This window comes from Neovison vison, chromosome 7 (assembly GCF_020171115.1).
Source record: "Neovison vison isolate M4711 chromosome 7, ASM_NN_V1, whole genome shotgun sequence".
NCBI classification, from domain to species: Eukaryota; Metazoa; Chordata; class Mammalia; order Carnivora; family Mustelidae; genus Neogale; species Neogale vison.
In genome coordinates this window covers 126,882,325-127,026,503 of record NC_058097.1, presented here as the reverse complement: position 1 = coordinate 127,026,503, position 144,179 = coordinate 126,882,325, and positions in this window count along the sequence as shown.

The window sequence follows — 144,179 nt, the reverse complement described above, 5'->3', positions numbered from 1 at the left end:
ATATGTTCTTATTTGATTATACTATTGATACATTTTTTTTCTTCACTGTCTTTATTACCATTGCTACCTCCACTAGTTGCATTGTTGCATTGTAAGGTTTTGTTTTTGGTGTTTTTCTTTTCTTTTTTTTTTTTTGTTTTGTTTTGTTTTGTTTTGCTTTGCTTTGTTTAAGATTTTTGTTGAAAACTCCCTAAACATGTTCAGTGCTTATCAATTCATATACCTCTAATGAATGAACTAATAGAGATAGCTTTTCAATCTAGAATCTTTTGTTCTTTTCTATTTAAATCTGGAAAAAAAATCTTCCAGTTTCAGGAGGCATAATCCTGGTTACCAGTGTTCCTGTAGTGAGGGTACATAGGGTGAAAATCTTCTAAATAGTCAACATATAACATTTGCTTACCCTCCACTTTTTAGGACAGTTGCACCCCTCTGCTATCAGGTATATCTGGTACTGGAAATCTCTGCTTCAATCACATAAGAATTCAGTGTTCTGCTCTTCTTGGGATAGGGAAGAAGTGATCAATTTATGATAAACTTTGGAAAAAATCAATGCTAATTGCTTTTTAAAATGGATTTTAATAAGATGTTTCAGTTTGAATCAATACCTCAAATCCTGTCATCTCAATTCTTTAACCTTGAAAAATCATGGTTTTGGAAGTGCTGTGTTATGATCAGTACACCTTTTGTTTTACATCACCACTTTTCTTTAATATTTCATTTTAACTTTTCTACACTGCTTAATTCTTTGCTCTTTGAATGTTGAAGGATCATAACATTAATTCTCAAATTGCCACACAGTAGATTTGACAAAAATCCGTTATAACTGATCATCATTTGTTAATTTTTTCTTCCCAAAAGCTTATTTAAAGTAGCTGGTATTTTTTGAACTAAATTCATTTCCCTGACCAACCTAATTAACCAAGAAAGCAATGGCCAACATCATCTTCTCATTCCCTAATCATATGAAAAATTGTGAAAGAAATATATAGATAAAATATATCTATATATAGATAAAATATATATAAATAGAAAACTATAGAAAGTTATCCAGTGAGGGGCGCCTGGGTGGCTCTGTGGTTTAAAGCCTCTGCCTTTGGCTCAGGGTCCTGGAATCGAGTCCCGTATTGGGCTCTCTGCTTTCTGGGGAGCCTGCTTCCTCTCCTTTCTCTCTCTCTGCCTGCCCCTGCCTAATTGTGATCTCTCTCTCTCTGTCAAATAAATAAATAAATAAAATCTTTTAAAAAAAGAAAGTAATCCAGTGATTAATTGGAAGAAAAAAGATATTTTTGACAAAAGCCAAAGTGGGAATAAATATGTACAAGTATCAGTTTATAAACAATGAATTATATTTAATGATGAAGAAAGATGAGAATTGATGTTTAAATAATTCTGAATCCTATTTTTATTCTTGCTTACTTAGAGGACCTCACTTTTTCATTAAAGCAATTCAATTAAGAATATAACCATTATAGTCCTCTATAAGATCTTCCTGGCCAAAATGGACAAACAGTAAAAGCAGGACTACTATGCCTTCTTCCAGCTTTCCATTAAATTATACATAAATGTTCAAAAAATTGGAAAAGGACTAATACCATCTCAATAATATAGAAATAAGCAACAAGCCACAATCTCACATTATAACTCCGTACAATTCAGTGAATAATTAATAACATTTTAGACTCTTGGATAGCCCTAGAAAGATGTTTTATGAGGTAAAACATATCCCTCATTCATTGTTAGTCTTCCAGGGAAGAAAGACACTGTGTATGTAAATGCAAATGTAATGAAACTAAGAAGCTAAGTATATGATATTGTGGGGGAGCAGAGAAAACTAATCCAATTTGTAAGGTAGTCTCCTTGAGGAAAGAGTGTTCAAACTGAGATTTTATACATAAAACATGTTAAACTTCTCATCACTTAAATTTTAAAATTTTCATGTGACCATACTATAAATTGAATCTAGAATAATGAATAAAAATGAACAAGATTTATCTAGGTAAACCGTTACAAGCAGAGAAAAGAAAACTGTGAATAGTGATGCAAGGTAGAGGACAGGGGATTTTGCTGCCTCAAACTTGGGATACAGAAATGTACTGAACCTAAAATTAAATTGTCATGTCCCAGTAATGACTTAACCAGCCACTGACCCTCCATCATCACTCAGGACATTGTTTTCCCATGCATTTCTAGATTATAACTCCAAGTGATATGGAAATGCTGGGTTTTGAAGTAAATGGTCAAGAAACAATTCTCAAAGCTTTGGTGCAAAAAAGTGGTTTTATTCAAGCACAGGGACAGGACATGTGAGCCAGAAGAGCTGCACTGAAGTTGAGTGGAGTGGATGATGATATTCTTTCAAGTGGGAAGGGTTTAAGTACAGCACAATCCCATAAGGAATCTTGGAAACAAGGTTCTCAGGACCCTGAGGGGACTAACTATTGTTAGGAAAAGGTCATTTATTACTGTTCAGTAAACCTTCGGTCATGAGACCCTCTGGATTTATATCAGTGGACCATATGCTTGAAGGATAATTGCTAACATATATCATGGGGGGTAGAGATAATGGAAGTTTCCAAAGGAATTTCTTTTCTTTAAGGTAGATGCACAGGATCCTAGGGGTCACAATAATGTTAAGCTAAGTTTACCTTTTGCCCTAAGCAAAGTGTCAACATTAGGCTAGCTGAGGTCCCAGAGGGAGGTCACTCTGTCTGTTCCAAGGATTTGTCAATGGTATGTAAGTGTGAAGGAATTTTTTTTTCTTTTGCCTTTGTTCCCTACATCACTAGGACCCCACCACTAGAAAGTAGTATAGAAACGAAAAGCTCGTATCCTGTGATCATGGATGTTTGACACAAGAAAAGACCAGGAGACTTTTATGCTAGAAGGTATGGTCTCCTGTGTTTACAATGTTTGAAATAGTTTTCTTCTAGAGTAATAATAATAGTAATAAACTGAAGAAACTTCCTTGATATCTTCCCAGAGAGGACAAAAAGATATGGTTTCTATAAAATAGAAACAGGAGTGCATAAAAAGTTAAAAGTATGAAATGACAGCAAAGACACAAAAAGAGCTGGTGGACACTATGAAAACAATGTTGTGGTACCAAAATAGGTAGGTAGGGTGTTTTGTTCAGATGGGGGTGTCTTGTTCAGATGGGGACACCCAAATGTGGGGCAATGATCAGGTGGAAGCCAGTGGTGCAGGCAGTAAAAAATTAACCTGAGGCAGAACAAATGAGATAGAAGTTTATTGAATACACTGTAAGGGAGTGGCCAGCAGGATGCAGAGGACAGGTTGTCTGCAGGAGGCAGTGGGCAGGGCTGTATTTAAAGGGTGAAGATGGGGAGCTAGGGCAATGTATGGAATTCTCCCTTTTTTTGGTAACTGTGCCTAGTTGTAAATAGCCCATTGGTCAGTTAGGGTATATGGATATTTTGTGGTGGGTTGTCTGATGGGCATGTCTGTATTTAGCCAAGTGGTCACTGTGGCTCTTTCTACATTTTATTGCCCAAGATTGTTTGCCTAAAAGTGGCCTCTACAATTAAAAGATATCAGAAACTTAAAAAAAGTTATAGGACATTAAGTTAACCATGTAGTGGGAAATTTTAAGAACATTATGAAGTAGAAAACAAAACAAAACTCAGGAAAAAAAATCTAAATGGATTAAGAAACAGAACCTAAAACAAGAGTAATATTATATATTATTAATTGATAACTAAAGCTGTTTTTTTCCTTAATTAAGAATATTTCTCAATCTGCCAATTCTAAAAGATCTCCAAGTTTCAAGCAGCTTTTTGAATCTCAAGTTTAAGCAGAATTTCTGACAAGCATCCAAGTAGACTATTTGTAATGGAGAAAATCAAACTAAACTCAGAATTCTTACACAATCAAATAGCTCATATATTAACTCATCTAACTAGCTGTAAAACTATAAAGTTGATACCCTCATTAAACTCATGTAACAATCAAAAATAAGAGGTTAAATGACCTAGTCATATAAAACAAGTATTTAACCAATCTAAGATTTGAACAAGCAGTTCTATCTCAAAAGTACATGTAACTGACAAGAATGTCTCAATCAAAGAGGTGAATTCCAGAAGTAAAATGAGCAAAAAGGTCCTGTATATGGTAGAGAGAAGGGAGAAATTACTGTGACTCAAATAACCTACATCGAACAATAGAAAGAAATTTAACTTATGAAAACATTAAAAAAAAATCATTTATCTTCCTGGGAGGAGGATTGATGACTCAGTCTTACATCTTACATCGAGATAAGTTAAATTAAGAAAACTGTATTGCAAAAGTGATAGTGATGTGGAAAACAAAGGGAAAAGGGAATGCAGATAAAATAAAATGTTTTTATAATTTGCAGGCCATTGACAAATACTTGAGGCAGGCAAAGTAGGACATTCCTAGGAACTCCCAATCTTAATGTTGATGGCTTGCTAGAGGAAAAAGCAACCTTATCTTGACAACAGTCAGGACTCCAAAATCCTGTAAGTCTTCTTTAACACATGAAAATCCTTTTGGAAACTTCCCTTGTCTTTAGCTCTCCCAACTCCAAAGATTATAATCAAATGCTCTTTATAATTTCAGGGCAGCTCTTTCTGCCCTGGGATCTTGTCCCTGTGCTATTAAAAAAAAAAAAAATTGGGGGCACCTGGGTGGCTCAGATGGTTAAGTGTCTGCCTTTGGCTCAAGTCACAATCTCGGAGTCCTGAGATTGAGCCCCATGTCAGGCTCCCTGGCCAGCAGGGTATCTGCCTCTCCCTTTGCCTCTGCTGCTCTCTCTAGTTCTCCCTCTCAAATGAGTAAATATTTAAAATAAAATGTTTTGCACCAAAAACTTCTCAAGAATTATTTCTTGATTGTTCACTCTTGAACCCAAACATCAAATCACATCAATAGTATAATTATAGTAAAAAGACTATTGAAAAAATAGAAATGATTGTTGTAAATATGATAAATTCAAGAGCAAAATCAGATTATGAAGAAATGTAATCTACATAATGAATCTATAATCACTTATAATCTATATTTCTACCTTTAAATAAATTAACAAGCATTGTAATGTGGAAGGGAATATTAAGGATTTTAAAAAGCCACTAAATTCCTCACTGTGGAAAAGGAAATTAATTTTCTCCTTTAAGTATTGTAATTATTTTTTACATAAATATACATTTTCCCATGTATCTTGTGAAATTATACATAAATGCTCTTATAGTGAAAAACAAGATTTCAGTCCTTCATTTTTTTAATTTTTATTTTTTCTTTTTTTTTATTGTATTATATTAGTCACCATACAATGCATCATTAGTTTTTGATGTAGTGTTCTAAAATTCATTGTTTACATATAACACCCAGTGTTCCATGCAATACGTGCCCTCCTTAACTACCAGACTCACCCAGTCCCCACTATCCTCCCCTTTAAAATCCTCAGTTTGTTCTCGGAGTCTACAGTCTGTCATGGATTGTCTCCCCCTCTGATATCCTCCCCTTCATTTTTCACTTCCTTCTCCTAATGTCCTCCATGTTACTCCTTATGTTATACAAGTATGTATAATTGACTCTCTCTGCTTGACTTATTTCACTCAACATAATCTCTTCTAGTCCCATCCATGTTGTTGCAAAAGTTGAGTGTTCATCCTTTCTGAAGGATGAACAATATTCCATTATATATATGGACCACATCTTCTTTATTCATTTGTCTGTTGAAAGGCATCTCAGCTCTTTCCACAGTTTGACTATTATGGACATTGCTGCTATGAACACTGGGGTACAGATGGCCCTTCTTTTCACTTCATCTGTATCTTTGGGGTAAATACCCAGTAGTGCAATTGCCAGGTTCTATCTTTCAAAAGCTTTTGGAAAAGAAAAAAAAAATTGTATTTCCAAATTGCAAATAAACAGAAAGTAAGAAAGCATAAAGCAATATAACCACAATAAATCAAGGTAGCAAGTATGAAAATAAATATATTATACTCTTTAATCAATAGACAAAAAAATTAAAGAGTAGATTAATAATAACAGAAAGCTATTTTAATTGTCAAGAAACAGACATAGTTCAAATTATGCAAAGTACCTAAAAATTCTCAAAAATATCAGCAGGAAAATACAAAATAAAAAAATGAAATCAGAAGTACTAATGTTCATATTAGCAAAAGGAGAATTCAAAGCTATGATTTGCCATCTCATACATAAAAAAATACCAATTCAAATGAATTCATGAATTGAAAGAGTAGACAGTAAGCTTAAGAACAAATTATCTCTGAAATTCAGTTATGGTAATCGAAAGGGAAATATGGTTGTTGATAATGTTTAAAAAATAGGAAAAAAATAGAAAATAAAGTATTTAGCTACATAGAAGAATGAAATCAAGTAAATAATTGCTGTAGTTCAACATAGTTTAGTATAATTAATATTTTATGTTTATAATGTAGTATGTAAATTGTTAGGTCCCCCCAAAGATGGGTCCATGATTAAAGGAGAGAGACTCATATAAGGCGAAGGTCAAGCAAAGCTTTATTCCACGCCAAGCATCAAGGATCAGATCAAAGGTTTGGGGACGCACCTCTTACAAGAGAGGGCGAACCTTCTCTGTATCACAGACTAGCTTTTAAGGGCAAAGGCCATGTGGTTGGGCCTGGCCATGCACAGGTGGCCAATGAAATTATAACACACAGAAAAAAGCTGCACAGTGATGCTAGGTGAACAATAGAATTACAGTTTACCCTATAGTAGACCTTTGACTTAGCCTATCACCTTGGTTAGAATTGGTGCCCAAAAGGATCCCAAAGGGCGGGGCCCATACTCCTTGGTAGCTAAGGAGACAGCATGCAACCCCCCACTGATCGGATGTCACCTGGCCTGACCCACCCTTGTATCTGGGCTTTGTTACCTGGGGCTGGTTTCCAGGACTTGTTTTTAAGTAAGTCCCCTGGGGGAAGGAGATCAAGGATAATTTAAGGGTTAAACAACGTTATTGTTTTAACCTTGATGGAAGCCTCTGGCTAAATAGGTCCTTACATAAATCTTTTGAACACCTATATAAACTATGGAAGAAAATTAATATGATGATCATATTCTTAGAAATAAGTAGTTTCTTTAAAAAATGAAGTACTAATGAAAACAAAAATGTTGATTTTTTTAATTTTGCTGATATGAATGGGGAAGATACCAGAGAAAATTAATATATAACATTTTAATTAATTAGAAAATTATATAGAACATTTTTATGAATATACTATCTTATATGTGCAAATATAAGAAGTTTTGCTTTGTTACACATTATTTTATGATACTATAACTGAACCAACATGAGTTAACTCCTTGGTGAGTCCCAAACTATACCAGGTTTAGTTGTTGCATGAAGAAAACTTTCAGTTGCAGCAAATACGGAGATCATAGAGAATGGCTTTCAAAGTCATGTCTCTTCAAGAGATTGTGAATGGGTTCATTTTGTTCAGAGTTAGGATGAATATTTAGATTGGGGAGCCATGTCATCCTATGTAGTGGTAAAAATAAGGTTGTACATAGGTTTAAGGAAACATGCCTATATATACATTGTATACCATGTAAATGAGGCTAAGATTCCTCCTTAGGCAGAAATTTTAGCATTAAAATGAGGTAAAGGTGACTATAGGTCATTCCAGAGGTCACTCCAAGATCCATCTTCAGAGGGATAAGTTAGATTTAGTAAACAGTCTGTGTAGTCTGGGATGTGTGGGGTGAAGTGTGGATTTTGTCAGGGTGTTCACCATCACCTGGGTGGTGGTTTCAGGTATCATCTGATTGAGTCAAGGGGAAAGCTGAAAAGAATTTAAGGGAAAATGTGAGTAAATGTAGGGGTACTGAGGAGAAAATATAAGTGAATAAAGTTTAGTGAGTACAAGCAGATGGACTGTAAAAGCCAGGTTTTGGGGTCTAGCTGGTGAAAGCATGGCTGGGAATGTTCTGGTAGCACACAGACTATCCTTCGATCCCAACTGTAGCACATGGTCTTAAATATATTTAGATTGTGATAATTCTGGATCTCACAATGACTGTGTCTTGCTTACACAGTGTTCTCTTTGAACCCTGGATCTTGTTTCTTGCTTTTGGGGACGGTCTATCTGAATATCTAAATGTTGTCATGGTTTATTTAACTAAGACTTGGCAATAATTAAAAATTTGTTTTGAAAAGAGGTTGTCATTGGAATTTTCACTTCTCCCTAGAGAAATCTAGACATTTATGGAGATATTTTTGATTGACATAATGATTAGAGGACATGAAAAATGTGTTCACAATTATTGTAGCCTAGATCTTTGCTTTCAGTGTAAGTACAATTTATTTTGTCTGATTTTAATCTATAATGAAATTATTAGGGAAGAAACTACCATGTAAATTAAGAGAAACCTCTACCTTATTTCACACAGAATTTTGCTGTTAGGCCACAATGTCAGAGAATTAAATCTATAATGTCAATATAGCACATAGTTTAGTTTCTCAGATGCCACTATAACACATCTGTCATTTTTGCATTTCATACTATTTCATCCAAGTCATATCTTCATAAAATTACATGCCTCTGATGACTTCATGGGTGTCATTTATTCATTTTATTTTATTATAATTTTTCAATTCTCCATTATTTTATGGGAAAATGCTTCGTTGTTGTTGTTCTAGGTCTGTACTTCCTTTTATTAGCTACTATCAGTGAGGAAGAGCTTCTTCTGCCCTCTGGTCCCAGCTGAATTTAGAATCAAATTGACATGAGACAGATTAACAAGAGAAAGTAAAATTTAATAGACATATATACAGGGAATTCACAAAGACATGAAATTCTAAAGATGATGAGGACACTTGAAGCTTATATGAACTAAGGAGATGGGTAGGCATTTGAGGACATGGAAAGGAGAAAATTCAGTGGCAAGAACGTGAAAGATGATGGGGAAAAACAAGTTAGTCCTAATATGCAGAAGAATCGCTTAGGTAAGGGGAAGTCTGTTAGTTGTTCTCCTGTTGTAAATTCTCCTTTCCCATATACATTTAGGCAGTTACAGGGGAGGCAGAGAGTTTTTCCTTCATCTAGTGGGTATTTATGGCTTTTAACTTGAAATAATCCTTATATCAAAGTGGCACATTTTGGGACATCTCATCTTGCACCTCTTCACTATGTAAAATGAGTTTGCAAGAGACTTTTTTTACCTCCAGTATCCACCCTTGACTTCTCTTAGCAATAAGATGTTATGGATGATAATAGAGTATTGTCTACCTCCATAGAGATTGCATTACCCAGAATCCCTTTAATTTTTAAATTTATTTTTATTTATTTGCCAATGGGATATGAGTGGAATATACATAAGCAACATCAGGTTGTGATTTTTAAGAGTTTGGGGTATGTGCTCTTTTTAATGCAAGAATTTGGGATTAACTAAGGCACCTTAGTTCCACGCGTGTGAATGAGGGCAACATACAACGTGAAGGTTGGAAAGCAAGTCAGAATAGGTTTGTGCATGATCTGGGAAGACCAGAAGTGTCCACCAGACCCATACCATCAGCCTACCTCAGAAGTGTTACTTAAGGGAAAAATACACTTCCATCTTTTTAAACATGCCAAAATATATTTTGGGTTCTTTTTCTTATAGAAGCTTAACCTATAATGTAAATATACCAACATTATCAAATATTTGTCATTAAAAGTGTAATAGTGTTGAGAACAATTTTAAATTATTAAAGATGCATATCATTATGAGAACTATGTGCATTATACTCTATATAGTTGCATAAAGTGAGATAAACTGAAAAACAATAAATGCAATGGGGTAACTTCATTTTCAGTTTCTGTAGCCAAAAAATTATAATTTGTACTTTTGCTCAGTCTGGATTGATGTGGGGGTCACTGAGTGAATGAATGGTCAGGAAAGGATTCTTGAGAGGTGTTTTTGTTGTTGTTTTTGTTTTTGTTTTATTTTGTTTTGGTGCAAAAGAGCCTTTTTATTTTAGGGTATAGGACTTTTTATTTTAGGGTATAGGACTCCTGGGCACAGAGCTGCACTGTGCTTGTGAGGATTGATTGCTTTTATACTATCAAATTGGTGGTGGAAGGTGGGGATAAGGGAAGTCTCTAAAAAGATTTTCTTTTTTTTTTTTTAAAGATTTTATTTATTTATTTGACAGAGAGAGATCACAGGTAGGCAGAGAGGCAGGCAGAGAGAGAGAGGAGGAAGCAGGCTCCCTGCTTGATCCCAGGACCCCGAGATCATGACCTGAGCCGAAGGCAGGGGCTTAACCCACCGAGCCACCCAGGCGCCCAAAATTTTTCATATGTTAATGAAGACTTACCTGATCCTGGAGGTCTATTATTAAGCTAAGATTGTTTTAGACTAGCAAAATATCAACATTAAGGCATCCATGAGTTCCTTGAGGAATGTCACACTCCACCAGTCTCAGGTATTTGCCAATGGGCTGCAAGTTGCAAGGAAATTTAATTTTATCCCTTTATTTTGCCTTTGCTAATCTCATAATGGATTATATGTTTTCATGGTGTATGTGCCTTTATTTTAATCAAACTTCTCTTTTTATTGACAATTTCCAATAAATGATTGCTTCTCATTCTCAGGGCCTTCATGTTTAATTGCAGTAGTTGTTAGGCTTTGTTCATAGACTCAAACCGTGTTCATTAGAGATATATTTTTTATTGATTATTATTTAACAAAGAGTTTGCTATCCTACAATATGCTTTCAAAAAGCTGAATATCTGATGGACTTTATAATAAAGGGTTACATCTGGGTGCAGCACATTGTTTTTGATGAGGGATGTATGGTAGTTTCCTTTCCATTGAATTCCTTTAATCTAGATGTTTAATCTAGACTCTATCCCACATTGAGTGAAGAAAAGTTGTTTCAAGACCCTTTTCAGGGAAAGATAAATAAACATTTATTTCTGCTTGAAGATGCAGATGATAAATGAACTTTGACTGAGTAGTGAAATGATTCTCCCTGAGAATCACCATTACACATACTCAAGGAGCAGAAGATGAGGGACATTTATTGTAAATTGTCTTACCCACAATCATCAAGCAGCTCAATAACACTGAAAATTTTAACCTAAAAAAAGTTCTCAAATTAATATGAAGAATACTATTCATATCTATACTGGTGGCAGCATTAAATTTCTGCCAGAAATGTTTAGGTTGTTTTTTTATTTTATTTTTTTTTCACATTTTTATTTAAATTCTAGTTAACATATATAGTAAAATTGGCTTCAGGTGTAGAATTTGATGCTTCATTAATCACTTTTAGGTGTCTCCCAGTGTTAGAGTTTTTAATTAGTTAAACTCTATTTTCAATATGTAATATAACTTTCTTTTAAAAATACATTTTAGGGGTGCCTGAGTGGTTCAGTGGGTTAAAGCCTCTGCCTTCAGCTCAGGTCATGATCCCAGGGTTCTGGGATAGAGCCCAGCATTGGGCTCTGTGCTCTGTGGGGAGCCTGCTTTCCTTCCTCTCTCTCTGCCTGCCTCTCTGCCTACTTGTGATTTCCTGATGTTAAATAAATAAATAAAATCTTATATATAAATAAATAAATAAAATACATTTTAATAGTTATACTTATTTAATTATTGTATTTTTATTCAGTAAATTGCCTTAATAAAATAGTCCTCAATATCCCATCAGCCACTGTTAGAAGGATTGAGAGTATGTTAATCATGAGGCACTCCAAATTTTAATAAGTTGTAGATTAAAAATGAATAATAAAGTTCTTGATATGGTAAAATGACACTAAAATGTGTGGAAAATCTTCAGGTTATAATATATTGAAGAATTTGTTATGATGAAACTATCATCCTAAGTAGATTTACTTGTGCTTACTCCCCACAGAAAACTTGCTATTCAATTGCTTGTTTTTGAAGACAATAAGCTTAAAATAACAAGACTAATAATAGAGATTAATGCAAAATAAACGTTTGTTTTTTACTGAAGTGGTTCCTAATTTTGGATTTTTCTCTTTTGTAGCACCAGAAAAACATATTTAAGGGCACCTGGGTATGCATTTGGCTAAGGTCATGATCTCAGGGTCCTGAGATGGAACCCCTTATCTAAGTCCTCACTTAGCAGGGAGACTGCTTCTCCTTCTGCTGCTCCCCCTGCTTGTGTTCTTTCTCTCCCTCTATCTCTCCGTCAAATAAAAAATACTTAAAAAAACTGTAGGTATTTGCTTGATGAATGCAAACACAAATGGAAATTTTTAAAAAGTCTTAAATAGTTTATATTTTAATAAGATTTGAAAAAAAAATCAGAATTCAGGAATTCCATTTACATAAATAGAAATAATTTCAGTGGAAGCTACCTCATAATTAGGTAGCTCACTGCATATAACATATTTATAGCATTTGTATTCTGATGACAAAATGTAAAGTGGTTTAAAAAATTTCATTGTGATATGAATGTTATTGTGTAACACAGAAATAAGGCTACCACCCTCAATATGCATTGAGAGTAAATAATAGGAGCCAAATTAATACAGTATGTGTTGCTTTGAAACTCTATTTTTCAAATGTAATTCGTAAGAATCAACCTCACCTGCTGTTTTCTCAGTAGGATGGTAAGTTTCCAACCAAAGTGTTTAATGTTGTAGCTCTCATTAAAAGCACACCATGTAAGATGGAGTCAGTTTAGCACTTAAAAAAAAAAAAAAAAGTCCCTGGATGAGAGATCAATGCACTAAGTTTATTTTTGTTCCTTAGAAAATATGGATACATGAATGTTTTGATAAATTATTTGAGTATTCATTTTCATTCATACACATAGAGTAATACACCATCTACACCACGGAAAAAAAAGAGTAATACACATTTTACCCTGGGACAACTTCTTTGTTTAATTGGAAAAATGTATAAGTTAATAGCATATTAAGTACATACTTAAATAATATAGCTAAAGAATGTATTTGCAGATCATTCATTTGAATAACAAACAATTAAGTCCAATAGTCTCTACATTATTGAATTGAATCACAATAATGGGGGAAATGTTTCATTAGCTTTTATTTCTTAGTATATTTTAGATTTTAGAGTAAAAGAAATTAGTTTACATTAAAGATAAGTATGTTTTAAAAATGAATTGCACTTTTTTTTTTAAACTTTACACATCGTACTGAGGAAAGAAATGGGATTCTAAATAGACTATGTTGCAGATAAACAAAATGTTAGAGGATAAATATATACCCTGCAAGTGTTTGTATCTCATTAGCTATCTACATTGTCAAGGAAAGCATCACTTAAGAGAAAATTCTTTTGAGGGACTGTTATTTTTTGGTCACCAGCCAGATCCTGCAGAATCAGATATAAGACAAGATTCCTGATCTCCAGACTAGAATGGAAAATAAATTTCATTGGTGAAGTTTCAAAGTTTCCAAAAGATACAACACAGAAATTCTTATTCTGATTATGCAAAAAGAATAATCAAATGATAAGTTAGATTTGAAAATAAACACAAAGCCAAATTACATTTCTCAGAGGTAAAACTCACCTCCCTAATAAAAGAAAGTAAATGGTGCCTATCATTGTTAAAATTCCACTACTTGGGATGCCTGGGTGGCTCAGGTCATGATCTCAGGGTTCTGAGATCGAGCCCTGCATTGGGCTGTCTGCTCCGCAGGGATCCTGCTTCCTCCTATCTCTCTCTGCCTGCCTCTCGCTGAATTGTGATCTCTGTCTGTCAAATAAATAAATAAAATAAATGTTAAAATTCCACTACTTGCCAGACTCAGTTTACACATTTTTTTCTTCAGAGTAATGAGGGTTTTATTTTCACCACTGGACAGCTTAGAACAATGAAACAGAATTTTTGTAACTTGCTTAAATTCACTAAAATATTGTGTCCAAATTAGGTCTTAAAACCACTGTTCTCTTTCAGTAAGATTCATTGACTCACCGTCATTCAATGTGTCCAGCTCCCTAATCTCAAAAATAGATAATTATTTTATATGCAATTCTTTAGAATTCCCTCAACTTCCAGGATTGATTTCTCTTTCTTTCTTTCTTTCTTTCTTTCTTTCTTTCTTTCTTTCTTTCTTTCTCTCTTTCTCTTTCTTTCTGTCATTCTTTCTTTTTTTTTTTTAATTTCTATTAGTATGTATGACCATATACTCTCTAGCCATATAATCTTGTGTATGTTAGGAAGAAAATAAAATTTTATTTGTATTTTCAATTTACTGATACTGAAAATGTGTTCTTTGATAGGAAATTTGATTCTAAATTTCTGCTACCATATTAGACAAGTTTCACACATATAAATACCTGCAAAATGAACTGAAGTCAATGCTCTTCAAATTAGAAATCAACAGCTGTAACTAATAAGGACTGATTGGAGAGGCAAAGTTCCCAATTGGCAAATAAAAAGCATTGATGCATTTAAAATAAGTCACCTGGCAAACCTTTGTTATCATGCAAAATGTTGCAATTTAGTTAATATTTCTATTTTATTTCTGCTTCTATATGAAATAGAAGCTTTTTATATGTGTATACTTATTATTATGATCATCATTGACTAGATTGTCAGTGTTATGTAAAGAAAAGATAAATTAAAAGAAAAAGGAAATTAAAAATAAATGTAAAATATATATTAAATCAACAAGCATTTCACTTTTGCTGTAGTTGTCCTGTATAGAAAATAAATCGGGATGCCGGGGTAGTTCAGTGGGTTGGGTGGGTGACCATCCTTTAGTTTATGCTGGGGTCATGATCTCAGATCATGGGATTGAGCTCTCCATGGGGCTTGTGGTCATCTGGGAGTCAGGGAGTCTGCTTCTTTCCTTCTCTCCATCCTTCTGCTCCTCCCTCTGCTCATGCTCTCTCTTTTTCCCTTCATAAAATAATTAAATAAATCTTTTAAAAATATGTAAAAAAAAAGAAAACAAGTAGACTTTTGTATCATTAATTAGAAAAAATAGTAATTACATAGGTAGTAGTACTTCCAAAACTATATTTTTAAAAATATTTATGAAATGTCAAATTCCCATATTGACTTCATGAAAAAAAATCATTTACCTCACTCTGTGATAAAACAAAATTGTGGTTTGTGTTTTGTTGTTGTTATTTACTTTCTTTTTTTTTCACCTTTTTCTAAACATTTAAGAATAATGAGTTTTTTTTTTTTTAAGATTTTATTTTTATTTGACAAGCAGAGATTACAAGTAGGCAGAGAGGCAGGCAGAGAGAGGGGGGGAAAGCAGGCTCCCAGCAGAGAGACTGATGTGGGGCTCCATCACAGGACTGTGAGACCATGACCTGAGCAGAAGGCAGTGACTTATCCCACTGAGCCACCCAGGTGCCCCAGAGTTGCTTTTTTTTGGACGTTATCTGCTGCACCACTGAAAATAATTGCCTATAATTTATTCAATGTCCATTACCTGAAGCATACTGTATAATTCAGCCTAATATCTAATGGAAGATATTTCAAAATACAGCAAGATGAAGTATTGAAACACATAGTTTATGTCAGAAATATCAAAAAACAGTAACAAACTCTTACAAACGAAATAGGTAGAGTTCTGTTTCTGGAATTGCAAACTGGTTTGTTTTGTAGCAATCTTCTTCATGCTGATAACACCTGGAAAAACTGGTTAAATATGAAAATTATGTTTGAAATCATTAGAGAGCTTCCAGGGCCATGAGATTTTGTCATACTAAAATCCAGGCAGAGGGAAGCCAGTGACTAGAAACCAGACTTGGACAGTATTCTGCTCTCAAAAAGATTGTCAGTTCTGAAATTCACAGTCAAAAGTTAAAAGGTAAACAGTGTTTTTAATCTATGTCAGAGGACAGAGGGGATATTGAAATTCAGATCTCACACTAAGGAATGTCTCTTGTAAATAACCCAGAATTTTGGAGCACATCATGAAAAAGTCTACACTTAATAATTAAGAATACTTTTGAAATCTAGCCTCACATAAACTTAAGCCCAGGTTAAGATAATTTCAGTTTCTGGTAGATTAAGCTAATTGGTCCCTCCTAGAGTTACCTATAGGAGACTTGTGTTACCTTTAAAGACACACAGAGATTGAGAGTGAAAGGAAAGCAAAAGATATTGCAAGCAAACACTAAGTAAAAGAAAGCAATGGTAGCTATACTTATATCAAACAGAATAGAATTTAAGCTAAAAATGGTCAAAAGGGACAAAGAAGGCTATTCTATAATGATAAAGGAGGTCAGACTATCAAGAAGATATAATAATTAAAAATATCTCTGTACCCAATATTGGAGTATCTACATATATAAATCCATTACTAACAGAAAAAAAAAAAAGGAGAAATTAACAGTAAAATAGTAATAGTTGGGGACTTTAATTCTTCACTTTCAACTACTGTAACTGTCCCTCAGAACAATGTATTACTTAAAATATAACCCATGGGAAATTCTACTAGTTACCAAGCATGTTTAGATATAGCCTCAAGAAAAACACATACTGGCAACAGGCCTCTGGGGGAAAGGACAATTTATGGTCTTGAAGCTGAGCAGCTGGGGATGCCTGGCTTTCTCAGGGAGGAACACTGCCTGCTTCATTTTTCCGTTAACTCCCCTTGCCCCTGAGAGTACCTATGGCTAATTAGATAAGTCCCTTATTTTTTAATAAAGATTTGTATTTATTTATTTGACAGAGAGAGAGAGATCACAAGTAGGCAGAGAGACAGGCAGAGAGAGAGGAAGGGAAGCAGGTTCCCTGCTGAGCAGAGACCCTGATGCAGGGCTCCATCCCAGGACTCCGGGATCATGACCTGAGCCAAAGGCAGAGGCTTAACCCACTTAGCCACTCAAGCGCCCCTAGGTAAGTCTTTTGAATGTCCTTGCTCAACTATAAACTTTATACTGCCTGACCAGACATATTTTGCCTTCCTTCTTGTTTATCTACAAGGCATATGATTAATGTTTAGACTTCTTCAACTCTTCTGTTGATTACTGTCTATATCTAATAAAAACGGGATAGAGGAGTTGTTGTTCGGGGCAAGAGTCTTTTCTACTGTTGTCCCCTGCTCCTTTTCTCTTGCAGCTGACTTGTTTGTGCCTCATTCTTCTCCCGTGCACCATCAGGAAGTGGCAAACTACCCAGACAGAGACACATGATTGATCAACCGGACAGAAAATTATTAAAGAAACAGCAAATTTGAGCACTACTACAGACCAAATGGACCCAGCAGACATACTCCATAACATTTCATCCAACAGAGGAGAATATGCATTCCTCTCAATTGTACATGGAATATTTTCTAGGAAACATCATATGTCAAAAAGAGTTTTAGCAAATTTAAAAAGACTGAAATCATTCCAAGTATCTTTTTTGACCACTGGATATAAAACTAGAAATCAATAAGAATTCACAAATTACAAATATGTAAATTAAACAACACATTCCTAAAAAACTAATAGATCAAAAAATATGAAAGGAAAATTTAAAGTATTGAGACAAATGGAAAAGAAAATGTAATATTTTGAGACTTATGACATGCAGCAGAAACAATTCTAAGAGGGAAGTTTATACTGTTAAATGTCAAAAGGCTAGAGCAGGAAAAAAATGAAAGCAAAACCAGGAAAATTAGAGAAAACATTAACAAAGCTAAGAGTTCATTCATTGAAAAGAGAAGCAAAATTAACAAATCTTTAGGTAAACTGACCAAGGGGGGGGGAAGAACCAAATAAATAGTGGTATAAATAAGAAAGGAGATATTATAAATTTCACAGAAATAAAAAGGATCAAAGAAACTTCTATGAATTATATGCCAACAAACTGGACAATCTGGAAAGAAAATGGATAAATCCTGAGAAGCATACAACATACTAAGACTAAGTAAGGAAAAAAAAATAGAAAATCTGAAGGGGCCAAACACAAATAAAGAAATTGAATCAACAAGCAAACAACTTGGAACAGAAAAAATCTCAGGATCACTTGGTTTCACTGGTGAGTTAAAAGCAAACAAATAAACAAAAACAAAAAACAAAAACAACAACAACAAAAACCTGAAAACAATGAAATATTTCCAAACTCATTTTATGATGCTAACATCACGAGTACCAATACCAGCTAAAGGCACACACATACACACAAACATACACAAATCCTACAGGCCAGTATCTCTAATAAATACACACACAACTTCTCAAAGTAATACTAGCAAATTGAATTCAACAACACACTAAAGGGATCTTATGCCATGATTTATTCGGATTGTCCTGTGATACAAGGATGGTTCAAAGTGCATAAACCAATAAATGTTTTATATCACATTAATTGAATAAAAGATAATAATCACATGATAATCTGAATAGATGCAGAAAAAAGCATTTATAAAAAGGCAACATCCATTCACTATAAAAAACAAAAAAGATCAACAAATTGGGCATAGAAGTACCTCAAAACAATAAATTTCATATAAGAAAACCCCACAGCTAGCATCATGCTCCAAGATAAAAAATTGAAAAATTTTTGACTCGGGAGTCAAGATGGAGGAGAAATAGCAGGCTGAGACTACATCAGGTGGCAGGAGATCAGCTAGATAGCTTATCAAACCACTACAAACACCTTAAAATCCAACAGGAGATCACAGAGAGAAAGAACAGCAATTCTAGAAACAGAAAATGGACCACTTTCTGAAAGGTAGGACTGGCAGAGAAGTGAATCCAAAGTGATGGGAAGATAGACCATGGAGGGAGGGGCCACCTGCCAGCAAGTGGCGGAACAATGGAGCACTAAATCAGGACTTTTAAAAGTCTGCTCCACTGAGGACATGGCTCCAGAGGCTAAACTGGGGAGAAGCCCATGCAGGGGCAGTGTGGCCCCAGGTCCTGCAGGGTCACAGAAGGATAGTTGGTGTCTGAGTGTTGCAGAGCTCGCACATATTAGAACAGGGAAGCCTGCTACAGAGACAGAGCCAAGAAGTGAGCTCTCAGCTTGGGGTAACCTTGAACCCGTCACAGGCTGGGTGAGCTCAGAGTGCAGCCAGAGGCCAGGAAGATGGTAGTGATTGAGTGCTTTTCCCCAAGCAAGGCCAGAGGTCAGGGAGATGGGAGTAATTGAGCACTTCTCTCTGAAGGTGCACTGAGAAGTGGGGCCCCAAGCTCTCGGCTCCTCTGGGCTGTAGACTGGGATGCCACCATCTTCATTCCCATCCTCCGGAACTCTACGGAAAGTGTTCAGGGAACAAAAGCTCCTGAAAGCAAACCCAAGCAGATTACTTAGCCTGGCACCTGGTAAGGGCTGTGCAATTCTGCCTCGGGAAAAGACACTTGAGAATCACTACAACAGGCCCCTCCCCCAGAAGATCAACAAGAAATTCATCCAAGACCAAGTTCATTTACCGGAGAACAGCGGAATTCCAGAGGAGGAGAAAGCAAAGCATGGAATTCATGGCTTTCTCCCCATGATTCTTTAGTCTTGCAGTTAATTTAATTTTTTTTAATTTTATTTTTTTCTTCTGCTAATTTTTTTTTTTACTTTTACGTTTTCCTTTTTTTAACTTGTTTGTTTGTTTGTTTTTTATAAATTATTTTATTTATTTTCAGAAAAACATTATTCATTATTTTTTCACCACACCCAGTGCTCCATGCAATCCGTGCCCTCCATAATACCCACCACCCAGTACCCCAACCTCCCCCCGCTGCCACTTCAAACCCCTCAGATTGTTTTTAAAATTTTTAAACTAGTTTTTCTTAACAATAACTTTCATAAAAAAAAATCCTTTTTAAACCTTCATTATTATAGTTATATTTTATCCTTCATTGTATCTAACTTTATTTTTTGTATACACATAGGATTTTTTCTTCTAAAAAATTTGGGGTACAACTTCTTTTAATAGAACAAAATGTACCCTAAATCTAGCTCTGGGCTTGTTCTAGTCTCCAGCCCGAGCAAATTTCTCTCCACTTTCTTTTTCTTTATTCTCTCTACCAACTTACTTTATCAACTCCTTTTTTAGAAATTAAAAAAAAAAATTTTTCATCTTTATAAATATACTCCATCCCTTCATTGTGTTTACCCTAATATATATTTTTCATTCTTGAAAATATTGGGAGGTAGTTTCTTATAAGAGACCAAAATACTCCCAAAATTAAGTGGGTGACCCTGTACTAGTCACCAGTCTAATATATAGATATATTTTCTTTTTAATATTTTTCTTTGTTTTATTTAGTTATTTTTTCTGAACTTCTTTTTACCCCTTTCTCCCTCCCACGATTTGGGGTCTCTTCTGATTTGGTTAAAGCACATTTTCCTGGGGTCTTTGCCACCTCTTTACTATTTTATATGCTCCTTCTTATCTGGACAAAATGACAAGACAGAAAAATTCACCACAAAAAAAAAAAAAAAAAAAAACAAGAGGCAGTATTGAAGGCTAGGAACCTAATCAATACAGACATTGGTCATATGTCAGATCTAGAGTTCAGAATGATGATTCTCAAGATTCTAGCTGGGCTCAAAAAAGGCATGGAAGATATTAGAGAAAGCTTCTCCAGAGATATAAAAGCCCTTTCTGGAGAAATGAAAGAACTAAAATCTAACCAAGTTGAAATTAAAGAAGCTATTAATGAGGTACTATAAAAAATGGAGGCTCTTACTGCTAGGATAAATGAGGCAGAAGAAAGAATTAGTGATATAGAAGACCAAATGATGGAGAATAAAGAAGTTGAGTAAAAGGGACAAATAGCTACTGGACCACAAGGGGAGAATTTGAGAGATAAGTGACACTATAAGACAAAACGACATTAGAATAATTGAGATTCCAGAAGAAGAAGAAAGAGAGGGGGGAGCAGAAGGTATATTGGAGAAAATTATTGTAGAGAATTTTCCTAATATGGCAATGGAAGCAAGCATCAAAATCCAGGAGGTGTAGAGAACCCTCCTCAAAATCAATAAAAATAGGTCCACATCCTGTCACCTAATAGTAAAATTTACATGTCTTAGCAACAAAGAGAAAATCCTGAAAGCAGCACAGGAAAAGAAGTATGTAACATAAAAGGGTAAAAACATTAGATTGGCAGAGGACTTATCCACAGAGACCTGGCAGGCCAGAAAGAGCTGGCATGATCTATTCAGAGCACTAGACAAGAAAAACATGCAGCCAAGAATAGTATATCCAGCTAGGCTATCATTGAAAATAGAAGGAGAGATTAAAAGCTTCCAGGACAAACAAAAACTGAAAGAATTTGCAAACGCCAAAACAACTTTACAGGAAATATTGAAAGGGGTCCTCGAAGCAAAGAGAGAGTCTAAAAGTAGTAGATCAGAAAGGAACAGAGACAATATAGAGTAGTAGTCACCTTAAAGGCAATACAATGGCACTGAATTCATATCTCTCAATAGTTACCCTGAATGTTAATGGGCTAAATGCCCCAATCAAAAGAGACAGGGTATCATAATGTATAAAAAAATAAAATCCATCAATCTGCTGCCTACAAGAAACTCATTTTAGACCCAGACACCTCCAGATTTAAAGTGAAGGGGTGGAAAACAATTTACCATGCTAATGGACATCAGAAGAAAGCTGGGGTGGCAATCCTTATATCACATCAATTAGATTTTAAGCCAAAGACTATAATAAGAGATGAGGAAGGACACTATATCATACTCAAAGGGTGTGTCCAACAAGAAGATCTAACAATTTTAAATATCTATGCCCTTAACATGGAAGCCTAAACCAATTAATAACAAAATCAAAGAAATACATCAACAATAATACAATAATAGTAGGGGAGTTTAATACTCACCTCACTGAAATGGACAGATCATCAAAGCAAAAGATCAACAAGGAAATAAAGGTCTTAAATGACACACTGGACCAGATGGACATCACAGATATATTCAGAACATTTTACCCAAAGCAACAGAATACACATTCTTCTCTAGTGCACATGGAGCATTCTCCAGAATAGATCACATCCTGGGTCATAAATCAGGTCTCAACTGGTATCAGAAGATTGGGATCATTCCCTGCATATTTTCAGACCACAATGCTCTGAAGCTAGAATTCAATCACAAGAAGAAATTTAGAAAGAACCTAATCACATTTTAGACCCAGACACCTCCAGATTTAAAGTGAAGGGGTGGAAAACAATTTACCATGCTAATGGACATCAGAAGAAGCTGGGGTGGCAATCCTTATATCACATCAATTAGATTTTAAGCCATCCTTCTAAACAGCATCCTTCTAAAGAATGAATGGGTCAACCAGGAAATTAAGGAATAATTGAAAAAAAATCATGGAAACAAATAATAAAAACACAACGGTTCAAAATCCGTGGGACACAGCAAAGGCAGTCCTGAGAGGAAAATAAATAGTGGTATAAGTCTTTCTCAAGAAACAAGAAAGGTCTCAAATACACAACCTAACCCTACACCTTAAGGAGCTGGAGAAAGAACAACAAAGAAAGCCTAAAGCCAACAGGAGAAGAGAAATAATAAAGATCAGAGCAGAAATCAATGACATAGAAACCAAAAAAAGCAATAGAACAAATCAATGAACCTAGGATCTGGTCCTTTGAAAGAATTAATAAGATTAATAAACCCACACAGAAAGGACCCACATAAATAAAATCATGAATGAAAGAAGAGAGATCACAACCACACCAAAGAAATACAAACAATTATAAGAACATATGAGCAACTCTATGCCAATTTGGAAGAAATGGATGCATTCCTAGAGACATATAAACTACCACAACTGAACCAGGAAGAAATAGAAAACCTGAACAGGCCCATAACCAGTAAGGAAATTGAAATAGTCATCAAAAATCTCCAAATAAACAAAAGCTCAGGGCCAGATGGCTTCCCAGAGGAATTCTACCAAACATTTAAAGAAGAATTAATTCCTATTCTTCTGAAACTGTTTCTAAAAAGAGAAAAGGAAGGAAAACTTTCAAACTCAAACTCATTTTATGAGGCCAGCATCACCTTGATCCCAAAACTAGACAAGGATCCCATCAAAAAAGAGAATTACAGACCAATATCTTTGATGAACACAGATGCAAAAATTTTCACCAAAATACTAGCCAAGAGGATCCAATAGTACATTAAGAGAATTATTCACCACGACCAAGTGGGATTCATTCCAGTGCTGCAAGGTTGTTTCAAAATCCTCAAATCAATCAATGTGATGCAATACATTAATAAAAGAAAAAAAAATGAAAAAGAACCATATGATACTCTAAATAGGTGCTGAAAAAGCATTTGACAAAGTATCCGTTGACAAAGATCCTTTCCTGATCAAAACTCTGCAAAGTGTAGGGATAGAGGGTACATACCTCAATATCATCAAAGCCATCTATGAAAAACTCACCGCAAATATCATTCTTAATGGAGAAAAACTGAAAGCTTTTCTGCTAAGGTCAGAAACATGGCAGGGATGTCCATTATTAACACTGCTATTCAACATAGTACTGGAAGTCCTAGCCTCAGCAATCAGACAACAAAAAGAAACTAACAGCATCAAAATCGGCAAAGAAGAAATAAAACTATCACTCTTTGCAGATGATATGATACTATATGTGGAAAACCCAAAAGACTCCACTCCAAAACTGCTACAACTTGTACAGGAATTCAATAAAGTGTGAGGATATAAAATCAATACACAGAAATCAGTTGCATTTATCTACACCAACAACAAGATAGAAGAAAGAGAAATTAAGGAGTCTATCCCATTCACAATTACACCCAAAACCATAAGATACTAGGAATAAACCTAACCAAAGAGGCACAGAATCTATACTCAGAAAACTATAAAGTACTCATGAAAGAAACTGAGGAAGACACAAAGAAATGGAAAAATGTTCCATGCTCCTGGATTGGAAAAACAAATATTGTGAAAAAGTCTATGCTACCTAAATCAATTTACACATTAATGCAATCCCTACCAAAATCCCACCCATTTTTTTTTCAAAGAAATGGTACAAATAATTCTAAAATTTATATGGAAACAGAAAAGACCTCAAATATCCAAAGGAATATTGAAAAAGAAAGCCAAAGTTGGTGGCATCACAATTCCGGACTTCAAGCTCTATTACAAAGCTGTCATCATCAAGACAGTATGGTACTGGCACAAAAACAGACACATAGATCAATGGAACAGAATAGAGAGCCCAGAAATAAACCCTCAACTCTATGGTCAACTAATCTTCAACAAAGCAGGAAAGAATGTCCAATGGAAAAAAGACAGCCCCTTCAATAAATGGTGTTGGGAAAATTGGACAGCCACATGCAGAAAAATGAAATTGAAAAAAAAAAAAAAGAAAGAAAAATGAAATTGGACTATTTCCTTACACCACACATGAACATAGACTCAAAGTGGATGAAGGACCTCAATATCAGAAAGGAATCCATCAAAATCCTTGAGGAGAACACAGGCAGCAACTTCTTTGACCTCAGCCACGGCAACTAATTCCTAGGAACATCATCAAAGGCAAGGAAATCAAGGGCAAAAATGAACTATTGGGATTTCATCAAGATCAAAAGCTTTTGCACAACAAAGGTAACAGTTAACAAAACCAAAAGACAACTGACAGAATGGGAGAAGATATTTGCAAATGACATATCAGATAAAGGGCTAGTGTCCAAAATCTATACATTTCTGCAAAGAAGACATCCAGATGGCCAATAGACACATGAAAAAATGCTCCACATCACTCGGCATCCGGGAAATACAAATCAAACCACAATGAGATATCACCTCACACCAGTCAGAATGGCTAAAATTAACAAGTCAGGAAATGACAGATGCTGGAGAGGATGCAGAGAAAGGGGAATCTCCTACACTGTTGGTGGGAATGCAAGCTGGTGCAACCACTCTGGAAAACAGCATGGAGGTTCCTCAAAATGTTGAAAATAGAACTACCCTATGACCCAGCAGTTGCACTACTGGGTATTTGCCCTAAAGATACAAACGTTGTGATCTGAAGGGGTGCGTGCACCCGAATGTTTATAGCAGCAATGTCTACTATAGCCAAAGTATGGAAAGAACCTAAATGTCCATGAACAGATGAATGGATAAAGAAGATGTGATATATATATATATATATATATATATATATATATATATATAATGCAGCCATCAAAATAAATGAAATCTTGCCATTTGCGATGATGTGGATGGAACTAGAGGGTATTATGCTCAGCGAAATAAGTCAATCAGAGAAAGAGAACTATCATAAGATCTCCCTGATATGAGGAAGTGGAGATGCAACATGGGGTGTTTGGGGAGTAGGAAAAAAAAATAAATGAAACAAGATGGGGTTGGGAGGGAGACAAATCATAAGTCACTCTTAATCTCACAAAACAAACTGAGGGTTGCTGGGGGAGAGGGGTGGGGAGAGGGGGGTGAGGTTATGGACATTAAGGAGGGTATGTACTATGGTGAGTGCTGTGAAATGTGTAAACCTGGTGATTCACAGACCTGTACCCTGGGGATAAAAATACATTATATGTTTATTAAAAAAATAAAAATTAAAAACCTTTGAAAAATTTTCCTCAAATATCAGGAAGATAAGGTTGCCCACTCTCAACATTCCTATCCAACAAATTACTGGAAGTCCTAGCTTTCTTTGAGTTGAATTTGTTCTTCCCTTACTAGATTATTAAGGAGGATGGTTAATTTATTAAGTTGTGGTCTTTCTTCTTTGGTCCTTAGGCATTTACAGCTATATCACAGCTAAAAACTTAACTGAATATATTTTTTTTTCTGAAGTTTGAATATATCTTCTCATTTGTTCTGACCTGATTTCTGCCCTCATGATTTCTGAGAAACTAGCTGTCCATCATCCCTTGTACATTTCTTTCTCCTTTTAATGTTCTTTTTAAAAATATTTTATGTATTTCTTAGAGAAAAAGAGCATAAGCGGGGGGATCAATAGGCAGAGGGAGAAGCAGGCTCCCCACTGAGCCAGGAACCCAACATGGCACCCAATCTCACAACCCTGGGTTCATGCCCTGAGCTGAAGGCTAATGGTTAACTGACTGAGCCACCTAGTTGTCCCTTAATAGTCTTTATTTATGGCTTCTGAAAGTTTGATTCTTATGTGTCTGGTTATGGATCTCCTTGAGTTCATCACACTGGAGAATGATGGATTTCTTAGAAGCACAAATTAATATTTTTTATTGAATTTGGGAAATTTCAATCAGTATTCATTCAAATAACATTTATGACTATTTCTCTCTCCTGTACTTTTGAGATTCTAAATGCTATTTTTTCAGCTGCTGAGAAAGTTAGAATTTCTTTGGATTCCATTCATGCTAGTTTTGGTGCTAAAATTTCTATAGTTCCAACCACAGGAGACATAATAGAAGTCATTTCAAGATCCAATCTTCACTCAGAAGATCTTTAATAATACAGTCATTACATGATCAAGGATTTATGCCATAGATCAGCAAAAGCTATTGCTGAGGCAAATCTGGATAAAAATCAAGGTGAAATAGCCTGGATCCAGGAGAAAATTGTAGCCAAGCATATATTTTCTTGTGAAATATGGCCATTTCAAAAATACAATAGTTCTCTAGCAATATTGTGATTGTTTTTTTAACTAAACTTATTGTGGTAACCATGTGGCAATATATGTGTATAAAATCATCATGTTGTCCTCTTTAAGCTTCTATAATATCATATATCTTGTTATATCTCAGTAAAGTTGGAAAAAATAAGTAAATTTAATGCATTGTCATTCTAATGATATGCCTACATATATGAAAGTATGTTTTACTCATAAAAAACAAAGTTATTATAAAGAACTTAGCAAACTCAACATCCAAAGAATAAATAATCCAATCAAGAAATGGGCAGAAGATATGAACAGACATTTCTGCAAAGAAGACATCCAGATGGCCAACAGACACATGATAAAATGCTCCACATCATTCGGCATCAGGGAAATATAAATCAAAACCACAATGAGATATAACCTCACACCAGTCAGAATGGCTAAAATTAACAAGTCAGGAAATGGCAGATGCTGGCAAGGATGTGGAGAAAGGGGAAGTCTCCTACACTGTTGGTGGGAATGCAAGCTGGTGCAACCACTCTGGAAAACAGCTTGGAGGTTCCTCAAAATGTTGAAAATAGAACTACCCTACAACCCAGCAGTTGCACTACTGGGTATTTACCCTAAAGATAGAAATGTAGTGATCTGAAGGGGCACACACACCCAAATGTTTATAGCAGCAATGTCTACAATAGCCAAACTATGGAAAGAACCTAGATGTCCATCAACAGATGAATGGATAAAGAAGAAGTGGTATATATACACAATGGAATACTATGCAGCCATCAAAAGAAACGAAATCTTGCCATTTGCGACGACATGGATGGAACTAGAGGGTATCATGCTTAGCAAAGTAAGTCAAGTGGAGAAAGATAACCATCATATGATCTCCCTGATATGAGGAAGTGGAGATACAACATGGGGGGTTAAGGGGGTAGGAGAAGAATAAATTAAACAAGATGGGATTGGGAGGGAGACAAACCATAAGTGACTCTTAATCTCACAAAACAAACTGAGGGTTGCTGGGGGGAGGGGGGTTGTGAGAAGGGGGTTGGGGTTATGGACATTGGGGAGGGTATGTGCTATGGTGAGTGCTGTGAAGTGTGTAAACCTGGCGATTCACATACCTGTACCCCGGGTGTTAAAAATATATTATATGTTTATAAAAAATAAAAAATTATTTTAAAAATGTGTAAATGTATAGATATGGAGCATTGCAATTATTAAAATCATGTACTTTTTCTTTTATTAAATGTCATTGTTTCAGAAAGAGATCATAGAAGGATTTTAGGCTTCTCTTTTCATCAACTGCAAGAAATAGAAAGTGACTTTGGCTAACTTAAATAAAAAGCAATTCATCAAAAATAATTGTGGAAGTTATACTAAAAGAAACAAATGCAATTAAGAAGCTAAGAAACAAGAAGCCCCAACATTGTTTTACAGCACTGAGACTGATCAGGCTGCTGTGGCATTTACCGATGCCACTAGCTATGATTTATTCATTTATCTAACAAATATATTTTCAGGAAATACCATATAGAAGAGACTATTCTGGGAATAGAGGGGTGAAGAAAGAAATGCCTCTATAGTTATGGAATTTTTATGCCAACAAGAAATTATAATAAACAAGTAAATACAACACAATTTGAGACTGTCATAATTAAAGAGATAAAGAGTAAAGAAGGTTTACAGAGAACCAGAGTGATGAAGTAGAGAGGGTAGAGGATTGTAAAATAGTGTAGCCCAGAATAATCTGCAATTCTCCACTTGCATTTAGATTGTTTCTAATTGATTAGCATTAGATCATGGGGCTATTCCAATTTAGATATGGTAAATAAAAGGAAAAAAAAAAGTCCTCTCCATCTTCTGTATTTGGAGATTTTAATCTTTCATCAAGATTAACCACCAAGTGAAATCAGAAAAAAAAAAAAAGTAGAAAATTTGGAAAAATACACTCAACAAAAATATGACAAATGTGTATGTTTAGCCATCAGTTGTTTTCCCTGCATTGGTTAATGAGTTGGGAGGAATATAATCAATCTTTAGAGTTGATATCCATCCTTGGAGCAGCTAGTGAGACTAAAGGAAACTAGCAGCTAGCTACTAGCCAGTACTATACTACAATTATCTCTACCAATTTTTTTTTCCTGGCAACTCAATTTAACATTTATTGATTACTTTGTGCAAAGTATTGAACATTTTTATATCCCTCTGCTCAACTTTCAGAGAGGCAGCATTGTTGGGTATTTTTAATATAATAACTACTGAAGCCTGATTTGTTTTGAACAAGTCAACTCTAATGGGAATTCAGAAATCTGGTTGTTACCATCTTACAGATCCTGATAAAAAACCATCAAACACACACAAAAAAGACTTATTATTCAGATTGAATGAGTCTTACTTTAGTTTTTAAAATGGTACTGACATGCAGCAGAGTTGGGTGTTTATCCCAATAATCTTGTACTTATTCAGATAAACATTTGCATATAAATTGCCTTGAAGAATATGTTATCAAGTCAAAAGGTAAAGGAGACTGAATTAATTTTAATCCTACTTGAGCTTTGCAGGTCTGAGTTTACTACTAAATTAGGATCTCTTGAAAACTTTAAAATTTGTGAATATAGTTCTCAATTCTTAGGTTTTAAAACTTTCAACAGCATCAGTACTATAGAATGACACACTCTTTAAATATGTTCATATGTATGCACTGCACCTCTTCACTGAAAAATATATTGGCATTAAATTCTGCTTGCAGAGAAGAAATTCCGTGTTAATATTTTCATGTTCTCTACACTACATAAGCCTTTCTTTTTCTTTAAAGATTTTATTTATTTATTTTTGAGAGAAAGAAAAGAGAAAACAAGCACGAGTTGGGGGGAGGGGCAGAAGGAGAAGCTGACTTCCCACTGAGAAGTGAGCCCAATGCAGGGCTCAATCCCAAGACCCTGGGATCATGACCTGAGCCAAAGGCACACACTTAACAGACTGAGCCATGCAGGCACCTCTAAATAAGGCTTTCTAACATTAGTTGTATTTAGTGTGAAAAGCTGGCTTTTTAATATTGGCCAATTGAAAATGAGTGATATGGCTAATTGTAGTAAAGGTTTTCAAATATTTAGTTTACTTCTTGTTTTCAAAAACTCAGATTTTCTTAAGTCTCCATTCTCTTTTATAAAATATCATTGTTAAGATAAAAAGGTTGCATTTCCTTTTCAAATAGTTCTTGAAATTTGTTTAAAATATTTATATAATTTCTTCAGAATTAAAAAAAATATTGTAAATCTCTAAAGAAAAATTAACACCAATAGTAGTAGTACTATTAATATTTGCACAGCACATTCTAATGTTTTTCACATATTAACCCTGTGATGAGAAGAATCCTCATAATCCCAATACTACAGATTGAGATTGTAAGGCTCAGAAATTAAGTAATGACTTAACTTTATGAAAGTCATTCAAAGTTAGTTATGGATACTTTCCTCTTTGTCACTTTTTTTTCTTTTTCATTTTGTTCTCTCTATTTAAAAAAAATAGTAAAATGAATTTTTAGTCCATGTGCTTTAAATCACAGGAATATTAACTCTGTTTTATATATGAAGAAAATATTAATTCTAGCTTCAGAATCTCTGCTAACAACAATAATGTTTTATTTATGCATATTTGGTAAAATATCAATGAAAATTTTGGAAGACACATCTCTATATAAAATGTGACATGTGTTTCCCCAAGATTCAAGCTGGCTGTGGTCTTCAGGTAATCATCCCATCCAGGCAGTGCACATATATCCACTGGTCAAGTGAAAACTATACCTGATATTTATATGGGCTTGCACTATAGTAACAGGAAATTGCTTATTATATATAAAATTGTTTGTATTTCTGAGTATTGATATAGTTTTCTTTTAAAAATTTAAGTTTATACTTTTAAGCAGCTATCACTGATCATATCTAATGCATTTAAATAACATAGTAAGAAAAGATATCTATAAGAAATATATGTATTTGTGTTTAGTCAAAGTGTAGGCTTCTTTAAATAATCAAAAGTTTAGGGGCACCTGGGTGGCTCAGTGGGTCGGGCCTCTGCCTTTTATTCAGGTCATCTCAGGGTCCAGGGATGGAGCCCCACTTTGGGCTCTCTGTTCAGCAGGGAGCCTACTTCCTCCTCTCTCTCTGCCTGCCTCTCTGCCTACTTGTGACCTCTCTCTCTGTGTCAAATAAATAAATAAAATATTTTTTAAAAAGCTTAAAAGTTTGATGAACTTAAAAAGAGCTAGAATCATGTAAAAATAGTGAGATATCATATAAAGAAAATAAAGAAGAGGAAAAATATATTAGGAGTGTCAAGTACAAGTACTAATCAGTAAACTTGGACCACAATGAAAAATGTGGCATAGGAAATGCATTTTAAAAATGTTAGAACTTCAGTGCATGAGAGGGAACAAAAGTTAAACATAACAAATAGAAATATAATGTGTCTAAGGTTTAGCTCATTTGCTTTGATTAAACCAGATGTTCACTTGTATCTTAATATTTATCATTAGATACATTAAAATATTTCTGAAAAATATTAGCAACTTTTTGGAATGCAATGTATAAGTAAATAAAGCGAAACGATATTTCAGTAACAAAGAATCACAGTTTGTACACACTATATAACTACAGCTGCTGTTAAACAGTGAAATTTACTTAAAAACAGCTAAAATATTTGCTGGAAATGTTTTTAGATAATCTTATTATAGCTTATGTATTGTTACAAATATTTTAAGTGTGTTTTCATTTTCTTATTTAATTTTGGGTGTTTTTTGGGAAAAAAAGTATAAATAATAAAATAAAATATTTTGGGATGTCACGGTGGCTCAGTCTGCTAAGCGTCTGTTTTTGGATCAGGTCATTATCCCAGTGTCCTAGGACTGAGTCCCGCATGGGGCCCCTTGCTCCTCAGGGATCCTACCTCTACCTCTGCCTGCTGCTCTTCTGCTTGTGCTCATTCTCTTTCTCTCTCTGTCTTTGACAAATAAATAAGTAAAACCTTTAAAAAAAATACAAATCTTTTGAAATCCAATTATGCATAAATGACATATTGACAACGTGGCTAATATCTTCCAACATCTCACCTTACATACACACACACACCACACACATACACATGTATGAGTGTAAAATTATGTAATTAAATTCTGTGGTGCATCTCTATTTGTGCTTCTTCTCACAGAATTTGAATGGTTTACCGGTCTTTATATTTGACTTAAATGATTACATTCTTATTGATCATTTGTAGCTTATAATTTCTAAAATCTTATGATTTTAAAATTTAGAGACAGTGAGACGGGGAAACACAAGCAAAGGGAATGGGAGAGGGAGAAGCAGGCTTCCTAATGAGCAGGGAGCTCCATGGGAGGCTGTATTCCAGGACCCTGGGATCATGACCTGAGCAGAAGGCAGGCACCTAGGGACTTAACCACACAGGTGCCCTGTCTTTGTTTTTATATATTCATTAGCTCTTCATAAAGTTGGACATTATTGTTTTGTCTGCTATGCATATTTTTCTAATCTGCCAATTGTTTTCCATTTAACAGAATGATTTATTATCACTTTTGAAAAAGTGTAATGAAATGCACATTTAACTTTATAACTTTCAAGTTCTTCTATTAATTTAGCTACTTCAGATTGCTTGCACTCCTTATTTCAAGTCATATATATATATATATATATATATATATATATATGATATTTTATTTATTTGAGAGACAGCACAAGCAGGGGAGTGGCAGGCAGATGAAGAGGGAAAAGCAGGCTCCCTGATGAGCAGGGAGTCCAACATGGTGCTGGATCCCAGGACACTGAGGATCCTGACCTGAGCTGAAGGCAGATATGTAACCAACTGAGCCACCCAGGAACCCCCCATTTGTTCATTTTTTAGTTTCTATTTTTCAGCTAATAGAGATCAAATTGTATTTATTATATTTTACTATTAAGTACTTGAACTGATGTTTGAGTTTCTTGAAAGTTCTTTTCTGTAAATTCTTACATCTGGGTTATCTTGGTATATACTTCTAGTGACTACTAATAGTATATATTTCCTGTCTCTGCAAGTCTAAACTATTTTCAATTATTTACTGAACATTATAGATATGCTGTTAAGATTCTTGTGTCTCTTATTTTATTTTCTACAAAATATTTTTTTTCTTCTAGCTGCCAGTTATCTCTGCAAGAGCAAAATATAAACTCTGTCTTTCCTGAAATGTGAAGTAAAACTTTTCATTATTTCAGTATTCCAGTTATTGTGTTTTATGTGTGTGTGAGTGTGAAAATTTTGGTATTTCCCTCATGTGTATAATTAAGAATGTCATCCAATAAATTAGGCAGAGTAAACATCCAATTAGCTGAATTTTGGGGACATGAGTGGCTCAGTTGGTTAAGCCTCCAACTAAGCCTCTTGATTTTGACTCAGGTCATGATCTTAGGATTCTATGTTATGATCCACACTCAGGGGAGGCCTTGCTTAAGATTCTCTCTCTCCCTTTCCCTCTGTTCCTCCTGCTTCCATGCTGTATCTCTCAAAATAAATATATCTATAAAAAATGGATTTTTTTTTCTATTTTATCCATTACCAAGCTTATTCTGAATGCTCATATTCTGTAATAACTCCTTAAGCAAGTAACACTGTGACTTTCTATTTGAGTCCATAGCCCCAGCTATGCCAATGTAAAAGGTCTGCAGATGAAATGTCATATACCAGAGAAATTTTACCCAATAAAGTTTGGGTTCTTTATAAAATATAGTAATCTGACAAACATAATTTAACATAAATATTATCAATAAATATGAAATATGATTTTTAGTAATAGAGAATATGACTGCTTCTCAAACATGGAATATTCCACTGAGTAATCAAATATTTGATAAAAGAAAGGACAAGTAAGTTCCAAAATTAGAAATATTACAAAGAGCACTTATCACAGTAAGAGCAGTAAAATAGAAATTTGCAATAAAATCTAAAAGCAAAAGTTCCTCTTCCCTTGAAATTAAAAATGAAATAAGTATTTTATTTTAAACCAAAGATTATAATAAGATATGAAGAAGGACACTATATCATAATAAAAGTGTCTATCAACAAGAATATCTAAAAATTGTAAATATTTATGCTCCTAATTTGGGAGCAGCCAAATATATAAGCCAATTAATAATCAAATTAAACATATTGTTAATAATACAGTAATAGTAGGGGTGTTTAACACTCCACTCACAGCAATGGACAGGTCACATAAGCAGAAAATCCATAAGGAAATAGGGCCTTGAATGACACACAGGACCAGATGGACATCACAGATATATTCAGAGCATTTCATCGCAAAGCAACAGAATATACATCATTCTTGAATGCATATGGAATGTTCCCCAGAAGAATTCACATCAGGTTACAAATCAGGTGTCAACTGGTAAAAAAAGAGTGAGATTATGCCATGCATATTTTCAGATCACAATGCTTTAAAACTTGCACTGAATTATAAGAAAAAAATTGAAAAAAATACAAATACATGAAAGTTAAAAAGTATTGTATTAAAGAATAAATGGATCAACCAGGAAATTAAGGATTAATTTAAAAAATAGATGAAAGCATATGAAAATGAAAACACAACTGTTCAGAGCCTTTGGGATATAGCAAAGGCAGTCCTAATGGGAAGTATATAGCAATATCAGCCCTTCTCAAGAAACAAGAAAAGTTTAAAATACAAAAACTAACCTTGCACCTAAAGGAGCTGGAAAAAGGGCAGCAAATAAAACCTAAATACAGTAGGAAAATGGAAATACTAAAGATTAGAGCAGAAATCAAAGATATAGCAGGGGCTGGTTCTTTGAAAGATTTAATAAGATTGATAAATCCCTGGCCAGACTTATCTAAAAGAAAAGAGAAATGACCCAAATAAATAAAATCATGAATGAAGGAGGATCACAACCAACACCAATGAAAGGCAAACAATTATAAGAGAATATTATAAGCAATTATATGACAACAAGTTAAGCAAACTAGAATCAACTGATAAATTCTTAGAAACACTGAAGCTACCAATACTGAAACAGCAAGAAATTAAAAACAAACAAACAAACAACAACAACAACAAAACCTTGAACAAATCCATAACCAGCAAAGAAATTGAAGCAGTAATCAAAATCTCCCGACAAACAAGAGTCTAGGGCTGTGTGGCTACCCATCAAGATTCTAACAAACAGGGACGCCTGGGTGGCGCAGTTGGTTGGACGACTGCCTTCGGCTCAGGGTGTGATCCTGGAGTCCCAGGATCGAGTCCCACATCAGGCTCCCAGCTCCATGGGGAGTCTGCTTCGCTCTGTGACCTTCTCCTCGCTCGTGCTCTCTCTCACTGTCTCTCTCTCTCAAATAAATAAATAAAAAATCTTTAAAAAAAAAAAAGATTCTAACAAACTTTTAAAGAAGAATTAATACCTATTCTTCTGTTTTAAAGAATAGAAATGGAAGGAAAACTTCCAAACTCATCCTATGAAAGTAGCATTACTTTAAATTCAAAGCCAGGCAAAGATCCCACCAAAAAGGAAAACTACAGACCAATATTCCTGATGAACATGGATGCAAAAGTTCTCACCAAGATATTAGCCAATAGGATCCATCACTACATCAAAAGGATTATTCACCAGGACCAACTGGGATTTATTTCTGGGTTTCAAGGATGGGTCAACATCTGAAAATCAATCAATGTAATATGCCCCATTAATAGAAGAAAAGGCAAGAACCATATGACCCTCTCAATAGATGCAGAAAAAAACATTTAATAAAACTATGGTACACTTCCTTTATAAAAAATATTTCTGCAGTGTATTGATAGAAAGAATATACCTCAATATCATAAAAGTCATCTACGAAAAGCCCACAGCAAATATCATTCTCAATGGGGAAAAAAATGAGAACTTTTTCCCTAAGGTCAGGAATAAAACAAGGTTGTCCACTTTTCACCAATGTTGTTCAACATAGTACTCGATGTCCTGGCCTCAGCAATCAGACAGCAAAAAGAAATAAAGACATCCAAATCAGCAAAGAAGTCAAACTTTCACTATTTGCAGACAACCTGATGCTCTATATAAAAAAACCTAAAAGAGGTGCACTTAGGTGGCTCAGCCAGTTACATTCTGCCTTTGGCTCAGGTCTTGGTCTGAGGGTCCTGGGACTGAGTTCCACATCAGGCTCCCTGCTCAACAGAGAGCCTGCTTTGTCCCTCTGCTGTTCCACCTGCTTGTGTCTTCTCTCTCTCTCTGTCAAATAAATACATAAAATCTTAAAAGAGAGAGAGAGAAAGAAAGAAAAAGAAAACCCAAAGGATCAACTATAAAATTGCTAGCACTGAAACTTCAGTGAAGTTTCAGGTTAAAAATCAATGCATAGAAGTTAGTTGTATTTCTATATACTAACAGTGAGGCAGAAAAAAAGAGAAGTTAAGCAATTGATTACATTTACAATTGCACTAAAAATCACATGTTATCGAGGAGTAAACCTAACCAAAGAGGAAAAAGATCTATACTCTGAAAACTATAGAACACTTATGAAAGAAATTGAGGAAGACATAAAGAAATGGAAAACCATTCCATGCTCATGGATTGGAAGACAAATACTGTTAAAACGTCTATGCTACCCAAAACAATCTACATATTCAATGCAATCCTTATCAAATTATCATCAGCATATTTCACAGAGCTGAAACAAACAATCCTAAAATTTGTGTGGAACCAGAAAAGACCCTGAATAGCCAAAGGATGTTGAAAGAGAAAACCATAACTGAAAGCATAACAATTCCAGGCTTTAGGTTGTATTACAGAGCTGTAATCCTAAAGATAAGAGAGTATTAGTACAAATTCCGATACATAAATCAGTGGAACAAAATAGAGAATCCAGAAATGGACCCTCAACTTTTTGGTCAACTTATCTTTGACAAAGCAAGAAAGAATATCCAATGGAAAAAGGACAGTCTCTTCAACAAATGATGTTGGGAAAATTGGACTGCACATGGAAAAGAATGAAACTGGACTACTTTCTTACACCATAAAGAAAAATAAACTCAAAATGGTTGCAAGACCTAAATGTGAGAAAGATATCCAACAAAATCCTAGAGGAGAACATGGGCAGCAACCTCTGTGACTTTGGCTGCAGTAACTTCTTGCTTGACACATCTCTGAAGGGAAGAGAAACAAAGGCAAAAATAAACTCCTGAGACTTACTCAAGATAAAAACTTCTGCACAACAAAGGAAACAGTCAACAAAACTCAAAGGCAATCTAGGAAATGGGAGAAAATATTTGCAATTGTTTTATCAGGTAAAGTGCTAATATCCAAAATCTATACAGAACTTAACAAATTCAACACCTAAAAAACAAAAATCCAATCAAGAAATGGGCAGAAGTCATGAAAAGACATTTTTCCAAAGAAGACATACAAATGGCCAACAGACACATGAAAAAATGGTCAACATCACTTTACATCAGGAAAACACAAATCAAAACTACAATGAGTACCACCTCACACCAATCAGAATGGCTAAAATCAGCAACTCAAGAAACAGATGTTGGTGAAGATGTGGAGAAAGAAGAACCCCCTTGCACTGCTGGTAGGAATGCAAACTGGTGCAGCCACTCTGGAAAACAGCATGGGGGTTCCTCAAAAAGTAAAAATAGAAATACCCTCTGACCCATCAATTGAGTCACTAGGTATTTACCCAAAGGGTATAAGCATAGTGATCTAAAGGGGGAAATGTACCTCAATGTTTATAGCAGCAATGTCCACAACTCAAAATATGTTCATCAACAGATGAATGGATATAGAAGGTGTGATGTGATGTGTGTATGTGTGTGTGTGTGTGTGTGAGAGAGAGAGAGAGAGATGGAATATAAGCCTTCAAAAAGAGTGAAATCTTGTAATTTTCAGTGGCATGGATGGAAATAGAGTGTATTTTGTTAAGTGAAATATTCAGAGAAAGACACATACCATATGATTTTACTCTAATGTGGAATTTAAGAAGAAAAACAGATGAACATAGAGGAGGAGAAGAAAAAACAAAACAAAATGAAAATTGAGAGGGAGGCAGACCATAAAACATAAGAAACTTTGACCTTTAGGATACAAACTGAGGGTTTCTAGCAGTAAGGTGGGTGGTGGGGGGGGAAGAGATAACTGTGTGTTTTATGCAACTGATGAATCACTAAATCCTACCTTTGAAACTAATTTTTAAAAAGCCAAAAAATTAAATAAGCATTTTGTTTTGTAGAAAATATTATTGGATTCTTAATGGAAAGGAAAATAGAAGCCAATATTACAGAATTTGCAAAATATAATGGCCTATAGTCATATGCTGTCCTTTATTATTATTTTCTATTTCATCCAGATTTTTTTTTTTCTCACCAGCTAAAATGTAAACATTTGAAGTCCTGGAAATTATATGCAGTTGTTCTGAAATTCCCTCTATGGCTTGCATTCATTCTATCTTGGGCAAGAATTTAATAAGCATTAGTTGGCATCTATTAAATTAAAAAAATATCTTCAAAAACAATTGATAACTAACAATCCACAAGATCTTAATGATTAACTGTTAGCTAGGAGCATTGCTTCCTCTCAAAGATGAAATTGTATTTATTTTAAGGACATTACTTTTCATTTCCTCATTTGCTACCGTAAGCCTGTACACTCAACAATCTCATAAGTTTTTTTTCCTATTTACTAATTTGAAGAACAATAACATCAATAAAGTTAGCCATACAAACTCTAAATTCTAGTCAGTTTTTTAACCTGTAATTTTTTTAAATTTTATTTATTTATTTGACAAAGAGAGAGAGATCACAAGTAGGCAGAGAGGCAGTCAGAGAGAGAGGAGGAAGCAGGCTCCCCGCAGAGCAGAGAGCCCGATGCATAACTCGATCCCAGGACTCTGGGATCATGACCTGAGCCAAAGGCAGAGGCTTTAACCCACTGAGCCACCCAGGTGCCCCGAACCTTTTTTTGTTTTGTTTTAATCTGAATACTTATTAATCTGTATATTGTGTTTTTTATTTATAAATTACTACAAATATCAAAATATTTTATTTTACAAAAAAAGGGGAAAATAATTATTTTAAGATTTTAATTTATTTATTTGAAAGAGAGAGAGAGCACAAGCAGGTGGAGTGAGAGATGGAGAAGCAGGCTTTCCAATGACCAGGGAGCCTGATGCTGGTCTCAATCCCAAGACCCTGGGATCATGAACTGAGCTGAAGGCAGACACTTTATAGACTGAGTCACCCAGGTGTCCTGAAATGAAACGTTTTAAGTCAGTTGACTGGATTACAATGATAGTACATGAATGACTGGAACTTTAACAAAGATCTGGATGTCAGTTTCAGTGCTATTTTTGATACAAAGCTGCAAGACTTGGTGAAGTGAATTGCTTGGTCTGAACACATGTGTTTCCCCATGTGAACATTGCAAATCAAAAAATAAATTTTGATAATAGTAATTTATTTTACAAAATAGTCATTTACAGTGTCAAGAATTCACAAAGAAACTAGTCAGAGTTGGAAGAACAATTGTGACTTTAAAATTGTGACTATAAACGGGTTTATTCAGGGCATGACCTTTATATCTTATTTTTAAATATTGGTGATTTCTTGGAGTGCCTGGGTGACTCATTTGTTTAAATGTCCTACTCTTGATTTTGGCTCAGGTCATGAGCCTGGGGTTATGAGGTACAGCCCCTCATTGGGACTCCATGATCAGCACAGGGTCTGCTTGGGATTCTTTGTCTCCTCTAGCTTTGCCCCTCCCCCTGTTCATGTGCCTGCATGCTCTCTTTCTCTCTAAAATAAATAAATAAAATCTTTAAAATAAATGGACATTTCTTACTAACAGATTATTTACTGCATAACTATTAAAGCTTTGAAATCAAAAGAGAACTATTTCTTTTCTCTCATATATCCTTACAGTTTCCTCTACTTGATATATTTTTAACACTAAGATAATTAATTCCAATATTCTTAATAATTAGAATTACTTCTCCTATAAGATTATTGCTTCCATGGGAATCATTTAGAATAGGATTCCTTAAATAATACATTCAATTATGTAAGTATTTCCAGTGATGTTACCATTATATAAGAGAAGCAATAATAGTTATGTCAAAAATTCCCATTTATGCCGTCAAGAATAAATTTGTTTTCATTGAGATTGATTATCTCTAATGTTGATAAAACAACTCAAACATTACTTTAGCAATCAAAATAAGAATAATATCTGTGGACAACTGCTATTCCAAATGAATGAGGTGGGTAAGCCAGATGAAAGACAAAAGGTTACCAAATCCTTGAGGGCTTCTCAGTTGACTTCTTTTTTCATTAATGGTGGCTGGTGATTATATTTTGTATTTTGTAAATATTTGAATTAAACAACAAAATGCAACTTGTTTGTGTATTTACATTGCTTTTTACTTCTAATAGGTACTTTATTTCTTTAACTTTAGTGATCAAGCTGATTTATCAACTGCAATCATTTCCACTAGAAGTAACTGGAAGTGGAATGATAGTCATGTACAATTACAAGTCTGCTGAACACCATTAATATTCGCTTCACAAAAAGTCATATTCAGATGCAGAAATTGTTCTCTAGTAAGAGGCCCTAACTCTCTAGAATGTGCTTGTTTATCTACTCCTTCATGTAAGATTAAAGAGGCACTGATAGAAGAAGGAAACTACATTGGGTCTCAGCCACCCAGTGATTGGGAAACTTGGACACTCAATTTTTTTCATTATAGTTATACACTCACTGTCCTTAGAAATGTTCATCACAGAACAATAAATATCACCCCCATATGGTATATAGGGAACTTGCATAATAAAATAGGTAAAGATGTCTAGCATAAATATGACAATGAGAATGAACAGAATGCTGGGAATAAATAAACATAATGTAACCAATTCCTTCAAAAAGGTATACTTTGAAATCTAGGAAAAGAAACTCATGACTAGCATAGGGCAACGAGGTAATTTACCTTATGAAACAAGCAGTGCTTAATCTAACATAAATTGGGAGAAAAGCAAATAGTAATAATAATCAATAATAATAATGACATGAAGGAAAATTCAAAGAAAAAAAAAGATGACAAAATTAAAGTTAGACAGCCGATACTATTGCAAAGAAAATAAATAAATCTCAAAAGCAGATTCAAGTAAATGTGCACAGCAGGAAATAAAGAATAAAGTACAATATAAGGGGAACTTCAGTTAAACATAGTGGAATTGCTATACTTTGTACTTGGCCCTTTTGAGCTAAATATGTAAGGGATGGAATATTGTAAGATTTAGTTTAATGAGGGAATCCCTTGAAATTTATGAAGAAAGGTGTGAACAGGAATCCAAATATAATTAACTCGCTTAAATGGCTTGAATATGTTAACATAAAATCAAGGATATCTGGGACTAAAAGTAAATGTCTAAATGTAAGATGGTATCATTTCACCCTCTAATGGGAGTTCAATTATAGTTAGAAACAAACTGTTCTTTTGTCTTCCATGGGAGAAACAATTCTCTTTAAAGAGTGATGCAATTGTAAAAGTGGTAAATCTAGAAATTCTTCCAACCATTGCATATTTAAGGTTTGCAGTTAAAATTGATGTAAACTTTTAAAAATAATACAATTACTACTAGTTTGGTTATTTCAGAAATGAGAGCACAAGTTTGTAAAAGAATCCTATGGAAAAATATTGAAAAGTGGTAGCAGATATAGTGAAACCAGATAATTTTTATGTAATATTTGAAAATCAATGATCATAAAAATGTAATATATATAGGCATGATAGAAAATAATAAAAATTTTATAAGGAAGGCACACTTAGTCATTTCTGAGATTAGGCTATAATCTCTTAGGCAAAATTCAACAAGTCAGTATGATAATTTTAAAATTATTTACAGGGGTGCCTGGGTGACTCAGTGGGTTCAGCCTCTGCCTTCAGCTCAGGTTATGATCTCAGAGTCCTGGGATCGCGCCCCACATGGGGCTCTCTGCTCAGTGGGGAGGCTTCTTCCCCTACCCCCTCTGCCTGCTTCTCTGCCTACTTGTGATGTCTCTCTCTCTCTGTCAATTAAAAAAAAAAAAATACAAAAAACACAAAGTTATATACAACCAATCATTCAAATTAAAATGACAGGAAAAAAAAAGTCTGATCATCTAGTATTTATCATAAATACAGTTATTTAAAATGGTAAGTAAATGCAGCACCTGGGTGGCTGAGTAGGTTAAACTTCTGTCTTGGCTCAGATCATGATCTCAGGGTTCTGGAATTAAGCTCTGCATGAGGCTTCCTGCTCACCAGGGAATCTGTTTCTCCTTGTCCCTCTATCTTTTCTTCTACCCTTCCTCATGTCTCATTATCTCTCTCTCTCTCAAATAAATAAATAATATATATTTTTTTAAAAAAACGATAAACTAAAATAAAATGCCAAGTAAATTCTGAATCTACATTATCATTTGACCAAATCAGAACAGGCAGGAGTCACACAATAGAAAAGAAAATAGTCTGCCCAAATTCCTCTGCTTTCACTTAGTTTTGGATTGTTAATTGCTAAAGAAATCATAGTGTGTGTGTGCATATATATATATATATATATATATACACACATATACATATATATATACATATGTACATATAGATAGATATAGATAGATATACTTGCTTTATGCATATAAAGAAGCTTGTATTTATTTTCTATTATTGTGTAACATATTTCCAAAATGAGAAATTTAGGCATGACTTAACAGGGTTCTCTGCTCGGGATTTTGAAAGCTGAAAACTGGACTATATTCTCATCTGGAGGTTTGATTAGGGAAAAACTTGTTTCTGCCTCACTCAGATTGGTAAGAAAATTCAGTTCCTTGAGGTTGTAGGACTGAGAATTTCAGCCAGTAGTGATTTCCTGTCATGGCTCTTTCCACAACAGGGAGAATTTCTTAAGTTCAACAAGAGTCTTTGGCTATTTCAAGACTTTTTAAAGGACTCACCTGTTTAACTCAAGTAAACTGACTAGGAACTTCAATTACATCTCTAAAATATCTTGATATTTGTCATAGGGGTCATCTCGAGAGTGATACTCCATCATATCCACATGTCCCTCACACACCCAAGGAGAAGGAATTGCACAAAGGAATGGATCATTAGGGATAAACATAGAATTCTGCCTATTACAATGTTATTTTTCCCCCAAAGTCAGTTTAAACCAATCTAATAACAAAACCTTATTAGATTACTTTAAGAGTTTACTGAAAATATAGTGGCAAGGGCGCCTGGGTGGCTCAGTGGGTTAGGCCGCTGCCTTCGGCTCAGGTCATGATCTCAGGGTCCTGGGATCGAGTCCCGCATCGGGCTCTCTGCTCAGCAGGGAGCCTGCTTCCCTCTCTCTCTCTCTCTGCCTGCCTCTCTGTCTACTTGTGATCTCTCTCTGTCAAATAAATAAAAATAAAAATCTTTAAAAAAATATAGTGGCAAAAGCAAAAGCAAACTTATTTTCTTACTGTTCTGGGGGCCAGAAATCTGAAGAATGTAAATGTGTTAAAATCAAGGTGGTGTTAGTATCATGTGCCATGTTCCCTCCCAGGAGCACTAGAAGATAATAAGTTCTCTTTCTTTCTTTCTTTACTTCTTTCTTTCTTCTCTCTTTTTCCAGTTTCCAGAGGCTTGTATTTCTTAATTCATATTCCCTTCCGATTTTCATTACCAGCAATGGCCAGTTAAGTCTTTCATTGCATATCTCTCTCTGTCTCTTCTACTTCTCTTTCCCACTTATAAGGACCATACAATTGCAGTGAAATCACCTGGGTAATTTAGGATAGATTCTGCTTCTCAGAGTCAGTTGATCAACAACTTTAATTCAATTTCCATCCCAGTTCCTCCTTACCATGCAACATAACATATTCACAGTTTCTGGTGATTGGGATGTGGGCATCCTTGAGTTTGTCATCTGAGTTCTAATGTAGTATGTTTTTGATAGGGGAAGAGAGAAAACAACTGATATGTTAATAAGTTCTTAAAGTCTAAGTTAGGTTAGAGTGACAGATTAGCATTCGTGGGAATTTGAAAAAGAAGAGGAGTCTGCTGCACTCACTAGCTTTTTTCCACAAGCAGCCACAGGATTCTCATAAAATGAAAACAAAAACAAGCAAAAAATAACTTAGAGGAAAGTCAGAAGACCTTGTAGAGATACTTTTGGTGGTGTTGTAAGGCTTACCAAGATCAGAGGATAGAGCAACTTTAGGCCCTGCATTAGTGAAAGATAGGCATGAAACCTGCTGGTGCCCCAAACCTTTCTCTGATAAGAAGCAAACATATCTCCTGCTATAGCAGGAGCAAGAAATATTTTTGTGTCCCAGATCAGACCCTGGTTTCATATTAGGTGAAGATCAGCTGCTACTGGAGAGAAGAAGGAAAACCTATTCACATCCTACTCCCTGACCTGATAACAGGCAGAGGTTGGTTGTCACCCTTCCACAATTTGTGATGGTACCAGCCAAAAGCCATCTGATGGTTATGGATAGGCAGCAGAATGTCCTTTCATGGCCAGGATCCTGCAGTTATTGAAAACAGAGGTATACTTCTCTGGAGAATGGACCGGAAACTAGTTGGCCACAGGAACACACTGGGATAAGCCAGACTTCCACTATTACATGGGAAGGGATAGAGAATTCACCTGGCTCTAGACTCTCTCCTTGGATAGAGGGAGGTTGGATCAGGAGTACTGAGAATGACTCACTTCTTAGGCATAGGCTGACAGGGCTTGCTTAGGACAGATTGGAAAGGGGAGGGGAAAGAAAGGAAAGAAAGGAAAGAAAGGGGCCTCGGAGTGGCTCAGTCTTGGAAACATCTGATGTTTGGTTTCAGCTCAGCTCATGATCTCATGGGTTGTGAGATTGAGCCCCAAGTTGACCTCCACGCTCGGTGGGGAGTCTGTTTGAAGAGAGAGAGAGCACACAAGCATGGGGAGTGGCAGACAGAGGGAGAAGGTGAAGCAGGCTCCTCACTGAGCAGAGAGCCTGTGGCAGGCTCCATCCCAGGACCCTGGGATCAACCCAAGCCAGAGGCAGATCCAACTGAGCCACACATGTACCCCTATTCTTTGAAACCAATTAAATTTATGGCCTATGTTGTAGGATTGATCCTTCTGAACTTATTACACTTGACTTCTGTACTATGGGAAGCCTTTTCCTTTCTTTTCTTCTCTTTATTTCCTTCTTTCTTTCTTTTCTCTTTATCTTTCTTTTGTTTTAATTGTATCTGAATATATTTGCACGTTTCTTACTTTTACTTTCAATTTTCTTTGGGTACTCCAATTGCACAAAGATAAAGCCCTAGAGTCATGTGAGCATGTGTGCTCACTTCTAAATTTGTTCATATTTTAGAAATTCACTTTTATTTAAGTAATTGTTTTCAAGGTCTTTGTTGTTCCCATTCAAATCTAACACTAACTAAACAATTGCATTTTTAAAATTCATGTTACATAGCTGTTTAGATTGTGACCTGTGTTGTTGTTGTTGTTGTTGTTTGTTTTTGTTTTTGTATTTTTTTTTTTTGGTAAATATTCATCATAACTGACAGTGATATTTCACAAGGTCTTCAGTTCAAATGGAAATATTTCAGGAATTTCCCAAGAACCATTTCAGAAGAGATTGAACTATTCTTATTATTCCAGATTCTGTGTAAACAATTAGCTTTGATTTCATACTTGCTAATAGGGAAAACACTGAACCATGATCTTATTTCCATAAATAAAACTTTCTAATTCACCCTACTACCACAGTAAGAATATTTCTGTGAAAGCCCTCATCTAGTCCCACCTTTTCTTGGTTTCAGTGGCAGAGCCAGGTTCACTACTGTTACCAGTATACATACATTTTTTTCTTCATTGTTGTAAAAAAGGGTTTTTAAAGAACAGTTGACTTGGTTCCTTATTTTGAGAAAGTATATTTTCATATTCCACCTGAACTTTTTAGTTATAGTATGTTTTAGCCAGGGTTCTATAGCTTTTCTTCCTTAGAACATAAGCACCTTCTCCCCAATTGTGATGTCTTGGATTTAGCTGCTCATATATATGTTTTTTTCATTAAAAAAAAACTGAATATTTTGAATATTTATCTTTTTCTTATTACTTTATAAATTATTGCCAGAAACAAAAGAGAGAACTGCTGATTTTTGCAGTCTTATTCAAAATTACAACCTAAAAAATGACTTAATTTTAATGCAGGGCCAAAGAAAATTTATCTTATTTAATTAGATTGTACTCTGTGATTTTACAAAAAAAAAAAGTATTTAAAATATACTTGGAAGAATACAATAGCATAAACTCACTCAATTATTTGTCAATGGCTTGTTGTTTCTACATATGGTTATCTTTTTCAGATTATATAAAGCAATCTAAAATCTCCATACTGACCTATGTAAATGCTAGATATAGGAAAGAAAAACTAATTGAACTCTGTTATTTGTCAGACTTTTGTTATCTCTATAATTCTATTTGAAGGCTTACACTATCAAAATAAATTCAGGTCATAAAGCCTTGCACTCCTCTTGATTGATGCACAGACATGTAACTTAATTTCACTAAAACATACCTGTACTTTAAGGCTGAGCTAATTTCTTTTCTTTTCTTTTCTTTTCCCTATTATTCCATATTGCTTTATCCTAACTCATCCTAATACCAAAACTTCTGAAAATTTTACTCATACAAATATGAGTTTGATTAATAATGATTTAAGACATTTTCTCTATGACACACTCTTGACCAAGAATTTGAGAATTTTGTTACATTAAGAGACACTCATTGCATTAAGCCCCTATTTCCAGCCACTCTGAGAGTCCTTTCCTTTAAGAGAAATGTGAAGATGATATTAAAATGAAAATATGTCAGAAATATGAAGTATCATTATGGTAATAAGCATCTTCTCCAGAAGTGGATATTTTACAGAAATAAACTGTATTTATCTCTTATTTTCATTGTAGGAAAATAAACAGAGATATAGTCATTCAACAAATGTATTGGTTATTTTTCATGTGTGACTCATTGTGTTTTGTCTCTGGTTATATTAGAGAGTAAAAACTGTCCTCTCTACTCATAAAAATGTATCATTTGGTGAGAAAATAAAAATCAGATTTTTAATTAAATATCTATACATTTTTAATTATGGAAAAAATGTAAAGAAAAGACAAAACTGTAAGAGGGCATTAACATTTAGATTTGACAATATAAGGGTAGAAAAGGATTACTGAAAAATATTTCAGTCAGAGTCATAAAAATCATTAGATATTTGCATAAGAAGGGTTAGAAAGGGGAAAGCATGCATTTTTGACCCATTTCTATATACTTCTTTATAAACCCATCAGCATAATATTGCTATAATATAATAAAACACAATATTTATTGACTTCTATCATAGTGACATAAAAATATTAAACAATTAACTTGGAACTTGTAACATAATAATTAGGTCATTAGATTTCAATTATGATAAAACTTACAACTAATCAATGATTAATAGTCATTTTTATTTTTAGAAATATGGCTCAAAAAAGAGATGTTGTAATTAAACATACAATAGAATAGACTCCTTCAAACACTATTTTTCTAAAATGATTAAAAATAGTTCTAGTCATAACCCAGTAGATTTGTTTTTGTTCTGACAACTCTGTTTATCTTGCCTTTGCCCTCAAAGCTGATCAAGTGGTTCACTAAGTGGACATGGAAGGCTTCCAAGTGTGTGATCTGGTAATGACTTGTGAAACTTCCTTGTCTAGGGTCACAAAACAAACAAACAAAAAAATGGGAAATACTGACAGATTTAATACTTCATTTTATAATCTTAGTCTGTAGCAATGCAGTTTTATTATTTATTTATTTATTATTTTAGAGTGGATCATTTTAAGCATTTACTGAGTAATTTATTTTACACGTCACTCTTTGTGAGGATTGCCATTTTATATATCAGATTGTGTCATGTGCATGTTTCAGATTATTTTTTATGACCCAGCAAAAGCTAGTGAACCTCTCTCTCTCTCTTATCTGTCTACTTAACTATCTATCATCTATCTGTTTTTATCTATATCTTTATATCCTCTACACAAAAATTTATTTCCTTTAACTTCACAAAGGTATTTTGAAATATAGAGGTGGATGTTTTTCAAAATGAAATGAGTTATAAAATACAAAATTCAATAAATAAAGTTTTGTACACTGAGGTAGTTTAATAAAAATATGAATTCCATACTAAGTAATTTTGAGTATATATTTTTATACTTTATACTTGCAAATGTTTAGCATGTTTATATTTTAGGCATATGTATATGTGAACGTAAGTCATAGTATGGGATGATGGTCAAAATATACTAAATCAAGAGTTTAATAATTGCAAAAGAGGAGTTAAGATGATGGAGTGGTAGGAGGACATCATGCTTGCCTCACTTGTGGAATATAGCTAAATATCAAATCATTCTGAACACCCAGGAAATTGATCTAAGTACTGAGAAAACAAACTGCACAACCAGAGATAGAAAAGAGGCCACATTGTGGAAGGTAAGAAGTGTGGAGACATGATTTAGGGGAGAAAAGAATCACCAGTGCTGTATGGGGAGGGAGCCCTGATCAGGGAGAGAAGAGTGAGGCAGAGAGCATGAGCGAGCAGGATTCAGGGAATTGCACAAGAAAAACATTTCTCCCAAACCATTGATGGTGTAAATGAGAGGGGCTAGTAAGCACAAGGTTTTATTTGTTGTTTTGGCTTTTTTTTTTTTTTAAGATTTGTATTTATCTATTTGACAGAGAGAGATCACAAGTAGGCAGAGAGCCAGGCAGAGAGAGAGGCGGAAGCAGGCTCCCTGCTGAGCAGAGAGCCCTATGTGAGGCTCCATCCCAGGACCCTGGGATCATGACCTGAGCTGAAGGCAGAGGCTTAACCCAAGGAGCCACCCAGGTGCCCCAGCACAAGTTTTTAAAAGCAGTGAGCTCAAAGTCTGAAGTTTCAGAAGTCTGTGCCATCATGGGGGTGGAGCCTGGTGGGTGTAGAGACACTTCTGTGAAGAAGGGCAGAGACCCAGGACCAGGCAATGTGGTCTGAGGATCTCCTTAGTCACACTGGGAGAGATAATCTCTTTCTTGGAGTCCATTTGGGAGAGGTGGCATTGCCTCTCCTGGGACAAAATTGCGAATGGGTACCATCAAGTTGCCCTGTTCATTAGGTTAGGAGCACAGGCAGCTCCTGAGGGCAGGTAACCTGGACACCAACATTTTTTTTTTTTTAAATATTTTACTTATTTACTTGACAGAGATAGAGATCACAAGCAGGCAGAGAGGCAGGCAGAGACAGAGAGGGGGAAGCAGGTTCCCTGCTGAGCAGCAAGCCTGGCGCGGGGCTCAATCCCAGGACCCCGAGATCATGACCCAAGCTGAAGGCAGAGGTTTAACCTACTGAGCCACCCAGGTGCCCTGGACACCAGCTTTTTGATGCACATAATTTCCAAGCCCTGTACACTCATGCAACTTCCTTTCTGGAACAAAACAGCATGGGCTCCAGTGCAGCAACAACCTCCTCCAGAGGATCAGCACAGGTCCATGCTGCACCAGGTCCCTAAAATTTAGTTTTGAAACCCAGATGGTGCATTTCAGACAACATATTGGAACACTGCACTGCCAGGTGGGCAGATGGCTCAGACATAGACAGGCTGAAGGCAGCAATCTGAGGGAAGGCTGAGACAACTGAGGGGAGATTGTTCACTCTTCTATGAGGGCTTCCAGAATAACTACAAGCCAAACTCTCTCTCTGGGGATGAGAGGGCCATCTGATGCCATTTTTACCCTCACCCATCAGTAGGGGCTGATAGCAATAAGCAAAACAGCATCCACAGAGGAGGCTTGGACCACATATAACATGTCCCGCCCACTATACTTTGCATTTGCTTCTTTACTAGAGCAAATGTCCCTAAGAATTAGAAAAGCAGCAGGCCTTTCCCCCAGAAGAATAGCATTAACCCCAAGTCTATTGACCATTTAATGCTGTAGAGTTTCAGCTCTAGGCAAAATAGGATCTAGCTTCTTTTAATAAGCAGAACAAAATACACTTTATTTAAATTCACTCACATTGGACAAGGTCCAAACACTTACGACTGCAGGCAAGGAAACTCTGCAGAGGACTGATCTGAGGGAAAAAGCAAACAAAATACAAAGCAGATAGACACAGCATACACCAGAAACACTTCTTGAAGAGTCAGGCCCTGGACAGTATGTGACCACTTCTTTATATAGCCATTACTCTCAGGAGCAGGAAATATAATGGGCTTCCCTAACACAGAGAAGGCAGAGACCTAGACAAAATGCCAAGATGGAAGAACTTAAAAAACAAGAAGAGGTCATAGTCAGGGATGTTAAAAAAAAAAAGAAAAAATGATGTAAGTAATATGTCTGAACCACAATTTAAAACAACAATCATAAAGATACTAGCTGAGGTTGAGAAAACCATAGAAGATACCAGGGAGTCATTTACTACAGAGATAAAAGACCTAAAAACCAGTAAGGCTGAAATAAAAAATGCGCAAAACTATATAAAATGACCACAAAGATGAAAAAAGAAGAACAACAAATCAGTGATAGAGAAGATAAAATTGTGGAAGATTATGAAATTGAAAAGAAAAGGAAAAGAGGAATACTGGATCATGAATGTAGACTAAGGGAACTCAGTGTCACCATAAAGTATAATAACATTATTATATGATATATTATAATATCATATATATTATATATTATATATATAATATATATATTATATATTATATATTATATAATATATTATTATATTATAAGTATAATAACAGTATTATATGAGTCCCAGAAGCAGAAGGGAAGTAAAAAGGATCAGGATTATTTGAACAAATTATGGCCGAAAATTTTCCAAATCGGGGAAGGAAACATGCAAATCCAGGAGGCACAGAAAATTCCCATCAAAATCAACAAAAACAGGCCAGTACAAAAATATACCTTAGCAAAATTTGCAAAATACAAAGATAAAGAAAATATCCTGAAAGCAGCAGGGGAAAAGAAAAAGGAAAAAAAAAAATAAAGAAAAGAAAAAGAAAAAAGAGAGAGAGAGAGAGATCCCTAACCTACAAGGAAGATGGCAAGGTTAGCAGCAAATCTCTCCACAGAAATTTGGCAAGTCAGAAGAGAGTGGCAGGAATATACAACATGCTGAATGGGAAAAATATGCAACCATGAATACTTTATCCAACAAGACTTTCACTCAAAATAGGAGAGATAGAGTTTCCCAGACAAACAAAAACTAAAGAAGTTTGTGACCATTCAGCCAGTTCTGCAAGAAATATTGAAGAGGATGAATTATAAATTTTATATATATATATATATATACACATAAAATATATATATACACATAAAATATCATTCAGCCTTCAAAAATAATGAAATTTTGCCATTTCCAATTATTTGGAGCTAGAGTATATTATGCTAAGTGAAACAAATCAGTCAAAGGCATATACCAGAAGATTTCACTCATATGTGAAATTTATAAAACAAAACAAATGAACATAAGGGAAGGAGAAAGAAAAGAGGGAGGCAAACCATAAGAGACTCTTAACTGTAGAGAACAAACTGAGTGTTGATGGAGAGGAGGTGGGTAGGATTGGGGTAAATGAGTGATGAGTATTAAGGAGGACACTTAATGTGATAGATGAACACTGGATTTTATGTGTAAGTAACAAATCATTAAATTTGACACCCAAAACAAACAAATGAAACAAATTAAAAAAGAGTTACATATTGTATTAGTGAAAATAATGGGGGGAAAAAAGAACAACCAAAATACCAACACATGTTAATAGCAAATGAAAGTGTCCTCCAGTGAGATAGCATGGATTTTAGTGTAGTCCTTGGAAATGTTATAGATCAGTGAGGAATATACTAAAAGGAGATAAATTTATAGAGAGATTAATAAAGATGAAAATTTATTAGGAAAACTAATTTCATGACAGATGAGATTGAACTGAAAATTTCACGAGTTGTTGAAATAAAGCATATTCATTGTCTAAAGGGAAATAGTATAAATGTTGTCTTTCATCCTGTCACTCCTGCTTTAAAAACTGTATCCCAGAGACTTCTTGGGAAGATGGTGGTGTAGGAGGCTCTCAAACTCACTCCATGTCATGGATACAAGTAGATAACCCTGTGCCAGAGCAAACAACCCAGAAAGGACCCATAAACTGGTCAACTAAACTCAACAACTAAATGCATAAAAAGAAACCACATTGAAGAATGTAGCAAGGGCAAAGGCTTAATGGAATATTAAACCCTGTGAGTCTAATCACCTAAGGGAAGGATCTGCAAGTGTAGAGAGAGGCAAGAAACTGACTAGCACACTGGGAAGCCTACAACGGGGGAAAAAAAAAATCTCCATACCATTTGGCTTTGAAAATTAGAGGGGCTGAATTTCTTGAGTTCTTACAACCAGAAGTACTTAAATCCTAGAACTTTAAAAATCAGCTGTCTCAGCTCTGATCAGTGGTTGCCTCAGTGGAGTGGTTTGGAAAAAGAAATGGAAAACCAAGAGGCATAAAGGGCATTAGTGGTTTTAGATATGTTCAATACCTTGATTGTGGTGATAGTTTCATGGATATATACATATGACAAAATTAATAAAATTGAATGCTTAAAAAAATAAAAAGAAGCCAAGCCCCTGCCCTTAAAGAGATAGCAAAGATAGCAAAGAAAACAGCCCATACAGATAATGCTTCAAAGCAGCAGTTTGAAAGGTGCCTGGGGCTAACAAGAGAGTTAGTTTCTAATCTCAGAGTTCACTGAGGGGCTTCTCCAGAAACAAAGGAGTTGGTAGGTGTCATTTCTCTCCCTGCCCCTCATCCTAAGCACACAGCCACCTGCGAGAACAAGCACAGTTCAGGCACTCACTATCTAACTTTCTTTTACCAAACTCTGCCCTTCTTAGCCAGACCTGTCTAGACCCCTATTCTGCAGATTCCCTCCTACAGAAAACCTGCACAAACATTGCCAACAATACATCTCTTAATCTCCTGTGGAGGACATGTACACCTCATTAAAAAATGCACCTTTCCCATATGTGCTGGGCAAAGCAGCTCTGACTGGCCTGGTCTCCACAGTTAGTGAAGGAGAATAAGGACCTACAACTTGCAGGACCATGCCCCCACTTATCCTTGCATGCTTTGTAGAGTGGCCCCAGCCAACCCAAGTCTCTACCCTGTGGAGGATGACCAGTGCTACCTAGTTGAAAGGACACAGATGAGTATGTCACAAATTTAAAAATAAATAAATAAATAAACAAAACCACAGCAAAAGACCTAAACAAAACAGATATAAATAAAATGACTGAGAGAAAGTTTAAAATAATGATTATAAAGGTACCTACTGGGTTTGAGAAAATAGTGGTAGACATCAGTGAGATGACTTAACACATTGATTAAAAAAAGAACAAATCAGAAAAAAAAGAACCAATTAGAGATGAAGAACACATCATATGCAATTAAGAAGACATTTGATGGAATAAAATAGCAGACTGGAAGAACAGGATAATGAATAAGGAGACAGAGAAGTGGAGAGTAATCAAGCTGAACAAATGAGAGAAAAAAAGAATTTTACAAAATGAGGATAGACTTAGGGGACTCAGTGACTCCATCAAGCATATCAACATTCTTATTATAGGGATCCCAGAAGGAGAAGAGAGAGAAAAGGGAACAGAACATTTATTTGGAGAAATAATAGCTGAAAACTTCCCTAATCTGAGGAAAACAAACAAACAGATATGCATATCCAGGAAGTGCAGAAATCACCCAATAAAATCAACCAGAAGAGATCCACATCAGGACACATAATAATCAAAATGAAAAAACATTAGTGATAATGAAAGAATTTTAAAAGCAGCAAGAGAGAGGAAATAAGGGAAACCCCATTAGAAAATAAGCAGATTTTTTTTTTTTCCCAGCAGAAACCTTGAAAGCCAGAAGTGAGTGGCATAATATATTCAGAGTACTGAGAGGAAAAATCTACACCCAAGAATACTCTATCAAGCAAGGCTATAAATCAGAATAGAAGGAGAGATAAAGGGTCTCTCAGAGAAAGACGAGCTAAAGGAGTCCATGACCATTAAACTAGCCATTCAGGAAATATTAAAAAGGATTCTTTGAGTGGAAAGGAAAGAACATAAGTGCAAGTATGAAAAGAAGGAAACACAAAAGCAATAAAAATATTTCTGTAAAAGTAAAGAGATTTACAAAATAAAATGATATAAAATATGACAAAAATACTTAAAACATAGAGAGGAGAGCAGTAAAAATTGGGTTGAACTTAAGTGGCCATCAACTTTATATAGACTGTTATATATAGAAGATGTTACATACAAGCCAAATGGTAACCACAAATCAAAAACCATTAATAGATACTAAAAAAGTAGTCAGAAATCCAAGTATTTCACTAATAAAAATCAGCAAAAAAGAATGAGTGAAATAGAAGAAAGGATCAGAGAAAACTACAAAAACAATCACAAAACAAGTAACAAAATGGCAATATATACATATCTATCAATAATTACTTTGAATCTAAAAAGACTAAAAGATCCAGTCAAAAGACAGAAGTTGATGGAGATAAATAAAAAAAAAGCAAGACCCATTTAACTGCTGCCTATAAGAGATTCATTTCAAACCTAAATCTCCTCCAGATTGAAAGTGAGCAGATGAAGAGAAGTTTACCATGCAAATGGATGTCAAAAGAAAGCCAGTTTCAATACTTAAATCAGATAAAATAGACTTTAAAATAGACCACAAAATGAGATTAACAAAAGGACATATATTAATAAAGGGGAGAATCCAACAAGAAGATACAGCAACTGTAAGTATTTATGCACCTAAAATGGGAACATTCAAATGCATAACAAATACAAAAGAGCATAAAGGAGCTGAATAATAGTAATTCAATAATAGTAGAGGACTTAAGGCTCCACTTACATTGTTGGACAGATGATCCAAATAGGAAACCAAAGGAAACAGCGACTTTGAGTGATACAATGGACCAGATGATTTTGAGATATATTCAGAATATTCCATGCTAAAACAGCACAACACATTCTTTTCAAGTGCACGTGAAACATTCTCTAGAATAGATCACATATTAAGCCACAAAACAAATCCAAACAAATTAAAAAGATCAAGGTCACATCATTCATCTTTTCTGACCACAACCCTGAATCCAGATATAATCACAAGGAAAAAAATATAGAAACAGCATAAGTACAGGGAGATTAAATAACATGCCAATATACAAGGAATGGGCCAATAAGGAAATAAAAGAAGAAATAAAAATGTACATGGAAACGAATGAAAATAAAAAACCAGCAGTCTAAAATTTGGGGGATGAAGCAAAAGTGGTTCTAAGTGGTTCTTAGTGGTTCTAAGAGAAAAGTTTATAGCCATATAGGGCTACCTCAAGAACCAAAAAGAATCTCAAATAAACAACCTAACCTTACACCTAAAGAATTAAACAAAGCACAATAAACAAATCTTGAAAAACAGTGGAAGGAAGGCAATAATAAAGATTAGAGTAGAAAAAATACATAGAAACTAAAAAGAAAAAAAAAATCAATATCAATAGGAGTTGGTTCTTTGAAAAGATCAACAAAATTGATTAACCTTTATCCAGAATCATAAGAAAGGTCAAAAATAAATGAAATTGATAAAGAAGAGAAATAACAACACAGAACACAATTGTAAGAGGATACTATGAATAAATCTACCAATAAGTTAGACAACCTGGAAGAAATAGATACATTTCTAGAAATATGTAATTTATAAAAAGTGAAATAGGAAAAAATATAAAATTTGAACAGACTGATTCCCAGCAAGGAGATTGAATCATTAAACAAAAAATCCCAACAATATCCAGGACTAAAGAGCTTCACAGGTGAATTTACCAAAGCCTTTAAAGAGTTAGTATGGATTCTCAAACTATTCCAAAAAATAGAAGAAGGAAAATTTGCAAATCTACTCTATGAGATTAGTATTACACTAACACCAAAACCAGAAAAAGACACCACTAAAAAAAGACCTACATGTCAGAATCTCTAATAAACGTTAATGCAAAAATCCTCAACAAAAAATCACTAAACCAAATCCAACACTACATTAAAAGAATTTCTACCATGATCAAATGGGGTTTATTCCTGGTTACAAGAGTGGTTCAATATTCACAAATGAATCAATGTGATATATCACATTAAAAAAAGAAATAATAAAAATCATATGATCATTTTAACAGACAGGAAAAAAATTAACAAAGCACAACATCTGTTCATAATAAAAACCCTCCACAAAGTAGGTTTAGAGGGAACATAACTCAACATAATTAAAGATCTTCTATAAAAAACCCACAGCAAACATCATACTCAATGGGGAAAAGAGAACTTTTCCTCTACAGTCAGGAACAAGACAAGGATGTCCACTCTCACTGTTTTTATTCAACATAATACTGGCAGTCATAGCAATAGAAATCCAATGAGAAAAATAAATAAAACATTCAAATTTGTAAGGAAGAAGTAAAAGTTTCACTATTTGCAGATAGCATGATGCTGTATATAGAAAACCTGAAAGACTCCACCACTAGAACTGGTAAATGAATTCAGTAAGTTTACAGGATGCAAAATCAACAGAAATCTGTTGCATTCTGTACACAATAAAGCAGTAAAAAGATAAATTAAGGAAATAACTCCATTTACAATTGTACCCCAAATAATGACACTTAGTAATAAACCTAACCAAAGAAATAAAATATCTCTACTCTGAAAACTGTAAAACACTGATGAAAGAAATTGATGACACAAAGAAAGGGAAAGACATTCCATGCTTATGGGATGGAATGAAAATTATTTTTAAAGTATCTATACTACCCAAAACAATCTACAGTTTTAATGTAATCCCTATGAAAATACTAATAGTGTTTTTCACAGAACTGGAAAAAATAACCCTAAAATTCATATGGAACTACAAAAGGCTGTTAATAACCAAAGCAATTTTGAAGAAGAAAGAAAGAAAGAGGGAAAGAGAAAGAAAGAGGGAAAGAGAGAAAGAGAAAGAAAGAAAGAAGGAAAGAAAAGTAAAGTTGGAGGTATCATAATTCCAGTCTTCAAGATTGTAGTCATCAAGACAGTATGTTACTGGCAGAAAAATAGACAAAAGATCAATAGAACAGAATAGAAAATCCAGAAATAAATCCATAATTATATGCTTACTTGATCTTTGATGAAGCAGGAAAGGATATCCAATGGGAAAAAGATAGTATCTTCAATGAATGTTTTTTTGAATATTAGTCAGCTATATGAAAAGAATGAAGCCGGACCACCAGCTTATACCATTTACAAGAATAAATTAAAAATGGATTAAAGACCTAAGTGTAAGACCTGAAATCATAAAAATTTTAGAAGAGATTATAGACAGTAAGGTCTCTGACATTAGCCATAGTAATATTTTTTTTGACTTATCTCCTTAGTCAAGGGAAACAAAAGCACAAATAAAATATTGGGACGGGGTGCCTGAGTGGCTCAGTGGGTTAAGCCTCTGCCTTTGGCTCAGGTCATGATCTCAAGGTCCTGGGATTGAGCCCCACATTGAGCTATCTGCTCAGCAGGGAGCCTGCTTCCTCCTCTCTCTGCCTGCTTCTCTGACTGCTTGCAATCTCTCTCTCTGTCAAATAAATAAACAAAATCTTCAAAAAATATATATATTGGGACTACATCAAAATACAAAGCTTATGTACTACAAAGAAACAATAAACAAAACTAAAAGGCAATATACAGAATGGGAAAAGATATTTATAAATTGCATTATCTGATAGAGGGTTTGTATCCAAAATATATACAGAACTGATATAATTCAACACCAAAAATAATAGTAATAATCCAATTTAAAAATGGGCAGAAGACATGAACAGACGTTTCTCCAAAGAAGACATCCAGATGGCCAACAGACATATCAAAAGATGTCCGGCAACACTCATTATCAGGAAAATACAAATCAAAACTACAATGAAGGCCTCAGTGACTCAGTCGGTTAAGCATGGACTCTTGATTTCTGCCCACATCATGATTTCAAAATAGCGCGATCATACCCCCTGTCAGCTCTGAGCTCAGCATGGAGTCTTCTTGAGATTCTCACCCCCTTTCTTTTCCCCTCCCCCTGGTTATGCAAGCACTCTTTCTCTAAAATAAATAAACAAATAAATTAATCTTTTAGAAAGAAATACAATGAGACATTACCTTACACCTGTCACAATGACTAAACTCAACAACAAAAGAGATAATGGTTGTTGGCAAGGATGTGAAAGCATACACTGTTGGTGGAATGCAAGCTAGTGGAATCACTGTGGAAAACAGTTTGAAGGTTACTCAAAAATTTAAAAGCAGAACTACCATCTGATCCAATAGTCACGCTACCATGTATTTATCCAAAAAATCCAAAAACACTAATTCAAAGGGATACATGCACCCCTATGTTTATAGCAGCATTATTCACAATAGTCAAATTACAGAAACAGCCCAAGTGTCCATCAATGAATGAATGGATAAAGAAGAGGTGGTATATATATACACAGTAAAATATTATTCAGCCAGGGCACCTGGGTGGCTCAGTCATTAAGCACCTGACTTTGGCTTAGGTTGTTATCCCAGGGTCCTGGGATTGAGCCCCACATCAGGCTTCCTGCTTGGTGGGAAGCCTGTTTCTCCTCCCCCACTCCCCTGTTTGTGTTTCCTCTCTCACTGTGTCTCTCTGTCAAATAAATAAAATCTTCAAAAAAGAAGGAATATTATTCAGCCTTATAAAATAATGAAACTGTGTTATTTGCAATGGAAGGATGGAGCTACAGAGCATAATGTTAAGCAAAATAAGTCAGTGAGAGAAAGACAAATACCATATGATTTCAGTCATATGTGGCATTTAAGAAACAAAACAAAGAGCAAGGGGGAAAAGAGAGAGTGACAAGCCTAGAAACAAACTCTTAACTATTGAAAATAAATTGATGGTTACTAGAGGGCAGGCTGGGGGTGAAATAGGTAATGGGGATTAAGGACAGCACTTGTGATGAGCACTGGCTGATGTACAGAATTGTTGAATCACTTTATTGTACACCTGAAATTAATAATAACACTGGATGTTAACTATATTGGAATTGAAATTTAAAAAGTCTCTATCCCAGGGGCGCCTGGGTGGCTCAGTGGGTTAAGCCGCTGCCTTCGGCTCAGGTCGTGATCTCAGGGTCCTGGGATCGAGTCCCGCATCGGGCTCTCTGCTCAGCAGGGAGCCTGCTTCCCTTCCTCTCTCTCTCTCTGCCTACCTCTCTGTCTACTTGTGATCTCTGTCAAATAAACAAATAAAATCTTAAAAAAAAAAGTCTCTATCCCAACAGGTATGCAAATATAAGCAAGTAAATATAATAATATATGTTATAAGATAAAATTTATAAGTCCAATTAATCACTAGTATTATTTATGCTTTATATTTACCAATGATGAAATTCTTTTTTTTTTTTTAAAGATTTTATTTATTTATTTGAGAGAGAGAGACAGTGAGAGAGAGCATGAGCGAAGAGAAGGTCAGAGAGTGAAGCAGACTCCCCATGGAGCTGGGAGCCCGATGTGGGACTCGATCCCGGGACTCCAGGATCACGCCCTGAGCCGAAGGCAGTCGTCCAACCAACTGAGCCACCCAGGCGTCCCAACCAATGATGAAATTCTAAGTAATACATTAAATTTCTTCTTTCTGAATCTTTAAAAAAATATTGCAAGCATAAATAACCAAGAGGACTAGGAGAATATAAACCACAGTTTTAATAAGCAATTACTTTTCCCTATTTCTTTTTTTTTACAAAAACATCATTTTGAGCATGCATTTCCTTCATAATTACATAAATATTTGATAAAATGTAAATGAAACAGGTTACTAACAGTTTATGAATAACTATGACAACAGTTATTTAAGAAATCAATAACTAGAGGAGTCCAAGATGCAGAGGAATGGAGACCTGAATTTCATCTGGTCCCAGAAATTCAGCTAGATAGCTATCAAACTACTCTGCACATCTGAGAACTCAACTGGAGATCAAAGAAGAGAATAATTACAATTCTACAAAGACACTAGCAACAATTTTCAACAAGATATAAGGTGCAAAGTGAATCAGAAGCGATATGTGGGAAAATATACTACGGGAGGAGGGAGACTCCATCAGCCAGCTACCAGAAAGTGATAGAGAACAAAATTGGAATATTTAGAAGTCTGCTCTGATGAGGGAAATCATTCAGGCAGCTAAACAGGAAGTGGAACCCTCGGAACAATGTGGCCTCAAGATACTTGGGGTTACAGGAAGACCCGGGGTCCCTGAGAATACCGGTATCAGAACAGAAAAGCTGGCCACAAAGGGTGAGCCTAGGAGCAAGCTCTTAACTTGGGCTTGCCATAAACTGTGATCCATGGCACATTTGGGCTATTGATCTTTGAGTAGGGGCCCAGCAAGTGGCAGAACCCAGGATAGACAACTTCCTCTCCTGGGAGGAGTGACACTGGAGCATGCTGCAGGAGCTTGCTGGGTTTGGAGACCCCAAAATGGGTCATGTGCCTGAGATAGAAATGCTTGGTGGCATGCCTGGTGAGCATGGAGTGTGGCTGGAGATCAGGGAGACCAAAGTGATTGATTTCTTTTCTCTGAGGGCTCACTGAGGATGAGGGCCCCAAACTTTCAGCTCAGGGGTCAGAGACTGGGAAGATGACATTTTCATCCTTAACTTCTAAATCTTCATGGAAAGGCTTCAGGGAAAAAAGCCACAGAGAGCAATCAAGAAGATTACTTAGCCTAGCCCCAGGCAAGAACAGAGCAATTCCACATGGGGCAAAGACATTTGAGAATCAATGCAAAAGACCTCTCCCTGAGAAGAAGCATGAGTCTGTGGAGTTTGGCACACATGGTGGTGGAGACAGGTTGGCCTGGAGGATCTGGGGAAGGAAGTGGACACTGACATTTTGGCTCTGGGCCAGAGATTCCTACACAGCTATGTGGCCCTCTAAAGAAAAACAGAAAGAGGCTAGTGAACAGAAGTTGCACAGCCAACCAGCTCACATTAAGCTTATCCCCCCGACAAGGGGTGCTGCAAGTCCACCCAGGCAAAGACATCATAGAAGCCAAGCAGCAGGCCCCTTCCCCAGAAGACAGGCTGGAAGAACAAGTGAATGAAATTAAGCTTATTTCCCACAGGACTGTAAAATTTGAGTGCCGGGGGAATATCATATAGGGAGCTTCAGTTTTCCCTCATGACTCACTTATACTTTAGACTAAAATTTTACATTTCTTTATTAGTTTCTTTTCTTTTTCTTTTTTTTTAAACCCTACTCCCATTTCAAATATATTTGTATTTCCCAACCTGTGCTGGTAAATCACTTAACTTCTATTTTCTTTTCCACATATATGTTTTATAGATTTATACCCCATATTATCCCACTTTTCACTCTATACAATTTATCTTGATATATATGTAAATTCTTATTTTTTGCTATTTTGGGTCTCTTTTAACACAGAGACCATATATCAAGCAGGAACAGGCAGATCACCCTGTTGTATTCACTCTGAGAGATTATAATCTCTATCACCACACCCTCTCTTTTTCTTTTCTTCCTTAAAAAAAAAAATGTTATTAATGTTATTATTGTTGCTGTTGTTGTTGTTTTAGATCATCTTAATTTTGATGGTTTATCTGGTAGCTTTCAACCACTTGGGATTTTTTCATATGTGCATTTTGCTTGGGTCAGGGTTGATATTTTGGACCCTGGACATTCTCTCAACCATCCCTCAACAGAATGACTAGAAGAGAAACTCCCAACAAAGAAAAGAAAAGACAATGTTCCCTGCCACAGATCTAATGGACATGGCTATAAGCAAGATGGGAGAGATAGACTTCAGGATAACAATTAAGAAGTTAATAGCTAGGGTTGACAAAAGCATTACTAACAATATAGAATATCTAAGAACAGGAATGAAATCTAATCAGGCCAAACTTAAAAATGTTACAAATGAAGTGCAGTCTAAACTGGATACTCTAATGGCCAAAATAAATGAGGAAGAAGAGAGAATAAATGATCTAGAATATAAGATGATAGAAAGGAAGGAAGCTGAGCAGGATGAGGATAAACTTCTAGAAGGCCATGAGAACAGACTGAGATTAATGCTGCCATCAAATATTCCAGTATCAGCTCCCTATCCAATTTACCCAAAAGCAGAGATGAACCATGAGAGACTATGGACTCTGAAAAACAATCTGAGGGGTTTGAAGTGTCGGGGGGGTGGGAGGTTGGGGTACCAGGTGATGGGTATTATAGAGGGCACAGCTTGCATGGAGCACTGGGTGTGGTGAAAAAAAATGAATACTGTTTTTCTGAAAATAAATAAATTGGAAAAAAATATATCAAAAATAAATAAATAAATAAAGAAAGAAAGAATGAACCACCCCTGCCAACATAAATTAATGTTGTTAACATAATAAATTTATGTTGTTAAAAAAAAAAAAACAAATATTCCAGTATCAGAATTACTGGAATCCCTCACTCCCTGAAGGAGTGGAGAGAGAGAGGAGTAGAAGGTATATTTGAGCAAATTTAGCTGAGAACTTCCCTAACCTTGGGAAAGAAACAGGCATTCATGTCCAAGAGTCAAAGAGGACTCCTCCCAAGATCAATTAAAAATAGACAAACACCCCAGCAGATAATATTGAACTTGAAAACCTTGTCAGAATGGACTGGCAGACATATTCAGGGTACTCAGTAGGAAGAATATACAGCCAAGAATACTTTATCTAGCAAGGTTGTCACTCAGAATGGATGGAGAGATAAAGAGCTTATAGGACTAGAGAAGCTAAAAGAATATGTGACCACCAAGACAGCCCTGGAAGAAATATTAAGGGGTTTCTATAAAAAAAGAAAGACCCCAAGAGTAATATAGACTAGAAATTGACAGAGACAGTCTGTAGAAACAGGGACTTTACAGGAAATATGATCACACTAAATTAATATCTTTCAATAATTATCCTCAACATGAGCAGCCTAAAAGCTCCCATGAAATGCACTAGGCTGCAGATTGGATAAAGACAGGACCCATACAAATGCTATCTATGAAAGACTCATTTTGAACCAAAAGACACCTCCAGGGGCACCTGGGTGGCTCAGTCATTAAGCATCTCCCTTCAGTTCAGGTCATGATCCTGGGAATGAGCTCCACATCAACAGGTACCCTGCTTCTGTGTTTCCCTCTGCATGCTGCTCCCTCTGCTTGTGGTAGCTCTCTGTCAAATACATAAATAAAATCTAATATAAATAAATAAACCTCCAGATTGAAAGTGAGGGGATGGACAACCATTTGTCATGCCAACCAGACCTCAAAAGAAAGCTGGGGTAACAATTCTATTTTCAGACAAATTAGATTTTAAAGCAGTCTAGTAAGAGATGTAGAGTGACACTATATCATACTTAGAGGGTCTATTCAAAAGAAAATCTAACAGTTGTAAATATCTATGCCCCCAACATGGAAGAAATCAACTACATACACCAACTGTTAACCAAAATAAGTAATCCTACTTATTTAATTTATTTATTTATTTGTTTGTTTATTTGTTTGTTTACTTATAATAAAACATTAATCATGGCAGACCTCAAAACTCCACTCTCAGAAATGGACAGATCATCTAAGCAGAAGATCAACAAAGAAATAAGAGCTTTGAATGATATATGGGACGAGATGGACTTCATGTGTATTTACAGAACATTCCATTCTAAAACAATACAATACACATTCTTCTCTAGTGTACACAAAACTTTCTCCAGAATAGGCCACATAATGGGTCACAAATCAGGTCCCAACTAATACCAAATGAATAAGGTTATTCCCTGAATCTTATCAGACCACAATGCTTTGAAACTGGAACTCAATCACAAGGGGAAAAAAAATGTAAGGAATTCAAACACTTGGAGGTTAAAGAGCATCCTGCTAAAGAATGATTGGGTCGACCAGGAAATTAATGAAGAACTTAAACAATTCATGGAAACTAATGAGAATGAAAACACATTATCCAAAACACATTGGACACCGTAAGGCTGTCCTAAGGGGTAAATAGATAACCATCCAAGCCTTTCTCAAAAAAGTAGAAAAATCCCAAATGCACAAGCTAAACTTAAACCTAAAGGAGCTGGAGAAAGAAGAGCAAATAAAACCCAAGCCAAGCAGGAGAAGATAAATAATAAAGGTCAGAGCAAAGATCAATGAAATAGAAACCAGAGAACAGTAGAAAATATCAATGAAACTGGAAGCTAGTTCTTTGAAAAAATTAATAAGATCAATAACTGATGGCTAGACTTACCCAACGATAAGAAAAGACCCAAATTAATAAAATCATGAATGAAAGTGGTGAGATCTTGACTAACACCAAGTAAATAGAAACAATTATTAGAAATTATTACCAGTAACTATTCACCAACAAATTAAGCAACCTAGAAGAAATGGATGCATTCCGGAAACTTAAAAGCATCCAAGACTGAAACAGGAGGAAACAGACAATCTGAATAGACCAACAACCAGTAACAAAATTGAAGCAGTAATCAAAAACCTCCCAAAACACAAAATTCCATGGCCAGATGGCTTCCCAGCTGGAAAGAATTCCCAGGGAAATTCTACTGAACATTTAAAGAAGAAATCTCACCTATTCTACTGAAGCTGGTTCCAAAAATAGAAACAGAAGAAAAACTTCCAAACTTATTCTGTGAGACCAGTCTTACCTTGATCCCAAAACCAGGAAAAGAGCCCATCAAAATGGGAATTACAGCCCAACATCCCTGATGAACATGGATGTCACATTACTTAAGATCTTAGCCAATAAGACCCAACCATACATTAAAAGGATTATCCAGGTGGGATTTATTCCTGGGATGCAAAGGTAGTTCAATATTCACAAAGCAATCAGTGTGATAGAGCACATTAATAAAAGAAAAGACAAGAACCATATGATCATTTCAACTGATGCAGAAAAAGCATTTGAGAAAATACAGCATCCTTTCCTGATTAAATTTTTTTCAAAGAGAGTCAATTATCCTATGGTTTCACTTATTTGTGGAGCATAACAAATAACATGGAGGACAAGGGGAGTTAGAGAGGAGAAAGGAGTTGGGGTAAATTGGAAGGGGAGGTGAACCATGAGAGACTATGGACTCTGAAAAACAATCTGAGGGGTTTGAAGCGGCAGGGGGTGGGAGGTTGGGGGAACCGGGTGGTAGGTACTAGAGAGGGCATGGATCGCATGGAGCACTGGGTGTGGTGCAAAAAACAAGGAATACTGTTATGCTGAAAATAAAAAAGAAAAAAAAAAACTCTTTCAGAGTGTAGGGATAGAAGTAACATACTTCAGTATAATAAAAGCCATCTATAAAAAGTCCACAGTGAATATCATTCTCAATGGGGAAAAGCTTCAGCTTTTCCCTTAAGAACAGAAACATAATAGGGATGCCCACTATCACCACTGCTATTCAACATAGTATTTGAAGTTCTAGCCTCAAAAATCAGACAACAAAAAGAAATAAAAGGCATTTAAATTGACAAAGAAGAGGTCAAACTCTCTCTTTTCAGATGGCATGGTACTGTATGGCAAACTGAACGACTCTGCTCCAAAATTACTAGAACTCATATAGAGATTCAGCAATATTACAGGATACAAAATCAATGCAGAGAAATCAGTTGCATTTCTATACACTAACAATGTAATTGAAGAAAGAGAAATTAAGCAATTGATTTCATTTATGATAGCACCAAAAACCATAAGATACCTAGGAATAAACCTAAACAAATAGGTAAAATATCTATACTCCTGAAACTGCAGAACACTTATGAAAAAATTGAGGAAGACACAAAGAAATGGAAAAATATTCCATGTTCATAGATTGGAAGACTAAATAGTGTGAAAATATCTATGTTGCCCAAAGTAATGTAAACTTTCAGTGCAATCTCTATCAAAACACTGTTGACATTTTTCAGACAGCCGGAACAAACAATCCTAAAATTTTTATGGAAACAGGAAAGATCCTGAATTGCCAGAGGATTGTTGAAAAAGAAAATCAAAGCTGGAGGCATTGCAATACCTGATTTCAAGCTATATTACAAAGCTGTGATCACCAAGACATTGTCTGCATTGACATTGGTCTGCATTGGCAGACAAATGGACACATAGATCAGTGGAACTGAACAGAGATCCCAGAAGTGCACCCTCAACTCTGTGGTCACCTAATCTTCAACAAAGCTGAAAAAAAATCTCTTCAATCAATGGTGCTAGGAAGATTGGACAGCCACAAACAGGAGAATGAAACTGGACCATTCTCTTACACCATACACAAAAATAAACTCAAAATACATGAAAAACCCAAATGTGAGATAGGAATTCATCAAAATCCTTGAGGAGAACAGAGGTGGTAACCTCTTTGACATTGGCCACAGCAACCTCTTTTAAGACATGTCTATAAAGGCAAGGGAAACAAAAGCAAAAGTGAACTTTTGGGGCTTCATCAAGACAAAAAGCTTTTGCACAGCAAAGGAAACCACCAACAAAACTAAGAGGCAGCCCACAGAATGGGAGAAGATATTTGCAAATGACATTACAGATAATGGGCTAGTATCCAAGATATATAAAGAACTTTTCAAACTCAACACCCAAAAAACAAATAATTCAGTCAATAAATGGGCAAAGTATATGAACAGATCTTTCTCCAAAGAAGGCATACAAATAGCTAAGAGACGCATGAAAAAATGTTCAACATCAGGGAAACACAGATCAAAAGCACAGTGAGATACCACCTTACACCAGTTAAAATGGGATACAAAAATAATAAGATAGGAAACAATTGTTGGCAAGAATGTGGAGAAAGGGAAACATTATTACACTGTTGGTGGTAATGTAAGCTTGTATAACCACTCTGGAAAGCAGTATGGAGGTTCCTCAAGATGTTAAAAATAGAGTTACCATATGACCCAGCAATTGCACTACTAGATATTCACCACAAAGATAAAGATATAGTGAAAAGAAGGGGCACATGCAACCCAATGTCTATAGCAGCAATGACCTCAATAGCCAAACTGTGGAAGGTGCTGAGATGTCCTTCAACAGATGAATGGATAAAGATGTGGTTCATATATACAATGCCCTATTACTCAGACATCAGAAAGGATGAATACCCTCCACTTGCATCAGTATGAATGGAACCGGAGGGGATTATGCTAAGTGAAATAAGTCAAGCAGAGAAAGACAGTTATTATATGGTTTCACTCCTAGATGGCACATAAGGAATAGCATAGAGGACCACAGGGAGGGAAAACTGAATGAGAAGAAATCAGAGACGGAGACAAACCATGAGAGACTTAGGACCCTGGGAACCAAACTGAAGGTAACAGAAGGAAGGAGGATTGAGGTATGGGATATGTTGGTAATGGGTATTAAGGAGGACATATGTGATGATGAACAGTTGGTGTTGTACACAACTAATGAATCGTTGAACACTGCATCAAAAACTAATGATGTACTATATGTTAGATAGTTGAACGTAATAATAAAAAAATAACAAATATGGTAAAACTGTTGAGGAAAGAAAAAGAAATAATCATGGGAATAACCAAGAAACAAACAAACAAACAAACAAACAAAAAAACACACACAGAAAACAAAGATATGGTTCTTCTGAGTTAATTTTTAAATATTTTAAAACAACTCTATTATAAATTGACAGAATAGATATTACCTACATATCTAAGAAAATATTTCTCAACACATGGAATAAGGCAGGTGAACCAAAATATAATTAAACTAAATATAATTTAGTTCTGAACTAAAATAGAAATGTTTATTTTTAAATCTGGGATAAATGTAGCCTCCAGAATGGATAAAATTAAAAAGGCAGTGTTAGTGAGCATGTGGAGCATCTGGGTTTTCATACACTGTTGGGAGTGTGAATTATGACCAGTTTCAAACTTTTCTCCATTCTCTACTAAAGCTAAATGTATTCAGACACTGTGGCCTAATGATTCTGTTTCTAGATTTATCTAATAAAACAGAAATAGAAGAACACATATTAGAATGTTAATAGCAGTACACAAAGTGGAAAATTCTATGATGCTCATTAATAGCATAATGTTTATAAGCATTGCTGTATAGTCACAAAATGAAATTATATACAACAATGAGGAAAGTCCTAACACTATGTAGAACAATATGATTACATCTTATAACCATAACTGTGTAAAGGAAGCTAGATTAAGAAAAAAAAAAAAAAACCCTGAACAATATCATGTATATGAAGTTGAATTCAGCAAAATTAATTTATATTATTAGAAGCCAGGATAGTGGTTATCTTTGGGATATGGATGATAATAATTGGAAGAAGATACAAAATGGATTTCCCGGATGTTGATACCTTTGTTTTTTTCCTTGATCTATATACAGGTTTTGGTGGTGTTCACTTAATGAAAATGTATTGAAATAGAACATGACATGTGCATCTTTCTGTTGACATCATACTTCAATAAAATTTTTAAATTGAATGTTTGTTTCCAAAGCTGCATTTTCAAATATTTTTACTGATAAAACTCTATATACATACAATGCTTATTTTTCTTTGGGATGAATATACTGAAATACAAAGATCTTCTGACAAAGATCTTCTGAAGCCAGTATTACCTTCTAGATATCATCAATGTATGTTTTACAGCAAAATATAACAAAAAATATTTTTATAAGAAAATTATATTAACATAGTTCAAGAATTTCATGAGGAAATGATTAAATATTATTTTAAAATGAAAGCTATTTCAACCCAAAAATCCATACTGGGTTTATTTTGCTTGATTTCACCATCTCTATTGATTAAATAAAGCAGACAAATGTAAAATCTGATTTTGTTTGATGTTAATGAATACTACCTATATGTCTAAATTATATTGCATCCATGGAGGAGGGAGCATATATAAAATGATGTTGAGTTTTTAGCCTTCCCTCAATTCTTTCCAGTCAATTGTTTGTATATATTTTTATTGTTTTTCCATTTTGCCACATGCATATGGATTTGCTGATCAAAAGTAAACCCTATCTCCTTTAAGTCATTACCAGAATGTATCAGAACATCCAATAGAGTGTGCAATCTCACTCTGGTTTCTTTTGTGGATATTTTTACATGGTTTATCTTCCTTGCTATACTTTTAGCTTCTTAGGGTCCAGGACCATGGGTTGCTTATTTTTTTTTATTTCTGCAAGAGTTGACCTTTAAGCATCACATTTAGGAAGTACATTGAATGAATTTTGTTTTGCTTTGTTTTGTTTTTTATCCTATATTAACTTGTTAGTGAGATCCTTAGCTTTGGACATTGTCATGAATGATGCTTAGACATAATATTTCATATTTTCTTACTTAGCCATAAGATTTTAGTTATTTAACCTTTGTGAGCCTCAGTCTTCTATAAAGTAGTGATAGCAATACTATACCTCTTTCACAGTGGATGTGAAGATAGGATAGAATTAAAGTGTAAAGTGTTTGGTACTGTACTAAATACATGGCAACTAAACAATAAACATCACTTCCCTTGTCTTTCTCTTTTCCCAAAAGCCTATCTTTTTTTGAAGTGGTATTAACATTCATAAGAAAAACACTTCCCTAAATTTTTATTCAATCTATTTAAACAGAACAAAATCCCCAACACAAAAGACACTGCTTACCCATTTCTCCCACCTTCACACCCAATTATGGCAACCACCAACTTGTTCTCTGGGTCTATGACCTTGGGTTTTGTTTTTTTGTTGTTGTTGTTGTTTAGATTCCACATGTAGGAAAGATGCTAAGATACTTGCTTTTCTCTGATTTACTTCATTCAGAATAATGCCTGTAAGGTCCATTAATGTTCCAAATGACAAAATTCCATCCTTTTTTTATGGCTAATTAATATCCCATTGTGTGTGTGTGTGTGTGTGTGTGTGTGTGTGTGTGTGACAATTTATCTACTTATCTGTCAATGGACACTTAGGTTGTTTCTATACCTTTGTTATTGTAATAATGCTGAAGTAAACATAAATGGGACATACATTTTTTATGAGTTAGTGTTTTCATTTTCTTCAGATAAATATCTGACATGGAATCATGTCCATATATTTAGATCATTTGATATTTCTATTTTTAACTTATTTGAGAAACCTTCATACTGTTTTCCATAGCAGCTACACCAAGTTACCTTCCCACCAGTAGTACAAGGATTTTCTTTCCTCCACATCTTTGTTAAAGCTTGCTATTTCTTATCTTTTTGATAATGTCATTCTTAAAGGTGTGAGATTATATCTCATTACGGTTTATATTTCCCTGGTGATTAAGGACACTGAGCATCCTTTAATGTACTCATTAGTCATCTGTATATCTTCTTTAGAACATCTATTCAATTTCTTTGCTCATTTTAAATATTTTATTTGTTTATTTGACAGAGAGCTAGAGAGACAGCACAAGTAAGCAGAGCGGCAGGGAGAGGGGGAGAGAGAGAAGCAGGCTCTCTGCCGAGCAGGAAGCCCGATGCGGAACTCGATCCCAGAACCCTGGAATCATGACCCATGCCGAAGGCAGCCGCCCAACCACCTGAGCCACCTGGGCGCCCCCTTGCTCATTTTAAAATTAAATTTTTTTTGATATTAAGTTTTACAGGTTCTTTACATATTTGGGATATTAGCCCCTTACCATATATATGACTTGCAAATACATATTTTTCCCTTTTGGTAAGTTATTTTTTCAGTTTATTGATGGTTCCTTTTGCTATGCAGATACTTTTTAGTAACCCTGTTTATTTTGCTTTTCATGCTTTTGCTTTGGTGTTAGGTTCAAAAACATTTCCAAGATCTATGTCAAGGAGTTTACTGCCTATGTTTGTTTGTTTGTTTTGTTTCATTTTGTTTTTTTATAGGAGTTTTATAGGTCTTAACATTCAGATTTTTAATCCATTTTGAGTTAATTTTTGTGTATGGTGTAGTATATTGGTTTAGTTTCATTATTGTGCATGTGCATGTCCAATTTTCCCAAAATCATTTATTGAAGAGCAGGTCCTTTCCTCATTGCGTATTGTCAGCTCCTTTCTAATAAATTAATTGTGAATATATTAATAGATTTATTTTTCTTCTCTCTATTCTGATGTTATGTCAATACCATACTCTTTTAGTTACTGTAGTTTTATAATGTAGTTGGAAATCAGGGAGTATGATGTCTCCAGCTGTGGTCTTCTCTTTCAAGATTACTTAGGTCATTTGGGTTCCATAATTTTTTTTTTTTTTAATTTTTGTGGTTCCATACAAATTTTGTTCTTCCACAAAAATTTTAGGATTTTTGGTTCTATTTCTGTAAAAATGACATTGGAATTTTGATAGGGATTGCCCTGAATCTGTATAGTACTTTGATAAGAAAACAAAGAAACATAAACTCTCAGTCATGATTTCAGAATTCATATTTGAAGCTTCCTGGGAATGCTCTAGTTGAAAAGTGGATTTATTTTAAAACTGTTTTTTTTATTGTGTTTTTATTAGGAGTAGCTTTGGAGAGGCTAATGTAAATTACATTGAAAATTTTCCTAGCAAGCCCCTTGCCAACTCTAATGACATAATTTTGTGTATTTTTAAAGCTTTTATTTAAATTTTTTTTTGAAAAACAATACAGAGTTGTAAAATGTAAGATAAAAAGATACAGCATTAGTTGGCATATCTTATAATTTAAAAGTTTTGGGAGACAATCAATTTTCAGGAGATAGTTAAGAACTTATGTTTTCCTACAATGTTATTATTTGTTTTAAAAATGAATGCCAAATACTCCTGACTAGAGTATATATCCTCGTATACATCCTTTCAATGGTAAAATTGGACACTTTCTATCTATAATATAAAAACTGAAGGTATCTCTCTAAAAATAAAGACTTGAAGTCAGTACAACATAGCCTTAGAGTACACCATAGTGGATCAGCAAATATAGATCTTCAGGTCTCAGAAGGCATTGAAACAATTCTACAGGTAATTGGCACTGACTTTAGAGACTTCTAGGAGGTCTTTACTTCTGGGCATTCTCAAAAGCTGTAGGATACATCCTGGCTGCCAGTTCTCCATATTCTATTAATAGCCTCAAAGTTAATGAGCATTCCTTGATGAGAGACTGAGGGGGAAAATATGACAATCTTCTTCCACTGACACACTGGTAGGGGCTAACCCACTCTAGGAATAAAAGTTGATGTCATCTGAATCAGCTGAAATTTTAGATGAAACATTTACTCATATAAAATTTGCTAAACTTTACCATATGTCCAAGGTGAATAATTTGGATTCTAAAACACAGCCATTATTACAAAGGCAACACTAATCAAAATACTAATGATTTTTAACCTAGTATATTACAAGTTTAGATTAAATATCAATAATTTTTAATTTAGTCTGACTTTGAAGAGGTAGTGTTTGGTTATGTCTGTGTAGCCAGAATGAAAACCTGGTTCATGAACTGTGTGAAATAATCCTTATAGCTAGATGGGGACATCCCTGTGATTATCTCTGAGATTACCTTGGAAGTCAACTAAAGACTCTTATCTATGACAAAGATGAGTTGGGCTAGGTAGTAATTTTCAATGTGCTCTTTAAAATTTGAAAATGCTCTGATAGAACCCAGTACCATTATTTGGGGATACATAGATGCATGGTGGATATCTGGCAGCCTGATTTGCCTATGTAACTTGGGGGTGTATTGAAGCAAACAACAATAATAAAACTAAAAACAAAACAAAACTCAAAACTTCTTTTTTTTTTTCTTTTCATAACTATTTTTTTTCAATTTATTTATTTTCAGAAAAACATTATTCAAAACTTCTGCTAGAAGTATCTTAAAACAGATCTTTGTGTACATCTTGATAGATCATAATCCAGACATGAAGCACATCCTATAAAACTTAGATAGGATCTGAGGGAGATACACTTGTAGATTTCTTGGGACCCATGTGCTTACCTGTCTTCTCTTTCTGTGACTATATTCTTTACATTCATTAGAATCTCAAACATTTATTATCTGTGGAATCTTTTGAGATCTTTCAATTATCCTCTCTGTGTAACCTTTGCATCAACTCACTGGTTAAGGTAAGTATCTCTTATAGCCAAAATGGATGCATATGGTTGCATAGTATATTACATTTTTGTCAAACTCTGTCCTGCTTAATTTAATTCATAAATTCACTTGAATTAACCTAGGTCAGAAAAGCCAAGGTAGTATCAGTCTACATATGTAAAATATTTCAAAATATTTCAAATTTATAGTAAGTCATGTTTCACTATAAAATCTCTGAAAATTGATGTCAAATGTTGCCTTGCTTTATATTACGGATAGTAGGAGAGGTTAGCTTCATTTGCATTTCCATTAATTTCCTAACAAATTCAAAATGGTCACTTAAAGTCTAAGTAAAAACCAGGCCAAGCCTGTGGCCTGCCATTTCAGCTAGATTATTAGTTCTAAGCCACCTGCAATGCAGAATTTGTCATAACTTGGTAAGTAGGAAAATTTTTAATTCCCCCTTAAAAAAGGAGAAAAAAAAATACTTTAGGGAATATGGGTAAATGTCTTAAAGTCATAAAGCCTCACACAAATTTAGGTCTTCCACATACAATTTATTCAATGTATCCTTAAATAATAATTTCTAATAGAGGGACACCTGGGTGGCTCAGTGCGTTAAACCTCTGCCTTTGGCTCAGGTCATGATCTCAGAGTCCTGGGATTGAACCCCACATTGTGCTCTCTGCTAGGCAGGGAGCCTGCTTCCCCCTTTCTCTCTGCCTACTTGTGATCTTTTTCTCTCTCTGTTGAATAAATAAATAAAATCCTTAAAAAAATAATAATAATTTCTAATAGAAGTTTTAGTGACTTTAATGTTATATGAAACTTCTGTTCACATTTAAAAGACACAAACACTAAATTTCTTACATTTGATAAATGTCATCATTAATAAAAGAAAGCTTAGCTAAACATAGTAATCCTGTGCTGGACAACATATTTGATTATTTAATGATCCTGGAATTTAACCAATTGTTTAATTTATTAATCCTGGATCTAACTTAAGCTAACAGAAAGCTATACTTTTTTTTTTTTTCAATATAACCCCCACCCCAGTAAAACCTGGTTGTTGATTTTTTTAATGTTATAGTGTAATTGGTTTTATTTTATTTTCCTAGGATGTGAAATGATAGCCTAGATGTAAAATCAAACAAGACAGATAACATTAAAAATTAAATTGGGCTTAGTCTATTAAGGAAACTTGGGTACATGTATGAAAAAAATGCCAATATTTCTGCCCAAATTGTTAGTTTTTAATATACTCCACAATACCTGGCAGCAGTTTTTCCAGAACCACTAGATTGACAGGTTAATTATAGAAGATGTAAAACTATACATACAGATAACAAATCAAATGGGTATTCATTCACTTGGCACTCCACCAGAAAATAGCAGACAACTTTTATTTGAAACTATTTGAGGAAACAAATCATACAGTGCATGACATTGAAAATTCCCATACAAATGCATAGTGAGGCTGCCAGCAAGATTACCGATTCACATTTAAACATGAATTTATGGGGAGAAAAAAAAAACACCTCAATTCACTTCAAAGTAAATGAATTCTCCTATTAGAATGTGTTGTGTTATATGATGCTGTGTAATATCCTTCAAGTGAAATGAGATCACCTTCAAGTTTCACTATTACCACACTGATGTCTTGACATAACTTAAAAATTATATTATATCCTTTGTCATTTTATACCAAAAAAAAAGATGCATTCGCTGGCAAGAAATTTCTTGATTCACTGTTTGTGGACCAATGAAAATATTTTTCCCTCCTTTATACAGAGGAGTTCACCTTGCTTTGAAGCCAGTTTGACCTTCTGAAAGTAGAAATAAGACATATTCAAACATATTCTTGTTTGAATAAATATCTTGAAATGATAAAACTTCAAGAAGACAATTATTTCATTATAAGATGCTGATTTCCATGAATGCCACTCTCAGCTGCATCAAATATTGGTCCGGCTAAGCATGTTCTTGATATTTCATGTTATTTCGGCTATGAATGGGTCTTAAATAAGTATAGGACAATATTACAAGAACTGCCTGTTCATCTCAGCCAAATCTTTTTCTCCCCAATGTTGTACTATTGCAATCAGCCCTTAAAAAGGGCTGATCATTTCAGTGGTGAAATGATCTTCTTATGAAAGGAACTCACAGGATGAGTGGATGTGTGTCACCCTAAGATGCTTTTTTAGAATGTGATTGCTTTCATGTCTTTGGCAACTCCAGAAGCAGGATAAATTAATACATTTTAATATGGGATCCTCAGCAGAGGATCTTTACTAAATTGCTTAATTGCTTTCTTTATTATACTAGTTAATTCTAGAAATAGAATCTGGGAAGTTTTCACTGGAGAAGAACAACAACTTCTCAACTTTTTAGTTTGCCTAGCTTCCAAAGACATCAATGGTTAATATTTATTGAGGACTGATATCCCAGGACATTTTTTAAGAATCTTACCCATGTTATTCATATTTTCTTCTTGATATTTATTTGTGACAAGTCATTTTATTATAATTATTTAGGTTAAGAAATTAAATTTCAGCGAGGTTAAATTCATTTAAATATATATACACACACATACATACATATGAATACATACATGAATATGTATGTATGTGTGTGTGTATATATATATATATATATATCCAACATGACTGTTGGATCCAGTGAACTCTTTCATTCCTTCTGGGCACCAGCACACTTAAATGGTGTGTGTGTACGTGTTTGAGACTGTTGTTTCAATTCAGTGTATGCCCTGGACTTTTGAATTTGATAATAAAACACAGAAGACATAAACCATTACAAATAAATTTCTGCTAAACAATCTAGATGACAAGTAGAAAGTTTTTTCTGCATAACAACAGAATGATAATAAAGATAATAAAGATAAAGGTGATAATCTTTATTCAAAATAAAATTATTTTAATACTTATTATTAAAACTATATAGTCATCAAATCCTTTTTACATGCAGTAGTAGACTTAAATCTTTAAAGAATCACTATTATGAATGTATCAACAAGTAAAATATAAGTTTGTTTATGTACTTTATAAAATGACATAGCCAGCTTCCAAATTGGAGTAACCACCAATAATTTGTGAGTCTTGATGCTATCCATAATGTTCTATGCTCCAGTGTTCTCGGACATAGGTTATTTAATCTGCTATCCACTGAGGGATATTTAGAAGAGGATACCACATACAAAGTAGGTAGGAAAGGCTGAGACACAAGCCATCATACACCCCACTTGTGGTATAGTAATCCATAATCAGAAGATAACTTAAAACCCAGAACTTCTCCCTGTAGAGTAAAAGGCTTGTATCATGCACTGGACACTCCAACTTTTAAAACAAGCACTTGAGAGATGAATCCCTAAAGGGGATTCAAAGGTGAATGGGGCTTACAGAGGGCCTCTCAGAGAACAGAGACTGGTGAACACAATCTTTGTACTCTCCCTCTGCTTTATATCAATTTGTCAGTATCTCACAGAAAAAAGCTTACACCCTCTCTGTGCCCACACTGTTGCAGCTTCTACCAGAGGACACATCTATATTGACTGGTTCTGGAGACTAGAAATTGCCTGGTTCTGGTGACTACAAATGTTTATGCTCATGGGTTCCACAGGAATATAACCAATGGAGAATAAGGGGTGTGTGTGTGTGTGTGTGTGTGTGTGTGTGTGTGTGTGTGTTTTAAAGACTTTAAATAGCTACTAACCCCCAGGGCACAACAAAAGTCAATAGACCCAGGAGCTCCATCATACTGTGGGAGAGACTTACTAGCTTATTATTAAGCTATAGCCTGAAAGGCAGCTTTCTAATAAAACACACATCTAATAGCTGACTGTGTCTCCCTTTGCCACATTCCAGATATATGTCTGGTACCCAGTTGTTCTTTTGGTGTTCTGGCTTTTGCAACTGCTAGGCAGGGGATGTCTCTTGATTGCCTGGGTCTGGTGGCCAGGAGGGCTTGCATTTTAGGGCCCCATCAGACTATAACAATAGGAGAGATAGGACTTGGCAGGTTATCAACACTAGGGCACTTCACAGACAGCAGACAGAAATACATTTTTAGCCTTTGTGTAAGAGAGGTCAACTTGCTAATCCTGGAGCTTCAGGCTTAGGGGCAGGCTTCAGTTGTGGCACGCAGAAAAAAGTTAAAAAAGTGCTGCCAGGGAACGTAGGCCAGGGAATGCCATCTTTGTGCTCTTTTTCTATTTTACTATTTACTAGTATCTCTAGATATTATACTCATCTGGAAGTATACTCTTCCAGAGCCCCAATTTTTGCCACTACTGCCCAGCGAACACCTTCAAACTGCTTGGTTCTGGGGCCCAACATGGCTTATATTTGCAGTCCCACGGGTTCTTTAAAGGTTGTTGCCTGAGAGTTGGCTTTGAATCAGCCTGATTTAGGTTCTGATTAAGAATCCTACTCTTGGGCGCCTGGGTGGCTCAGTGGGTTAAGCCACTGCCTTCGGCTCAGGTCATGATCTCAGGGTCCTGGGATCAAGTCCCACATCGGGCTCTCTGCTCAGCAGGGAGCCTGCTTCCTCCTCTCTCTCTCTGCCTGCCTCTCTGCCTACTTGTAATCTCTCTCTGTCAAATAAATAAATAAGATCTTTAAAAAAAAAAAAAAAGAATCCTACTCTTCAGGACACTGATGGTCTTGCACACACTCAACTACAGTTGACTCTTAGACAACATGGGGTTTAAGGGTGTGGACGCCTTCTGTAAATATCCATGTATAGTTTCACTCTCCCAAAACTTAACTACTAATATTGAGAACCACAAGGGATCACTTTTTACTGTGATACCAACTTTACATGGAGATGATTGGTTTCACATGGTGTTTAAGTGATCTCTTGCAATACTTGAGCTCATTAAAATAACAATAGGAGGTGGCTACAAAATTTTTATAGTAGAACATTATGCAGTTAATTTTAAGCAGTTATGATTGAATACTGCATCCCTGTATTTGTTTACATTTCTCTCAAATAGAAATAGTGCTATGTATGGTCTGTAAGTGTTCGTGTGTATAAGTTTTGATAATTTTAACTTTTTATGACAGCATATATTTTATAATATTAATATTAAGTTTATACTTATAATATCATGGGTGCATATGTTAATATTAATAATATGCATTTTTATATATAGGATGTTATATGTTATATGTAAATATTAATAGTGTATATACTATAGTAAATTAGTGTCTGTTTTACTATGATAAAATAGATGGTATCTATATATATTTTATGCATTTATGACATACTTAAATTTTCTTATATTTTTATATTTCTAACCAACATAATTCATCTTTAAATTTTTCAAAATTATCTAAAAATCTCCAAAAGTTTTTCCAATATATTTAATGAAAAAAATCTTCACATAAATGAATCCACACAGTTTGAACCCATATTATTAAGGCCCAATTGTACTGGAAGCTATTAAAAATAAAATAGGCTGCTTGAACAATCACAAAGGTTTTAGAGATGTCATACATAAGGTCAATCTTACAAGAGTGGGAGTGATGGCTGTGTCATTTATTTATTTATTTATTTATTTTTAAATTTAATTTAGTTTTATTATTTTTTAAGGTTTAATTTATTTGACAGACAGAGATCACAAAAAGGCAGAGAGGCAGGCAGAGAGAGAGGGGAAGCAGGCTCCCTGCTGAGCAGAGAGCCTGATGCGGGGCTCCCTCCCAGGACCCTGAGATCATGACCTGAGCCTAAGGCAAAAGCTTAACCCACTGAGCCACCCAGGTGCCCCGGCTGTGTCATTTAATGCAAAGAAACCAACACAAAGAGTTAAGCAAAGTGAAAAAACAGGGAAGTATGTTCCAAATGAAAAAACCTGATAAAATCTAAAACAAGCAAACAAACTAACAAAATCTTAATACAAGGTTGAAAGTAACAGTCTGAAAGATGTTCACTGCACTCAAGAAAGAATAGATAAACACAGTGAAAACTTCATGGAAATAGAAAATATGGGAAAGGAGACACAGAATGGAAGTATACAATAATTAAACTGAAAAAAAAAAATACACTAGAGCAGATTAAGTGAAATAGGGAAAAAAAAAAAACTAAACTCAGAGACAGAATAGAGGAACTCACCCAATCAGAGCAGTGAAAAGAAGAAAAAAAAAAGAGGAAAAAGAGTGACAGTAGCTTAAGGGACTTGTGGAAACTCAAGTGGACTAACATTCCATTGTAGGACTCCCAGAAGGAGAGGAGAGAGAAAAGGAGACAGAAAAAATTATTTGAAGAATTAATGGCACTAAAATTTTTTAACCTGGAGAAAGAAACACATATCTAGTTCCAGGAAGATAATTCCAAATTAGATGAGCCTAATGAGACTCATATCAAGATACATTATGACTAAAATGTGAAAAATTAAAAAATAGGGAGAGAATCTTAAAAGCACCAAAAGAAAAACAACTTGTTATAGTCCAGGAAACTCCTGTAACATAATTGTTAGATATTTTAGTAGAAACTTTGCAGGGCAGAAAGGAACAGTTTTACATATTCAAAGTTATCATTCAGAAATGATGGAGAGGTAATTTTTTTTCCAGACAAACAAAAGTGAAAATAACACATCACCACTACACCAGCTTTACAAGCAGCATTAAAAGGAATTATTTAAGCTGAAAGGAAAGGGCAGTAATTAGTAACAAGAAAACATATGAAAATATTGATTTCACTGTTGAAAGTAAATATATAGTAAAGGTAGTAGATTCATAACTTATAAAGCTAGTATAAAGGTTAAAAGAAAAAAAAATAGAGGGGCGCCTGGGGGCTCAGCGGGTTAAAGCCTCTGCCTTTGGCTCAGGTCATGATCGCAGGATCCTGGGATCGAGCCCGGCATCAGGCTCTCTGCTCAGCAGGAAGCCTGCTTCCTCCACTCTCTCTGCCTGCCTTTCTGCCTACTTGTGATCTCTGTCTGTCAAATAAATAAATAAATCTTAAAAAAAAATAGAAAAATGAAGGTTACTACAATAATTAATTAAGGAATATACAAGATAAAAATTTGTAAAATATAACACCAAAATAAAACATGAGGGGGATAAAAATGTAGAGCTTTAGAATGCATTCAGACTTAAGCTGTTAATAACTTCAAGTACTTATAAATGTAAATTGTTATAAGTAAACCTCATGGTAAACACCAAACAAAAACTTATGGTAGATACACAAAACTTAATGAGAAAGAAATCTAAGCATACTCTTGAAGAAAGCTATCAAGCAAAAAGAAGAAAGAGAAGAGAAAGAGAAGAAAGAAAGAGAAAGAGAAGGAAACAAAAGAACTACAAAACAACTAGTAAATGATTAACAGAATGACTATTAGTACATACATATTAATAATAACTTAAAATATAAATGTATTAAATTCCTCAATCAAAAGTTAGAGTGGCTGAATGAATATATATATTATATATATATAATATATATATATGATTTCATCTATGTTCTTCCTACATGAGACCCACTTCACATATATGGACATATACAAAATGAAGGGACAGAAGAAGACGTTCCATACAAATAGAAATCAAAAGAAAACTAGGGTAGCTATGCATATATTAGACAAAAGAGACCTTATGGACCAAAATAGGGACACCTAAATATGTAAAACAAATATTAACAGACCTAAGGGAGAAATAGATAGCAATAAAATAATAATAGGAAAATCTAATACCCACTTACATTAAGGCTAGATCATTTAGAAAGAAATTCAATGAAGAAATATTTGCTTTAAATGACACATTTGACCAGATAGACTTAAAAAATATACATAGAACATTTCTTCAAAAACAGCAGAAGACATTCTTCTCAAGTACACATGGAATATTCTTAGGGATAGATCATATTTAGGCTACAGAACAAGCCATAACAAATTTAAGAAGACCGAAATCATATCAAGCATTTTTTTTTTCATCCACAATGGTATGAAACTAGAAATCAATTTCAAGGAAAAGACTGGATAATTTATAAATATGTACAGACTAAAGAGCAGGTTACTAAGCAACCAATGGGTGGATGAATAAATTGATAATGAGATTAAAAAACACCTTGAGACAAATAAAGATGGAAATAGAAAATTTATGGGATGAAGTAAGGGCAGTTATAAAAGAAAATGTCATAGTGATAAATGGCTACTTCAAGAAACAAGAAAAATTTCAAATAAGCAACCTAACATTGACTTCAAAAACTCAAACACATAAAGCCTAAAATTAGTAGAAAGAAGAAAAAAACAAATATCAGAGGAAAAAATATAGACTAAAACGACAAATGAAAAGAACAATGGAACTGAGAACAGTTTTTTTGGACAGAGAGACAAAATTAACAAGCCTTTAGCTAGATCAGCCAAAAACAAAAAGAGCTCAAATAACTAGATACAAATAAATAAAATCAGAAATAAAAGAGGAGACATTAAAACTGAAATTCAGGGGTGCCTGGGTGGCTCAGTGGGTTAAAGCCTCTGCCTTCTGCTCAGGTCATGATCCCAGAGTCCTGGGATCGAGGCCCGCATCGGACTCTCCACTCGGCAGGGAGCCTGCTTCCCCCTTCTCTCTCTCTGCCTGCCTCTGCCTACTTATGATCTCTCTCTCTGTGTCAAATAAATAAATAAAATATTTTTAAAAAAACCTGAAATTCAAAAGATTGTGAGACTCCTACAAAAAATTATACATCAACAAATTACCCAACCTAGAAGAAAAGGATAAATTCCTAGAAACACACAATCTTCCAAGACTAAATCATGAAGAAATTATAAATCTGAACAGACCAATTTTAGTAAGGAGATTGAGCAATATTTTAGAACTCCCTACAAAATAAGATGACTTCACTAGTGAATTCTACCAAACATTCAAAGAAGAATTAAAACCAATCCTTCTCAAACTCTTCATAAAAAAAGGGATATGCCAGTGATAAATTATTGAACATTACATTTAATGATGTGCTGTAAGTTGACTAATTGAATTTAACTTAAAAAACAGAAAGGAAAGGAACACTTCCAAAATCATTTTATGAGGCAGTGTTACTCAGACCAAAAGCAGACAAAAATGTCACAAGAAAAGAAGAGTAAAGCCCACTATCCCTGATGAACATAGATGCAAAAATCCTCAACAAAATATTAGCAAACTGGTTTCAACAATACATTAAAAGACTATACACCATGATCAAGTAGGATTTATCTCAGGGATACAATGATGGCTCAACATCTGCAGATCAATCAACATGATACACCACATTAACAAAATGAGGGAGAAAAATTTTATATTATTACCTCGATATTTGCAGAAAATATTATTTGACAGAATTCAACATCCATTTACGTAAAAACTCTCAACAAAGAAGGTGGAGATGGAATGTGCATCAACATAATAAGGCCATTTTTGACAAGCCCACAGTTAACATTATACACAATGGAGAAAACCTGAAAGCTTCTCTTCTAAGATCAGGAAAAAAAGCAAGAATGCTCATTCTTTCTTACTTTTATTAAACATAGTACTGGAAGTACTAACCACATAAATCAGGAAAGAAAGAGAAGAAGGAGGAGGAGGAGGAGGAGGAGGAGGAGAGGAAAGAAGGAAGAAAGGACAGAAGGATGGATGAGAGGAAGGGAGGAAAAGAAGGAAAGGTTGGGAGGGAGGAAGGGAGTGAGGGAGGAAGGGAGGATGGATGGGGAAGGAAAGGGAAAGAGAAGAGGGAAATAAAAAGAAGAAAGAAAGAAAAAGCATCCAAATTGGAAAGGAAGAGGTAAAATTGTCACTATTTTCAAATAAAACACTATATATAGAAATCCCTAAAGGACGTACCAAAAAATGAGAACTAATAAATGAATTCAGTGAAGTTTTAGGACATGCATTAATGTATACATTATGCATTATAATATAATGCATTACATTTCTATGCACTAATAATGAAGAGGCAAAAAGAGAAATTAAGAAAACAATCCCATTGGGTGCCTAGGTGGCTCAGTGGGTTAAAGCCTCTGCCTTTGGTTCAGGTCATGATCTCAGGGTCCTGGGATCGAGCCCCGCGTCAGGCTCTCTGCTCTGCGGGGAACCTGCTTCCTCCCCTCTCTCTCTCTGCCTGCCTCTCTGCCTACTTGTGATCTCTCTCTCTCTCCTTCTCTGTGTCAAATAAATAAAATCTTTAAAAAAGAAAAAGAAAAGAAGAAAACAATCCCATTTACAATTGCACCAAGAAGAATAAAATATTTAGGAATAAATTTTCCAAGAAGGTAAAAGACCTGTAGTCTGAAAACTGTACAACATTGTTGAAATTGAAGGCAATAAAAAAAATGGAAATTTATATCATGCTTTTGGATTAGAAGAATTAATATTGTTAAAATGTCTACACTACCAAAACCAATCTACATATTCAATGCAATCCCTATCAAAATTCCAATGGAATTTTTCACAGAACTAGAATAAACAATCCAAAATTTGTATGGAATCTCAAATGGCCCCAAATAACCAAACTAATATTAACAAAGAAGAACAATGCTGGACACATCATGCTGACTGAATTCAAATTCTATTACAAAACTATAGTAAACAATACAGAATGGTATTGGCACAAAAACAAGCTCATGGATTAATGGAAGAAAATAGCCCATGAAAAAACTTATGCATATACGATAAATTAATTTACAACAACAACAACTATAAGAATATACAAAGGGGAAAGAAGAGTCACTTCAATAAAAGGTATTGGGAAAACTGGGAAGCCACATGCAAAAGAATGAAATTGAACCAATATCTTAACACCACACACAGAATTAACTCAAAATGGATCAAACACTTGAATGTAAAATCTGAAACTATAAATCTCTTAGAAGAAAACATGGGCAGTAAGTTCTTTGTCATTGTTCTTGGCAATTATTTCTTGACACTGGAATCAAGGAAACAAAAAGCAAAAAAAAGCAAGTGGCTCTACTTCAAATACAAAGTTTCTTCACAACAGAGGAAATTATCAACAAAATGAAAAGCCCACCTACAGAATGGAGAAAGTATTTGTAAATCATGTACCTTATAAGGGGTTACTATCCAAGCAAAATTTTTAAAAACCTCATACAACAATAGCAAAAACAAAAACAAAATAAAACAAAAAATACACTTCAATTAAAAAACTGGCATAAAATCTGGACAGATATTTTTCTATAGACATTCAAATGGCCAACAAGTGCATGAAGAGATGCTCAGAATCAGTAATCATCAAGGAGATGCAAATCAAAACCAAAACAATGTATCACCACATACCTGTTAGAATAGCTATTATCAAAAGGGCAAGAAATAGCAAGTGCTGACAAGGATGTGGAGAAAAGGGAACCCATAAACATTATTGGTAAAAAAAAGCAGATCACTACAGCCATAATTCCACAATAAGGAGTTTCCTCAAAATACTAAAAATAGAACTACCATATAATTCAGCAATTCCACTTCTCAGTACTTATCTGAAAACAAAACAAAACAAAACTCTACCTCAAATAGATATACACAACTCCATGTTCACTGCAGTATTATTTACAATAGCCAAGATAAGGAAATGACCTAAAAGTCCATGGATAGATGAATGGATAAAGGAAATATGGTATATAGACACCATAAAAAGAATGAAATCTTGGCATTTGTGACAAAATAGATGGACCTTGAGGGCATTATCCTCAATGAAATTAATCAGAGAAAGACAAATACTGCATGATCTCATTTATATCTGGAATCTAAAAAACAAAATAAAATAAGCTTGTAGATCCAGATGATGGATTGATATTTGCCAAAGGCAGGGCCTGGCATTTGGGAAAAATATGTGAAGAGAATCAAAAGGTACCTACTCCCCATTATAAAATAAGTCCTACATATGTAATGTACAACATGGAGACTATAGTTAATAATACTGTATTGCATATTTGAAAGTACTTAACAGAGTAGATCTTAAAATTCTCATCACAAGAAAAATTTCTGTAACTATGTATGGTGATGTGATGATCATTTAAAAATATATAAAAATATTTAATCTTTATGTTGAATGTTTAAAACTAATTCATTGTGTATATCAATTATACCTCAAAAAGAAAAAAAAAATATATATAGGACAATTTTAGTTTTCCAAACTGAGATAAAAATTTCCTCTACAGTTTCTAGAGCCTAAAATGATGCCTAGAATCTTATAATAGATCAGTCTGTCTCAAAAAGAATTATCTTGACCAAAAAATATCAATAGTACTGAGATTGAAAAACACAGTACTTCTTTTCAACATTGAATAAGGCTAACCTGAGTAACCAATATGGTATTGTGAAAATAATTGTGCGTAAATTCCAAGCTCAAGTCTTAGAAAACAGTGTAGATTCAGTCTTTCTCTGTCTTATATTGTCTACTGGGGAAAACTTGCTGCTGTGTTGTTAAGGCACTCATGTAGACATATAGACAAGCCCACATGATGAAGAACTATTTCTTTTGAAAGACATGTGAATGAACCACCTTGGACACAAATCCCTCAGCCCCAGTGAAACCCTCAGATGCCTGCATCTGTAAGAATCATGCCCCAAACTCCCAAGATTCTCTGAGGCAGAGCTACTCAATTATGCTACTTCTGAATATCTAAATCGAAACTGTGACACAGTAGATGTTTATTGCTTTTAGTCATCAAAGTCTGGGGTAATGTTTTGGGCAGAAATAGATTTTAAAAGGCATAAATTAAATTTTTGTAAAAGTATTGTGCTTCTTAGAGCCTTAGACAACTGTGTATCCCACTATACAATTAGATTAGGTTTTATCCCTGACTTTGGGTATAAGAAGGCATACATTTGCCTTTCCCCATCAGGCACCCAGAGTTAATCAGTTTTTAAATCCTTTCCATCAAAACTATGTCCCACACCACAGAACATTGATATCACCAGGGATCCTGTTAGCAGTGCAGAATCTCAGACAATATTTCAGAAGTACTATATCAGAATCTGGATATTTACATATCCCCAGGTTACTTAAAAACCGTTTTAAAATTTGTCTTAAGACAAATTAAGAGGACATTGGGGAGGGTATGTGCTTTGGTGAGCACTGTGAAGTGTGTAAACCTGGCGATTCACAGACCTGTACCCCTGGGGATAAAAATATATGTTTATTAAAAATAAAAAATTTTAAAAAAAGACAAATTAAGAGGCTAGAATGAGGAATGAAGTAAAACACTAAATAAGCTGTACCACTAATTAATAGCTTTTATATGTTGAAACTGAAAATTAGCACAAATGCATAAAGTGGTATTTTATATTGATAACTTAGTTTTATTCATTGTTAGGACTTTCTGTACACTTTCTTAAATTATAGATATTTAGATACTTGAAGTTTTTCTGTAGTGGTATTAAGGCAACTTTTTGTTGTGTGGTTGATTATTTTCTAAGCCTTGGTGTTAAGTATATTTATTGGTTCTTTCTTTTTTTTTTTTTTTTTTTTTTTAAAGATTTTATTTATTTATTTGAAAGACAGAGATCACAAGTAGGCAGAGAAGCAGGCAGAGAGAGAGAGAGGAGGAAGCAGGCTCCCTCCTGAGCAGAGAGCCCGATGTGGGACTCGATCCCAGGATCCTGAGATCATGACCTGAGCCGAAGGCAGCGGCTTAACCCACTGAGCCACCCAGGCGCCCTTATTGGTTCTTTCTTCACAAAAGAAATCAAAGCTCTGGTGCATATGTTTTCTATATGCCTAGATTTTTATTATATATAATGATATTAAAACCACCTCTAGTGTAGGAATATAGGATTAGTTCTCAAAGCAATGAGTTTTTAAAGTGCCAGTTAATGTCAGGAACTTGGCAATTGTAGTTCTCGAAGAGTGTATGTAGATTAGCTCTGTGCTGTCAAAACCTTAAAAACTTTTACCTAGTAACAATTGAAATTTTCTTGTAGCTAGAAATAAAAATTAGCTGCCATAAGAGGAAGTAGATGAGAAATACGCTTTACGTAGAATACAATTTGTGTTCCTGCTGTGTTTGCCTTCATTATCATTTGATATTTTTTATTTGCTATTGTTAATCACATTATTTTTCCTTGAATTTCTAAATATAACATTGTTAACTGTCACTTTTTTGTGTATATCTAAGGTGCTGGATTTTCCCTCCTCTGCTAGACTTCTAATCTTGGACTTAGTCAGGCTTTGACATCTTTTTATTCTTCCTGTATACTTTCTCCTATGTAATTACTATTTACATGTCCACGAATCTCCCCCTATACATCTCCAAACCATACATCTCCTCCATACTTTTCATTCATATTATCTAATTATCTCAATCAACACTCACTTGGAAAGCTCATAGGTATCTGAATTGGACATAATCAAAATGTAATTATTCTTTTCTCACCAACAAACATCTGTTCTTCCCCTTTTGTTCCAAATCTCAGGAAATAGTGTTATCTATCCATTTGTTCAAGCCTGAAAGACAGTTGCCCTCTTTTCTTTTACCCAATTCCACATTCACATTACCATTATATCTTAATGGTTCTGGTTTGGAAATGCATATTGAGTCTACAAACACATTTTTCTGTTGGCTTAAACCACTTTAGTTACTCATCTGAAATAGCCTTCTAAATGGTTCCCCATCTGCCACCAATGACTAGGGTGCCTTCTTTACACACAAAATCATGTAATGTAACATTCTTTCTGTAAATTCTTTAACAGCAACTCATTACACTCAGACTGAATCTAGACCTATACTGGCCTACCTATTTCATCTCACATTTGCTGCTCTCCAGCTCTTCTTTCTACTTCAAACATGCATATCATGGTATATGATATAATTTGTTTACTAATTCAGTAAAATCATAGACACTCTGTCCATAAGGCAAGTTATTTCTAAAAAGCAAATCAGAAATATATTACTATACTATGATTTTATCTTAGAATGTGAAATAATATTGATATTTTTGTACTTTTTTCTGAAGTGTTCAATGGTATATGGACAGTATGAATTAAAAAGTTATGTTCTGGTGGGCACCTGGGTCACTCAGTGGGTTAAAGCCTCTGCTTTCAGCTCAGGTCATGATTCCAGGGTCCTGGGATTGAGCCCTCTCTGCTCAGCATGGATCCTGCTTCCCCCTCTCTCTCTGCCTGCCGTTCTGCCTACTTGTGATCTCTGTCTGTCGAATAAATAAATAAAATCTTTAAAAAAATAATAAAATAAAAAGTTATCTACTGGCTATTAACAAAAAGAAAGAAATAGCAAGTGTTGGCAAGGATGTGAAAAAAAAAAAGAGAGAACTTTATTTCATTTACCGTTGATGGGAATTTCAGTTGGTGCAGCCACTATGGAAAACACTATGGAGGTTTCTTAAAAAATAAAAATAAAACCAGCATATGATCCAGCAATTGCTTCTGGCTATTTATCCAAAGAATACAAAAACACTAACTCAAAATGATATATTCACCCCCTAAATTTATGGCAGCACTTTTTACAATAGTGTAAATAATGTATGGAAACAACCTAAGTGTCCATCAATAGAAGAATGGACAGAGAAATTGTGATACATATATAATGGAATACTATTCAGACATAAAAATGAAATCTTGCCATTTGCAACAATATGGATGGACTTTGAGGACACTGAGTTAAAGGAAATAAGTCAGAGAAAAACAAACACTATATGATCCCACTATTACATGATATCTAAAATGATAGCAATGAAAGTAAAATAAAACAAATGAATAAAAAAAATCCATAGATCCAGAGAACCAATTGGTGTTTGCCAGAGGTAGGGTGAACAAAATGGGTAAAGAGAATCAAATTATATAAATATCTACTTATAATATAAATATGACATAAGAATACATTATACAGCATGGTAACTATAGTTAATAATATTATATCATATATCTGAAAGTTGCTAAGAGAGTAAATCTTAAAACTTCTCATTGCAATACAAAATCTGTATGGTGATAGGTATTCATTAGACTTACTGGGCTGATCATTTCACAATATATACAAGTATTGAATCATTGTGCTGAATATCTGAAATTAATATCATGTTATATCTCAATTATACCTCAATAAAAAAGAGAAAATATTAATTATATAACATTAAACTTCTCGGGTTCAAAAGAAGTAATTCATATAAAACAAAAAATATTTATCATGCTTAGTGAGTATTAGACTCCTATTAACCTGTTCATGTTATTTTTTTTAAAGACTTTATTTATTTATTTGACAGAGATCACAATTCAGCAGAGAGGCAGGCAGAGAGAGAAAGGGGGGAAGCATGCTCCCTGCTGAGCAGCGAGCCCCATGTGGGGCTCGATCCCAGAGCCCTGGGATCATGACCTGAGCTGAAGGCAGAGGCTTTAACACACTGAGTCACCCAGGCACCTCTGTTCATATGTTATTTTTAAGTAGAATATTTAGCCCTCAATGTTTTATCTTAGGGAAAAAAAAATCATACTGGTGTTATTTTGGATTGATTTTTGCCAAACTCAGCATCTGCCTTACTTGAAATATTTTGCTAAACTGAAGATCTTCGGTTCCGGATGAAGCATGCTTTCTACTTTGTGAAGAGGATATCACAGGCTAAATGTGTGACAGTTCTTTCTAGTAACCTAGGAGTGCATGCAGAGAAGGAAGGTTACTGCTCTGCCAGCTGGAAGAAATGCCTTAAGTTGCATACTCTCTAGCCACTGTCTTGAAATTAAAGATGCTGTGACCAAGGTCCTTTTGCTAAATTTTTTACAATGTTTCCATTAGTCTAATCACAACCTACCTCATTCACTTCTTACTTTTAAGGTTATTATTTAAAGAGAGAAATCTGGGTGCCTAGGTGGCTCAGTGGGTTAAACCTCTGCCTTTGGCTCAGGTCATGATCCCAGGGTCCTGGGATCGAGACCCACATCAGGTTCTCTGCTCAGTTGGGAGCCTGCTTCCCCCCCCTCTGCCTACTTGTGATCTCTCTCTCTCTCTCGCTGTCAAATAAATAAATTAATAAATATCTTAAAAAAAAAAAAAAAGAAATCCAACCCTAGAAGCAACATTCTTTCAGATAATATCTCTGAGCAACTCTAAAGTAGTAATATTTGACTATATATGTCACTAACAATGTTTTATGTTGTTTTGCAAATGCATACAGACGTTGCTATTGCCTAAATACAAGAAAACCCAAGACCAATGTTTTCTGTTTATGCTATACTTATGGATGATTGATTATTTTGACAAGAATCCTAGAAGAACAGACTTTTAAAAAATGTTAATGAGCTAACAACATAGACCTATAAAAAGCATCATTTAAATTTCCTGTTGCTTCCTGGATGTGTCACATAATTACTATCTCACTTTTATAGAGAAGAGAGTTAAAAATAATGAAATTATTGCTTTAATCAACTCCTATAACTTTTTTCTTCCAAAATCTCAGTAGTTTCTCAGAATTCTTTTTGTTAAATTCTAAAAGAATTCTGTTTTATTTTAATTTTTTTGTTTTAATTCCAATATAGTTAACACCCAGTATTATATTAGTTTCAGGTGTACAATATAGTGATTCAACTGCTTTCACTGCTTCTAATATGAGTAATGCTTTGTTTTAGAACATTCCTCAGAAAATACAGCTATTTATGCAATGTCACTTAGCTGATATATCATAACAACATTCTATAAGTTTGGTTAAATCTAGAAATAATAGCTTTATGATAATCTGACCTCCACTTAGCTATGTCGATTTAAGCATGTAGCTTCCTCTATAGCCAGCATTTCACAGAATTTATTTTACATCTCATTAACTATTGGATCTAGAAGAGCATCCATTTCTAATTTTCAAGGTAACAAACTCACCGTAGATGTGAGTTAAATGCTATAGAATTCATGCAATGATTATTTTATAATAGCTCAACAGAAACCTAGGAGCCCTCAAGAAGGGAATTTTTGATTCAGGAATCTCAGAAGGAAAATTGGGATGCAATGTTTGAGCTGCTTTCCAGAACACCTAGCTTCTCATTATAAAGACAGTCCTGAGCATTGGCATAGACTAAAGTGAAAGTTTTGCCATCTTCATCTGTTCATTTTAGCTTCCTAAGGTGTTCTATTTCCTTACATGTTTTCCACATCTCAAGCCTTGCTCTCTAGTTTAGACCCATTATTTATGTTTTATTTTTCCCCCTTCTAATAAATTCCCTTAACCATTACTATGTATACTTCAAACTTCCTAATTCTATAATGAGTCATTTATACCACACCTCCCTCCTACTACACTTCAAATGCCAAATAATAAAAACAGAGATACGTTATGGGCAGTTAGGTACTTTATATAACTTAGGCTCAGAATTTAGGTTAGGTACAATAACTGAATAAATAATTAAAAGTAGTGAAAGAAATAAAGCAACATAATTTTTTCTACCTTGTCGATTTGCTGGCATGCTTCAGATCATTGTTCATTCCCTGTCCCAAGACAAGTCCTAGATTTTTATATATGTATGACATAGATAGATAGAATATGCTCTCTTCCATTACACTTAAGGCAGTGTCTACTTTCAAGGAGTTTGTAACCACCCTAATTGTGAAGAAATTTAGGAGCTGGTTTTGAAATACAAATCAAACAGGAAATAAATGAACATTTCTTGAAATAAATGACATAATTTTTTAAATTATATATTTTTTAAAAGATAAGGTAAAGAATTAAAGGAAAGTTCATTCCAGATGCAGCAATCATAGGGCACAAAGAAAAGTTGTTGTTTATGTTTTTGTTTTAAGATTTTACTTTTAAGTAATCTCTATATCCAACATGGAGCTCAAACTTAACAACCCTGATGTCAAGAATCACATGCTCTATCAACTCAGCCAGCCAGGCATCTCAGGAAGATATATTAAGTGGAATTTATTAGGACGTAAAATAGGGAGATGTGCATGAGAGATGTGTTAAGGGACACTCTCTTTATATTAGTGGGTTTGAGTATTATTTTTAATATTATGAAGATTCTTTGGAGAATATAAGGCAAGGGTGAATGTACTATGTGCAGAGTTCACAAAATTTATTTGAGAGTAATATAGAAGATATATTTCAGGTAAAGAAAAATAAAAACTGTCAGGAAGCAGTCCAGTTAGTAAAAGGCAGTTAGTGATAAACCTGGAGATAAAGGGTTAGATTTCACAGATATTAAGGAGTTAGACTTTGGTTTCTTGCTTTTCAAGCTCATAGGTGTTTCTTTATGAAATAGCCTTTTTTCCCTGGAATGTATCTTCAGTATCTATTATCCAGGACTAAAGCATGTAGGCTGCTTTCTGGAACAATCATAGTTTTTTTGTATATTTGAATTATCGTTTGCATTCTCTATAGAAAATTTGCACTGTTAAATTTACTCAACCTAAATGTAGTGACCACCTCTGTAGGCAAGACTGTGATTTGTGAGTCTTAAAATATAAGAAAGAAAGATGAGGCACATGGAAAACAAGTGTCACAAGAGTGGAACAGACAAAAAAATTCAGAACTGTATATGATCTTTACCAAGAAAAATCAACAGAAATTTATCCTAGATGTTCCATTTTAACATTACTTAAAAAGTGGACACGATATAAATATGTGAAGAGAAACATCAGTGTTCTATGAACAGAAAGAAATAATTATATGAAGGGGAAATGAAGTAATTGTAGCAAAATTAATTGACTAGGCACAGGGCTCTTGCTAATATTGAAACTTAATGGAATTCTTTTCTCTGTATTGTCACCTAAAGTGAGAGAAGACCTGATGCCTAATGATCTTGTTTTCTTAAAAAGCAAGAAAACAAACAAACAAACAAGAATCAACGTGCAAAGATGAAATGTGACCACCAGAGACCTATATTTCTAATTTACATCCAACAATATACTAATGAGATCTAATTCAAAGTTCACAGAAGTATGGGAGGGTGAGCATTTAAAAATGATGACATCAACTTTTTTGTTTTGTTTTGTTTTTTGTTTTTATTTTTTTGGTCTATGGATTGGTAGTGAGACTTTTTTTTCTTTCATAGTAGACTTTCTTCTGTAAAACTTAGACAATAGTAAAAATTCTTAATGAAGGATGAGATGAAAGTACTAGTTATAGCTGCATGTATATCTGCCCATTTTTCTTGTGCATTAATATTTCACTATGCTAAAGTCAATAGCCTCATTACCAGATTATGCATGTATGGACTTCCAGAAATATATCTATTTTGGTTTAGGAAATGTACAGCTCTTCAAGGTATCTAGAAGACACATGTTCCTTTAAGTCTATCTATCAAGATTAAAGGTTAGGATTAGAGGACTTGAAAAAAAATTACATCCTAAGAAGTAGGATTAGAGGACAAAACAAAACAAAAACAACAACAAAATACTTGTTTTCAATTCCTTTTTAAGGATATCTAAGCCCAGGGCGGGAAGAAATTGGGCTTGCACTATGTAGTTTATATATCATTTAAATTACACTCAGAAAAAAAAAAAAGCATTGAGAAAACAATTTCTTTGCAGCTCATTTCATGTTTAAATACTCTGCCAACTATTTCCCCATATTTCATTTAAGGTGAAATTGAATATCTAAAAGAAAATCACTTCAGAATGGGCTTGAAGCTAATTAACATCATTATGTTTCCTTCCTTCCTTTCTTTTAGCTAAAGTGATCTGAAGTACTAGGTGCATACCAAGTCAGTCATACACAGTGATATCATTTGTTCTTGAAAAACAATTTACTCTAGCTTTAAACAGAAACATATTGTTAATGGGCTTTGCCAACACTGCTTTCAGATGTCTTGAGGTTTACATGGATAATGGCAACAAGGATAATGGCAGAGTATATCTGGATTAAAATAGCAAATCAAGAGTGTGTCATTATTTCTCCACATGCATGTTTCTAACTTTTTTTTTTTCTTTTTACCATAACAACAAATTGACAATGCATTAATTTAAATGTTCAATTTAAAACCAGCCTTGGAGTTAATGCATTTAAATTGGTAAAAGCAAAGATAACAGCAGGCTAAAAGCTTTGTAAAAATTGAAATGCTATCAACCCAATTTAAATAATTTTGGTTCTACCATGATTTGTTTTCCTTATACTAGACTAAGACTTATCCACCTTAACAACTGAAGATTTGGAAAATCTGTAGGCTGTCTTTTACTGCCAAGTAAAATGCTTGGGCAAGTCATAGGGATTATCAGAGATTATTTAATATCCTCAAAATATAAAATAATATCCTTTTTGAATCAGAACAAATAACATTTTAAGAATTTCAGGTCAAAATCATTTTTGGAAATATTTTAAATGTAATAAACTATGCTAAAAGAGGTTTATTAAAATAATGTGTCAGTATATATAAAAATAATCAAATTTATTGCAAGAACAAAATGCAGTTTATAGATTTTATAATCTCAGTAGAATTGAGTAGAATTTAAAATGTGGAAACATTTTTAGATGCACTTTTTAAAATCCCCATGGAATGGGAGGAAGATCTGTAAAATATCACTTAACCTAAAATGAGTTTCTCTCACATTTTAACTCAAACTTATATTGAACAAGAGCTTTAATACTTGATGTCCACCACACTTCATTAAAATGGCTAATTCTAGTAATCTAGTCCAGGGAATAGAAGCCATATTGTTAAGTTATATAAGAAATAAATAGAGAGACAGACAGTCAAGCAAATTGAGAATGAAAGGATAATAGTTTTAACTGAAACCTTAGAAGACATTCATTTAAATCTTTCCATATATAATAGGGTAATCTAGGTTTTCCTGTTTCTTGATCCTCATTATTTTTGTTCTATAAGCACATTTTTTTCTCTTTTTGAAGCTCCTGCCTCATTGTTTTGGCTACCCACTTCTGTATTTCCATACATATCCTCCATCTCAAATACATGGTTTTATTATGGAAACTCATGAATAAAGTGCATATACCTTATTTCTGTAATTGAACTTTAAAAAATGGCTATTTTATCAGCAAAATTAGGTTTTTAGGGAATAAGAAGAAAATTGCAATTCAGAGCAAATAAACTATAGGATAGGCAAGTCTGGAGAACAAAAATGAAGTGTTTGTTATTATAGGGCAAAGAAGATAGGAGAAGCTACTATGGCTTTTAACGGCTAGGCACGGTAGTTTCTTATTGGTTGGGCTGTTGCTGTGCAAGAAGGAATTATTTCCTTCTCCTGATTGTTACATAACGTAAGGTTCTTCCTGTTGGGCAGTGTGATCTATGTTTTTTATGGCAGGTAATAGTGTTCAAAAACTATCCATTTAGTGCTTCCAGACTCCATTTTTAATGTGGTTTCTTTTATTCATTTTCACTATTAAGATATTATATTCTAGTTTTGATTCTGAATTATATAAGAGAAAAATATTAAAATTAGAAATGAGTTTTGTGGGGTGCATGGGTGGCTCAGTCATTAAGTGTCTGCCTTTGACCCAGGTTATGATCCCAGGGTGCTGGGATCAAGCCTTGTATCTGGTTCCCTTATCAACAGGAAGCCTGCTTCTCCCTCTCCTGCTTCCCCTGCTTGTGTTCCCTCCCTAGCTGTCTCTCTCTGTAAAGTAAATACATTAAAAAAATTAAAAATGTAAAAATAAAAATGAGTTTTGGTTACAGGTAATATAAAGTAAATACTGAGGACTCCAAAAAGAAAATAGTAGCAGGTGAATTGAGGACAATGGCCAGAATTCAAAGTGTCACCAAAATGCCAGTGAATCAATCTCTTTCTTTCTTTCTTTCTTTAACTCTTCTAGCATACCACAGGAAGAAGCAATATCTAGAAATGTATACTAGGGCACAGAGAGCTCTAAAGAAGCCCTCTAGTTTTGGTTTGAGAAATATGAAGAAAAAACTCCTAATTCACAGAGTATGCAGAATCCTCTTTTCTTTTTTTTCCTTGTTCATTCACTCCCTAGCATCAAAGGAATTCTGTGGAGAAGGTGACAGTTACAGCAACATGAGCCTACAGGAACCAAAACCCTGATGAAGGGGAAACTTCTACTATCAGTGGAGCTGTAGTTCCAAGAGTGAAGGACAATCTGGGGCGCCTGGGTGTCTCAGCGGGTTAAAGTCTCTGCCTTCGGCTCAGGTCATGATCCCAGGGTCCTGGGATCAAGTCCTGCATTGGGCCCTCTGCTCAGCAGGGAGCCCATTTCCCTCTCTCTCTCTGCCTGCCTCTCTGCCTACTTGTGATCTGTCTCTCTGTCAAATAAATAAATAAAATCTCTAAAAAAAAAAAAAAAAAGAGTGAAGGACAACCTTTTATTTTTTTTTTTTTTGTTTTAATTTGTTTTGTTTGTTTGTTTTTAAATCTCATCTGTCCTGCTTCATCTTGGATGTAGGTGGTTCTTAAAAAAAGTATGTAGCTGAGAAAGGCAACCATAGTCCCAGCTTTCTGTCTAGAGAGCTGAAAAAGATAAGCCTCAGGGAACAACAAAGTACCATAGTATTAATTTTCTCAGGTTACCATAAAAATTTACGATAGACTGGGAGCTTCAACAACAGAAATTTATTTTCTTACAGTTTTAGAGAATAGAAGTTTGAGATCAGGGTGACTTTATTTTCAGTTTCTGGTGAGAGCTCTTTTCTGGCTTGAAGCTCTCAATCTTCTTGCTGTGTCCTCATACAGTAAAGAGAGGGGGAAAAAAAGAAATAGGGCTCTCTGCTACCCCTTTTTATACGGGCACAAATCCTATCAGATTAAGGCTTCACACTAATGATCTCATTTAACCACAATTACCTGTTGAAGGCCTTACCTCCCCCTATAGCCACATTGGGGTTTAGGCTTCAACATATGAATTTGTGAGTGTGGACACAATTCAGTCCATACCAACCAAGAAATTCATGGAGATGGAAGAGTTCAGGAAGGTAAAGCTATATATTTGTTTTGAATTCATGAGATCACCTCTGAGTAGCAAAGGTAATTATACTATCTCAAACAGAATACTTTTGGGAACTAAATGTAGATCACAACCAAGTCTTAGACTACCAAGTGGTAAATATAAGAAACATATTCAAGATGCACTGTAAAGCCTTTGAAAATTGAGCTGATATTGGACCTATAGTTCACAGAAAGTATGTAGAACCAATGATCTGAAATTTCCCAAGTTGACTGCCTGCCTTTACAAAATAAAAACAAACAAACAAACAAACAAATGATCATTTCTAAGATTTATTTATTTTTTTTTCATTTCTAGGATTTAAATAAGACCAAAAGTCTCAAAGTGCAATATTCCAAAGGCCCGAGATATAATTCAAAATTACTTTGCATATGACAAGGAAGAAAAACATTGCTATTGCATAAGAGAAAAAAATCAACAGACATGAGACCTGGTATTACACAGATGATAGAACATTAATAAGATATTAAAAAAGAAAAAAAAAAAAAAACTCAACAAGCTATCAAGAACACTCTTGAAAGAAAAAGAAAAATAGAATGTACAAAATACATACCAAATGAAAAATTTAGCACTGAATAATACAATAAATAAAATATTAATAAGAGAGGGAAAACCTCTCTTATGACTCAAAGGCATAAGAGAGATGACAGAAGAGACATAAGTCCAAAGCTAAATCAATATTAAGTATTCATCTGTATTACAAAAAAAAAAGGAAACAAACAAACAAAGACGGAGCCTCAGGGACCTGTTTGATAAAAAAGGTTTGCCATGTGGTTCCTTAGAGTCTCAAGAAAAGGAGAAATGTTGTTGAAAAACATATTTAAAGAAATAGTGACTAAAACCTTTCCAAATGTGGTGACAGAGATAGCATTCAAAAAGTTCAGAAAACCTCAAAGAAGCTAAACCCAAATACTCATGCTCAGGTACATCATAAGCAAACTGCTAAAATGTAAGAAAGAATAACTCTTGAAAGCAGTAAGAGAGGGGCGCCTGGGTGGCTCAGTGGGTTGGAGCCTCTGCCTTCGGCTGGGGTCATGATCCCAGGGTCCTGGGATCGAGCCCCACTTCGGGCTCTCTGCTTGGCGGAGAGCCTGCTTCCTCCTCTCTCTCTCTCTGCCTGCCTCTCTGCCTACTTGTGATCTCTGTCTGTCAAATAAATAAAATAAAATGCTAAAAAAATAATAAATAAATAAATTTAAAAAAAGAAAAGAAAAGAAAGCAGTAAGAGAAAAGATGTATGTTACCTGTAGGAGGACAATAATAATGTTTGTAGATTTCTTGTTGGAAATCATGGAAGCCAGAGGAAATAGCACAGATTTTTTCTAGTGCTGAAAGAAAAACTGCCATTCCATGAATATAGAAAGAGCTTAAATATGCCTCATGACAATAAGTAAAATGAAGACATTCTAAGATTAAGGAAAAGCAAGAGATTGTTGCCAGCAAAACGTCACCACCAGGTTTACAAAAGGAAGCTTCCAGGCACAGAAAGGAAATGTCACCAAAGGAAATTGAGAACATAAGGAAAGAAGACAGAACAGCAGTGGCAGTAAACAAATGGTAACTAATTAAAAACTATTGTTCTCTTCTTAATTTTTTAAAAGATACATTTATTTTTTTTTTTTTAAGATTTTATTTATTTATTTGACAGAGAGAAATCACAAGTAGATGGAGAGGCAGGCAGAGAGAGAGAGGGAAGCAGGCTCCCTGCCAAACAGAGAGCCCGATGCGGGACTCGATCCTAGGACCCTGAGATCATGACCCGAGCCGAAGGCAGCGGCTCAAGCCACTGAGCCACCCAGATACATTTAAATGTTGAAAGCGAAATTTAAAATTTTGTCTAATGAGATTTTTAATGCATATAGGTGTAATACTTAGACAGCTGTCACATGAAAGAAAAGAATAAACAATCCAAGTAATAGTAAAGTTTCTGACAAATGTTAAATATATATATATATAAATACCTGAAATAACTACTGAAAATGTTTATACATATTCATATAGTAAAAAAATAAAAATATATTAAACATTAAAGAGTGTTCAAATAATTCAAAAGATAACAAGAATGTTGAGAAAGGGAAGGAAAGTGATAGAGAGAGAGAGGAGAAAGAGATAGTTGAAAACAAACAGAAAATGGTAGAGGAGTACTATTCCAGTCAAAGATGGTGACATAGGAGGTTCCTAAACTCACTTCTTCCCAAGAACACACCAAATCTATAGTTATACATAGAGTAATTCCTTCTGAAAGAGATCCAGCTACTTGTTGAGTGCCTTCTACACATTAGGCAAATGAAAAAAAAAAAAAAATACCCACATCAAAATGGGTAGGAAAGCCTGAGACACACTCTTGATGTAAATCCTGTCCCCAGCACAGTGACTTATAATCAGAAGGGAACTCACAACTCACAGCTTCTCCCTAATGAGCAAAAGATTTAGACTCAGCATTTAGCACCTCAACTTTTAAGAATTCAACATTAAGGATGGACTTCAAACATATAGTTCTGAAAACCAATGAGACTTTCATCCATGAGTTTGATAGGACCATAACAATAAAAGAAAAAGTTCTCAATGAGCTCATGAGGACTCACTGCACCTATTCCCCCAGGGTTCAGTGTAGAGGGAGCAGATACAAAGGTCAATTCCCTAGTTTTTCTCTAAAATAGGCCTACTTGATTACTTAAAAAGCTGCTGTCTGAGGGTCTAAATGTTCCAAGCAATAGAAAAGTATCAGGCTATATAAAAAGCAAGATGCATCCATATGCTGTCTACAAGAGACTCATTTTAGAACCAAAGACACCTCCAGATTGAAAGTGAGGGGCTGTAGGGTGCCTGGGTGGCTCAGTGGGTTAAGCCTCTGCCTTCAGCTTAGGTCATGATCTCAGGGTCCTGGGATCGTGCCCTACATCGATCTCTTTGCTCAGCAGGGAGCCTGCTTCCCCGCAACCCCCGCCTACTTGTGATCTCTGTCAAATAAATAAATAAAATCTTGAAAAAAAAAAAAGAGTGAGAGAGAAAGTGAGGGGATGTTAATGGAAATCAAAAGGAAGCTGACATAACAATCCTCATATCAGACATATTAGATTCTAAACCACAGATTGTAGTAAGGGATAAAGAGAGACACTGTATCATACTTAAAGGGTCTAGCCAACAAGAAGATCTAACAGTTATAAATAATTATTCTCCTGAATAATTGTCTCCTGAAGCAGACAATTATATGAACTAATTAATAACCAAATTAAAGAAATACATTGATAATAATGTAATACTGGCAGGGGACTTTAACATCTAACTCACAGCAATGGACAAACTAAGCAGAATATCAACAAAGAAACAAAGGGCTTTGAATGATACACTGGACAAGATGGACATCACAAATAGATATAGAGCATTTCATCATAAACCAACAGAACACCCATTCTTCTTGGGTTTATATGGAACATCCTCCAGAACAGATTACATACTGAATCACAAATCTGGTCTCAATGGGTATCAAGAGATTGGGATTATTCCCTGCCTATTTTCAGACCACAATGCTTTGAAATTTAAACTCAATCACAAGAGGAAATTTGGAAGGAACTCAAATAGTTGGAGGTTAAAGAATATCCTATTAAAAAATGAATGAGTCAAACAGGAAATTAAAGAATTTTTAAAAAATCATGTAAACAAATGAAAATAAAAACATAATTGTTCAAAACCTTTGGGATGCAGCAATGGTGGTCATAAGAAGGAAGTATAGAGCAAAACAAGGCTTTCTCAAGAAATTAGAAAAGTCTCAAATACATAAGCTAACTTTACACCTAATGGAGCTGGGGAAAGAAGAGCAAATAAAGCCTAAATCAAGCAGGAGATGAGAAAAAATAAAGATAAGAACAGAAATCAATGAAATAGAAATCAAAAGAACAGAACAGACCAATGAAACTAGCAGTTGGTTCTTTGAAAGAATTAATAAGATCAATAAATCCCTAGTTATTGTTATCAAAAAGAAAAGAGAAAGAACCCAATTTAATAAAATCATGAATAAAAGAGGAGAGATCACAACCAACATCAAGGAAATACAAACAATTTTAAGAACACATTATGAGCAACTATATGCTAGAAAATTAAGCAGTCTGGAAGAAGTAGATTCATTCCTAGAAATATATAACTACCAAAACTGAAACAGAAAGAAATAGAAAACCTGAGCAAAGCCATAACTAGCAAGAAAATTGAAGCAATAATAAAAAAAAATCTCCCAACAAGGGGTGCAGGGGTGGCTCCATTAGTTAATTTTCTGCCTTCAGCTCAGATCATGATCTCAGGGTCCTGAAATCAAGCCCCACATTAAGTTCCCTGCTCAGTGAGGAACCTGCTTCTCCCTCTCTTTCTGCCTCCCCCTGCTTGTGCTCTCCCACTCTTGCCTCTCTCAAGTAAATAAATAAATAAAATCTTTTAAAAAAATCACCCAACAAACAAGAGTACAGGGTGGCTTCCCAGGGGAATTCTACCAAGCATTTAAAAGAATAATACCTATTCTTCTGGAACTGTTCCTAAATAAATAAATAAATAAATGGAAAGAAAACTTCCAAATTCATTCCATGAGACCAGCATTACCTTAATCCCAAAAGGATCAATCACCATAACCAAGTGGGATTTATTCCTGGGATGTAAGTGTGGTTCAGCAATCACAAATCAATCAACGTGGTACATTACATTAATAAAGGAAAGGACTAGAACCATATAATCTTCTCAATTGATGCAGAAACAACATTTGACAAAATACAGCATTCTTTCTTGGTTAAAACTCTTCGCAGTGTAGGGATAAAGGGAACATAGCTCAGCATCATAAAAGCCATCTACAGAAAAAAAGTCCACAGTGAATATAATTCTCAATGAGGAAAAACTGAGAGCTTTTTGTCTAAGGTCAGGAACACGACTTGATTGTCCATTCCCAACATTATTGTTCAGAATAGTACTAGAAGTTCTAACCTCAGGAATCAAAAAGGAATTCAAATTAACAAGGGAGTAGTCAAATTCTCACTCTTTGCAGATGACATGATGCTTTATGTGGAAAACCCAAAAGAATCCACCCCCAAATTGCTAGAACTTATATAAGAATTCAGCAACATGCCAGGATATAAAATCAATGCACAGAAATCAGTTGCATTTTCATACACTAACAATGTAACTGAAGAAAGAGAAATTAAGCAATCAACCCCATTTATAAATTGTACCCCAAACCATAAAATATCTAGGAATAAACCGAACTAAGGAGGTAAAGGATCTATGCTCTAGGAACTCAAAACATTTATGAAAGAAACTGAAGAAGACACAAAAAGATGGAAAAACATTCCATTCTCATGGACTGGAAGAATAAACATTTTTAAAATGTCTATGCTACCCAAAACAATCTACACATTCAGAGTAATCATATCAAAATACCATTGACATTTTTCACAGAGTTGGGATAAACAATCTTAAAATTTGTATGGAACCAGAAAAGACCCCTCCCCCCAAAGCCAAGGGACTGTTGAAGAAGAAAACCAAAGCTGGTGGCACCACAATTCCGAACTTCAAGCTATATTACAAAGCTGTAATCATCAAGACAGTGTAGTACTGGCACAAAAACAGACACATAGATCAATGGAACAGAACAGAAAATCTAGAAATAGACCCTCAACTCTGTAGTCAACTAATCTTTGATAAAGCAGGAAATAATATCCAATGGAAAAAGGACAGTCTCTTCAATCAATGGGAAAATTGGATAACCATATGGAGAAGAATGAAACTGGACCATTCTCTTACACTATGCACAAAGGTAAACTCAAAGTTGATGAAAGCCCTCTATGTGAGACAGGAAATCATCAAAATCCTAGAGGAGAATAAATGTAGGAAGCTCTTAGACATTGGCCACAGTAATTTCTTGCTACACATTTCTCTAAATGTAAGGGAAACAAAAACAAAAATGAACTATTGGGACATCATCAAGATAAATCTTCTGCACAGCAAAGAAAACAGTCAATAAAACAGAAAGACATACTACAAAATGGGAGAAGATATTGAAAGTTACATCTCAGATAAAAGGCTGGTATCCAAGATCTATAAAGAACTTATCAAACTCAACACCCAAAAAGCAAATAAACCAGTCAAGAAATGGGCAGAAGACATAAACAGACATTTCTCTGAAGAAGACATAGAAATGGCCAACAGACATATGAAAACATGCTCCACATCACTTGTTATCAAAATCAAAATACAAATAAAAATCACAGCAATATACCACCTCATAACACCTCACACCAGTCAGAATGGCTAAAATTAACAAATCAGGAAACAACAAATGTTGGCAAGAACACAGAGAAAGGTGAACCCTCTTACACTTGTTGGAAATTCAAGCTTGTATAGCCACATTGGAAAACAGTATGGAGGTTCCTCAAGAAGTTAAAAATAGAGCTACCCAACAACCCAGTGACTGCATTACAGAGTATTTACCCCAAAGATACAAATGTGATCCAAGGGACATCCTTACCTCAATGTTCATAGCAACAATGTGCACAATACCTAAACTGTGGAAAGAACCATGATGTCACATGAATGGATAATGGTATATTATTCAGTCATCAGAAAGGATAAATGCCATTTACATCGATGTGAATGGAACTTGAGGGCATTACACTGAGTGAATAAATGAAATCAGAGAAAGAAGATTATCATACGGTTTCACTCATATGTGGGGTATAAGAAATGGTGCAGAGAATCATAGGGGAAAGGAGGGAAAATTGAATGTGAAGTCATCAGAGAGGGAGAAAAACCATGAGAGACTCTTAACTCTAGAAAACAAACTGAGGGTTGCTGGAGGGGATATGGGTGAGAGATGGGCATTAAGGAGAGCATGTGATTTGACAAGCACTGGGTATTATATACAACTGATGAATTATTGAACTCTATATCTGAAACTATTAATGTACTTATAGGGAGTAGTTAAGGTACTTATAGGGAGGCTGAATTAATTTTAAAAAGTCTACCATAAACAAAAACAAAATACAGGGCTAGATGGTGTCACTGGTGAATTCTGCCATACATTTAAAGAAGAATTTATACCACTCCTTCTCAGCACTTCCAAAAAGTAAATGAAGATGGAACACTTCCAAAATCTTATTATGAGGCCAATGTTAAACTGACCGAAAGCAGACAAGGTCACTGCAAAAAAAGGAAATTACAAGCCATCTATGGCCATACAACCCTGAATGCGCCCAATCTCATCAGAGATCTGAATATTATGTCTTACCCAGAGCGATATACAGATTCAATGTAATACTTATAAAATTCTAATGGCACTTTGCACAGAAACAGAAAAACAGGCACACAGATCAATGAAACAAGAGTTAGAGCCCAGAAACGAACCAACATATATGTAATTGATTAATTTACAATAAATTAAATAAATAAATTTATAAATAAATAATTTTTATTCAAAAAATACAATGCGCAATGAATATTCTCTTCAAAATATTGTGCTGGGAAAACTGGACAGTCATATTCCAAAAAATAAAACCTGACTATTATCTCATACCATACACAAAAATCCACTCAAAATTCAGGACTGGAGCATAAGACCTAAAACCATAAAACTCATAGAAGAAAACATAGTCTTCCTTGACATCAGTCTTTGCAATATATTTTTTTTTCCTATTTGGCACCAACAATAAAGGCAACAACAAAAAATAGTGGGACTATTAAATAACTTCTGCATACAAAAGGAAGCCATCAATAAAATGAAAAGTCAATGTACTGAATGGGAAAAATATTTTTGCAATTCATATATCTGAAAGTATTAATATCCAAAAATACATACAAATCAATAGCAAAAATAAAATAATCTAATTTTAAGAAGATATGCAGAATATCTCAGTAGATATTTTTCCAAAGAAGACATACAGATGGCCAACAAGTACATGAAAATATCTTCAACATATTATGTGGGAGATACAAATCAAAACCACCCTGAGGAGTGCCTGGGTGGCTCAGTGGGTTAAAACCTTTGCCTTTGGCTCAGGTCATGATCCCAGGGTTCTGGGATCGAGCCCCTCATGGGGCTCATGAAATATCAGCACATCTGTTAAATGTCTAGCACAAAAAAACAAAAAACAAACAAACAAAAATAAACCAAGAGATAATATTTATGTTGGTGAAAATGTGGAGGAAAAGGGATCCCATGTGCACTGTTGGTGGGAATATAAATTGGTGCAGCCACTATGGAAAAAAAATTTAAGTTCCTCAAATAAACAAAACAAAATATAATAGAGCTACCATATGATCCAGTGCCCCACTTTGGTATACATCCAAAGGAAATGAAAAGAGGATATTGAAAGGTGTCTGCATCCTTGTGTTCATTGCAGTAATATTCACTTACCAAGAAATGAAAACAACCAAAATCAACTTAAGTGCCCATCAATGGGTAAAAAAGATGTTGTACATGTACACACACACATACACACACATATTGGAATATTATTCAAGAGTGGGAAAAAAACACTGATGATTGTAACAACACAGATGGACCTCAAGGAGATTATGCTAAATGAAATAAGTCAGGCAGGGAAAAGAAACAAAACAAAACAAAACCACACACACACAAAAAAAAAACCCAAAAAACAGAAAAAGACAAATACTGCATCACTTATATATGGAATCAAAAACAAAAAATTCAAGCTCATGGAAACAGATTAGAAAAGTGGTGTCAAGGGTTGGGAGGGTGGGGGAAATAGGGAAAGGTTGGTCAAAGATATAAGCTTCTAGATGAAAGATGAGTAATTTCTGAGAATCTAATGCAAAACAAGTGGCTAAGTTAAAAACTGTATTGTAGAACTGAAATTTGCTTGAAGAGTAGAATTTTAAAATACACCCCCAGAAAAGGTAAGTATGTGAGGTGATAAGTGTGGTAGTTAACTGGATGCAGTCATCATTTCACAATGCACAGATATATCAAATTACCATGATGTACAGTTTAAATATCTTATAGTTTCAAAAGCCAATCATCATTTAATAAAATTGAAAAAGAAAAAAAAAGAGCAGTAGATATACATACTAATTTATCAATAACTCAGATGAAATAGACCCAATTCCTTCCAAACCACTATACTAATTTGCTAGGGCTACCATATCAAAATACTGCAGACCAGTTGGCTTACACAACAGAAATATATTCTCTCACTGTTCTGGAAGTTAGAAGTCCAAAATTAGTGTTGATAGGTTTAGTTTCTTCAGTAGCCTTTCTTCTTGGCTTAAAGATGACTGTTTCTCCCTGTGTTCTCTCATAGTCTTCTGTATATGTATCCCTGGTATCTCTTTGTACATTCAAATTTCCTTTCCCTGTGAGTACACCAGACAGATTGAGTTTGGATCTACCCTAAAAGCCTCATTTTAACTTAATCAGCTCTTTAAAGGTCCTCTCCCCAAATACATTCATATTCTGAGACACTGCCAGTTAGGTCTTCAACATATAAATTTGGGGTAGGGCACACAATTTGACCATAACAGCCACAAACTACTAAATCTTTCAAGATAAAATAGGTAAACTGCATAGTTATATAATTATTAAAAAAATTGAATTTATAGCTAAAATTCTGAACAAAGAAATCTATGCATCTGGGTAATTTTTTCTGGTGGATCAAATTAAAGATTTAAAAAAGAAACACCACCAGGGCACCTGGGTGATTCAGTGGGTTAAGCCTTTGCCTTTGGCTCAGGTCATGATCTCAGGGTCCTGGGATTGAGCCCCGAATAGGGCTCTCTGCTCAGTGGGGAGCCTCCTTCCCCCCAGCCCCGCCCGATCTGCCTCTCTGACTACTTGTGATCTCTGCCTATCAAATAAATAAATAAATAATCCTTAAAAAAGAAACACCACCAATTTTACACAATACTTTCCAGAAAATAGAAGAAAAAATTCTTCCTAGCTCAAATTATGAAGAGAGCATTATGCTAATATTAAGCCAAAAAGCACTACCAAAAATAAATGAATGAATGAATAAGAAAATTACATGCCTATCAGCCTTTTGAACAGATGCAAAAACCTTCAACAGAAGTATTAGCACATCAAATTCCACTCTCTCCATATATATACAAATAATAATATGCCTACCAATTATAATTTATTCCAGCAATACAAAAGTGCCCCAATATTAGACACTCAACACTGTATTTCACCACACCAGTAGTCTAAAGATAAAAATTGAAAATATTAATTGATAAAACAGTAAACATAAGAGATTTGATAAAATTAAAAATCTATTCCTTATGAACACCTCAGTGGATTAACAAACTAGGAAAATTCTAAAGCTGATACTGAGCATCTAAAAAACAAAAACTTAGCTAACACTTAACATATTTAATAGTGAAATAGAATGGATGATTTTCCTCTAATATCCAGCACAAAGCAAGACTGTCTGCACTACTGCTATTCTACATAATAATGAAACAAGTAAAGAAAAAGGAATAAAGAGTATACAGATTGAAAGTGAAGATATAAACACACACTTAATTTGCAAACAGTAAGATCATCTGCATAGGAAACCCCAGAGAATCTATTGAAAATTTCCTAGAACTAATAAACAATTTTAGCAGTGTTGCAGGATATAAAGTCAACTCCCCACATAAAAAATGATATTTTTGTATACTGACAAAGAATTACTGAAAACCAAATTTAGGAAAAAATATTATTAGCAATAGTTACAAAAATAAAATATGTTGGTATTTATCAAATAAAATGTGTAAGATCTGTATGGTGAAAATGATGAAAAGAATGAAATAAGATCTAAATTACTGGAAATGCATATTTCTGTTGTGGATCATAAGCCTCAAAATATTTAATATGCCAATTATTACATAATGTGATCTATAAATTTAACCTAATTCCAATAAGAATCCTAGCATGAAAATTTTAAAATATAGACAATTGATTCTAAAATTTATTTGGAAGGCAAAGAATCTAGAATGTTTCAAACCATTTTGAAAAAAAACTAATTGAAGAGATCATACTATCTGGTTTTAAGCTGTAAATAATCAAGGCAGTGTTATATCAACAAAAGGGTATACATATAGATCTATGGAACGTAAGAGAGTCCAGAAATAGACTGATACAAACATGATCACTTTATTTTTGACAAAGTTAAAAAGGCATTTGAATGTAGAAAGGATAATTTTTCATCAAATTATGTTGGAAAGATTGGACATTTTTGTGGAAATAAAAGAACCATGATTTCAACAAATGTTAGCCACTATTTTTACTACACAAATATTAATTAAAATAAGTTATATCTCAAATATAAACCATGGAACTATGAAATTTTTAGAAGATAATATTTTAAAAGATTATTTAAGAGTTCTTAAGACTAATTGCAAAAGTACAATTTATGAAGTGATAATTTGAAAAAAGTGTATTTTATTGAAATTTAGAACCCTTGCTCTATTAAAAACACTACCACTGGGGGTGACTGCATGGCTCAGTTGGTTAATTGTCTGAATTTTGATTTTGGCTGTGGTCATGATCTCAGGGTGTTGAGGTAGAACCCCATGCTGAGCTCCACACAGGGTGTGGCACTTGCTTAAAATTCTGTCTCTCTTTCTGTCTGTCTCTCCCTCTGCCCCTCCTCCACTCTCTCTTCCTCTTAAAGAAAAAGAAAGAAAAAAAAAAGAAAAGAAACAAAAAACCTTACTACCAGAATTATATGCCACAGCCTGGGATAATATTGGCAAATGATACATGCAACAAAATTACTTTCATCCTGAATATTTAAAGAACTCTTAAAACCCAACTGTAAACAAACAAACAAAAACAAATCTAATTTAAAAATAAGCATGGGACTTGGATGCTTCACCAGTGCAAACATGTATTTGGCCAATAAACATATGAAAATATATCAAAAATAAATAGCCATTAAAGAAATACAAACTGAAACCATGATAACCTATTACTACTCACTTATGGTTAAAATATAAAATACTGACAGTACAAATTGCTGTCAAGTATAGGGAGCATTTAGAACTCTTACACATTTCTTTATAAATGTAAAGTATTATATCCACTCTAGGAAACAGTTTTATAGTTTCTAATAAAGTCGATTATACATTGCCATGTATCCCAGTAATCCTGTTCCTGGGTACCAACCCTGAAGAATCATAATATTTAATTAGCACACAAACCTATATATAAATGTAGTAGCTGTGTTCATAATATGCACTGGAAACAACTCAAATGTTTTCAGCAAGTGAATGGCTGAACAAACCATATACATCAATGCAATAGGATACTACTCAGCAATAAAAAGAAACATATTGTTGATACACAAAACAACTTGAATAAAAGCTGTATGCTGAGTGAAAGAAGGTATTCTCACAACGTCACATGTCATAGGATTTCATTAATATGGTATTCTTTAAAGACAGAACTATTCTTTTTTTTTAAGATTTAATTAATTTATTTGACAGAGAGAGAAGTCACAAGTAAGCACAGAGGCAGACAGAGGGGGAGGGGGAAGCAGGCTTCCCGCTGAGCCAAGAGCTGGATACTGGGCTCCATCTTGGGACCCTGAGACCAGGACCTGAGCCAAAGGCAGAGGCTTAAACCACTGAGCCACCCACGTGCCCAAAGGTGGAACTATTCTGATAAATCACAGATCAGTGGTTGCTAAAATTAGGGCTTAGGTAAATACGTTATTATAGTGGGATGGTTTGTGAGAATTTGGGGAAGTAATGGAGTTCTTCTCTGTCCTGATTGTGATAGTGGTTACATGAATATATATAGGTGTTAAAATTCATTGAGCTGAATTATCAAACAATAACAATTTTACTGTATAATTTAAAGTATTTTTAATGGGAAAACATGAATGAGAGGACTAATATCCCAAATAATATAAGCTGACTTACTTTTTTAAACTTAATGAGATTTTCCTGGACAAAGTGTTACACATGTAAGCACTAATAAAATTTAGATTAATGTGGATTGTTCAAAAAAAATCAGCATCAAATGTAAAAGACCCTTATTTTTTTAATTGGATAGTGGTGGTAATTACATATTGATATTAAGCTTGTTATTGATGTCACTATAATTTTAGGAGAAAAATAGAACAAACACTGTGAGTTCCAAAAGAAAATTATTATCAGTGGCATTTCTATCTAATTTACAAATATACCAAATATTCTCAATTTATTTTTGGTAAGTTTTCTGGACTAATAGGTCTGAGAAGTATAATAGGTGAAGTGTACCTATTTAAACTTTATTACAAGAAATGAGCCTTGGAGAAATCCACAATATTCTATTGTATACAGACATTTCTAGAATATTAGATTCATGTCTCAACACCACATTTTCAATAGAATAAATAAAGCTTAATGTGCATTTAGAGTAATGGATTTCTAAAGTTAGCAATATAATTTACAAACCAGTAGTAATAACCAATTCATAGGATTGTTGTAAGAAGTAAATTTATTACCAGATGTCACCCATATAATACAGTGTCCACAGCATATGTAGCAAAGGATTAATAGTGTGTTTTATGGAACTTTACAGTTTATAAACTCTCTCAACACTGAGAAATGTTTAGTTATTTGCTCTAGGTTATGCTGTAAGTTTCTGAGTTTCATCAAAGTCTTTTTCCAATGTACTTTCTATTAAATCTTGCTTTTATATAGTGATGATTAAGAGGAACAGATACATTTAAGCCAGAATGGAGAAATATAATTCATAGGGAGAAGAGAAGCATAGAAGCATTTGTTTGATATTTGCAGAGACTGAACATGAAAAAGGAGTTACTTATTTGACTATTGCTTCATTCAGAGAATGATAGCAAAGTTAAGTTCAGGGTGTTAAACATTGTGAGAGACAACAGTAGTGAAATAATATGGGAACAGCCTATTCCCAAGATGCAGGAAATAGAAAAAAAAGTATTATGTTTTCTGAAAAAGTTTTGTGATTGATAGCAAGGTTTACATTTATAAAAATTAAGATTACATCGAAACAGATTTTCATTTTGTTAAGATTTTATGTATTTTATTTTATTTTATTTTTTAACAATATTTTATTTTTTTATTTGACAGAGATCACAAGCAGGCAGAGAGGCAGGCAGAGAGTGAGGAGGAAGTAGGCTCACCGCTGAGCAGAGAGCCTGATGCGGGGCTCGATCCCAGGACCCTGGGAACATGACCTGAGCTGAAGGCAGAGGCTTTAACCCACTGAGCCACCCAGGCACCCCTTATTTATGTATTTTAAAGAAAGAGAGAGAACAGGGGGAAGCACAGAGGGAGAGAGAGAATCTCAAGCAGCCTTCATGCTGAGCACAAACCCCTGTTGCAGGGCTCAATCTCCCAACCCTGAGATCATGAGTAGAGACAAAACCAAGAGTTAGATGCTTAACCAACAGAGCCACATAGGTGCCCCGATTTTTCTAACTTTTAAAGTTACTGGAGTCCCTATTAGAAATTTAGGATAAAAAAGGAAATCAAGCAAACAAGGTCATTCTTTTTGAAGATGAAAACAATTTTGTTATGTTTTTACAACTTTTAAACTAATGATTTTTGTGAAAGAGGGTGATCACACAAGATGCACTAGACCTAGAATAAAAATGTTAGTCTTTACATTTATTTATTATTTCAATTAATACTTCTAAGAGACTCATTGTTTGCTAATAATGCAACAAAATGATAGCTGTACTTGTGAGTATAGCTTAATATATAGAGAAGTTGAATCATGTTGTGTACCTCAAACTAATGGAACATTGTGTGTCAACAATATTCAAATACAAAAAAAAATTTTAAAATTAGCAAAAAGAATTAAAACAAATGAGCAAAAGCATGATGTCCTTGTCATGGAGCTTATGGCATTGTCAAAGGTGAAAAGAATAAATAAATAAATAAATAATAATCACAGGTTGAGCTATGTATGTGCTCCAATAGAAGAAACAACACAAAACAAAACAAAAACCTGACTTGACTTGGTTGTAGAGAGGGTTTAAATGATCTGCTATCTTAATGAAAGTGGATTATTAGAAATTAACTAGGTCAAGTCATGCTGCTTGAGGGAGTGGGGTTAATTTTGTCCTAGGAGGCAAGATGAGAAAAGGCTCAATGTTTAAGGAAGAAGAAGGAAGTGAAAGGAAACTTTTCTGGCTGAAAATAAGAAGAGAATGCTGAGAAAATGGTCCAAACCTGTAGGGTCTGCTGGGTAGTTTTAAGGATACCAGTCTCAATCTTAAGGACAAAAGAAAATTACTGAAGGGTTTTCATGTTGAAGTGAATAGTAAACCATTACAGGACAGCTAATTTTCTACAAAACAGGCAAGAGATTTTTGGTAGCTTATAGTAAGAGGCCATGGACATGGGAGGAAGTAAGTCATTACAAATATTATACTGTAAATATGTGTAAGTGCTATTTGTGTAAGAAAGCTTAATGATATTCAAATGAAGTAATTCTGGTTCTCAAAAAAAAAAATCTGCTCTTTTAAATGTATGAAGGCCCCTGAGCTAAGGAAAAAATGGTATCTGCATAATTTAAAAGAAGTGTGTTGATTTATTCCATTTCTGAAGCACTCCTGGAGCCTTCCCAGGAGTCTAGGTAATGATACCAATTGCTTCCTCTCTCCATCAAGGCACAGTCCATAAACTTTATGGATAATATGTCTGCCCAAGGTCTAAATATCTGAAGAGTTAAGTTTAAATTTTGCTATTATTCATATAGTTCTAAGGCTGCTTGAAGTTAACTGTGATAAACTAGCCATTTTAGTGAACGATCTGAACAGTAGTCTCAGCAGCACTGGGTGCAAATTTATTCAAATTGACACTAAGGAAGTCATAGATCTTTCATTTGAAACACACTATAGTATTTTTCTGTGTGCCAAGAAAGTTAAAGAAGATAAAGATTTGTCTAGCAAGCCAGCATGAATGCAAAAATCAACAGCGCTGCCACAGTTTATAAGCTGTTCTTGCATGGTTTGGGGTGCGTATATCTACAATTTCAGAAGACTGGTTTCTTATAATGGATTTTAAGTAATCTGAGAATCTATGGCTCATGAAGGGAAGTGAAATAATGAGAAAACTTTTGGAAGACAAAGGAAAAGCACTATAATACTAAATGGAATTAGGACAATTGACAGAAGGGATCTGAGAAGAGCTATGATGTCAACAGGGCTACACTGACTACTTCAATTAATAATCAATGCAATCCGGACTTCAAGCTCTATTACAAAGCTGTCATCATCAAGACAGCATGGTACTGGCACAAAAACAGACACATAGATCAATGGGACAGAATAGAGAGCCCAGAAATAGACCCTCAACTCTATGGTCAACTAATCTTTGACAAAGCAGGAAAGAATGTCCAATGGAAAAAAGACAGCCTCTTTAATAAATGGTGTTGAGAAAATTGGACAGCCACATGCAGAAAAATGAAATTGGACCATTTCCTTACACCACACATGAAAATAGACTCAAAATGAATGAAGGACCTCAATATGAAAAAGGAATCCATCAAAATCCTTGAGGAGAACACAGGCAGCAACCTCTTCGACCTCAGCCACAGCAACATCTTCCTAGGAACATCGCCAAAGGCAAGGGAAGCAAAGGCAAAAATGAACTATTTGGATTTCATCAAGATCAAAAGCTTTTGCACAGCAAAGGAAACAGTTAACAAAATCAAAAGACAACTGACAGAATGGGAGAAGATATTTGCAAACAACATATCAGATAAAGGACTAGTGTCCAAAATCTATAAAGAACTTAACAAACTCAACACCCAAAGAACAAATAATCCAATCAAGAAATGGGCAGAGGACATGAACAGACATTTCTGCAAAGAAAACATCCAGATGGCCAACAGACACATGAAAAAGTGCTCCATATCACTCGGCATCAGGGAAATACAAATCAAAACCACAAGGAGATATCACCTCACACCAGTCAGAATGGCTAAAATCAACAAGTCAGGAAATGACAGATGCTGGCAAGGATGCGGAGAAAGGGGAACCCTCCTACACTGTTGGTAGGAGGAATGCAATCTGGTGCAACCACTCTGGAGAACAGCATGGAGGTTCCTCAAAATGTTGAAAATAGAACTGCCCTATGACCCAGCAATTGCTCTACTGGGTATTTACCCTAAAGATACAAACATAGTGATCCAAAGGGGCACGTGCACCCGAATGTTTATAGCAGCAATGTCCACAATAGCCAAACTATGGAAAGAACCTAGATGTCCATCAACAGATGAATGGATCAAGAAGATGTGGTATATATACACAATGGAATACTATGCAGCCATCAAAAGAAACGAAATCTTGCCATTTGTGACAACATGGATGGAACTAGAGCATATCATGCTTAGCGAAATAAGTCAAGCAGAGAAAGACAACTATCATATGATATCCCTGATATGAGGAAGTGGTGATGCAACATGGGGGCTTAAGTGGGTAGGAGAAGAATCCATGAAACAAGATGGGATAGGGAGGGAGACAAACCATAAGTGACTCTTAATCTCACGAAACAAACTGTGGGTTGCTGGGGGGAGGGGGGTTGGGAGAAGGGAGGTAGGGTTATGGACATTGGGGAGGGTATGTGCTTTTGGGTAAATTGGAAGGGAAGGTGAACCATGAGAGACTATGGACTCTGAAAAACAATCTGAGGAGTTTGAAGTGGCGGAGGGGTGGGAGGTTGGGGTACCAGGTGGTGGGTATTATAGAGGGCACGGCTTGCATGGAGCACTGGGTGTGGTGAAAAAATAATGAATACTGTTTTTCTGAAAATAAATAAATTGGAAAAAAATAAAATAAAATAATCAATGCAATCCTTGAAGTTAGTAGTATTACTATCTCTGTTTTATAGTGGATGGTATTTAGGAAGTAAAATGATTTGCCCAAATGAGAGAATTTGTAATTTATAGAATCTGAATCTGAGCCAGTGATCTCTCTAAACAAAGAATCATTGTGCTAAACCATCCTTCCACCCCCGTGGAGGGTTAATCAGAAAGCCCACCCCAGAAAATGTCCCTGAAAAATGGAGATTCTCATTCTGGAATATAGAGAAGGAGATAGTACTTTGTACTTCCTTTTGGTTTAAACAGATAAGGAAAATACTATAATTTGTTAAATGAGAAGTATCAACATTTAATCAGCTTCTTGCTATTCTTATTTATGTTATGCTTTAAAGTAGTAGTAAGAAGCATTGGGTCAGTGAAAAAAAGAAAAACAACACTTTTTAGAATTACTGATTGCATGCAGAAACTGAGATTCTAAAGCAAAATTTAGTAATTCGAATATTTTAAGGAAACATAAAATAAAAAGATGGCACTGTTCTGTGGCTTGGAATAAGAGTCGTGTTGAGAGCATTTATTTGACATCAAACACCAAAATGAAACTGAAAGTAAAACAAAACAACAAAATATGCCTGGCAGAGGGAGGCATTCAAATATGTGTTCAAAGCAGGACAAATTAAGATTCCCTGATAAAGCAAATATAGCTCTAAATCTGAAATTTCTCTTTCTTACCAACTGGATAAAACAAGTATCTTATCCAATAGTGAAAAATCTCCATTATCTAGTTGTTGTTTTTCACTGAAATCATGTTTCATTAGCTCTTTATTCTGATTCATACTAGGATAAGCTTATTGATTGGTCCCTTATATGTTGACTTGATTTAGTTTTTTTCATCATTTACCACCTTTTTCTCTTTCAGACCCTACTTACTCACAAATGCATGCTTAGACTACATAATTACTTTATTCCACTATTTGTATTTGGGACATTTCCTTTCATTCAACTTGGATGTTCACCTTTCCTTTTCCATCTATCCTTAATTCACATTTCTCAATACACCTATAAATTGACCTTCTCAAAAAAACTTTTCTGGATTAATCTGTAGGAATGAAGTTCACTTTTATGACTATGATAAATTAAAGTATTATATTTAGAAGAAAAAAATTAGATGAATAGATATGGTACATTTCTTTCTTCCTGCTTTCAATAGGTCCTACACCTTGAGAAAATTTGCATATCTGAATATCAGTTCACATGCACACATATACCATTTACATTCACACATCTACAATGGACAAATACATATACATACACAATAATATAGATGCATAGATGCCTGAGAGAAGTAGTCTATTTAGTTACATAAGATTTGTTTTTAGGCAAGCATTAATTGTTATCTGTGAAAAATGTGTCATTGGCAGTTTAATCCCACTAATAGTTACTGAGGTTATGGGAAGCCAGTAGTAAAACGCAGGCAAGGAATATAACCTTCTTAGAACTGGTTATGATACAAGTAAAATTAATCTTTGATAGAAGTTAAAATAGTGATTAGCCCTGGAGGTTGAAGAGTAAGTGTGAAAATTGACTGGATTTTTATATATCTTAACCCTTTTGGTGGTTATATAAATCAATCAACTTTTGTACTTCACTATTTATAAACATTGTTTAATAAATGTTTTAACATAAGAAAATAAGGTACATGGGATATATATGCCACCAAGTATTAATCTCCAACAATATTTAGGTAAACTACACATGTCTCCTAAGCCTTTTTTGAAAATTATATTTTGGCCTCCTTTTAGGAAAAGTAACTAGGACAGAGTTATTCTATAAAGCTGTCATAGAAAATGCCATTTATAATGTATTAATATCTCAAAAATAAAATCATTGCCAATAGTAATTGCCCTACTAGATCACCAAAGGAAATTATCCTCACTAGTATATTTCTCTTCTATTCTTTTTCCTACAACCTGAGAGCAATATAATCTTACCCAAGTAGGGTCGGGGTACCAGGTGGTGGGTATTATAGAGGGCACGGATTGCATGGAGCACTGGGTGTGGTGAAAAAATAATGATACTGTTATGCTGAAAATAAATAAATTTTTTAAAAAAGTTAAAAAAATTACATGTGTATCATATTTATATTGAATATTTACTATAAGCAGAGGCAAAAAACATTTTGGGATTTGCAGTTCATATAAATGCAAAGGTGGAGATTACTTCAAGAAGTGAACAAGTTTATGAGTAATTATTTATAGAAAAAATGTATTTATACTGAGAATACATCAATTATAAACTTTTAAAACATTAATACCAAAATAACATTTTTGAAAATAATTATTTGACAACCGAAAGTAAATAATTTTCTAGATTTTTCTCTGCATTTAACAAAATATTTTAGCATTTTTTTAACGGAGGACAAAATTAATTTTCATCTCTAACATGGTTTATTAAATTGCTTTTTATTACAGACTAGGAATTTTCCTTTCATCTTCACAACTTATTGGTAAGCTTTGTTACATTTTGATTGTGAAATTGAGAGTAAATTCTAAAATGAGTTTTGTATACAAGCTGTAAAATGTTAAAGCATTTTCAGTGTTCTTGTACATTTGCTTATTTTACATAGTTTTGAATTGATACTCATTAACCAGTTTGTTGTCTATATATACAATACACTGGCATATTTGATTTTTAGCTTCCTTTCATTGATGTATTTTATTTCACATAAACAGGATATTTAAATGTTTCCAAAGTGTTCATATGATTCACCTTTCTTAATTAATTTGATTATCAAACAATACAAAAGTTTACTCCTCATTCAAATTTTATCTTCTCCTATTTTTTTTAATTTTTATTTTTTTAAAATTTGTTTTCAGTGTACCAGAATTCATTGTTTATACACCACACCCAGTGCTCCATGCAATACATGCCCTCCATAATACCCACTACCAGGTTCACCCAACCTCCCACCCCCCGCCCTTTCAAAACCCTCAGATTTTTTTTTTTCAGAGTCCATAGTCTCTCATGGTTCATCTCCCCTTCCAATTTCTCCCAACTACTTTCTCCTCTCCTCTCCTCTCCATCTTATTTCTTATGCTCCACAAACAAGTGAAACCATATGAAAATTGACTCTTTCTGCTTGACTTATTTCACTCAACATAATCTCTTCCAGTCCCATCCACGTTGATACAAAAGTTGGGTATTCATCCTTTCTGACAGAGGCATAATACTCCATAGTGTATATGGGCCACATCTTCCTTATCAATTTGTCCATTGAAGAGCATGTTGGTTCTTTCCACAGTTTGGTGACCGTGACCACTGCTGCTATGAACACTGGGGTACAGATGGACCTTCTTTTCACTACATCTGTATCTTTGGGGTAAATACCCAGTAGTGAAATTGCAGGGTCATGGGAAAGCTCTATTTTTAATTTCTTAAGGAATCGCCACACTGTTTTCCAAAGTGGCTGCACCAACTTGCATTCCCACCAACAGTGTAAGAGTGTCTCCTTTTCCCAATCCTCTGCAACACACATTGTTTACTGTCTTGTTAATTTTGGCCATTCTAACTGGTATAAGATGGTATCTCAGTGTGGTTCCGATTTCAATCTCCCTGGTGGCTAGTGATGATGAACATTTTTTCATGTGTCTGAGAGTCATTTTTATGTCTTCATAGGAGAAGTGTCTGATCATGTCTTCTGCCCCTTTTTAGGCATGATTATCTGTTTCAAGTGTGTGTCGAGTTTAAGGAGTTCTTTATAGATCCTGGATATGAGCCTTTTGTCTGTACTGTCATTTGTGAATATCTTCTCCCATTCCGTGGGTTGCCTCTTTGTTTTGTTGACTGTTTCCTTGGCAGTGCAGAAGATTTTAATCTTGATGAAGTAACAAAATTCATTTTTGCTTTTGTTTCCTTTGCCTTTGGAGTCATATCTTGAAAGAAGTTGCCGTGGCTGATATAGAAGAGGTTACTGCCTATGTTCTGCTCTAGGATTCTGATGGATTCCTGCCTCATTTTGAGGTCTTTTATCCATTTTGAGTGTATCTTTTTGTATGGTGTAAGAGAATGGTCGAGTTTCATTCTTCTATCCATAGCTGTCCAATTTTCCCAGCACCATATATTGAAGAGACTATTTTTTTTTCCACTGTATATTTTTCCTGCGTTGTTGAAGATTATTTGACCATAGAGTTGAGGGTCCATATCTGGGCTCTCTACTCTTTTCTATTGGTCTATGTGTCCGTTTTTATGTACCATGTTGTTTTGGTGATCACAGCTTTGTAGTAAAGTTTGAAATCAGGCAATGTGATGCCCCCTTTTCTGTTTTTCTTTTTCAACATTTCCTTAGCAATTTGGGGTCTCTTCTAATTCCATACAAATTTTAGGATTGTTTGTTCCAGCTTTTGAAAAATGCTGTGGAATTTTGATCAGAATGGCATTGAAAGTATAGATTGCTCTAGGCAGTACAGACATTTTAGAAATGTTTGTTCTTCCAATCCATGAACATGGAATGATCTTCCATCTTTTTGTGTATTCTTTGATTTCTTTCATGAGTGTTCTGTAGTTCCTCAAGTACAGATCCTTTATCTCTTTGGTTAGGTTTATTTCCTGGTATCTTATGGTTCTTGGTGCTATAGTAAATGGAATCAATTCTCTAATTTCCCTTTCTGTATTTTCATTGTTAGTGTATAAGAAAGTCACTGATTTCTGTACATTGACTTTGTATCCTGCCACATTACTGAATTGCTGTATGAGTTCTAGTAGTTTGGGGGTGGAGTTTTGGGGTTTTCCATATAAAGTATCATGTCATCTGTGAAGAGAGTTTGACTTCTTCATTGGCAATTTGAATACATTTTATTTCTCTTTGTTGTCTGATTGCTGTTGCTAGGACTTCTAATAATATGTTGAACAAGAGTGGTGAGAGTAGGCATCCTTGTCATGTTCCTGATCTCAACGGGAAGGCTGTGAGCTTTTTCCCATTGAGGATGATATTTGCTATGGGTTTTTCATAGATAGACTTTATGAAGTTGAGGAATGTTCCCTCTATCCCTATACTTTGAAGCGTTTTAATCAGGAACAGATGCTGGATTTTGTCATTTTTTTTTTTTCCTGCATCAATTGAGAGAATCATGTGGTTCTTCTCTCTTCTCTATTCATTTGTTCTATCACATTCATTGATTTGCAAATGTTGAACAATCTTTGAAACCCAGGGATGAATCCCACCTGGTCTTGGTGGATAATTTTTTTTTAATTTTATTTATTTATTTTGACAGAGAGAGATCACAAGTAGGCAGAGATGGATAATCTTTTTAATGTACTGTTGGATCCTGAGGCATCTGAGTAGCTCAATGGGTTAAAGCCTTTGCCGTTGGCTCAGGTTATGACACCAGGGTCCTGAGATTGAGCCCCACATCGGGCTCTCTGTTAGGCAGGGAGACTGCTTCCCTCTCTCTCCACCTGCCTCTCCACCTACTTGTGATCTCTGTCTGTCAAATAAATATTTAAAAAAAAATCTTTGAAAAAATAAAAAAAAATAAAAAGTACTGTTGGATCCTATTAGCTAGGACCTTGTTGAGATTCTTGGCATCCAAATTCATCAGAGATATTGGTCTGAAGTTTTCCTTTTTGGTGGGGTCTTTGCCTGATTTGGGGATCAGGGTAATGCTGGTTTCATAAAAAGAGTCTGGAAGTTTTCCTTCTGCTTCAATTTTTTGAAGCTTAACTTCAGGAGAATAGGTGTTATTTCTTCTTTGAAAGTTTGTAGAATTCCCCAGGGAATACATCAGGTCCTGGGCTCTTATTTTTTGGGAGGTTTTTGATCACTGCTCCAATCTTGTGACTAGATATCAGTCTATTCAGGTTGTCAATTTCTTCCTCGTTCAATTTTGGAATTTATAGTTTTCCAGAAATGTATCCATTTCATCTAGGTTGCTTAACTTATTGGCATATAGCTATTGATAATAATTTCTGGTGATTGTTTATATTTCTTTGGTGTCTGTTGTGATCTCTCCCTTTTCATTCATAATTTTATTAACTTGGGCTTTCTCTCTCTCTTTTTTTTTTTTTTTTGGATTAGTGTGGCCAATGGCTTATTGTTCTTATTGATTCTTTCAAAAAACCAGCTTCTAGTTTCATTGATGCATTCTACTGTATCTCTAGTTTCTATCTCATTGATCTCTGCTCTTATCTTATTTCCCTTCTTATGTGTGGAGTAGGCATAATTTGTTGTTGAATTTCCGGTTCTTTAAGGTGTAGAGACAGCTGGTGTATTCTGACTTTTTTTTTTTCAATTTTTTCATTTATTTATTTATTTATTTATTTATTTATTTATTTATTTATTTAAGGGAGGCTTGGATGGCTATGTATTTCCCTCTTAGGACCGCCTTTGCTGTATCCCATTGGTTTTGGACCGAAGTGTCTTCATTCTCAGTGGTTTCCATGAATTAAGTTCTTCTTTGATAACCTGGTTATCCAAGCATTCTTAAGCAAGGTGTTCTTTAGCTTCCAGGTGTTTGAGTTCCTTCCAAAAATTTCCTTGTGGTTGAGCTCTAGTTTAAAAGCATTGTTGTCTGAGAATATGCGGGGAATAATATCTATCTTTTGCCATTGTTTGAGCCCCGATTTGTGACCCAGTATTGTCTACTCTGGAGAAGTTTCCATGTGCACTCCAGAAGAATGAGTATTATATTGTTTTAGGGTGGAATGTTCTCTATGTATCTATGAGGTCCATCTGGTCCAATGTGTCATTCAATGTTCTTGTTTTCTTATTGATTTTCTGTTTGGATGATCTATTGCTGAGAGTGGCATGTTAAAATCTCCTATTATTAATGTATTCATATCAATATGAGTCTTTATCTTGATTAACAGTTTTCTTATGCAGTTGGCTGCTTCCATATTGGGGGCATAAACACTTATAATTGTTAGATCTTCTTGGTGAACAGTCCTTTAAGAATTATGTAGTGTCCTTCTGTATCTCTGACAACAGTCTTCAGTTTAAAATCTAATTTATCTGATATGAGAATTGCTACCCCAGCCTTCTTTTGAGGTCTTTTGGCATGAAAGATTCTTCTCCATCCCTTCACTTTCAGTCTAGATGTATCCTTAGGTTTAAAATGGGTTTCTTGTAGACAACATATGGATGGGTCATGTCGTTTTTATCCAATCTGCAATCCTGTGTCATTTTATGGACACATTTAGGCCATTCACATTGAGAGTGATTATTGAGAGTTACGTTTTTATTGACATCGTGTTACTTGTGAAGTCTTTGTTTCTATAGATTATCTCCATATATTTCTGTTCAATGATATTCTTGGGATTTTTCCTCTTTTATATTTCTTGTAGTGCTAGTGTGGTGGTCACATACTCTTTTAAACCTTGCCAGTCTTGGAAGCTCTTTATCTCTCCATCCATTTTGAATGTCAGTCTTGCTGGATAAAATATTCTTGGATGCATGTTCTTTTCATTGATTGCCCTGAGTACATCTTGCCAACCTTCTGTAACTTGCCAGGTTTCTGTGGACATGTCTGACGTTATTCTGATAGGCTTTCCTCTGTTCATAAGGAATTTCTTCCCCTTAGCTGCTTTCAAGAGCTCCTGTCTAAAATTATGATTCATCATTTTTACAATTAGGTCTCGAGGTCTTTCTAGATTCTGTGATCTTGTGGGGAGACCTCTCTGCCTCTAGTACATGAATGCTTTCCATTCACCAGACTGGGGAAATTTTCATGGAGAATTTGTTCAACTATATCTTCTAGTCTTCTTTCTTTCTCCTCCCCATCAGTGATTCCAATAATTCTGACGTTGGAATACTTCATGGCATCATTTATTTCCATAATTCTGTTTTCATGGCTTCTAAGCTGTTTGTTCCTCCTGATCTTTTTTTCTCTATCTGTTTCTCCTCCAGATCACTGATTCCATCTTCTGCCTCAGTTACCCTAGCTTTTAGAGAATTTAGATTGATTGGAACTCATTGAGAGCATTGTTAACATCATCCCTAGTGGCTTTCACTTCTGCTCTAATCAGTTCCATTTTGTAATCAAAGGCTTTCCCCAACCTAGCTATTGCCTGGATAATTGTTACCCCAAATTCCTCTTCCAACATACTGTTTATGTCCATATCCAATAGCTCTGATGGAGAGGGCCCAGTCTCTGAATTTTTCTTTAGTTGGGCATTCTTCCACCTAGTCATTTGGGTGAGAGATGGCTGAATGGATGTGTAGCTGAATGTATCAACCATGGTGCAGGCAAGGTTCACCCTGGAATGCTTCTGAGTAATCGAGAGTCCCCACCAAAAAGAAAGAAAAAAGAAAAAAGAGAGAGAGAGAGAAAGAGAGAAACAAAGATAAAAAAAAAAAAAAAAAGAGAGAAGGCCCAGCCCTAATGGGCCCCAATGGTAAGATTTAAAAAACAGACAAACAAAAAGACTGACAAAAGTAGAAGACAGGAGATAAATAAATAAATAAATAAATAAATAAAACAACCCCAAGTATAAGCTTTATATACTACCAGAATAAAAACAAATACACAGAAACACTGACTGAAGAAAAAGATGGGAGGGTGGTTATAAATTCTCAGTGTGGGCAAGGAAGTTTATTTTGATTCTTCCTGGATGTATCTTGATATCTTTGTTAATGGACTCAACTTTCCTGAGATAAAGGGGGATTAAAACTGGTTTATATGTAGGGGTAACATTAATTGGGGAAAGGGGATTACCTTGAAGCTTATCTCTATATGAATATTAAAAATAAAATAAAATAAAAATTTAAAAAATAGAAAAGCAAAAGATAAACACAGGTATACATATCAAAAATGTTAAAAGGTTAAAAGGTTATTGTGGAATTTGATGTGCCGAATATCTCATTGTGATGGTAAATAAGTTACAAAGTTATATTAAAAACAAAAAAAAAAAAAAAAAAGAAGAACCAGAATAGTGGGAACAAATTAAAAATAAAAGTTGTATCTATGAAATAGTGGTAGTTGTCCTCTTGTTTTGTTTTTTTGTTTACTTGTTTGTTTTTTTGTTTTGTTTTGTTTTGGTGGCTTTCTGGGGGAGGGGCCTGCCACATCATTTTTCAGGGAGTCTTGCTAGAGTTGAGTCCTCCTGCCCCCATAAAAGGGCTGGGCTCTGAGGAAACTGTTTTTTCAGGCTTTTGTTCTCTGGAGGTTTTTTTGTTGGTTTGTTTTTTCTCCCCATGACAGCTTGTGACAGTTCTTTGGAGGCTTAGAGTAAAACAATCTGTACCCAGACCTCCATCTCAGAGAGAAGCCTCAGTCTGTTCCCCTCTGGGTGCTCCAGAGCACATAAATTTCCCCTCTGCCCTTTTGTTTATCTTCTGATTATCAGTCTGATGTTCCCACTCTGCTTTACCTCTCCTCTGTCTTCTTCTACCCCCGTAGAGATCCAGAAGTGTTTAATTCTAATCTCAGGCTGATTTTATGGGTGATCAGAGTTCTTTGGTAGGTAATCAGATCCCTTTAGGGGACAGATTGAAACAGTGACTCCTACTTCTCTGCCATCTTTTCTCCCCCAATTATCTCCTCCTCTTTTTTTTTTTTTTTTAAAGATTTTATTTATTTATTTGACAGAGAGAAATTACAAGTAGATGGAGAGGCAGGCAGAGAGAGAGAGGGAAGCAGGCTCCCCGCTGAGCAGAGAGCCCGATGCGGGACTCAATCCCAGGACCCCGAGATCATGACCTGAGCCGAAGGCAGTGGCTTAACCCACTGAGCCACCCAGGCGCCCTTATCTCCTCCTCTTAATGAGTTACTGAAATGGTATTATCTGTTATTTTATTTAAAAACTTATGTTAATGTGTAAAAATATTTCTATTTTTTATCCTTAATCTGTTTTTAAAAATCTATTATTTTTACCTTTTTATTATTTAATTACTTAAGACGTTGGCTAATAAAAATTTTTATTTCCTTCATATGTCTAAATCAGAAGCTGACAGTTTTTCACTCATTTTATTCAAGTGCCACAAAGCATCTTTTAAAAATGCAGTTAAAATAGCTTATCTAGTTTAATAGATAATACATGTCCATTGAGAAAGGAAAATAATATGGTCCTTTTTATAACTGTATATGCTATGTGATCAAGTATATTTATAACAGATGAGCATTTCCATTTTTAATGGCATCAATGAAAACCAAATCCACTGCTTATAATTTTGTGTATCTGAAAATAGAAAGAATTTCCATGGACTAACTTCCAGCTCTATGCATTTCAAATTCTATTTCTCCTCTACCCCTCACATACTCCAGAGTATGTTAAAATGTCACATCTGGCTTTGCATCTTTCCATTTTGATGCTGGCTGAATCAGCAGAATGGGAGGTACTTATATTCCTGAAAGTCATTTTAATATCAAGATGACTAGGAATAACTTAGTCATACAGGAAACTGACTATGAAGCAAATGAATACATTCTACAAAACTTAGACTAAATATTCAGCAAGTGAGTTTCTCTTAGCTAGATCATAAAAGTGCATATAGCCTCTCCAAGTCACCCAACAAGAAAGACAGTAAATTGTTCTGTTAAAATGTAAGTCAGAGTAAAAAGGTATCAGTTTTAACTGATTGTGATTAAAACATCTCATGCTTGCAGATTTTATAAAAAAATATGACTTGGATGAAACATTTATAGTCCCCCTCATTACTTCAAGAGCAGCCTTTTTTTTTTCAGGGTTTCTGAAGCTTAAACTTCACTAGCTTTATGATTAATCTTTGTGACTGTAGGAGGGATACAATGAAACCATCTGCATCATTTCTGTTAATTTGCACTTTGACTCTTCCTTCTAGCTTGCATGATATCTAACCATTTGCCAATTTTGCATATTATATAACTGAATCTGTGGTTTTAAATATTTGCTTATTATCTGCTCTCTAGTCATTATTATTATTTTAAGTCAAGCCCTTTGGTTATCATCTATGCTATCATCTATTCATTTTCCAACTAATCGCTACAACTCCTATTCCTTGTCTGTTCAATTTTGTTTCATACATGTTATCATATCAAGGTTTCAAATTATATCAAGACCTTTCAATTTATGTCATATTCTTGCCTTGCTCATACCCCTTTAATGTTCTCCCAATTTATGTCATATTCTTGCTTTGCTCATACCCCTTTAATGTTCTCCATTGTCTACTTAGTTACAAACTCCTAAGCCAGGTTCCAAGACCATCTATAAATTGTCTTTATTCTATATTTGCAAAAAATTAAAAAAGAAAGTGACTAACAAAAAATACATATATTTTTTATTACTACAAGTACTTATTTCCTTTACTTTCCTTGAGACCAGAGGTTGTTGTTTACCTCATGGATCTGTAATCCTTAATATAGAAATGTACACATATTCAATTTTTGTTGAAATAAAGTGAAAGACAACAGCATACTATATTGATGTAGACACAAGGAATATCTGAATGGGATCTCTGCTCTAAAAGTTGTAATTTATATCAGCCAAGTGTCTAGACATTTGCAGATAAGAAATATACTAATCTAAGTTCACAAGTGATCAAACTTGACCAACTCCTTATGTCTACTTATAATGATCATTACTGCAAAATTGTTTTTATATTCATATCAGACATATTTTAGGAACTTCAGATGATTTTAACATCCTTATGAGAACTTTAACACTATTAACACTATTTTAAGAAACTTTAACACTATTTTGAGAAAAAGAGTCCCTTTCTGCATCAGTCAAAATTCAGTCTGGAAAGTATATCTACTAACCTATTTTGATTGATATATTTTAGTAGAGATAATAGATCTTGCAAAATGTAGGCAAAAATGGAGAAGTATAGTTCTGGATGAGAGAATGAGAAGATCAGATAGTCACTAGCCAATTCACCTGAAGCAATAGTGCAGGAGGACAAAGGGATGAATAAGAAATATCAAAGGAACCAAATACATCCAGTGTCAAAATGGACCTAAAAAGAGGTGTTTCTGGAATGTTCTATAGTAAGCTCTTGTACCTACATACTCATCACCACTGTGGATCTGAGACCACTCTTAGCAAAGCAAATAGTCAGGAGGATAAACTGAATGTGGAGTGGAGAATAATGTGGAAACTTAGGGCCTTCATCTTGTCTGACCACAAGACTTTTCTAAAAGTGAAGTCTGCATGCTTCACATTAGCCTGCCAAAATTTGTGTGAGCTCTTCTTGGAACCAACTAACTATAGAGTCATCAGGGCAAGAGGACTCAGGCAAGCATAGTTTAAGTCTTAACCAAGTTGTTATCATACAATATATTTCACTATTGCTCTTGAAGAAATTCTTGTCCGATTGTGAACCCAAGGAATTTGTTAACTAGTGGTGTGCTGGAAATTTTCTTTGGAAAAACTAAATAACTGAAAAACCAAGAGACTTGATTTTAGGTTCTTCCCAATTTCTATCTTGAAAATACCCACATTAAGGCCAATTTCAAGTCCCAAAATGATCTTACTGAACATGGAGTTAGGAAGAAATGTTAATGATAAGCTCTTCTCAATCTGTTTGAGCCAGTTCAAAACTCTCCTGGTACCCTCTTCTCTTATTAATTGATATAATCAATATAATGCTGTCTTCCTTAGCCTTACAATTCAATTTTAACATTGGCTATAGGAATACAGACTTTTGTCTATCTCACTTACCTCATTGTCCTGGTATTGACTTAAAAATCCATAGACTTTTAATATTATTTAATCTGTTTTTCTTTTCCTTTCTTTTTTTTTTTTTAAGATTTTATTTATTTATTTGACAGAGAGAGATACAGCCAGAGAGGGAACACAAGCAGGGAGAGGGGGAGAGGGAGAAGTCTGCTTCCCACTGAGTGGAGAGCTTGATGCAGGGCTTGATCCCAGGACACTGGGCATCATGACCCAAGCCAAAGGCAGATGCTTAATGGCTTAGTTACATAGGCATCTTTACTTAATCTGATTTTCATGGCAAAATGTTTTTTCCTCCATTCTATTTAATCCAGAATTATATCATGAGATATTATATATATATGTATACATATATATAATATATCATCAATTTATGGATATCCATATAATATTCACAAATTGATGATATATCCATGTTTAGATCTTCAGTTGAAGTTGCATCACCTTCAGTGGTACCTTAGTGTGTACTTTATTAAATCTTTATTAAAATCTATTTTGCTGGGCACACAGTGAACCCTCTCAATCTAGAAAAGTGTATATTTCAAAAAATGGAAATTGTCTTGCATTATGTCATTATGCCTATAATAATTTGTGTGTGTGTGTGTGTATTTTCATCTTTTTTTAAAAAAAGATTTTATTTGTTTATTTGACAGGCAGAGAGCACAGGTAGGCAGAGAGACAGGCAGAAAGAAAGGAAGGGAAGCAGGCCCCCCTCTGAGCAGAGAGCCGGATGTGGGTGTTCGATCCCAGGACCCTGGAATCATGACCTGAGCCAAAGGCAGAGGCTTTAACCCACTGAGCCACCCAGGCACCCCGTGTATTTTCATCTTTATTCCTAAAACTCTTATTTCTACTATAGTCAAATTTTTAAAACTTTATTTTCCAAGGAAATTATTCATTGTGCTTGGTTTTGAAATTTGACTGAGTTTAGCTCGGTGAATTAGTCTCATACTTTATTCTGCTAGGTAATGTATCTTTTATTTTACATAGTTTCCTAAACTGAGTTTTATGAATTTATTTTAGAGAAAAAATAGATTTATCTGCCAAACAAAGAAATTTAGTAATCAGCATGAAGCATTCATGTATCTACTTAATATACACAGATACTAATTGAATGGTTTGTAAGAAGAATCATTTGGTTCAAAGCACATCTGGTTAATTGTGATTTTTTAAACTTCTGCCCTTTTATACATGCTTTAGATACTATGTATCTAGTAGCTAGTGAGTATCTTCTAAAATATACACTCTAAAATCACTTTTTGCTTGAAATGTTTGTTTTTCTTTATTTGTAATATAAATTTTCCTTTAAAAATATACAACTCTTTCAATAACCTATCATCTTTTTATTTCTAGATTACCATCCCTGAATTAAAATACTATAAAATTATAAAGATGCATGTTAGTTTTTCACTCATTCAATTTATACTTATTGCTCAGTCATTATTTGTCAGGCACTGAACTAAGCATTGCAGAAAGAGAAATGAAAGATATGATTTTTACCCTTCTTAGTTCTCAATCTAGCAATGAAGTGAGGCAAGCTAGCACCAATTTTAATACAGTGAGATAAGTGATATAAAAACAGAGAAGGGGAATGACCTAGAATGTGGGAATGTATAATGTATTTTTATATTGTAGACCTATGGCAACTGACTTTGTAGAGTTCTGTTTCCAGAAACATATTTTGGGAGCAATAATGCATATTCTGCTATCTCTTCTATGCCTGACATTTAGGTCCCTGATTTCATATCTTTATAATAAAGTTCTCCATTTCTCTTTTCCCCCTAACATTTAAATTATCTTTCATTAATTTTATTCTTAAATTTCAAAGAGATATTCCAGATTTTTGTTTTAAAAATCTTCCACTTGTGGAGACATGTTTTGGGACAGTGTTATTTCTTTGACAATTGTCTAACATCCCTGTTCTCAGTTCACTCTGAAAGTCCTTTTGCTAAAATGTAGGAAATTTGGATTCACCAACTCTAAAAACTTGAGAAAATAATCTAGGGATTATTTAAATATTCTTCATGCTGGAAAAATTGTTTTTCCAAGTAAGAAGCTAAAATTGGAGAGTGAGATAAATATTTCAAATTTGTGATAATCCCTAAATGCAAGGGAGGATAAATAAAGCTTACTGAGTTTACTATGCATTAATATGTTAGGCCATTTAATTCTAACAACAGTCTGGTGAACTTTGTATCACCAAAAATTGCTTTGCAATTTTTATATAAATTATAAATTTTATAAAATTTATAAAATTATATTTTATATATAAATTATATTGTAAATTTAATTCTGCACATCTGATCTTAGATTTTGAGGGAACCACGGTGCTTAAAATCAATTTTGTGTCACTACATTCAGAATTATGTTAGTAACTGATTTAAATTACTAAATTTTAATCAAGTAACATTTTTACCTCCTCTATCCAACACACTCACACATAAAATTCATACTTAGTTTAGTTAAGCACTCACAGGTATGAACAATGAACTGAGCACATTAGTTAAGTCCTACTTAGCCTTCACTTCTTCCAGGAAGCCTCTTCTGAACACACAAGTCCAGAGAGGACTACATATTTTGTGTAACCCAGGGCAAAATGAAAACATGAGGGCTCTTGGTCAAAAATCATTAAATCTTTAAGAAAATGACAGCAAAACAATAATCTAAACATAGGACTTTGTTTGACTGTACTGACTGCATGTTCATAAAGATGGCTCTGAGTCCAGATTAAGTATTTTTCTTTTTAGTTAGCTTACGGTACTTTGTGTTTTACTTATCATAGCAAATATGACATTCTAAGGTGATCTACTATATATTTGTCTGTTACCTCTTGTACTAGTTTGCTAATGATTCCATAATGAAGTATCACAGACTGAGAGGCTTGAGCAACAGAAATGTTCTTACTATTATGAGGGAGGCTTGTACATGGCTGTCTTAGCCCTTAGCTTGTACATTGTTTTCTCTTACCTGGGTCCAGATTTCCTCTTTTTATAAGATTACTGGTCATATGGAATAAAGACTCATTTTAATACCTCATTTTAACTTAATTACCTTTTTAAATACCTCATCTCCAAATACAGTCACATTCTGAGGTCCTTGGAGTTAGGACTCTAATATATGTATTTTAGTAGAACACAATTGAGCCCCTCAACAACTCTGTTACAGATATAAGTTATCTTAGGTCAGTGGCCCTACGTTTGTTGTTTACCATAGTCAATTCAGCATTAACTCATTCAATAGGAAAAAGTAAACCCACAAGTATCTGGTAATTGAAAAAGTAAGGGAATCAGTGTATGTGTGGATAGCAGAGATGATTATGGTCCATAGTCTCAGGAATTTAAAGCTTCAAAACCATGGTTCCTGATATTGGGTAAGCATTTTCTGAGACAGTTAAAAAAAAAAAATGCTAGATTGGTAAATGTAAATTTCATGAGATGATTAAGTCATTACCCCAAAAAGTTTTGTTTGACCTTTGTCTCCATCTAGATGGAATGTCAGGTAAAATATAAGTAATTAAGTAAAATTAAGTAAAAGAACTTAACAACTTAACAATTCTTTTAAAAACAAAAAATATATATTTTAGAGAAGTTATTTTTAAACTATTCAGTTTACAGAAAAACATATGATAAAACAATAAAGATTTTGAAAATTATTTTCAAGTGGAAATGAGAATTTTTCTAGCCAGCATTTTACTTTGGGTTAATGGATAATTTTATTACTTTGGATATAAAGGTGAATTTTACAACTTTATTCAAAGTTTAGTTCTAATTTATCACTTACCAAATACTGCTGAAATATCAAAAACTCACTAGAGAATGTGATTTAATTTCAAGAAATATTGGGTCAAATGTATTACAAAAATCCATCTGCATATAAAAGACATTAGGCAACTAGATTGAAGATACTCTTATAAATTCAATCTATATAATCTTTGAAAAATGGTATGCTCTAAACTGAATGAGGTAGATATTCTTTGAAGTAATAGACTTCAACTTTTTTTTTATTCTGATAATAAAGTAACTAAAATCTATTAGGCAGATATTAAAATTAGAAATCAATTAACTTGCACATAGCTCTAAATTGAAAATTGTCTCCTGGAACTAAGGACAAAAATAATATTTTAAGTAATTTTGCTTCTACTGGATTCTATTGGGCCTTTTGAAAATATTACTCAAAAGTTTTTTTCTTATCTTTTGAGACAAAAATAATATTCAACTGCTGTTCCTTCTCTTTCATATTTTTTCTAGCTGTTTAGTTAGAACCATGACTGAGGTAAGATGCACAAATCTGAAAGGGTCCTAAAATGGACTAAGTCCCAAAATTCCACAAATAGAAATTGCTAGTCCATCCCTCTGTTTTTACCCAATGTGACCTTGTTTTTTTTTTTTCATAGGGAAGAAAATGAGTATCTCATTTATGGCTCACCACTAAGACTGGGTCCAATTTTTTCTTTTACTTGTTTGTTTCTCCAAAATAAACAATTGGAAATGTGTTATTCTGAGGATTCTAAATATAAATTTCTTAAAGAAAATATTATAAAAATAACATTTTATAATTATAATGGAATACAACAGAAGAACAAGAATAAAAGCAGTAAAAATATAAGGGACAAATTTAAATTTTTTTCTTTTTAGGATTTTATTTATTTATTTGATAGACAGAGATCACAAGTAGGCAGAGAGGCAGGGAGAGAGAGAGGGGGAAGCAGGCTCCCCACCGAGCAGAGAGCCCGATGCTGGGCTCAATTCCAGGACTCCGGGATCATGACCTGAGCCGAAGGCAAAGACTCCAACGCACTGAAGCCACCCAGGTGCCCCTAAGGGACAAATTTAATGAACTCTTCCTTAAAAATGTGTAAGATCCCACAGCATCATTTTGCTTTATATCAGTCTTTCTTCTATTTTATTGTGTCACCTGCATGTCTCGATACTTGTTTTATCCATTTTAAATGCACATTATCTAATATATTGATCATGCTCAGATAAGCTGTTTTAAATCTAGGTTTTATATTTTTATATTTTATTATCATTGTTGTTTTCTTTTCTTTTTAATTTGTGTATAATTAAATAAAATGCAATCATTTTATTTTTTTAAGATTTTATTTATTTATTTGCTAGAGAAAAAGAGTGTGAGCAAGCATCAGAGAGAACAGTAGTGGCAGGCAGAGGCAAAGGGAGAAGCAGACTTTCTGATGAACAGGGAGCCTGATGCAGGGACTGAATCTAAGATTCCAGGATCATGACCTGAGCTGAAGGTAAACAGTTAACCTACTGAGTGAACCAGGTGCCCCCAAATACAATTATTTTAATATTCACAATGTATATGGTGGAAGAAAATATATTATTTCAGATAGTATCACAACTTCAAATTCGGAACTTATCTCTAATTAGTAATAATTTTCAATAATAACCATTTTTCATTTGAGGAAGAAATAATTCTGAGGAATGTAAAGAGCTTTCAAAGAAACAATGCAGTAGTAATTAGACATAGGAAGAAATTGTTTATTTCTCTTAACTTATAACCTTCACTGGAAATTCCCTAGAATATTCATTTTAAAATATGCTAAATTTTGAGATATACATAAGATGTATATGTTGATTAAATTAATTTATTATTATTATCTATTAAGCTCATGCTAAGTGTATAAATAATACATTTAACACTGTAATAGCCTTTTACATAAACTTTTGAAATTGTACATATTAAATCATTGTGTAATTTACTAAGAATAGCTATTATCCTCTAAAATTATAGACTCTTCCATCATTTGACTTCTGGAGACTCGCATGGCTATAACTGCGATTGTGATAAATTATAATTAAAGTACAGTTCAGAATCAAAATCAGTGGTATAAAATCTTGCACATTTTTTTTAAAGATTTTATTTATTTATTTGACAGAGAGAGATCACAAGTAGGCAGAGAGGCAGGCAGAGAGAGAGAGAGGAGGAAGCAGGCTCCCTGCTGAGCAGAGAGCCCAATGCGGGACTCGATCCCAGGACCCTGAGATCATGACCTGAGCCAAAGGCAGCGGCTTAACCCACTGAGCCACCCAGGCGCCCCAATCTTGCACATTTTTAACAAAGAGCCTGATAAAGTAATTTGGGTTTTGAAATCATAGCTCAAGTACATAAAATATAATTTTTGAAATATTCTTGCTCAATTCTATTGGAAAGATTTTATGGTTTTAATTATTGCAAATCTGAAACATCTGGTAAATTATCATTTTGTTCATTAGAGAACACTGGGAAAAGTTATTTTTATACTTGCTTTTGGCATGTTTTAAAATGGTTAAATTTCATGCTTACTTTTCATACTCACTGGGACCATATGCTGTAATTATCCAAGTGAGGTCACCAAAAGGTGAGAAAAGTAAAATTATGTACCAAAATATTTCATGAAAACTTCTTGTACAGTGTCTGAAGCACTATTAGTAAGAGTAGGGATGGTCAACATCCATAACAATTCAAATTGTAATCATTATTTTCACAATTTTTTTCCAAATAGATAAAATAATACACTTTTTATCCTTACCCAGTATCAAATGTGAAAAAGAGAAAAATAGAAGTCATGTACTAGATGAATAATCTCTACATCATCCTATGTTGCCTCTATAGACATCCTCAATTGTACGCAACTAAGAGATTACCTCACAGGAACAAGAAGAAATATAGTCAACCTTTGGGATAACATACTGGCTTTAAGTAGATGCTTTAGGAAATTTTTTAGGATTTATCTTATAGATACGACTGAAAAACTATTTTCTTTTCCTTACTCCTCACTTTTCTTAGTTCATCTTAAATATTAGAAATATTATAACCTTCTTGAAATTATTAAGATGGCTAACTCTTAGGGATCTCAATCCACTGCAGAAGACTTCCAAAAGACATTATTGACTAATAATAGCCAAGATAGTATTTAAAGTTAATAAAGTTTTGCTTAAGTATTTTTTTAAAGATTTTATTTATTTGACAGAGAGATCACAAGTAGGCAGAGAGACAGGCAGGAGACAGGGAGGAAGCAGGCTCCCTGCTGAGCAGAGAACCTAATGCAGGGCTCAATCCCAGTACCCTGAGATTATGACCTGAGCTGGAGGCAGAGGCTTAAACCACTGGGCGACCCAGGTGACCCTTAAGTATTTTTTTAATTAAAGAATCACTTGAGGATTTCAAGTGCAAAATGTCTTCATCTCAGTGTCAGGTTTTAAATGTATAAAACCAAATTTAAATTCCTTAATTAAAAATACATTTTACAGGGGGCACCTGAGTGGCTCAGTGGGTTAAACCTCTGCCTTTGTCTCAGGTCATAATCTCAGGGTTCTGGGATTGAGCTCTGCATCAGGCTCTCTGCTCAGCAGGGAGCCTTCTTCCCCTCTCTCTCTCTGCCTGCCTCTCTGCCTACTTGTGATCTTTGTCTGTCAAATAAATAAATAAAATATTTAAAAAAATAAAATAAAAATATGTTTTAGATAAATTAGGATACTCATTGTGTTCATGCTTAATATGCTTTTGTTTTTCTAATTTGGGACCTTTTAAAATATTTATGGTGCAATAAAATTTAACTTCCATATCGAGGGGAAATACATTTCTCTTTAGGCACTCAGATCACTCAATTTCTTTCTTAGTTCTTTTTCTTTCTTTTCTGCCTTAATGTTCATGTATCTGTCTGTATCATTGTAGAGAGTGTTGAATAAGCATAGATGTTTTACAGTTAGATTACAATCTAGTGGATGAACAAATAAGACTTAAGCATCTGTTAGAATTGATTATTCAACAAACTCCAAAGTAAACTTCATCAAAATTATATAAGTACAACTGAAGATATCAATATATATAAAGAATTTAACATACCATGTTTTTTGTTGTCTTAGAATTTTTTCTATAAGACAGTTCATCAAAAACTTACATTATCGTCCACCTCATCATAATCAGTTCTGCTTAAGCAGTGATAGTGAAGTAAGTCATACAGCAGAGGACTTAGTTTTCTTTTGGGGTGAGTTGTCAAATGATTTATTGAAATACTTTTCTTTGTAGTCTTTAAATAGCAGTAAGATCTACAACCATCAACAAATTTAACAACATTAGCAACATTATTATGAAAAGTTTTCAATTTTTGAGAGACATCAAAATATGTCATATTCTTTAAACCACAGAAGACTTTGTAACACTCTTCAGCCTTTCAAAGGGCATTTCTAATGTGCGTACTTGTTTTCCAAAACTTCTTGTCAACTAGTTTTATAGTATAATAAAAGTATAATTTTAAGTACTTACTATCCAGGAAGTTAAAGATGGAGCAATAAGTACAATTTTCCTTTTGATCATTTTGTAGTATAGTATATGTATAAACTAAAAGTTACATTCAACAAACAAAGAAACAAACTTGCAGTTGGTAGGTAGCAAAGATCCCAAGAAGAAAGCTATAGTCAAGCAGAAAAGGAGCTAAGAAAAATGCTAAGAAGACTGTCTGGTTTGAGTAACAAGAATTGGCATTCAAGGTCTTCCCAGGAGGAGAACTTCCCAGGAGTAAATGCAAGAAGTAGAGATTTTAAGGTTCCAAACACTACTCAAGTCTCTGACCACTAAACTACATCAAGAGGGTAAAGTTAGCTTACAGATAAAACTAAGAACTAAACTGAGATTTGAGCTATCATCCATCAGAGAATGAATTTAATGTTTGAATCTAATCAAGCTAATTGCCTGATTAAACAAAAAAACAAAAAAAGCTCACACTCTTGGGAGATATATAGTAGAATACAAAGTCTCTAAAGCATAATACACATCATCTAAGATACATCTAAAATTAGTAAACACATAAAGAACAAGGAAAGGCTATCCAATTTTCTAGAGACAGCAACAGAGGACAAGCTCACGGTGAATGATCCAGTTGCTGCAGTTGTTAGACCAAAACTAAGAGAAGCTATTATAAGTATGCTTCATGTGGTAAAACAAAACAAAACTTGCTTTTAGAGAATAAAATAATGGAAAACCTCAGTGGAGAAAAAGAAAATATAAAAAGAACCAAATGGAAATGTGGAACAGAAAAATACATTATCTTAAGTAAAAATTTTACTGGATAGAATTAATAGGAAAATAAAGATGACATCAGAAATGGCCTGTAACTTCCTTCCAGCCATCCTTCCCACCCTCCCTCTCTCTTAAACACTAGTAAAATGCAATTTTATATAACGGTATCATAAAACTTTTTTTTAAAATATTTTATTTGTTTTGACAAAGAGAGCCACAGCAAGAGGGGAACACAAGCAGGGGGAGTAGGAGAAGCAGGCTTCCTGCTGAGGAGGGAGCCCAATGCAGGACTCAAACCCCAAATCCTAGGATCATGAACTGAGTCAAAGGCAGATGCTTAATGACTGAGCCACCCAGAGCCTGAAAAACGTGTTTGTTTGTTTGTTTGTTTTTTCACTTTTATTTTACCTAAATGTTTATTCTGTCACCACAATGAAATAGATCTATAGCAACTTTTTAAATGTTGGCATAACATCCATTTGTATAGTTCTAATTTGATTTAGGAAAGTAATTGTCTACTGTAATTTTAATTAAAGCCTTTTTGATCCTTAACTGTCCAACTGACAGTTAGGTATGGTATAACTGAACTTTTTGGCTTCTTGTTTTTTAAGTAGTGACTTGAGACTAGTTTGGATGAATGAGTTGGGAATATAGCTATCTGCCTCACTTCAAGCCAAAACATGAACAATACTCTGCACTCTTTCCTTTTGACAAAAACTTGCAACATTATAGTTAATGACCGACCCAGCCAAATTACCTAAATTATGTGGAAATGAGATTCTACTGACATTCTACGGACATGTAGAATAAGTGTGATATAAAATCTATTGTTTTAAGTTACTAGGATTGATGCAGAATTTAGCATTTTGATGTGGGGTGCTATTGCAAGACAAAGTTCAAACATGTGATATAAACTTAGGACTCAGGAGGCAAAGAAACTTACATTGGAGACTAAAAGGATGGTAATCCATACTAGGCAATGGAAACACTCGATAACACAAAGAAACACAAGAAAAATATTCACTCTCCTAATAAAAGCAAGTCTATATTAAAAATGGAAAGAGGAGATTCAACTTCTGTACTGAATATGAAAAATTTCTAAGCTAATTCAAGCATTCTTTTACTGCTATCTGGAGTTTATAACTTTCTGCAAAACAATTTGGTAATATGACTCTTTTGGCAACATGAAGATTATATTTTATTTGTTCACTTAAATTAACAAAGTGTTAATTCTTCTAGGGATATGAATAAAAAAGCATCAAGAGCATTCAAAAAACTTTATAAAGTCAAATATTACTGTATATTTTGTAATTATCCAAATTGTGACCAAATGCTCACTATGTTTTACATAAAATGAATAATAGGAAACACTCAGAATTAAAGGTTCAGAGATATTTAATGGCATTACAAAATATATGGATATAACATTAGGTGCAAAGAAAGTTAAAAAAAAAAAAACTTGCATGTTCATTGAGGAATCCACCAGATAAAAATAAAACAGTAGAGTATCCAGTTTATGAACAGTGTTTCTCTCTGATGGTACCATCATACCTTTCTGCCACTTTCTTCTTGGACAAGACTGTGTTTTCTATTTTTTATAAATAAACATGGATTACTTTTCATAAGAAGAACTTAAATATTGATTTACAGTTTTGGATTTCTCATTTGAATCTATTATATATATGAAATACAATAAAATTTTCTAAGAATATGTACAATTATCTAAAAATCCTGTCTTAATGCATGTAAATAACATTCTGTATCAAATATCCTGCTTAAAAACCCTTTCATTTGTCAAAATCCAATGACACCACAGTCTGAAGTGACAGTAATTCTCCTTTAAATATACAATTTTCTCTTTTTGTTTTCTCAAAAATAATCTTAAATGTTCGTTTTCTTAAAAGTTCCCTTAAATAGTAGACAATAATATAGACTCATTGAAAGTGAGCAAAATGTAAGATGCTCAGCCTGAGTTGGTATTTAGAAATCTTAAAATTATGTTTTTCTCCTTTCAAGAATAGCTCAGAAAGATAAAAAAGAAATACTTAGAAACATGGAAAACTAAAGCTATATATTTTAAATTCTATGTGTATACATGGAACAACATGTTTGTGATTCAGGCCACTTGAAACAAAATCCTCTATTATTAAAATAAACTATTGTTAAAAGTTATGTCAAACTATCCAAAAGAAATATTTTGTTTTCTTTACAATTAGCCAACATCTTTATAAAATGCTAAATGTAAAACTTTTGCATTAATTGCATTTTAGAAATTCTAAGGTTATTTACTTTTGGCTATTAATTTACACAAATTTGAAAATGTAAGACATTGCTTTATATATTTGATATATGTGAAAACAATATCATTTTTTTGAGAATAATAAAAAGAGCTATAAGATTTTTCTCCTATACTGTTGAAGAAAGGTAAACGATTGAACACATGCAACTCCCTCTCTCCCTCTCAAACACATGCCTCTTTTCCTCTCAATTCACAGACCCTAAAAAAATATGCATACACTTAGATACACACATTCATTGCCACAGGCATGCATACAAGCACCTGCATGCATATCTCAGTAACTGGTGTGGAGTAAAAGAGGGGAAAAAATGGGTGGGAAAAAATAATGGGTATATTAATAGGTATTATGGAAGTAAATTGAGTAATCTTTATTCACTGAAAATTTTTATGTGAATTAAATCTTTCTATCCATGAAATTTGTAATTTAATATGTTTTAGTGGACAGATGAATTTATGGGAACAGATTGTTTATCAAACACTTTCCCCTTAGTCTAATAATTTCTTGACCTTGGTTAAATTACTGAAGATATATGAACACCAATTTTCTCCCTTGAAGTATTGATCTTGGTTACATAGAAATGCCCAATAAATGTTAGCTCCTCTCCTGAGTTATTCCTTTACTTTCATGACTGATTTGCTAATTCTTGACATTCTGCATTTTACAACATTGTCTCAGAAAAATCTCATTTCTTTTAATCTCTATATGTAGTTCTCTTCCAGGATGTCTTATTTTTGACCTTTAATTATCTCTATTGTTAATAACTCATCATCTTCTGAACTCTTGAATATATGCAGTCCTTTGCATTATGTCTTTGATTCTTTATTCTTCACGTGTTCTCTTCTCTAGACTTTCCCCATTCCCTCAGCTTTTAGAATGACACTGCTTAAGACCTTCAATTTCTTGCTAATTAGGTATTATACTGGTATTGTAAGTGTTGAATAATAGAAAATTTGTATATATATTGTTCTTTCTTCATTTCCTGGCACATGTTCCTAAAACCCTTGTCATTTTCCAAGCAGTGAGAGCACTAGGAGCATCCTTTGGTTTAACATTTGGTCTTTGACCCCCAGTTCCTAACACTAACTTCTTAAATCCTTTGGAATTTCCTGGATGATAGGAATGTCTTTTGTTGTTGTTGTTGTTTGTTTGTTTGTTTTGTTTTTTTATTGCTATGTTCAATAACAAACCTATAGTACATCATTAATTTTTTGATGTAGTGTTCAATGATTCATTTGTTTCATATAACAGCAGGTGCTCATCACAACATATGCCTGCTATAATACCCATCACCTGGTTATTGTAACCCCCCATACTCCTTCCTTCTGTAACCCTCAATTTGTTTCCCAGAGTCCAGAGTCTTTCATGGTGTGTCTCCCTGTCTGATTTCTTCCCATTTAATTTTTTCTCCCTTCTCTTATGGCCCTCTGCATTTTTCCTTATAATCCACCTATGAGTGAAACCATAGAATTATTATCTTTCTCTGCTTGATATATTTCAGTAAGCATAATCCCCTCCAGTTCCATCCATATCAATGCAAAAGGTAAGTATTCATTCTTTCTAATGGCTGAGTAATGTATTGTATATACAAACCACATATATCCACATGTATGATTTATATATGAACCACTGAGTATCTATTGTATATATGAACCATAAATTCTTTATCCATTTATTGTTGAAGGGTATCTCAGTTCCTTCCACAGTTTGACAGTTACGGATATTCCTGCTATGAACAATGGGGTGCATGTGTCTCTTTTTTTCACTACATCTGTATCTTTGAGGTAAAGACCTAATAGTGCAATTACTGGGTCATAAGGTAGCTCTATTTTTAAAGTCTTAAGGCAACTCCATACTGTTTTCCAGAGTGGCTATACCAGCTTGCATTCCCACCAACAATGTAAGAGGGTTCCCCTTTCTCCACATCTTCTCCAACATTTGTTGTTTCCTGTCTTGTTAATTTTTGCCATTCTAACTGGTACAGGATGGTGTCTCATTGTGGTTTTGATTTGTATTTCCCCGATGGCAAGTGATGTTCAATGTTTTCTCATGTGTCTGCTAGCCACTTTTGTCTTCTTTGGAGAAAGGTCTGTTCATCTCTTCTACCTAGTTATTGTCTGCATTATTTGTTTTTTGGGGGTTGAATTTGAGATATTATTTATAGATCTTGCATACAAGCCTTTTATCTATAATAGCAGTTGAAAATATCTTTTCCCATTCTGCGTGTTGCCTCTTAGTTTTGTTGACTGTTTCCTTTGCTGTGCAAAAGCTTTGTATCTCGATGAAGTCGCAAAAGTTCATTTTTGCATTTGTTTCTCTTGTTTTTTAGAGATGTGTCTTAAAAAATGTTGCTGATATCAAAGAGGTTGCTGCTTAGGTTGTCCTCTAGGATTTTTTTGATGGATTCCTCTCTCACATTTATATCTTTCATCCATTTTGACTTTATCCTTGTGTATGGTGTAAGAGAATAGTCCAGTTTCATTCATCTCCATGTGGCTCTCCAATTTTCCTAGCACTATTGATTGAAGAGACTGTCTTTTTTTCCATTGGATGTTCTTTCCTGCTTTGTCGAATATTAGTTAACCATAGAGTTGAAGGTTCATTTCTGGAGTCTTTATTCTGTTCTATTGAACTATGTGTCTGTTTTGTTGTTGTTGTTGTTATTTGTTTTTGCTTTTATTTTTTTCCCCAATACCACGCTGTCTTGATGATTATAGCTTTTTAATATAGCTTAAAGTCAGGCATCGTGATGCCCCCGCAACTTTGGTTGTCTTTTCCAACATTCTCCTGACAATTCAGGCTCATTTCTGATTCCAGATATATTTTAGGATTGTTAGTGCCAGCTCTGTGAAAAATGCTGATAGTGTTTTGATAGAGATTGCACTGAAAATGTAGATTGTTCTGGGCAGCATAGACATTTCACAATATTTATTCTTCCAACCCATAAGTATGGAATGCTTTATCCACTTATTTATGTCTTCCTCAATTGCTTTCATAAGTTTTGCTAGTTTCCAGAGTATAGATCTTTAACCTCTATGGTTAGGTTTACTCATAGGTATCTTAAGACTTTGGTGCTATTGTAAATGGAACTGATTCCTTAATTTCTCTTTCTTCAGTTACATTTTTAGTGTATAGAAGTGCAACTGATTGCTATGCATTGTTTTTATATCCTGGCATATTGCTGAATTTTTGTATAATTTCTAGCAATTTTGGTGTGGAGTCTTTTGGGTTTTCCTCATAAAGTATCACGTCATTGCAAAGAGTGAGAGTTTGACTACTTCCTTTGTCAATTTGGATGCCTTGTATTTCTTTTGGTTGTCTCATTCCTGAGGCTAGAACTTCTAGTATTATGTTGAACAATAGTGGTGAGAGTGGGCATCCCTGTCATGTTCCTGACCTTAAGGGAAAAGTTCTCAATATTTCCCCACTGAGAATGATATTTGCTGTGGGCTTTTCATAGATGGCTTTTATGATATTGAGATATGTTCCCTCTATCCCTATACTTTGAAGAGTTTTAATCTGGAAAGGATGTATATTTTGTCAAATGTTTTTTCTGCATCAATTGAGAATATCATAGGACTCTTGTCTCTTCTTCTGTTAATGTGATCTATTACATTGATTGATTTGCAAATGTTGGACTACTCTTGCATCCCAGGAATAAATCCCACCTGGTCGTGGTGAATAATCCTTTTAATGTACTGTTGGAGCCTATTGTCTTGCATCTTGTTGAGTATTTTGGCTTTCATTTTCATGTGGCATATTGGTCTGTAATTCTCCTTTTTGATGGGCTCTTTGTCTGGTTTTGGAATCAGGGTAATGTTAGCCTCATAGAATGAGTTTGAAAATTTTCCTTCCATTTTTATTTTTTGAAACAGCTTCAGTAGAATAGGTATTATTTATTCTTTAAATGTTTGGTAGAATTCCCCTGGGAAGCCATTTGGCCATGGACTCTGGTTTCTTGGACTTTTTAAAATTACTTTTTCAATATCCTTGCTGGTTATTGATCTGTTCAGATTGTCTATTTCTTCCTGTTTTAGTCTTGGTAGTTTATAAGTTTCCAGGAATGCATCCATTTCCTACAGGTTGCCTAATTTGTTGGCATATAGCTGCTGATAATAAGTTCTAATAACTGTCTCTATTTCCTTGGTATTAGTTGTGATTTCTCCCTTATCATTCATGATTTTATTAATTTGGGTCCTTTCTCTTTTCTTTTGCATATGTCTGGCCAGAGTGTATCGATCTTATTCTTTCAGAGAACTAGCTTTCAGTTAACCAGCTTTCAGTTTCATTGATCTGTTCTTCAGTTCTTCTAGTTTCTATTTCACTGATTTTGGCTCCGACCTTTATTATTTATCTTTTCCTGCTTGGTTTAGGCTTTATTTTCTGTTCTTTCATTAGGTCATTTAGGTGTAAGTTTAGCTTGTATATTTGGGATTTTTCTAATTTTTTGAGAGAGGCTTGGATGACTATGTACCTCCATCTAAGGACTGCCTTTGCAATATCTTATAGGGTTTGAACCAATATGTTTTCATTTTCATTGGTTTGCATGAATTGCTTAAGTTCTTCTTTAATTTTCTGGTTGACCCATTCACCCATTCATTCTTTAGCAGTATGCTCTTTAACCTCCAAATTCCTTCCAAATCTCTTCTTGTGGTTGAGTTCCAGTTTTAAAGCATTGTGATCTGAAAATATGCTGGGAATAATCTCAATCTTTTGCTATTGGTTGAGACCTGATTTGTTTACCCAGTATGTGATCTATTCTGGAGTTCCATGTGTGCTCAAGAAGAATGAATATTCTGTTGACTTTGGATGGAATTTTCTGTACATATCTATGAAGTCCATCTGGTGCAGTGTCATTCAAAGCTCTTGTTCCTTTGTTGATCTGCTTAGATGATCTGTCCATTGTTGTGAGCAGAGTGTTGACATCTCCTACTATTATAGTATTGTTATCAATATGTTTCTTTATTTTGGTTATTAATTGGTTTATATGATTTGTTACCCCCATGTTGGTGGCATAGATATTTACAATTGTTAGATCTTCTTGTTAGGTAGACACTTTAAATATGATATAGCGTCCCTCTATATCTCTTACTACTGCCTTTGGTTTAAAATCTAATTTGATATGAGGATTGCTACTCCAATTTTCTTCTTAGGTCCATTCTTGTGGTAAACTGTTCTCCCTCCCCTCACTTTCAATCAGGTGGTATCTTTAGGTTCAAAAGGAGTCTCTTGTTGACAGCATATGGATTTGTCCTGCTTTTTTTTTTTTTTATCCAATCTGAAACCCTGTGTCTTTTTATGGGAACTTTTAGAGTAACAGGTTTTTTTTTTTTTTAATTTTATTTATTTATTCATTAGAGACAGAGAGAGAGAGAGAGGCAGAGGCAGAAGGAGAAGCAAGCTCCCCGCTGAGCAGGGAGCCTGATGAAGGACTTGATCCCAGGACCCTGGGACCATGACTTGAGCCAAAGGGGACACATAACCATCTGAGCCACCCAGTTATCCCTAGAGTAACTATTTAAAGATATAAATTTAGTGCAATTGTATTACCTGTAAAGTCCCTGTTTTTTGTAGATTGTCTTTGTTAATTTCTGGTCTATACTGCTCTTGGCGGTTTCTCTTCACTTATATAATCCCCTTTAATATTTCTTGCAGGGCTGATTTGGTAGTCACATATTCTTTCAGTTTTTGCCAGACCTGGAAGCTCTTTATCTGTCCATCAATTCTGAATGACAACCTTACTAGATAAAGTATTCTTGGTTGCATGTTTTTTTTCATTTAGTACCCTGAATATATCTTGCGAACCCTTTCTAGATTGCAAGGTTTCTGTGGATAGGTCTGATGTTA